This window comes from Rousettus aegyptiacus, unplaced genomic scaffold, assembly GCF_014176215.1.
Source record: "Rousettus aegyptiacus isolate mRouAeg1 unplaced genomic scaffold, mRouAeg1.p scaffold_m13_p_14, whole genome shotgun sequence".
NCBI classification, from domain to species: domain Eukaryota; kingdom Metazoa; phylum Chordata; class Mammalia; order Chiroptera; family Pteropodidae; genus Rousettus; species Rousettus aegyptiacus.
Genome location: NW_023416289.1, coordinates 48,730,433 through 48,868,596, shown reverse-complemented (window position 1 = coordinate 48,868,596; position 138,164 = coordinate 48,730,433). Strand labels below are relative to the sequence as shown.

The 138,164-nt window shown below is 54.4% G+C and overlaps 6 protein-coding genes, 1 non-coding gene and 1 pseudogene across 17 annotated transcripts in view; 4 read left to right on the top strand and 4 right to left on the bottom strand.

The window, feature by feature from the left end:
- The window catches only part of CTSH (cathepsin H), a 14,114-nt gene extending 4,349 nt beyond the window's left edge, over window positions 1-9,765 (top strand). Inside the window, exons 4-12 of the mRNA XM_016125518.2 lie at window positions 493-563; window positions 1,096-1,200; window positions 3,141-3,227; window positions 3,775-3,830; window positions 4,038-4,119; window positions 5,051-5,119; window positions 7,066-7,172; window positions 8,502-8,627; window positions 9,334-9,765. Coding sequence (XP_015981004.1) covers window positions 493-563; window positions 1,096-1,200; window positions 3,141-3,227; window positions 3,775-3,830; window positions 4,038-4,119; window positions 5,051-5,119; window positions 7,066-7,172; window positions 8,502-8,627; window positions 9,334-9,409 — 779 coding nt within the window. The 3' untranslated portion in view covers window positions 9,410-9,765. The remainder of the gene's footprint in view (window positions 1-492; window positions 564-1,095; window positions 1,201-3,140; window positions 3,228-3,774; window positions 3,831-4,037; window positions 4,120-5,050; window positions 5,120-7,065; window positions 7,173-8,501; window positions 8,628-9,333) is intronic.
- Window positions 9,766-10,111: 346 nt separating this feature from the next.
- On the bottom strand, window positions 10,112-39,288 carry MORF4L1 (mortality factor 4 like 1). 6 transcript variants are annotated; one of them, XM_036231841.1, is made up of 15 exons: window positions 39,095-39,243; window positions 35,597-35,643; window positions 33,979-34,046; window positions 31,422-31,538; window positions 30,249-30,335; window positions 29,351-29,431; window positions 25,816-25,841; window positions 25,236-25,324; window positions 24,017-24,118; window positions 22,795-22,883; window positions 22,122-22,294; window positions 21,756-21,840; window positions 20,351-20,431; window positions 16,997-17,128; window positions 10,112-11,875 (listed from the first exon to the last, which is right to left on the bottom strand). In XM_036231841.1, exons 1-14 carry the CDS (start codon window positions 39,132-39,134, stop codon window positions 17,005-17,007), a joined length of 1,209 nt encoding a protein of 402 aa, XP_036087734.1. In that variant the 5' UTR covers window positions 39,135-39,243; the 3' UTR covers window positions 10,112-11,875; window positions 16,997-17,004. The 6 variants fall into 6 exon arrangements, with proteins under 6 accessions (XP_036087734.1, XP_015980997.1, XP_015980998.1 ...); XM_016125511.2 differs by lacking the exon at window positions 10,112-11,875 and having other exon boundaries at window positions 15,827-17,128; XM_016125512.2 differs by lacking the exons at window positions 10,112-11,875; window positions 16,997-17,128 and adding an exon at window positions 17,585-17,665 and having other exon boundaries at window positions 39,095-39,242.
- A 2,595-nt stretch (window positions 39,289-41,883) lies between these two features.
- Window positions 41,884-41,956, bottom strand: TRNAK-CUU. The gene has a single exon. It is a non-coding gene; the product is annotated as a tRNA-Lys (tRNA).
- Window positions 41,957-46,012: 4,056 nt separating this feature from the next.
- ADAMTS7 (ADAM metallopeptidase with thrombospondin type 1 motif 7) lies at window positions 46,013-71,658 on the top strand. Of its 2 annotated transcripts, XM_016125505.2 has the most exons (24): window positions 46,013-46,303; window positions 50,988-51,343; window positions 51,904-52,069; window positions 53,018-53,214; window positions 54,764-54,847; window positions 55,179-55,303; window positions 55,667-55,816; window positions 56,875-57,018; window positions 60,459-60,603; window positions 61,122-61,214; window positions 61,538-61,683; window positions 62,886-63,055; window positions 63,295-63,428; window positions 64,034-64,154; window positions 64,727-64,971; window positions 65,049-65,190; window positions 65,629-65,755; window positions 66,093-66,306; window positions 66,573-67,916; window positions 68,594-68,746; window positions 68,999-69,172; window positions 69,265-69,411; window positions 70,052-70,214; window positions 71,296-71,658. In XM_016125505.2, the coding sequence occupies exons 1-24, from the start codon at window positions 46,201-46,203 to the stop codon at window positions 71,451-71,453; spliced, it is 5,001 nt and encodes a 1,666-aa protein (XP_015980991.2). In that variant the 5' UTR covers window positions 46,013-46,200; the 3' UTR covers window positions 71,454-71,658. The 2 variants fall into 2 exon arrangements, with proteins under 2 accessions (XP_015980991.2, XP_036087732.1); XM_036231839.1 differs by lacking the exons at window positions 46,013-46,303; window positions 50,988-51,343; window positions 51,904-52,069; window positions 53,018-53,214 and having other exon boundaries at window positions 54,765-54,847; window positions 55,124-55,303.
- A 706-nt stretch (window positions 71,659-72,364) lies between these two features.
- Window positions 72,365-115,729, bottom strand: TBC1D2B (TBC1 domain family member 2B). 4 transcript variants are annotated; one of them, XM_036231840.1, is made up of 14 exons: window positions 113,942-114,302; window positions 102,507-102,660; window positions 95,069-95,234; window positions 92,510-92,670; window positions 89,794-90,020; window positions 88,696-89,091; window positions 88,049-88,159; window positions 86,963-87,156; window positions 84,417-84,911; window positions 82,655-82,772; window positions 79,941-80,126; window positions 78,848-78,969; window positions 76,176-76,336; window positions 72,365-73,620 (listed from the first exon to the last, which is right to left on the bottom strand). In XM_036231840.1, exons 1-14 carry the CDS (start codon window positions 114,281-114,283, stop codon window positions 73,556-73,558), a joined length of 2,898 nt encoding a protein of 965 aa, XP_036087733.1. In that variant the 5' UTR covers window positions 114,284-114,302; the 3' UTR covers window positions 72,365-73,555. The 4 variants fall into 4 exon arrangements, with proteins under 4 accessions (XP_036087733.1, XP_015981326.2, XP_015981324.2 ...); XM_016125840.2 differs by lacking the exon at window positions 113,942-114,302 and adding an exon at window positions 115,565-115,729 and having other exon boundaries at window positions 73,542-76,336; XM_016125838.2 differs by having other exon boundaries at window positions 73,542-76,336.
- Window positions 115,730-119,348: 3,619 nt separating this feature from the next.
- Window positions 119,349-125,620, top strand: SH2D7 (SH2 domain containing 7). The gene is made up of 6 exons (XM_016125861.2): window positions 119,349-119,524; window positions 120,716-120,805; window positions 121,295-121,460; window positions 121,705-121,917; window positions 122,958-123,617; window positions 124,852-125,620. Exons 1-6 carry the CDS (start codon window positions 119,349-119,351, stop codon window positions 124,900-124,902), a joined length of 1,356 nt encoding a protein of 451 aa, XP_015981347.2. The 3' UTR covers window positions 124,903-125,620.
- Window positions 125,621-125,696: 76 nt separating this feature from the next.
- CIB2 (calcium and integrin binding family member 2) lies at window positions 125,697-136,348 on the bottom strand. 2 transcript variants are annotated; one of them, XM_036231838.1, is made up of 7 exons: window positions 136,259-136,338; window positions 136,012-136,116; window positions 133,614-133,648; window positions 130,010-130,121; window positions 128,707-128,854; window positions 126,599-126,794; window positions 125,697-126,239 (listed from the first exon to the last, which is right to left on the bottom strand). In XM_036231838.1, exons 1-7 carry the CDS (start codon window positions 136,307-136,309, stop codon window positions 126,218-126,220), a joined length of 669 nt encoding a protein of 222 aa, XP_036087731.1. In that variant the 5' UTR covers window positions 136,310-136,338; the 3' UTR covers window positions 125,697-126,217. The 2 variants fall into 2 exon arrangements, with proteins under 2 accessions (XP_036087731.1, XP_015981348.1); XM_016125862.2 differs by lacking the exon at window positions 136,012-136,116 and having other exon boundaries at window positions 136,259-136,348.
- Window positions 130,926-131,045, top strand: LOC118611811 (annotated as a pseudogene).
- Window positions 136,349-138,164: the final 1,816 nt, after the last annotated feature.

Below are 138,164 nucleotides of genomic sequence, written 5' to 3'. Positions count from 1 at the left end.
GCACTGTCAGCTACGTGGGTGGTAATGGGCGACAGGCATGAGCTGGAAGAACCAGCGGTGTGACATGGAGGTCATGGTCTCTGAAATGCTACTCGGCTGGAGACAATGACCCTCACTGGGGTGTGACGAGGCCTGACAGCAGAAGTAGGTGTACTGGTCTGTACCTGGGCGTCCATCAGGCTCACCAGTGGGGTGTCTAAAATAATGGGTGCCAAGACCCACCCCAGACCCACTGCCCCCTCACCTCTGGGGTGCAGCCCACACAAACGCACTGCTGAAAAGCCCCCTCTGGAATTCTGAAGCACAGCAGGGGGGGACCTTGGCATTCTGAATGGTATGACATCTGAACACATAAATAAAGCAGCCAAGGCACAGTGGCTGTGAAGAGGACACAGCGAACTTGGGCTTTCATTCTGTTTTCTATTTAGCGGTGATTCACTGAACTTTTTTTTTTTTTTCATTTTGGTTTTTGTTTTTCCTTCTCTTTTTCAGTGGGAATAAACCAATTCTCAGACATGACATTTGCTGAATTAAAACAGAAGTATCTTTGGTCAGAGCCTCAGGTAGGTGTTGCTCATGTGACTGAATCCAGATCTTTTCACATGGACCTTTGGAATAAGCTAATGGCCCGCTCTGCAGCCAGCCAGCTTCAGCCCCAGCCTCGGCCCCGGCCATGGCCGGGGTGCCTCCCATTCTTAGGGAGCCAGAGCTCAGCTCCCAGCAGCTCATCGGCTCACACCCTTGGCCTCAGCAGTGCAGACCCTGAGTGGGGGCTGTCAGGTGGTGTGCAGATGCCCAGTTAAAGTCAAATTTCAGATAAATAACACTTCAGCATAAGTGTGTCCTAACCTTGTGTGGGATATGCTTCCACTGAAGACCTGCTCGTCATTTACCTGAAACTCAGGTTTCTCTGGGAGAACTGTGTGCTTGCCCCCTCTGGCCAGCCCGAGCACTCAGAGGGCAGCATGTACAGCATCAGAACTCGGTCAGAGGGGCAGGAAGGTTCCAACAGCACAGTCTCACTGACTCCATTTTAATGACATATTTCTGTCAAAAAGGTTTTTTCCTCCACTGTAAAAGCTGTATTTGTTCCAGAACTGCTCGGCCACCAAGAGTAACTACCTTCGGGGCAGCGGTCCCTACCCATCCTCCGTGGACTGGCGGAAAAAGGGGCATTTTGTCTCCGCAGTGAAAAATCAGGTATGCGTGACAATCCCCATCCTTTCCCCGAGAAACAGCCGCGCTCTCAGAAAACTCACAGAACCCCAAACCACAGTAGGTGGGCCCCCAGCTCTGTTTCCTCATCATCTCTCCTGGGAAAGGCCAGGAGGTCATATTTCTGTGGGCTGCTCCACTGGATAAAAAACTGCTTCCTCACTGGGACAAAGTGACCTGTTCACCCCATTCTCTCCACTGCCCCCCAGAGTCCCAGTCTCTCCTGCTGAGTCCCCCAAAACATCACGTTCTCTGTGCCCTGTGAGGATTAGGCACCAGGACCCCATTTCTTCCGCTGAGGCATCTCCAGCCCACTCGCTGCTTCCTGCTCAGCAGTTCCCTGTGGCCAGCGGCCAGGATGACACCCAGCATCTCAGGCGGGCTCTGGCCCCCCAGGGGGCTGGCCTCTCAGTGGGGAGGGCCCACATCTCCCCTTTCTCAAAACCAGGGACAGGGTCCTGGGCTGGGGTCCCAACATGCGCTCTGTCCTGGAGAGTGAGACCTGCACTCTGCAGTCCCTCCCCTGGAAGTGACAGTGCAATGACCTCTTGAGCCCAGCGAGTACAAGGTGAAGGCCTCTCTCTGGGACACACCGGGACTTCCCAGAACCTCTGCTCCAGAAAGTCTCCTTTTCCAGGGAGCCATGTGGCACAGCTTTAGAGCCTCCCAGGCCCATGGGGTCCCGCAGCCGCCTAGTGGGCTGGGCACTTAAGCAGCCCCCAGAAGCCCAAACAGGCGCTCCTCCCGCTGCTGGTGGGGTACATCGAGGCCAGCCTCCCGTGACCCAAAAGCCGTGCTCATGCCACCTAAGGACCCACGACAGTTCAAAGCAGCAAGAGTTACGTGTTGGCCCACCAGGCGAGGACGGGAGGTCTGCCCGGAATGTTCCGGGCCTCGGGTTAATGGTTCCTGACCATCGGGCAGGACTGAGCCACCTGGGCCGAGGGGCTGGAACAGGGTGGTTCCTCTCACGGGTGTGGGCTACTGTGTGGTTACGGATAAAGCCACAGCAGCTTCCATTAGCTCAGCAGCCCCTGGAGGTTCATACTTCGCAGGAGAGGAAACTGAGGGAAGGTGGCTCACTCAAGGTGTCACGTGAGCAGGTGACAGAGGGCACTGCAGACCAGGACCCTGCTCCAAGTCCAGTGCTCTGGCCCTCAGCAGGGCCCCCTCCTGCTGAGGGGATGGTGGGGAGGAAGAGCCTGGGGGCGGCCAGCGTGGAGGCGGGACAGGACAAGGCCAGGCACAGATGTGGGCAGGAGGAGCACCCGAGGAGCTGCTTCAGGAGACATTGTGGGAGACTGACCCATGAGGGCGGGCACAGTCTGATCACTGCTCGAGCAGCCTGTGAGGCAAGCACCGTCCTCCCCGGTTTGCGGGTGACGAAACAGGGCGAGAGGGGACACCACTGCCAGGGCACACAGCAGGTGTGCAGGGCTGTTACTGGACCTGGGCAGGGTCCAGCACCCACCCTGACCCTCGTGAGGTGCCATGGGGGCTGACGGTGGCAGAAGCCGGTGGGATGGACGGATGGGGTAGGACACGTGTCCAGGCGTCTGGTGGGGTCATCTGGGGAACAGGACGTCTGGGCCTGGATGTAGGGTTTGAGGAGTTGTTAAAGTCAGAACTGTGGGTGGAATGAGGTGAGGGGTGGGAAGGTGAGAGAGAAGGTTCTGGAAACTGGACTGGTGAGTCCTGCTGGGAAATGGTGGGGAGGAGCTAGTGCAGGACTGGTAGGCAAGAGAGCCAGAGACTACAGGAGGACCAGGTGCCAGCCGAGCCTCAGCTGCCTCATCTGTGATGTGGGGACAAGGCTGCCAGCCTCACGCCACTGAAGAGGGTCCACATGGACAGAGCTGGGTCATAGATCCCGGGTTGCTGAGGGCGTTGTCGCCCCTCATTACTGACCCCTGACCCCTACCCAGGGTGGCTGTGGCAGCTGCTGGACCTTCTCCACCACAGGGGCCCTGGAGTCTGCGATCGCCATCAAAACAGGGAAAATGCTCTCTTTGGTAAGCAGTGGGGATCACCTCCTACAGAGGTCTTTGCCCAGAGGCCTCACTTGGGCCTCCAGGTTCCGTTAGGGCTTCAGCTAACAGTGCCCTGGCTGCCTGGGTCACGCACGGAAGGACGAGTCGGGACCTGCGTCTGATCCCTGACCCCAGAGATACGGCAACCCTTTCTGAGGGAAGTGCCCCGCCTGCGTTCTCTATGGGGACAGGAACCATGAGCGGGAAGCAGGGTCCTGGTGGGGCCTGTCCTGTCTGCTACGTGCCATTGTGGGACCCATGATCACATGCACACACACCCCTAACCTACAGCACAATGCTCAGATAAGCCGGGCTGCCCCATGTCGCCTGCTTGCCAGGCGGCTGCCAACCCCTCCCGACACATGTCAGCTGCTGAGCTGCCACTGCATACGCGGCGACAGTCCCTGCCCTGCGGGAGCTTATCTGTCATCTGGACCCAGAGCTGGTCGGGCCATGGGCCTGGCTCGGCAAGGGAGGCGCAGCGTCTGGCACCAGCTCTCAGCTCACAGGCTCGTGGTTACTCCTGTAGGCGGAGCAGCAGCTGGTGGACTGCGCTCAGAACTTCAACAACCACGGCTGCAAAGGGTATGTCCCCAATGGGCCCGAAGCCCCTTCCACAACGGCTTCCACAGGACCCAGGATGTGCCAGGCGCTGCCCTGGGTGGGGGGAGGTCATCTCATGGTCCCTCAGCCACAACTGGGTAGAGCTGTAATCCATAAGATGCCATCTGCCATGGGGACACAGCCCACCTGCTCAGCAGGCCAGGCAGTACCTGTACATGCTTCTTGCAGGGGGCTCCCCAGCCAGGCCTTCGAGTACATCCGCTACAACAAGGGCATCATGGGAGAGGCCACCTATCCTTACGAGGGCAAGGTAATCGGGCGGGACCAGCTCCCACCGCGACACCCACGCAGTCCCCGCACATCCCCTCTGCCACGCCTGAGCCGACTCCACCATTCCGGGGCCTCTCCCGCCCCCTCGTGGCCGTGCCTCCCGCGCCCCCTGCCTCTAGAGCACCCCCCTCCATAGTCCACCAGCCAGCCTCATGCCCACGATGCTCTCCTGTGCCCAGCACCAGGTCTCCCCTGGAGCCCATGGCTCCCTCGGTCGCCCCTTGGTGCGGGCAGACTGGTTGCCCCCAGACCTGCTGTCCCCCAGCGGTCCCCCACCACATGCTCACTTCCGTCTGTCTCACATGTTTTCCTTTGGTCCACCTATGTCCATGTCCTCTCAGACCCAGCCTCCTTCACCCTCGGCCCATGCAGGGTGGCCTTCCTTGGGCCACCATTCACTGGAGGCTACCAGAGTGCCTGTGAGACCCAGCTGGTTCGGGTCTCCGAAGGCTCCTCAGGGCCTCAAGGCGAAGCCCAGACTCTGGCCCGCCCCTGCCACCCCTCAGCCTTCCTGTCCAGCTTTCCAGCCCCACGCTGGCTCCCGAACACCACGGCCTGCCCACCTGTCTCAGAAGGGGCTGCTCTGCCTCGGCAGACTGACCCACCCTTCCCGGCCATGCAGGCTCCTACTCGGCTCCGTTTCTCCTGAGTTTCTTTGAGCTGGGTTCCCCAAGACCCCCACTTCCCTCCTAAGCCCCTTGCATGCCGCCTGGCCATGGCCAGCGCAGGACCCGCTCCTGCCACGGGACTGTGCTGGGAAGATGGTGCCTCTTGTGCTCTCTGCCATGACGCCGTCGCCAGGCACTGGCATATGTCGTTGCGCTCACATGATCGAACCATGTGGGGACCACGGTCTCGGCCCAGAGCTAGCGCCCTCACCCATACTCTGTGCCCCTTGCCACCCCAAACAGGATGGCACCTGCAGATTCCAGCCCAAGAAGGCCATCGCTTTTGTCAAGGATGTGGCCAACATCACCATCGTGAGTACTGCCCCTTCTCTGCGTTCGCCTAAGGCCAGTACCTGCCACTGAGAGGTGGCGGGTGGGCACAGCAGGGCAGCCTTTCCCGCAGCACACCACTTTGATGACTGGTCAGTCTGTCACCAGGAGGGCTGCCTGTGTGACATCAGCAGGTGTGTGTGAGAGAATGGGACTTCATTGGGTATGAATGTGCATCAGTCGAGATAAGCCAGGTTATGCTGCAGTAACTAACAACGCCAAACCTGAATGGCTCAAAACAAAAAGTTTTAAGTCACTCACGTGACACATCCCTCAGCATCGGCAGGACCAGACAGAGGGAAAGAGATAAATCATGATGGCTCGTCAGCCACAAGTTTCACAATCACACCTCACCCCGAATGGACTGCAGGCGTCCCATTTTTCCTAGAGCTGGAATGTGAACAGCCTCGTGACTCTATTGTATGTGTGTGAGCACACAGCAAGTGTGGAAGGACGTGTGTAAAGGGTTAAGGAGTGTATAGGTGTGATGTATGCACACAGAGCATGAGGCTGAGCGTGGGTGCCCACAAATGGATGTGAAAGTCACAAATATGCTGTCTGAGCAGGAACGGTACCATGTGACAGGAGCACATGCTAAGCACCCAGCAACAGTAATCACAGCTGCAATGTGGGGAGCACTTACACTCCTCACGTGTTATCACCCTTAGATGAGACAATCCTAGATGTTATCGCCTTCATTTATAGAGGAAACAGGTTCAGAGTGGTTAAGTCACTTGCCCGTGGCCACAGAGCCAGGAAGGTGGAAGCTGGATTTGGGCTGAGATCATGTCATTCCAGAACCTGTACCCTGTAATAGGGATATGTGTGCCTGCCACGAACTTGTCTTCAGAAAACAGTGTGTCTTACACACCCACCAAGGGCTGGCCGGCTCTGGGCAATTTACATCCCACTAAGAGCTAGATCCCTTTTGCCTGGTTCCCAGGAGGGCCTTGTCCGTGAAGTGCAGGCAGGAATGTGCCTGTGGCCCTGCTGAGCAGGGCTCCCTGCCTCCCTCTGCCTCGGCCTGTCTGCGCTCACAGGCCTCGTCTGAGCTTGGGAAGGCATGGGTGCCTGGTGCCTCCAGCCCCCTTCCCCTCAGCAGGGTCCTGGCCTCGGCTCACCTAACCAGTCTCATTTCCACTCCCGAAGCTCCCCAACCAGAGGAGTAGGCTCACTAGTTCACCACACCAGTGGTGCCCAGCGGGGGCACTTAGATGCCTGAACCCACCCCAGAGACACCGCTGTCACAGTCTGGGGTGCAGCCTGAGTGTTGGGACTTCCCAAAGCTCCTCAGGTGGATCCGGCTGCTACTGTCACCTGGGCCATAGGCCCACCCCAAAGCCTCTGACCTGCCGGCCCTCCGTGGCTGAAGAGGACTAAGTCCTCCTGGGGCCCACAGCCCTTTGTTATGTCTTCTGGGCCTTCATAGCTCATGGACTCCTAACCCATGTCCTACCTAGAAAGCCGCTTGGCCTGGGTTTGCAGGGGTGGGGATGGGGGGCACATGCCCACCTCTGCACCTCAGAGCCCCAGCGAATGACTGTGACCAAGCGGGTCCCCATCCCCAGGGTGCGGGGTTCCCAGGGAACAGAGCAGGGAGGGGAAGAGATGACCAGACACAGCAGCCCAGTGAGCAGAGGAGAGGTCACAGGGGCCAGGGATTGGGAGGAGCCGGTGAGCCAAAAGAATAAATAAAACCCAAAACCCAGAGTCCTAGCCACTCAGGCACAAGAGGGTAGGGGCTCCACACCACCCTAAAATCTGCTGTGAGGAGGAGCAGCTGACCGTCAGTCTGAAATGGCCTTCTCTTCATCCTGGACATCTATGTTGCCCTGGGCCTATCCCCGACCTCGGGGCAAAGGGCCATATTTCAAAGGCAGGATGGGAGGGGACAGAGGTTACAAGTGAGTGGTCCTGTCTGTCCCCAGTACGACGAGGAGGCAATGGTGGAGGCTGTGGCCCTGTACAACCCTGTGAGCTTCGCCTTCGAGGTGACTGACGACTTCATGCTGTACAGAAAGGGCATCTACTCCAGGTGAGAGGCCGGCACCCCCTCCGCACCCATCACATGCATGGCATCTCGCTCCCCACTCCGTTTAGCCTCCTGCAGAGCAGAGGGTCAGGAGCAGTCTCTGATGAGAGAGAGGTCAGGCCCAGGCCACAGGGTTGGTCAAAACCAGGGCCAGAATCTGAGCCCAGAGCTGTCCTCCAGTCAAGAAAACCCAGGTTGGAAAGTTGGAGGCAGTGCAACAGGGGGAGAGAGCAGCTGCTCTCGGTGGGGAGCCTGTGCCGCAGGACCCCGCTTGGCGCCCTCCCACCCCCCATTCTCTAGCTGCTCCCAGCTGTTGGCTGAGGACTTGCCGCCAGGCCCCAGGGCCTCCCTGCCGTCTCCTGTGGGGTGGCCTGTGGAAACCACAGGTCCTAGTCTCTACTCCCCATCTTCACACTGCCCAGATAGTGTGGCTCAGAAGCATGCTCCCCACTCTGCCCCGTCACTGCCCGGCCCACCACTGCCTCTCCTGTGGCCTCGCCCTCCCTGGTCTGCCCTTGTGCACTCCCAGCCCAGTGGCCCACCCGCTGCTTGGAGCTAGTCAGCCTTCTCTAACACTGCTGCCATCTAAATCCTCCAACACCTCCCGTGTCCAGCCTCCCGATTGTGGGGGGCCCTCATGGTCTGATCCCTTCCTCCCCAAGCTCATCTTTCGTCAAAACCATCCCATCTTCTCAGTGGCCCCGTGCCCGCCCCAGCTGCGCCAAAGAGCCTGTGGCTCCGTGCGTGTCCACCCCACCCCTGCTGGGTCGGAGCCCCTCCTCGAGGCTCCCGTCAGCCTCCCACCATCCCTGCCCTCAGTCCACTGTGAACAAATAGCCAAACACAGGGCTCCAAGGGCTGGAGCAGAGCTCTGCGTGCCGCTTGGGTCCCGCCTCCCCCCGCCTGGCATGTCCCAGGAGCTCAGCCACATGGCAGCTGAGTCGACACAGCCCTGCAGCCTGTCTGTGGAACCTCTGCAGTGTCTTCATGGACACTAGTTCACTACTGTCAATGAGAAACCTGTAAATTGGCCCTCAATACAGGTAATCTTAAAGACAAACACGGTGGCAACAAGGCAATGCCGCAGCAGCTGTCACTCGGCTACCTGCAGGAGCTGCTGGAGGCTGCTCTGTCCTCCCCAGGGCGATGGCCTCTCTCCTGTGCGTGAGCAGGACGCACAGGGCTTCTGCACCGCGACTGAAGGACACTGACCAGCCAGCTCAGTGCCTGCCGCAGGCGAATGCCGTTCTGACGCACTGAGACGCAGGACGCGACTAAGGTCTCGCTTTTATCCCTCCCACGTCTTCAAACCTTTGTATTTTTGCTTTCCAGTACTTCCTGTCAGAAGACTCCAGACAAAGTAAACCATGCAGTACTGGCTGTTGGGTATGGAGAAGAAAATGGGAAACCCTACTGGATTGTTAAGAACTCTTGGGGCCCCCAGTGGGGAATGAACGGGTAAGTGCTCCCAGGCCCCAGAGCTGGGGGTAGGGGGAAGCAGGATTGTTTATGTCGGGGATGGGGGTGCTGAATGGGGTCTCCTCCACCTCTAATGTTTAGCTTGTAAGCCAGGCCCCAGCCCGGGCCCAGGGCAGGGGAGCACACCCCCAAAGACCCTTCTAGCAGCCCCTGCCCCATCCCGGGCCCTGGATCTCAAAGGTCCCATTGGAAGGAGCTGGTCTGGCTCCACAGGGCCTGCTGCCACTCCTAGGGAACCAGCTCGCAGCACAGCCCTGCTAGGACTCAGCCAGCATCCGAAAGGGTCCATTTGTGGTATATCAAGGCAGCAAATCTGTCCTTGACGGCTGACAGCCCTCCTCCTAGGAAAAAGGCTTTGAATCACATGGCCTGGGCACATGCTGCAAAGTGGCTTTGTGTGTCTGCTCTCAGACACGTGTCATCATCCGAAAAGGGGAGCTTGAGCTGTTCCCTCGGGGGGCCCTGTGGTGATCAGCTACGTGAGGGCCAGGCAGACATGGGTAGAATAAGAAGGGTTCAGGTGGCCAAGGACAGGGAAAGAGAAATCGTTGAGAGCCAGGCTGGGATCTCCCGGGGCAGCACACACCCAGCTCCCACGCTTCCCTCGTAAAGACCTGACAGCCAGCCCTGCTGGGCAGCCAGGCCCCACGGACTCCACTAAGGGGCCACCCGCTTCCCTGCCCAGGTACTTCCTCATCGAGCGTGGGAAGAACATGTGCGGGCTGGCCGCCTGCGCCTCCTACCCCATCCCGCTGGTGTGAGCCCCGACGCGGCACCGACTGCACAAAGAGAGGAACGAAGGGCAGCCTGGCCCGCTGGTGGGAACCCCGCTCTGGAGGAAAGGCAGGAGCCCGCCGGAGGGCCCGGCCTCACACCCGCACCCCGGCTGAGGAGGAGGAGGAGGAGGAGGAAGTCCACCAAGCATCAGCCCAGCACTCTCCCGACCAAAGCTGATCACCAGCCATACGCCCCGGGCCTCATTTTTAATTGACTCATGCCCACATGTCCCAAGAATATTCTTTATCTCCAGAGGGCTACTTGTCCCCTTTGGAGAGAACTACAGTGACTGTCTTTATTGTGGTCTTTACTCAATAAACATTTAGTGAGCACATCCCCAGGCCGGGCCTGTAAGCTGTGTGCTGGGACCAGTGACGACCCTTGGGCTCAGGTCTCTCTCTGGAGGGGAGAATGAATGGTGTGCATTCTGGTGTCAGGCCAGCCACACGGGGGACCCAGGAGTCAGAGCGTTTTCCGAGGGGGCAGTGGAGCCTGTGCCAGAGGCCTTGGCCCTCGGCTCACGTGATCCCACCTCCCTGCCGCTCCCAGAAGGGACGCAGCACAGACCTATTTCCCATTGTAGAGTGACACTGGATAAAAAGCCCAGCCCACAAGCAGGGAGAACGTGACCGCCACAGTAAAACCCTTCATCCCATTTAGGTCATTCCACAAAACCACCAGAAGGCCAAATTCCAGTTCTTTATCAAATGCTTTTCTCTCTGCAGACAGTAAGTAACGTGTGCAACTACACTGACTCTCACAAGCACATACTTTTCATTACAAAAACTCCTTAAACTAATGAAATAAGCCACCTTCTTCTTAACTTCCCATTGTAACAAAAACCCGAGGTTTCTCTCCTAACATCAAGAAATGACAAGCTCGTATTAAAAGCTGAGTTGAATGGAAGGTTTACCTGATTCCCACTAGTGGCCACTTAATTCATTGAAGTTTTTTGAACTTGGAATGAAGTTTAAAATTTTAATGATTGCTTTTAACATCCAGTGTTCAGAAAGGAAGCGACTGGCAGCAACTGTGCACAAGTCTCAGCTAGAGGCTGTGTCCCCAAGGCCTGGCTTCTAAGACCACGAGGCCTCCCAAGGAACAGCCACCTGGGAAACAAGAGGGGGTCCTCCAGCTGCGTGACGGGTCAGGGCTGCAAGACTGCCCAGCCTAAGGCTCCCATCCCTGTATGGAGGGAGAAGAGGTGGCAGGACTGTCCCCACAGCCTGTGTGGGGCTCAGAGCCCAGGCAGGCACTGCAAGTCTGTGGCTATGACTGTTAGGGCAGAGGCCCCTTGCAGGAGTTGAGCCCACACCACCAGCCCATCTGACACTTCCACACTGGTTTATCTGACACGACTTGCCAGACACCACACTCGGTCCCACAGAACACACTGACTCAGACACCTGTGAGGCAGACACTGTGATCCCCATTTTCAGCTGAGGAAACTGAGGCAGAGAGTGGTTAAGCGACACGCCCAAAACACAATCAGCCAGTGGCGTGGGGATCCACTCAGCTAGTTCTCAGGCCCTCCACTCTGCTGCCTCTCCAAAGGTTTAGGATCCTCACACTTCTTAAAACCTTTGAAAGTAATTCAAATATGCTCCTAGAAGACCCATCCTTGGTCTGGTCCTTGTCCTGCCCCAGGCCAGGCCCAGAGGTGGTAGCTGGCACCACCCATCCTATGCTCTCCCCCCTGCTGTCAAAGGTTAAGAGACCTATTTTCTTTGTATAGTTCTTAGTAGTTTCTAAATATTTTAAAGGAAACATTCTAACTTGGAGGGTGTAAGTCTGGGGTCGAGACCAACGCTATGTTCACTAGGACAGGAAAACCGTCTGGCTAGCCTTATGTTGGTTCTGTCAACTAAAATCAGCACTTTGCTCTGGGGAAAGGGGACAAGGAGCCCTGGGCTAGGCTGTGTGCTTCAGCAAAGACAGCCCCCGCCCCTGACTCCAGGGTGCAGCATGGACACATCTGGCCCCCGCCCCTGACTCCAGGGTGCAGCATGGACACATCTGCACAGGGACTAGGAAGCTGGAGTCGGGGACAGTCGTCTGTGGCAGAGAAGGCCTTTAAGGGGACTCACCAGAGAGGAAGGGACAAGACCCTGGAGGCTGACCCAAGTCGAGAATCTAAAGTTCATGGGTCAGTCCCACAATGGTCTGGAGGGAGTGAAGCCCCCAAGGACTTAGGAACCCTGGTGTATGTCTTGCTCCAGGGTTAACAGGTGACGCAGTTGTCATTTTAGGGCACGAGAGTCTCCAGGATGCCACTGTGCCCACGGACTGTGGGGAGATCCTCACACCAGCAATACCAGTGTGGTCACCACGCTCACCTCATTTTCAGGTCTCCCAGTCCATCCAACTTTGGAAGGACTGGCCCTGGGAGTTCTTAGGTAACAACGGAAGGGGTGGGCAAAACGGGGGAACGCCATCTTCTCATCAACCATCTGGAAAGGAACAGTGAAAGAGCATGTGTCCCAAGCTGGTGACACTGGTCATATCAGAACCTTTGGGGTCCCAGACTAGTCCCCCCACACGGGTATCTCTGTGTCTCAGCTCTGGGACCAGGAAGGACAGCATGATTCGGTTCCTGACTACAAGCGCAAAGCCATCACCTACGTCGCAAGCATCATGCTCAGCAGCTCAGCAGTGCTGGTACCCGCAGGATGGTCTGATTTCAGACCAGAGAGCAGCAGATCAAGGACATGCCAAGGTGCCTCTCTCCTTACATACTTACACCCTCAGCAGTATGTCTAACCTTAATCTCCCAGATGCAACACCCCTGTGGCCTGACCCCACCCCCTTCCTGGGGGCAGGAACCACCTCCCAAACTCAGCTGCCTTCCCCGTCTCTCAAAGCCAAAAACACATCTGTTCCTACAAAACCATTTACTTCACTTATTTCTTCTTCCTCATTTTCAATTCCTATCTTTCTAATTATTCTCGATATTCTAGATGTCAAAATATAAGTAATACTTATAAAAAGAATCTTTTACTTTGGTTTCATCTTCCCAGTTTTCCCTAACCACTCTCCCACAAAGGGCACTAGGACCAGCCCAGCAACCAGGCTCCTCAGCACATCGGCATGAGGGGGACAGCTGTGTGTTTGCATCATACGCGGTGACCACTGCCCGCCCTCCCCGGGGCTCCTCACAGGGCTGAGCTCGCCCCTCAGCCCAGACCCCCATGAAAGCCAGCTGTGTCGTCCACAAGGAAAGGTCTAGAAGGACTCACACTATGCCATGAAGAATATCTAACTTGGAATGGTATAAGGTGAATCAGTAGACTACTGGGGTCATTCAGTTCCTTTCTACAAAGCACACAGGTTCTTTGTAGCAATATCTGGGGCACATGAGCCACTGGGACAAAAACACAGTACATGTGCTTTACTGCTTGCCGCCCCACTTCCACCCCCAGAGAACTAGGAGACCCCAGGGTCGCACGCACAGACAGAAGGGCCAGATGTGCAGGAGGATGTGGTGGGTTTTGCACCTGCCTGGGCTTAACAGGTGTCTGAGTGAGAGCCGACGCCAGAGCAAGCATGACACTTCCTGCCATTTTAGACAAATCAGAAACAAATCATCTTGTATCGTTCAGAAGCTGGGGGGTTGGGAAGACACACTTTCCCTTCCTGAAACTGCCCAAGAGAGTAGACGGGCTGGCAGCACCTGCCCACAGGACTTGTGGAGTTGGGACTGGAATAAAGTCTGGAACCCCTGCGGCAGGTAGGTCAAAGCCAAGATTTTGGACAGTTCTGTGAGAATGCTGAAGCCACGAAGAAACCTGATAGAAACCTGTGTGGAAAGAGAGCAATGGGCCGGGAGCAAAGGTTGTCAGTCACAGAGGAGGAGTCAGTGAAGAGCGTGAAGGGGACACAGTCCACTGGGATGGGCCACTAAGATGCTGAAAAAACTGTACCTTCTGCATCTTCGGTTTTTACACAAATCAACTTCTATAAATTTAACCTGTTTATAATGGCTGAATATTCTATGATGAGAATAAGCCCATGGCTTTTTGCCTGTTGATAATCTTTCCCCCATTTGGAAAAAACACAGAAACTTGATAACTAGAATACTTTTCAGTGAGGGCAGTTCTATCCCCAAGGGGTGATCAATACGACATATAAGGAGAAAAGAGGCAGAACAAAAGCCTCAATGCTGTTTCCGGATGGGCTGGGACCTGAGGGGAAAAAGAGGAAGAGGCTACTTCTGAGAGTGCCCCGCCAAGTCCCCCAGCAGGGAGAGCTCCTCCCAATTCTCACCATCCGGCTGCCCTCTAAGGCTCCCTACCGGCAGAACTTAACAAGAACCAAGCCACAGATAATTTAGTCCTAACCCCAGTGTCTGAAAGCTGGATACAGAGCTGACCCCAACAGCTTCAAACCAATCTGCCCTCCCCTTCCGAGGCTCAGCATCCACATACCCGACCCCACATCTGACCACCGTGAAGTAACAGCAGCACTGCCGGCTTTCACCTGACGTGACACAACTGTCCTGCATACCAAGGAAGACTCCCATGCTCGCCACCAAAAGGAGGACAGTGAGTGCAACCGTCACTGCAGCCATGGCGTGCAATGTTAATTACCCCCAATTCAAACAGTCCCACTGGATATTTATCCTGTAACATAAGAAAACGCACGTCGTTGCTAGTCCTCTATAGCTCTCAAGGCCACACAGCTGACATCTGAAAACAACTTCCTAGTCCACGTTTTCCTTGCTGTCAGCCAACACCTGTTTTTTTTTTTTTTTTTGGGGGGGGGTCACTTTTTTACCAAATAGAGTGACTCCAGATCATAACTAAAGTCTAAAGTCTCAATCCTCAGTGGCCTTGTTTGTTAGTTTCTGCAGCTTTCTATTAAAGGGACATGGAAGAACTAGGAGGTACCCAGAGAATCCTCTGGGGTCCATAAATGACCCTCCCTGCCCTCTCCCCTTGGTAACGAGCACCAAGCATCCCAGCCAGCACAGCAGGTCTCTTCTTTACTTGCTGCTTCAGTAAACGAAGACTCCAAATGCCATCTCATCATCCTGTCCACTGGAACCTTCATGCCCCCTTGAGACAGCTTTTCTCCTGGGGAGCCAAAACTCCCAAACCAGCAAAACCCAAAGTTGCAGGAATGGGAAGCAAACACTCTGCATTTGGCTTTTGAGGAGCCACTCCTACCTCCACGCAGGGATTCCCAGCCCTGTGTATTCTGAGAGCTCACCAGTACATCAGGCCGTTCAGCCAAAGCACATGCTACGCCTCCTGAAATTTAGAATCTTTCTTTCAGATCTTGCAACTGCCATCACAGCTGAGTCTTCAGTAGCTAATCCCACCATTCCCTCAGGCTGATGGGGTATGTCAGGACCAATGTCATACAGAACACCATGATGGCAAATAAGGATTTCTGAGTCCACAGATAACAGCATTGGATAAAAAATTACAAAGAAAGCAAATTCGTTTCTAATTATCCAGAATACATATCTACTCCAGTGAAGAGAAACAGGTATCCCCTCTATGATGGAAGATCCAAAGTAACAGACCTGTCACCAGATTACTGAATGTAACCCCAGACATGGCATCTTACCAGGCACTGGCAGAATGAGCAATCAGTGACAGCAAATAAGTAAGTATCCAGGTGTTCAGGTTACCTGTTGCTGCATAACCAACCACACCAAAATTTAGTCACTTGAAAGTGACATTTTCTTTGCTCACGAATCTGTGATTTGGGCATGAGGACTTGGCAACTCATCGCTATTCTGCCCAGCACTGGCTGGGAAGGCAGCAGGTGGAGGTTATGGTCAGCAAAAGGCTTGCTCATTCATGTCTGGCAGATGAGACCTTAACGGGGACTGTGACTGGGACACCCACAAGTGTTCTCTACCCAGAATAACACATGGAACCCAGTCTATCACAGATGCCCTTTGGCAAACTTACACAGACGCAAATGACTTCAATCATGAAGATCTACACAACTTCCATATTGTATAGAGCTGTCAATATTTGGAAATTTTGTGTTAATTCAGTGAACCAGTATTTCCCAAGTGATTGATGCACTGCTAAACCCCCACGCAGGCTGCCCTCCAGGCTGCTCGGTGCGTGCACCAGGACACTGCCATGTGGATGGGGTCTCAGCGCCACAGGACGCAGAGGCCCACTGTAGCAGGTACCGTGAGCGGCAGCAAGTTGGCAAGAACAGTCCATATTGCTCCAGGCCACTGCACCCCCAGCAAACATCACCAAAGGGGCAAGCCCCTCAGTTCTGGGTTTGCCTCCCACCACCAGGCTCAAAAGTGACCCCAGGCAAGCCCAGCAGAACTGCCCCATGAAGCCCAGCAAATTCCCTGATTTATGAGAAATGAGTCACCATTTTAAGCCAACTATGTTTTTGGGGTGGATAACACAACAACGGACAACTGAAACAATCATTTATATTTTGTCTCTTCCATCTTCACCCTTCACCGTATTTTAGATGTGTCCTCATAAAGAATATATAGTTAGATTTTAACTGGTTTAATCTTTTAATTGAAGCACTTAGCCGTTTACATTTAATTACTGATATACTCAGGTTTGAATATATCAACATTATTTGTTCTACCCATTCTGTTCCTTTCCTAAAAAAATCAAACTATTTTCTTATATTGGCAGTAAAACTCAACTATTCTTTTAATGGTTGGCCTAGATTCCACCACATGGTTTCTTGACAATCACCTTCTTCCTGGACAATGGACACACTTTTACATCACGGTTATTTTATACATAAACTCAACAGGACAATATTATTATACTTTCATATAGTAAACTCAATTTAACTTCCCACATATCTATCATTTTCACTGGGCTTCATTTCTTCAAGCAACTCCAAAACTTTCTATACTAAATAGTATTTTCTTCCCTAGTTTTGGTCTATGAAAAATTTTGCAATATTTTTCCATTTTGTCTGAAAGTTTTTATTGAAGGATGTTGATGTTGTTCACTGGGTTTAGAATTCAGTGGGCTTCTTGACTCACTAGACCTGACACTGTTTCACCAGTTCTGCAAGTTTTCAGCAGTCTCTGTTGTAGCTTCTGCCCCATTCCCTCCTGCTCTTTTCTGTACTACCTTCCACATTACCAACCAGCTCTATCACTGCATTTGCTGTCTTTTATCTTTTTATTTTCCACCTTCGTCTGTCCCTCGACATACATATTTCTTCCTATCTTCCAAATTACTTCTCTTTAGCTGTGTCTAATCTCTTAAACCATATGTTAAGTTCCTATTTTAACTATTATGTTTTGATTTCAGAACTCTCATTTGGTTCAAGTTCTCCACTTAAATTCTCAACTACAACTCTTTTCTGAATACAGTAAGCATAATTATTTTAAACTGTGTCTTATAACTCCAATAATATCTGAATGTCTTTTATTAAAGAACCAACTTAGGGTGTTCATCATTTAAGAGTAAATTGAATCTAATAGCCTATATCCTCAATCTGTTGCTCAAAGATATGCTTTTAATTTATTCTTCATTGTCTCACATACCTAGTTAACTACGTGCTGAACATCGTATTTGTAAAATTTTTTGAAGAAATAATTACATCTCACTCACCCATATCCCTAAGGTATAACCTTGTGGGGTCCTAATTTCTTGGCAGGCCCCCGTCCATGTTCTTTAGCCCAAGTGAGATTGTCAAAAGCACCAGTCAGTCTATCAGGCACACACTGTGACCTGGACAAACACCTGCAAGATAAAGGCAGCACTAAACATGGGCTTACATTCCTGAGACTCTGTTCTCCCTCAGATCCTGGCCCATCAAGTCTTCCCCAACTTCTTAGGTCTCCAGTGCCTTCAGGCACACGTTATTACAATTCTGCTTGTTTTCTAAGAGTCCTCAGTGGGAGGTTGGTCTGAGTTACCAAGTGTGTCACTATTTTACACTGGTTTTCGTGTGGAAGTCTGTATCGTTCCTTTTTTCATGTTAATAATTTTTTCTCTTTAAATATTTTTAAAAAGTTTCATAAAGCTCTCTGCTTTTTGTGCTCACCTATGTTTTTACCAAAAAAAAAAAAAAAAAGTTATATTTTATCTTGTCATTTCTAGGCATTCTGTAGGAGCAGTTTCAAATGATATCTGAAAATACTATACTGCCCCCCAAACAAGTCTCCAGACCTTAAAAAAAGAAACATAAGTTCATAATTCCTGAAACATGGAATTTTTAATATACTGTAATATTGTTCTTCACTTGCTTTTTCCATTCAACAGGCCGAGAAAGCAAGCCTAGAGGCAAACAAACAAAAACAAAAATCAATGACGACAAAAAACCCTGGCTGAAACACAGCAAAGACAGGAGAAGCCATGTTACTTAAGAGTTTAAACCTTACCCTACCCTGACGCCACTCCCATGATTGGAACACTATTAAACAGGAAACTAGTAGTTCTAAGGAAGGAAGCAGTACAACTGCTCTAAGTAAACACTGGTGGCAGGCAGTGGGAAAATGAATGAATGCATGGGGGGCAGGGAAGAGTTCAACCTAGAAAGCTATTAAAATACACACACCAAGGTAGACATGAAAGAGGCAGGTAGGGAAAGCAAAAAATACCTAAGAATTGATAACTCAGTAGATGAGAAGAAATGGATATCTGTGTGGCTGGGGAATGGGAGATGGGGGCTTTCAGGGTGTGTTGTTTACAGCTAAATGACCATGGACAAGTACCTTAACCTATGTAACCTTGACTTCCTGTTTGTAATATACACTGCAAATATATAAGCAGCCCCTATTAACAAATGTCTATAAGACAGACAGCAGTTACAGGGCTGCACAGAATCACACTCAGCAAAGGCCAAATAAGCAGGAACAAAGTTACCTCAATTTTGAGGAAATAATTTCAAAACCTTCAAGATACTACAATTGCTTAAACAACACAAAACTTTTAAAGTGCCTAATATGTAAACAAGATGCCAGGACACTGATGCACACAAATGCCACACACGTGTCCAAGCTCAAAAACAAACTATTTCACTATATCCTAGTCCTATAACAAAATTAGGGCCAACAGCTTTACAAATCTCTATTTCTCCATAAACATGTATATCAAGTTCTAAGACTGTACTAAAACATTAGTTTGCCATTTTACCATCAATTCGAAAAATTACTTAAAAAAACATTAATATCAAATCATTCTCCTGTATACCTGAAACTAATGTCAATTATACCTCAATGAAACAATATTTCAGAACCTTTGTAAGTAAAGGTTAACTGAACATAACAGTCACAAGGAAAGGAAATGGAGGCAAAAAGCCAACAAAATATTAATTTAAATGCAGCTTCATCATCAGCCATGCATCTTCCTGTCCAAGTCCATTCCTTTAACTGAATCACTAGTTCAAGGAATAAACTTAAGACTAAAATTCTAGATCAGAGCACATGAGGTACCCAATGTAAAAGTCTCAAAGATGGCTGTGATCCAAACTGCACTGGTTTAATACCGGAAAGTGCAAATATTTATCCTATCTATAGGTTTTTCAAAAAGCATTAGAACAAAATGGTTTTAAAAATTTTCTAATTAGTTATATATGGTGATGGATGTCAACTAGACTTATTGTGATCTCATAATATATACAAATATTGAATCATTATGTTGTACAGCCAAAATTAACATGTCAATTATACCTCAAAAGTTTTAACATTAATCTAATTTCAATTTTTGGTAAGCAATAAATTAACTATCATCATTGGTTCAGGATTTCTTGACCCATATTAATGCCAGCTGCTCTTATTACTCCACAAGACACACTGAAGCCACACAAAGAATTACTGGTAAAACAAAAAAATACTCAAAATTACTTTAAAGATTAATGTCCAGGGAAGATCTTCCCTTCTTTAGTATCACTGGGCAAATCTACCCCTGTTCTATTCTTATGCTATTATTTAAATGAAAGAATCTAAATGAATAATTAATAAAATTCTGAATTTAGAAATTGTGAATATTGATAAACACCTTAAATAAACAATTTTTGTCAGAAAGCAAGCTGTCTCATAGGTAAAAATTTTCTTTAACACTCAAAATAACAATAGTTTAGGAAAAACAGAATGAGAGTCATGTGAACTTTTAACTTCTTAGCCAGAACTCAAGAGAACAAAATGCCAAAGCTGCCGTGGATTAGAGGTAGGTACTAAACTGAACTTCCTGCTCCATAAAGACCAAACGAGAAAAGAGAACACCCATCTGAAAAAAATCAGTCTAAACAGAAGAAGGAATACCCAATATACAAAGGTTTTGTAAATACATCCACACAAGCACATTGCTCTTTGAAATTTAAAGAAAAAATTTATTGAAGATCTGAAAAACAATTCCTAAAAGATTGACTTTTCCAGAAAACTGCAGCTACACAATGCATTGCATCTATCATGTTAAAACGTGCATTAGACAAATACAAAAACCATGAAACAAGCCACCACTCAACAATCTGAGCAAAGATAAATTGCCTAAGGAACAACATGGATGACTTGCAAAAGATGGGCTCTTTACTATAAGCACCATTAAAAAAAAAAAGCACAAATGGATGTGTGTTCAGTTATATACACTGAATTGAACCTTTGGCACTAGGAATCAGAGCATTTTGTCATATAGCATTAACACGTATTATAAAAGTGCGTAGTGTCAAAGGAATAGAACCACCAGCATTCAAAAGCAGCTTTGTCAACTAGGCAATAGGACACTCTACAGTATGTCTCTCCGTTGTCCATCACTGAATACACTGGTAGCAACTTTGAAATGAAAAATAAAGGAAAGAAAAAAGGAGCTGTAACCCCTTTTATTTTCTCTGTTTAAAACCAAACGGAAAACAAACATCGATTCTGTTATACACTAACATTTTCAAAGTACATCATTTGTACAAGAGAAGGACTAAGAACAGAATGTTTACAGAGATCCAAACACAAGGGTAGGGAAGCGCCTCACACAGCTTTCCGGTGATACTCAGGAGGGGCCACTTCATAGTCGCTGGCACTAAACAAAGTTGCGGAATTCTTTGCCAGGTATCTGGAAATAAAACATTATTTATTATAAATGGAAAAGAGTATCTTAATCCAAATCTCTTCTCACTTATACACAGAAGCCACACAAAACACTTTAGCATATACTAAAATAATCACAACCTTGCAGGAAAACCATGTAATTACAACTCCGACAATAGGGTTACGTAGCAGACACCACCACCTAAAGTAATGATGTCCAACATACTCCCCTTACTTCGAAAACAGCAAACAGCTGTCTTCAGAACAACTTGAGAGCCTGGACTATAAAGAGCACATCCCCCAGCTCTTGTTGCAGTTTTTAAGTTTTTATGAAAAAATACATAGTGTCATTTTAAGAAAATTCAAAAACAGAAACGTGTAAAATAGAAATGGAAAAGTCCCCCCTTCCCCCACCCCCGGCCCCCAAGTGCTCTGTCAAGCAGGAGTCACTCTCCTCCAGATCTTTTCTGAGGAGTGACAATGGTCCTCTACCAATGAGGGAGCCTCCCCGTACTCTCCACGGCAACTTGCCTGGGAATCTTTGCGCGTTTAAATATCTCTACAGGACGAGTTCCCAGAAACTTAATACCCACTGCCAAAATATCCTACAAAAACCTGCAGAAACCAGGATAGACTTTCCCATTTCTTCAATCTTTTTATTCTTACCAAGTCTGACAAGAGATATTTTAATTATCCTTAATGCTGAACATCTTTTTGTACTCCCATTTCTTTGAATTTCTGATGTTTTCTGATGTTCTACTTTTCGCTGGTTTGTTCACCTTTCTTACTGAATGAGAAACTCTTCTTCGTGTAGTTAAGAGACCAGCCGTTTATCAGATATGGAATATGTGTTCCCTTCATCTTTGAGTATATTCTTATCACAAAATTTTAACTTTTTAAATCAAACTTATCGACCATTTCCTGTATTATTAAATTTTTAGCAAGACCATTCTCACTACAAAAATGATAAAAAATAATATTGCTCTACATTTTCCCCTTCATTATCTTAATGGTTTTAATTTCAGATTTAAATTTTTGGTCCATCTAGAATTCTGATGCATGCAAGAAGTGCGGATCTGACTGACTGTCCCCTCCCACAGACTAGCCAGCTGTCCCTGACACTATCCACTAGGCACTCCACTCTACCCTAGCACTCTAGTATGTACTGTGTCATTGGTGATGTTCCCATACCCGTGCACTGATACTGCTCCACTAGGCATGGAGCTGCTCCTGCACCGATGCCTTTAGTGTCATTATAGTTTAATAGCCACAGTGTCAATCTCTCAGAGTAATTTTCAGTTTACTGTACTAACTCATATTTTGAATTTCAAGCATATTCTTAGACTTACTTTAGGAAATCATGAAGATAATTCAGTAATAAAGCAAGGCTCTTCTCATCCAAAGGCGTATAGGCCAACATCGCTCCAATTCGTACTATTTAAACAAAATAATTTAGTCAGTTACATCCAAGGTAGCACTATAAGCATTTTTTAATTATGCGAGGAAATGAAACCGTCGAGTCCTTTAAAACACATGATTTTATAAACTCTTATTTTAAAGCAAATTTGAATTTTATGATTTTAGATAAAAATTCATACTGGAATGGAATCATGTTCTAGAATGTTATTTTATGTTACCCCTTTGTATCAATGATTAAAGACAAAAATATTAAAGGCCCCAAGGAAATAAACTTTGTTTTCTAAATGGCATATTACCAAATAATCTCAGTAGATGTGGCGCTCCGTACACCTGGGACATGGGTGCATCCGGGTGATCTGCAAGGATTTCAGCATACTGAGGTCTCTCAAATTTGTACAGCAGCTGAGTGCCTAACATCACATTGAAGTACTCCTTTATCCCTGCCACAACTTCATTAACAGCGTACTCCCTGGAAAGTGAGCAAAGATGTTTACTTTCAAAACAGATCGTTGAAAAGGAATGAAAGATGGGGATTAATTCAACCAACCTGAGGGTAGGGATTAGATTAAAGGTTGAACTAATGAGGATAAATTTTTACTAAACAAAAAATTTTTAAAGGAATTAACAAGAACACAAAAAATCAATTCCAAAATAAATAAATAAATAAAAATAAACTGTGGTGAGGAGACAACAGCCCTCAGACAAAGAATGATTTTTACATTTTAAAATGATTTTCACTTTAAAGGGTTATATATGTAGGAGCTTCAATTTTACCTAAAATATTTACTATCTGACCCTTTAAGAAAAAGTTAGCCAGCCAAAATCCTTGTCAAACCAACAAAATCTATTTTACTATTTCTGATGGTATTATTTTAAAGTACATGTTTCAGATAATTTATTTGGAAATAAGGACATTTAAAAGAAAAATGTCTCTTTGGAGGTATACTTCGAAAATGTGTATATTCTTACTTATTATCTGTGTTTCCTCGAGATTTCTTGTAATTTGCATAATCCTCCAGAATGGAATCCACATTCTTCTTGGCAGGAAGATAAAAGAGCTACGAAAACAAAAATACACTTGAATAAGTAGTATTCTCTGTTTTAAAGGAAAATTATTCTGGAAAAACTTGAATGTAATAAATTATCACCTAATAGTATTACGAAACAGGAGAAGGAATTGTTCAGTACTCGAAACATGGCTAATGTGGCCAAAGGACTAAAATTTTAATTTTTCTTAATTTCAATAGCCCAATGTGGCTAGTGAGTGCTATACTGGACAGCTGAGCTCCAAAGACTGGTAAGCTGCGGGACACACATACACCACCAGTATGCAGGGAACACACTGCAGGTAAATGTACCTCCACCGACCATTTACTGCGTGTGTGATATGCCCAGACCTTGTCTGAAGCATTCACGTGACTTCTCTTTTCATCCTCACATCAACCACGAGATAGGTGCCATTACTCCATTAAATGTGGAACTAAAACAAAAGAAGGCTGAGTAACTAATCTCAACTCAGATTTAAATGGTGGAACGAAGGTTTTAATCCTAGCCCAAATTCCACATACAATAGACGTCTGATGTTGTCTATGTCTCACAATCCTCAAGCAGTCCCTCTCTTCCCTAACCCAGTGCCCATGCCATCTGTTGCAGGAGAGCGAGTCACCTGTCCTACAGAATTCCTCGTTCTGGACTTGAATGATGATGGTACACTTCTGATGTTACACATGTGCCTCATGATGTCCCCATTTCCTATACACTAGGAATTAGACCTAGGAGCCTGACTGGACTCAGGTTCTTTTGGAGGCCACGAGTATCTCGCAGGTATGCTTCCCATTTCATTCCATCGCCAGGGACATTATGTGAAAATGTCCCATTTTCAATATTATTAAGACAGGAAACACATGCTTCTTAGCCTTTATCAGTTTTTGGAATAATTCCTGCTGTAGCAACCTTCAAAAAGTTATTGCCACCTTTTTTTTATCATTATAAAATCATGGACTTTTATATATGTACTTTATTTTATTCCTCTCCAAGTCATCCTTTCTAATAATCAAATTCTTCAGTCCCTGAAATCAAATATTCAGTCATTCCTTCAATGCTCTAGTGTACATGCTTTCCTTAAAATTTTTTTTTCCCCCAAACTAGAAAGAACACATATACAGTATAATCTATGTAGCTTTCACATTACCTGTTTCTGCCGGGTAATTAGGTCCCAGTCATCAACAAGCCATGGTTTCAGTTCTTCAGGAATCTTTACTTTAACTTCAACTCGGTTCATGAATGTTTCCTCCTAAATGGAAAAAGGAAAAGCATTAAAAACTCTGTCTTTTCTTGCTGAACAACCACTCTAAAAGACTGAGCTCTTCTTAACTTTTAGATGCACTGGGTATTAACTCTTTACTCAATCGAGCTGCTGGGTTGTCATTTCAAATATCGTAAATAAAAAGACCAAAAAGCTAGCTGCTGGGAGACAGAAATCTTGTCATGACAGAAAACTGGCCTATCCTGCTATGCTTTCTCATGTAAAGGCAAAAATTCTTTAGCAAATTTCTTCTGTAAATGAATATTCTTTTAGTGTTCATCTGTTATACTTTTAGTATTTTCTTATTTGTTCTTGATATTCAGTGATTATCCCAAACACAACTACCTTACATAAAATTAGACGTACTGACTTCTAATGAAGTCTTAAATAACTAACTGCCCAAAGGCGCCTGATTTTCAGAATTTTATAAGCATACTGCTGCTTTATAACCTCAGTCTCAGAAATGTAAAATGTCGGTTAAAAATTATAACCCTGTTTTCAAATTCAAAACTTCAGAAGTTATAAATAAAATTAGAAATAAGACTTGATCACTTAAGAATTTAAACTACTATACCCACACACGCACGTGGAACAGGTTTTCGTGGGTTTAGTAAATCATCTTGACATAATAATGACATAAGCCATTTAGCGTGACCTACAAGTCTATACAGTTAAATCCTCACTTAACATGATTGACAGGATTCTGAGTTTAAGCAAAATGATGTATAATAAAACTAATTTTACCGTAGACTAATTAATATGAACAAGAGTTAAGTTCCTATGGCATCTCATCAACAAACTGTCGCTAACAGAGAAACATCATTCGAGGACCTCATGCACATGCTCATTGTGACAACAAAGAAATACTCTTCTACATGAACACAGAGCTTACAAACAAACATCCAATAAGCTGGGGGGAGGGGTACAATCTAGCAGGGACATGACTATCCAACCTACAAGTGAAAAAAAAAAATACACATATATATTCTTTATCCAAAAAAGGAGAGTATTTTCGCAGCAGTGTTTCTGGGACTGTTTTATTGTGCGGAACATGACTTGAGACTGTACATCCTGTTCATAAACCTATTCATAAGGACAAACTCACGTTCTCAACAGTCGGATCCACCCGGGCTCTTTTCTTTCGAGGAGGCTGAGGAGTCTCACTGGTACTGCCACCATCTCCATTTCCAGGTGCTGTCAACATTCAAGGGGGAGGAGGGAAGATTTTTAACTTATTAAATGAGAAACTCTTAAGGAAAACAGTCTCACGACACACTCTTGCATTTTTCATTACATAGGTGTTACCTGAATCTACAATATAGACTCACATTCCTACCAAACAGCTCTACCAAACATTTAGTATAAATATTCGTACTAATTTTATATACTAATTTTAATACTGCCATCTTACATTTCTTAAAAAAGTTATCTTCAGAGTTAGTCATTATTAACAATAAAAAACATGAAAATAACAAATGCTTACAGATTTCTCCATGATAAAAAGAATATCAGAATTAGGTTTCTACTATGTACCTTAATCTATAATAAGGCTGTGATTCATATTGGAGACTATCAATAAATTTAAGCTTACTCCATAAAAATTTAACTCTAAAATTTTAAATCAATTCAAAATTCAAATGTTATAAAGATAAAATAATTAATTTTAACAAAATTAATATTCTTACTTTTCTGCTTGTTCTTTTTTGTTTTCCTGAGAGGGGAGGAAAAGGAGAAAGATAATTATTGCTAGTAAAATTGCCTATTTCAATTCCCTTTTGCCAGGGTTAAGTTCACAGAGAAATACTGCCTTGAAAGATAAGATCAGGCAATAAATACAGTTTCCTGCTCAGACACAAGGATTTTTATTGATGGCTGGCTAAATTCATATGCCCTCTACACGACAGAAAAATAAACCGAGAATATGTTGGGAGACTTACTCTCAGAGTTACATCATTAATTTATAAGTTTATAGCATATAACATATACTACAAATACATACAGCTTATAAAAAAAAATATTACATTAGTTCTACCAAAAATAAATTCCAATGGTTAAAATCGGTTCCCCAGTTACTTTGGTTAACAGTATCATTTGATTTTAAACTTCTGTTTTAAGAGCAATCTGTGACTCCACTCTCACTGGCCCCAACTGTGTCACTGTACTCTCTCTCTACGCTACGCTCCCTCTTCTCCAACACCGAACACTCTGTTCTCCTCCCACTTGGTTATCCTAACAGCAACTCCTACCTATTTGCGACTACCAAACAGGAAATCACTAATTTTGATTTTATTCATAATTATTTCTAAAATACAAGAAAAAGTTGTAAAGCCTAAGATTATGGATTATTTCTGGTGGGATAATACCAGAACGTCTAAATAGTCTTAACTTTTCTATAGTTTTACATAATATTTCTAATGTTATCTACTCTATTCATTCGATTTAGAGTTTGAGGTTCATTTTATAATTCAAATTAACTTATGTCTGATTGTAAACACGAAAATCTGGTCATCTGAAAGTATAGGGTTTTTCCTGCTCTCTTAAGGATGACTTCCGTGACATATTTTCTAGAAAGCATTTCTGGGCCAGATTAAACTATGGGTTTCTACTTGTACATGTCAAGAATACATGGGGACCAAGAGAAACCAAGAGTCTCTATACTCATTCCATACCACAAAATTAAAGAAAAAATACTGACCACTGACTCTGACTCTTAAGGAAAAAAATCTATAAACTGTACTTTCACAAATCTAAGCAGTAAGGACTCCTGGACATTTCTGCGTCAACCTTCCTGCCTGAATTAATCTAACACGCAAACTAGTTCCTCGGACTGTGCAACAGATTTCATACGTTAAACTGCTGCTGTTCTGTTTTTCTATTTCTAAGTCCTGTGACTAAATATTATATAGTCAAAAAATAAGTTCTTAGATTCAATTTACTTTAAAGAGTAACCAAAGTTCTAAGTCATGAAGAAAAGTCATTCCGCTAAATAATTAACAACTCAAGAACAGCCTGAGGCCCAAGTGCTAACAAAATTCACGTGTATTCACTGCTATTAGTTTAGAAAGAATAAGCACCCAAGTTTAAAGACCCAGATGTCAAAGAAGTAAAAGTAATCTGGTTTTAATAATACAGCTGACCCATGAACAACTGGGAGGGTGGGTAGAGGCACCAACCCCTCAGCAGTAAAAATCCACATATTACTTCTGTCTCCTCAAAAGCTTAACAACAGTCACCTCTCAGTATGCAAAGGGGATGGGTTTCAGGACCCCGGATAAGAAAAATCAGAATGCTCAAGTCCCTTATATAAATTGACAAAAAAAAAAATAATGCACACAGTTGGCCTTCTGCATCTGCAGACCCCAACCACCAAATGAAAATACTGTTCTTGATCTGCAGTTGGTTGAATCCAAGGATGCAAAACGTGGGAATATTTACTGGAAAAAATCTGCATATAGGTGAACCCATGCAGTTCAAACTCATGTTGTTCCAAGTCAAGTGTATTTCCTAACAGCTTTTATGCATATTCAGAGAAAGCTACAGGTCAATTATGAAACACTAAAAATAGAGCAGGGTACAAGTGAGCATTAAAAATGTTATCAAAACCTCAAATCAAAGTGAAAGAATTTTTTTTTAAAATACCAAGTTTAATTACTCGATATTTTTATTTTAAAGAACAGACCTCCTATTCTACAGGGGAAGGAAGTACTTAAAATTATATGACACCTTCTAAACTACTCAGATTATAATCTCATCTAAATGCTTATTTTTTTTCCCCACTAAAAAGAAAGGCTCCTGAAGTAATATTTGGTTACATGTCTGAGGCAGCAAATATACAAGTTAAGTCTGCATAATCCTTTTCTACATATTAATGAGGATGGCCTGAGGCTCCCGATCCCGAAACACTCAGGAACCAAATAACCTGCAGAGCCCCTCATTGTACAAGCACGGAAAATCTGTGTTTTTACTTCATATACTTAGTGGCTTTTGTAATCAAAACCATGCAACATTTTATATTCAAATACAAGTAATTTTAGGCCTACCACCTAGATTAGATATACTAACTTTTAGCACAGTGATAAAGAGTTAGCATTAGACCAAATACTTACTGATAAAAATCCATGTTTTCTATATGTTGAGAAAGTTGCTACCTTTAAAACCTCAAATGCTATTAAATCCTAATACTGCAGTTTTCAAAAAAAAAAAAATAAATCACGGAAATGTGTTACTATTTACAACAAAAGCTATAAGCTACCCTCAAGTGGTAACACACCTAATCTTTACCAAATCAACTAATTACGTTCAAAGCAAAAAGGATAAAATTTCAGACATTTTAAAGTACAGGACTACTGTCATTACTAACACTTAACTTTTAGGTAGTAAATTCAAACCAGTAACACTAAAAGCGATAGAACGTAACTTCAAGGAAAAACATATATACTTCCTAAATAGATGTTTTAAAACATGTTACTTTTGACCTTTAACAAGAAGCACATAACCGCTCATTAAAACTACCTAGTAAATGAAATATTCGTGTGGCAAGAATTAAAATAATCTTTTCATAAAAGTTTTTATTTTTTTCTAAGTTACCATTTCTACACTGGCTTTCAAATACACGGATCAATGTGTGGACACTTATAAATTCCACACATAGACATGATGCCAAGATGTTCTAAATCTTACAGTTAACAACAAGGAATGATTTTCCTTTTCTGGGAGTGGGGTGGGGGACTGGAAACCTTAACATCTCACATATTGTTACCACAGGTTTCAAGAGGGGAATTAAACTAAGCTATATCTTTAGCACTATGAAAAAGCAAATCGACTACCCAAAATCTCAAAACTTGTATCCTACTGATACTAGTATGTTGTTACAAGAAATTGTATTACACAAACCTATATATTTACACATATAAAAGGATTGTGAATGTACTTAATGCCACACTAACTGTACACATAATGGGTTAACTGATAAATGTTACATTTTACAGTAAAAGGGGGGTATAAAAAAACTAAGAAAAATTAAGGAATAAATATGTATTTTCAAATACATTTTACGCAACCCAACACCAGAGAATGAAATTCTTTCTCATTGGTATTTTGCAAGTTACAATGGTCCAGTTTCCATTTTCAATACATCCTAACACTTGATAACGGGTATCGAGTTTTCAATGTCACTTATAAAACAGTATGCAAAATTAAAACAAACATAGAGTTTCTTACACTTCAACATTTTTCTGTTGCAGGCCAGATGTCTTCTTTCCTGGGGCAGCCCCTCTCATCTTCCCCTCTGCATATTGCTCCCTTCAAAAATAATTTCAATAAAGTCATCATAAAATGGTGCTATGTAGAAAAATAATAAATTGTGCCAGCTTTGATTCCATTTTGAAATTTACATTCAAATTGAAGTCTCAAGCCTATATATATACAGCCTATACATATTCTGGTACAAAGTTTTTAACATGTTGGACAAACGAATGATATATTCACAAAAATAAAACAATTTAAAAAGAATAAAAGGCCCAAGATTTTGCTCCTCTGTATCTACCAAAATTAAATGTAGTAAAAGGTGCCTATAAATAGATCACATCTCATGTAATTGAAAATTCTATTTGTTTTGGAATTCACTAATCTCAAAATTTTATTTGATTTCTTATTTCAATTTTCCTGATGTCCATTTCAGCTTTGAAATTAAAGCGATCACCCTACAGGCCACCTCGTCTTGCAAGGTTCCTTTTCTCAGTGTACTTTCAAAGATGAGGGATGATGGGGACGCCCCTTCTCTTTGCTCTTTTGTTTCCCCCCTGCCAAATGTACCTTCTACAGAGAGCCCAGGAGAAGAGATGCTAACAATGACTTTGCAACTACAGAAACTCCCAGTAACATCTCTGTTTTCTACAGACCTCTAAGGACCAACTCAATGAATAGCAGGTATGCTACCTTCCTCTTCCTAGGAAAGACTTCTCTGATTATTTGAAGTCAAAGCCAAAAAACAGTGGCTAACAAGTACCGAGAATCATTTTACAGGGAGGTAGCCAACATGATTTCTACTGGTTATTCGATTTCCAAAAATTAATTTGAAGACATTTCTCTTTATGTTCATGTTGCAGAACTAACTCACTGATTGGCTTTTTGAAGTTCCCGCTGCTTCTGCAGATTGGTGTCCACGTACTTGAGTACTCTGCTTTCTGGAACCCATTCATCCCAACTGAAAAAGAAGCATTAAAATGTCATTCAAATATATTTTCATTTTTTTTCAAACTGTCTTCCAATTATGTTTTAGAGATTCAAGAGTAGAGACGTTGGATTTCTCTGAGGTAAGCTGATGAACCAGGATTACAAATTCATTCTCAACTAAAATGAAAATCTAGTGAAAATCTTTGTTCTATAAAGGAAGTCGACTTCATAGTCTCAAAAGCAGCATTCCAAATTTAAACTGCCCGAGTCCAAAAGCAAATTATTCAAATCATTTTTCCAAACAGCAAAAAAAAAAAAAAAAAAAAAAAAAGTATGGCATTTAAAAGTTCCTAAGCAATTATTCTTACAGAATAAAGACACCTTAAAGAATTTTAACTTCAAAAAACGAAGCACAGGAGTCCATAATACTGACTTTTTAAAGAACTAAAACTAATTGGCTACTTAGCTGTATGTTATAGCAAAGTTACAGAACATTCTGTGCCTTAGTTTTATCACCTGTAAAACTGGGATAATGGTCACAGGGCTGTTGAGTTACATAACACGTGTAAAACACTTGAGAGTTTGACGAAAAAATAAAGACTCAAAGTATGTCATAAACATTTTAGAAAGTCCACAATACTCAAATACCATCTAGACTGACTCAGCTAAGACTTTAAATTAAGGTATTACAATGGTTTATCAGACTACACCATCCTTGGCCTTCACTCATAGATGAATACACGAACTTCCAAGGCATGACCAGGAAGATGGCTTTCTCAACATCGAAAGGTAGAACCAACTATTCTTAAAATAGCTAATTGCTAAGGTGTTCCAGCATTTAGAAAAACTCCTTTAAAACATAACTTCTGATGTGATTATCTCCGAAGGGGAAAACAACAAGATAGTTCTTAGGGAATGCTTAACTTTTCGTGCAAAGTGACTCTTTTCTCCTGCTGATGGAGCTCCTTTAGTGCCACGATTAGATGTATCCTCAAAGCAAAGTCTTATTTAATGACTTCCCACCTCTGACCTCGTATATAAGATAGCCAAAAGGAGAATAAACAAAAAGCAATTCTCAACATGATTTCCTAGAGAAAACTTTAAAACATGCATTTACCTAGAGGTCAGGAGGGGGTGGTGTACTGAGGGAGCTCCTTCAGGAACAGGAAAAAGGGCTACAATATCCTCACGTGTCTTCAAAGTTTTTTCAGAGCGCCTTGGCCTCACAGCACTTCTGATACAGACAGCATAGTACAAAGTAATCTCAGTAACTAGGTGCAGAATTTAGCTTAAGCTTTAAGATTCACAAATGGATTATTTAAATGTCTGTGTTGATAAATTCCAATAAGATTTTTAAAAATTTTGACAAATCTACTGTGCTTTTAAAAACAGTATATAATAATTACTTAAGCTGAAGAAAATTCCAATTTGGAGATTGGGCTTTTTGTTGTATAATTTTTAAAAAGGTATCCTACAAACCATTACTGAAATGAGGATTTTATTTTTATATCTACTTATATCTATTTCAATTCTCATAATTAAAAGGACTAGCCAATTTTTACTAATCACAAAAGTTTGATTTTCGAACCTTACAAATCCCACCCCATCTGATATAAAAAGCATCTAAACAAACACCTTGATCTAAAAACCAAGTCAAATCCAGTTTCCTTTTATACATCAGGGGCTGAAAAGCCTTGATGAACCATAGGGAAATGAAATATCGTTTGCTCTGAGGAACATCACTCCTATAGTAGTAACTGATGGCCAAACATTCAGAAACTTTTCTACATCAGTTAAACATAAAAGAACTTCATGATTTTCTAAAGGTAGCTTTTAACTAATTCCCAAAGTCACAATGATCCATGGCACTACTTACACAGCACTATATGAAAACATAACACACATGCTGGGCATTTGAATTTGAATAACTCCACCCCCTTTCAAAATGGGTTTATTTAAGGGCTTCTCTAAATACTGGAGATGAAACTTTTCAAAATTACATATATTTATCTACATACTAAGTCAACTATAAAAAAACACATCCTGATATATTGATATTCCTCAACATATCTACAAAGATATCAATATCTCTAATATTTAGTGCTGTTTTTTTCTTATTTTTACAAGGAGTAATGACTACATATGTAAAATTAGCTGAAAACACAATATGACAAAATCTATGCAGCCTATCAATTGTTTATTAGTGTTACAGGACTCTAATATAACAGGAAAAAGTTATTTATTCTGAAGTGAAATGAAAAAATACAAAAGTTTGGTATTTCGCAATTTCTTATAACCTACACATGCCACTTAAAACCCAGTCTTTAAGCTGTACACATCTACCTGTGATTTTACACAGAATACCTATTACATGTAAGAGAGTTAAGAACCAAAGATATGGTCCTAGCTACTGGTATTGAGTTACTACCATTACCTATCATTAAAAATATTTCAATTATCATTAATTGAAAAAAAATTGCAAGCTGTCAAACTGTGCTTTCACATTTAGATTTTCACCTTTTTACACTTACACTAATGGATGAAAAGCTAAGGATCTGATATTTCTTCTCAGCTAAAAGCATTTGTGAAATTTCTTCTAATGGATAAAACTGGCTTGGTCACAAGGACAGGGAACTGTATGAAACAAAACCTAGGTCAGAAGACCAGTAATCAGAGAGAGAACCTCCTTCTGCAGCAACAGAATCCTTAAACCAACCTGATGGCACTGCTCATATAGAGAACCAGGTACCAAGGCACACAAAGCTCAGGTGACACAAAGCATTACAATTACTAGAAAACAACTCCTAAAGAATTCCACTTTCTGGCAGTGCCACCTTTGAAGGATAACACACCAGTAATCATAGACATAATTTAAAACCCGTCACAGTAAAAATGACAAGCTATTAGATTACAGGCAACAAAAATGAGATTATTAGATGTGGTGTTTGTGGGCCTCAAGATGAAAGACCTGCCACTGAAAATGAGCTCTACCAGCTGAATACCGTAGAATGTATTTGATCTATGACCACTGTCCAATCCTGGTTACAGGTTAATCAATACACACCTCCTTTAGGGGAAAAAGAAAAAGTCTCACTCTTCAGGGTGGAAAATTAGGCTCTATCGTTAAAATCCTGTATCTGTGTTTAATCATCTGCTAAAAACTGTACCACCTGATGAAATCACCTTGTCAACATTTAATTATGTTTCCAAAGTTCAGAATCTAAGTTGGTCATTACTTCCGAATCATGCAATCTTTATCTTTTTCCCTTTTCTAGGTAGAGAAATCCAACTAGTTTTGAGTATAACTGCCTGACATAACATACAGTTACTAAGGCAAAAAACAAACAAACAAACAAACAAACAAAAACAAACAATAAACAATTCAAGCTGCCCAAAAACGTACCAAAACCAAAAGGAAAAAGTAGTTGGTTGACTAATGATTATCAGAAATTATACAACACAAGAAATACTCCAAAAAATTTAAAATAAAATGGCTGCATACCATAATTTCTATTGTATTTTCATCATTTCTAAATGGCTCACCCTTGCTGCAAAATGTATAACATTAAAACTATATAAGAATTAAGAAGCATATGATTATGCTAGTCTATGACACAAGCTATCTTATAAATTACACATAAATAAAACATTGCTTTTAAAGATCTAATACTCACTTTTTATTCCAACCACTGTAATGAATAAAGTACTTCACTTGTTTGTCCTTTATGGCAACCTTTACACACTGAAATAAAAAAGAAAAAATTTTGCTTAGAAATACTAAAGAAAAAAAGACTACCTAGATGATTTTAAAGTATCCAATATTTAAGACACACTCTATACTTAAAACTCTTTAGTGGCCAAAATGAACCCCACTTCCACCCCCAAATGTGACTCTCTAAGAAACCATGTAAACTTTCAGACTACCTTTGTAAGAACTATAAAATTGCTGAGTCATCACAATTTGAAGTCAGTCCAGAGAGCTGAAGACCCGTAAGTGTAAGGGGTCACCCTAAAACTAAAGCAAAAGGCTAACTAAGCTATCCAAAAACAGTTAATGAACGCTGTTTCGTGCATTCTCAAGTCTTAGAAGCTACATTTCAAAAAAAAACTAAAGAAAAATATTTACAACATATTATAAAAAGTTATATTAGCACTAAACTGTTTTGCTGCAGAATATAAGCAACTAGCAAAGCGACAGATTAAAAATGGTCTACCTTCTTAAAGGCAGCCAAACAAATCAGAATTAGAGGAGGTCATTCACTATGACAAATGATGACTATCTGGTTTGGGATTGAAAAGTATTTATCAAAGGCTAACCAAGAGAATCATGATAATTTAAGCTATTCCAAAAGCCATTTAAAAATCATTCACTGGCTTGTTTTCAGTCCCAGAGGAGAAAAACCTGCCAGTTTAATAGTTTGCCAGAAACTGATACAATGAAAATAACATTAAGGGATACAAAGGATCGATAGGATTCATAATTAACTTATAAACTGTATTAGAATTATATCACTAAGAAATATGTACACACACATAAAGTTTCTGACCATCGCCATGAATCCAAATTTGGTCATTTTAGAACTTTAAAACACATCTATGTATTTAAAACCAGTAAAAAGTAGTGAAAATGGTCACTAATTCACACTGACGCTTTACAATTTTAAGACTACCTTCATAGACACATAAACCATTCACCAAGAATGTAGAAATTGCCTTTAACAAAATAACTACAACCGTTAAAAACTGTAATGTCATATATATTTGTTTTAAATAAGTTAACAAACAAAATACTAGAAACATTTTTGACTTGGAGTGCATTACTCCATTTATCTTTGGCTAAATCAGTTTTTATACCAGGGCAGACCACTAATACAGAGGAAAGGGAGCCCCGAGGATTCAAGCTTTTCCAGACAAACCAACTAATAAAAGTTAAATATACTCATTTTTTCTTGTACTCATTTTTAATGTTAGCTTTTACCTTTAAAGCAACATAATTAGCAGTGCTTACTCAGCATGCTACATTTGCATATCAATTGACCCTGACAGTATTTTCTCACAAGTTATTAATTACACAATGCTCTTTGCTCCCATGAATAATCTACCTTTCCCCTCAAATGCTCCTTCCAACTATGAATGGCAAGGTAGTAAAGCCTTATTTGACCCACTAAGCAAGCAGTTAAGACACCCAGAAAGAGAAGAGGAGGAACTCCACAAACCTATGAAAAAGATAACCCTAGTCAGATGTAAGCAGTGGTTTGAGAAAACTTCTTCAAGGAAAACAGGTTTTCATACCTTTGCTTCATAGAGAAGAGGCCCATGAAAGCACAGCACACGCTCACCTGTAGAAGTGAAAAAGTGAAGGGTTAATAGCCATTTCTCTTCACGGAGAAGATGATTCACATCTGAGTGAGCCATCACATTTGTACTCTGGTATTCCTCACAAAACTAGTAAAGTGGGAAAGGCTATATACAGGAGTCGACACTTCAGATCAAACTTCAATAGTACCCTAACTACACGTTAGTATCTGACTAATAACAAAAACAATTAGTATGTCAATCTATTTAAATCATCGAACCATTAATCACCTCCTAAGCAAATAAAACCTACAGTAGATACCTAGTGGTAGGGTTGCTTTTGTTTTTGAATGTGTATCTGCGAATACAACTTTTAAAATATATTCCAAGTTTAGGACCTTATGCTCTACCTATATATCTCTGCTTCTAACCCTTTTACTAATTAAACAAAGTAAAATAGTCTACCCATTAAAATACTAATGCACGTCAGAAACGGCTGGTTAAAAAAAAAAAAAAAGGTTCAGTGTGTTCAATGATGTTCTGGGCACTGGGCTGCTTCAATGAACAAAAAAGGCAAGAATTCTAACCTCTGGAACTTACACTCTATGTTAAACCTACACATCAAGATTAAAAAAAATGTAAGGGACTGGTATAAGACCTGAAAGCCACCCCTGCTCACTGGATGAATCAGGCAGCAACTCCTGGCAATACCTCAAGATTACATTAATTTTAGTAGAAACAGATTTCTCGCACATTATTTTCAATCCACTTGGTTTCAAAAGACCTACAAATAACAAAATAAAAGTACTCCATCCAACACAGACAGCTCTTTTAGCTCTAAAATTAAAATGGCCTACTAGCTCCATTCTGGAGACTACAGGGCAACATAAACAATGAGAGTGATTGACAAACTACTGTAAAGGTCACAGGGAAGGGTCCAAGTGGAGGGAAGCAACAGGTACAAAAGCACAGAAACATGTTAAGGTGACATTTTCAGATTACCATTTGAATATAAATAGTTCACCATAACTGGAGCATAGGATAAACCTGTAACAATGCAAAGTAAAGTTACACAGATCAGACTGCTTTACATGTTATGAAATCTGGACTTTATTCTGTATAGGATTCTCAAATATGACCAAGAATCAAGAGTGTTTAAAACTACAGATTTTCATGAGAAAATATAAGGCTGGCTTGGAGGTATGATCCAGAGTAACAAATACCTAATTTTCATGGACAAGAAAATACTGGTAATTGGGCACAGAGCAAACCACTGTATTGTTGTTGTTGTTTTTTTTAACCTGTCTCCAACCTCAATCCTTTCTAATATGAAACTACAAAGATAATTAATTCTGCCCAATGCTCTGAAATGCTAAGATTCCAATCCACATCTTCCCCCTGGTTTGCACTTACTAGAATCATCACTCGAAGGCCTAACAGGGCAAAGGGCCTTCCCTCTGACAATGCCTTAGATACCCAACGATTTTCTTAATCCTATTCTTTAACAGAATTTAAAGTGGAAGACCAACTCCAGTGCGAAATAGTCACAGTGCTTAAAAATTGCTTATATGTGTTGTACCATTATTAAATAATGAAAAAATTTCAAATTTAAAGGAATCATAAAACCTAATGCTGATCATTACTACTTCCATTACATAAGCTCAATTCTTCTTCAGTGTTTTATTGCGATTTGGCACTAACGGATTTCTTTTCCTTACAAGATGTTCTCTGAACATGTCATCAATAATTGTTATTTCTTAATGACGGTCATACAAGTCAGCTTCGACACAACAGAAAACACATCTGGAAAGTGATGGTAAGGGTAGAGATGAGACTCTTGGATAGCGTTCAAAACCTTGCTTAAGGGTGCCTTGGTTTCCATTCTCTAATTCACCACTAGTGCAGCACACGGATTCTCACTTGCCATTATCCTCCTCAGCCTACCACCCCTCTAGTTTAGAACTTGAGCACTTCCATCCTTGACTGTTTCAATCCTCTGTGATTTTCCTCCTTTGATTTCCTACAGCAGAGATTAAATTTGTTTCGATCCTTGACTGCTTGGTCAAGCCTATGGGCCTTTTACTAAAATGTTTTATAAATACATAAAACAAACGGTATTACAATGGAACTCAACTACATTGAAATAGTTAGCGAAGCCTCAAAGTATCTTAAATACCATGTTTTATTTTATTACATGAACTTGACTAAACATTTAGCTGCTGATCCAGTAACAGTTTTGAAGTAATGAGGAGCATAAACGACATGGAATGTATTTTCTACACTGTACGGCCAAAATATGAAAACACACTAATACTACACCAAGGGTGTTTTCTTTGTGTGTGTGGGGGGGGGGTGCCACTTTCCTAAGTGAAATACTAAATTTGCGTTAGACAATAAAAATAACTTCCCCCCAAGTTCACGAATCTTTAGAATTATATCCACTGACTCTAGATTGAGAATCTCTGATCTGACCTAGTCAGTTAGTACTTGGATGGGAGACCACCTAGAAAGACCAGATGCTGCAGGCGGTGAAAAAAAAAAAAGAATCTCTGATCTAAAACACCATTAAAAGAATGAATCCATTCGAGGTAGTCACAGCTGAACATTGAAAATAAAAACAGCTATTAAGAGCCGGTCGCTATCAAAAATGCCCTTTGATAATGTGATTCTGAACGCGATTCTAAAACATTAAAGACGGAAAATCAGTACAACAAAACAAATGCCTGCGGCCGCCGCCCGCGACCGAGGGAGACGTTAGTGCGCACAGGCTCGCGAACAGGGCCTCGCGTCCATTTTAGTCGCCTGCGCGGCCGCCCCTTCCACACGCGGCGGCCGACGCCCGGACCGTGACGTTCAAGCGCCGTCTCCCGCCAGGGGCCGGCTCCTCCCGTCGGCCAAAAGCCTCGTCGATCCAAGAAACCGATCGATAAAAACGCGCCCCCGCTTCCCAGACCCTGTCGGCCCAACGCGCCCGCGACGAGCCCACCCGGGGGCACCGGGGCCCGTGTGCGCCCGGCCGCGGGCCCGGCGCGGAGACGCTAGTCCGCGCTGGCGGAAAGCGGCGCCCGCGGCAGCACAAAGCCGCCGCCGCGGTGGGCGCGGGGAGACGCCGGCGGCCATCTTGCGGCGGCCATTTCACGGCGCGGCGCCCTCCCCCGCCACCTCCCCGCGGCCAACGCCGCCGCCCCGGGCTCGCGACGGCCCCGACCCCCGGCCGTTGTGCGCCCGCGGCGGGCCCACGCCCCTCCCCGCCACGTCCCCGCCGCGTCGCCGCCATTGTGCCCACCCCTCCCGCCGCAACTCCTTCCCCTCAGAACTGACGCCGGCGGGCCCCGCCAGCGCCCGCGGAGCCACCGCGCCTCACAAAGCGCTCTGCCCGGGCCGCGCCCAGGCCCCGCCGCAATGCGCTGCCGCACCGAGCGCCGCCGCCCCGCGCGGCCCGCCCACCCCGCCCGCCGTGCCGCCGTTAGCGCCGCTCCCAGGGCCCAGGCTCACCCTCCTGGAATTTAGGCTTCGGGTCCTGCTTCGGCGCCATTTATAGGGATTCGCCGCCGCCTCCTCCTTCTCCCACCGCCCGGACTACCGCCCCCCACTCTCCTCCCCACCCAGCTCGCGTCAGACGCCGTGGGCAGCGCCAGCTCTGGAGCCCGGGCGGGATTTGCCGGCGCCCGTATACCTCACAGAGCCGCGAGTGCGCAGCCGCGCCCGCTGGCCCCGCCCACCGCGCACGCGCCCTGCGCCGCGGTGCGCGGGGCACGCCGGGAACGGTAGTTCCGGGTGCCGGGGAGGGGCGTCTCTTGTCTCTCCCATTCCCCACCCCTCATGTCCCCACCTCACCCCCTCATCCCACCCCACCCCATCCACTCCCACCCTCCACCACCCAACCCTCACCCCACCAGCCCCCGGGGTGCTGAAGCCTGGGTGGATCTTTGGGCGGCCGTGACTCACCCAAGACGAAGAGCGGGAAAGGTCCATAGCGCAGGCCCATGTGTAACAGGCCTCAAGGATGTGTGGCCTGAAAAGCTTGCGAGGAAACACTTCCAACACTTCCGACAGCCTCTCTAGGGGTGTCACCGTGGTCCGGTGCTAGGGCCCGCCATCCAGCCGCAGTCCACCCCACCCCCATGCATGGCCTACGACAACCCCAGAGGAAGAGTCCGTGAAGCGCTGGCACCACGGCGAAGGGGGATAACAGCCTGGAACACCTAGGTTGAGTGCCACGTGGAATTGATACAGAACAGGGCAAATTTCCCCAAGTGGCGGGAAGACGAAGCCTTGCACAGAGAGGAGGGTCCTATGGTGGAGAGTGAAGAAAGAACCACGCCAAAGTTAGTCAAAAAGAAAGTTCATTAGAAATGGGGTAACACTCCATAGACAGAGTGAGGTCCCTCCACAAGCCCTTTGAACACAGACACCCACAAAGACCCCTCATTCCAGTTGTCTGTACACTGTCTTGTCTGTCCTAGTCCATGGAATATCAAATGAAAGTGCAAGGGCCTCCTTGTGATCCCACACGCCCCACCAAAACTGCATAGTACACTTATTATAAATGTTTTGAATACAAAGTACTTCAAATTCAATAATTCAACATTTTAAAAATACAAAAATGAAGACAGTGAAAAGCCCCTTTCTCCCCTCAGTCCTTTACTTGCCCATTCCTCCAACACCTAAACAGCAAAAGGAACCATTGTCTTTCCCAAGGCTTTTGAAAGGAATGACGATAACAATTACTTAATATAATGTATAAAAACATTAAATTCAAAAATCGCTTCCCAGTGGAACTCTGATTATATCAGTTTATGGGGGTGCTATAACAATACCATAAACAGGGTGGCTTACACAACAAATGTATTGTCTCAAAATTCTGAAGGCTAGAAGTCCAACATCAGGGTGCTGGCAAGCTTGGATCCACCTGAGGACAGTGAGGGAGGGTTTGTTCCATGACCACCCCCCCCATCTCCCCACTTTCCGGTGGTCAGCTGGCCATCTCTGGTGCTCCTTGGCTTGCAGAAACATCACACTGCTCTCTGCCTTCATCTTCACATGGCATTCTCCTGTGTGTCTGTCCACATCTCTCCTATTTATGAAGACACTGGTTGTACTGGATTAAGAGCCCATTCTATTCCAGTATGAGCACATCTAACTAATTATACCTACAACAACCTCATTTCAAAATGAGGTCACAGTCCAAGGCTTAGGAATTCCACATATGAATTTTAGGGGTACACAAGTCAATCCATAACAAGGATCTTCAATTGGAAATGGATGTATGATATCTTCATTGACTTGTCATCTAATTTAGCAGTTTGCTTTTCTCGTCGGGGTTTGCCTTTTGAAAGCTCCTCCTTCACCTGCCCTCGACTAGAGCTGAAGTACTCCTGTGTAATAATAGGAGTATTTAGGACTCTTCATTCCTGATGCTGAAAGTTTCCATGTGTTTTTTCCAAAGTCTGAAATTGATTTGATGATAATAACATATGGTAATTGTGGAGATTGTTTGAGAATTGCTAGGAATGATGGAAAACACAACAAGGAAAGAATTTGCAGATGTTAACATAAAAGCAAAGTTTTGCCCTAAAAAATTGAGTTCTTTTAGGAAAACATATGTAGGAAAATGTAATTACTTGTTTGGGGATATATTTTGAGATAAATAGCTGAAGGAAAAATGTTCAGTTTGGATCACTAACTTAGGTGGAAAAAAATTTTTTTAAGCCCTAAGAGTCTGTCCACGAGGTAGTGATTAGCTAATCACTAAAACAGTAAGTTTAAGCAGCCCACAACAATCACTAGCCCTTCCCACAGGCAGAAAGCAAATGAATTTACTTAAAGGAATTGACAGTATGTAAATAATATGCATAGTAAACCCTGTGAAGCAGAGCTGACCTCCAAACTAATCTTCCATATCACAGAGCATTACGTTAAAAACACATTTCAAACGTTTTGACAGAGATCGCCTCAGCAATATTTATGAACTGCACAATTTCATTAATTTTAATATCTTCTCCCTGACCTTCGGCATTCCACTGCCCTCAACAGGCCACTCAGTAACAAATATTTTTGTACAACAGAAAACCTTAAACTGCGTATTTACAGGATGAAGTTGCCTTGTAGTTTCATGGTTCCCTTTTTTAGCCAGTTCAGTTTTCACACTATTTTTGTCTTGACTTGTTTGAAAATAAGAAACTCCGGATCGGCTCCGTTTTAATAGTCGACGAAAGTTGAAGCTGATTAAAGGATTACTGTTGATGGGACCTGCGAACAAACTTTAACAAAAAGTGCAGAGCCGCCCAACGTGGGGCTCGAACCCACGACCCTGGGATTAAGAGTCCCATGCTCTACCGACTGAGCTAGCCGGGCAGACGTAAAGTGCTTCCTTCCTAGGTCTTTTCAAAGAAGTGAAATTATTTTCACTTGCTCCGACACTAACATTTTGTATTATTATTACTTTTTTTCATAATTTTTTGGGTAAAGTTTTCCGCTACTTTCAAATGTGCGTTTCGTGCCTGGTTCTGTGTGCGCGAACGTGCTGATGAGTAAAATGCATGAGCGGCCTTCTAGCGGTCAGCGGGGGAGCGGCGGATGCAGATGCTGAGGGACCTAGGCGGAGACGCCGCGCGAGCGCGGGCTTGCGGTTCACGCAGAGATCCCGGCGAGTCGCGCACCCGCCGCGGGCACCGAGGATGTCCCGCCACCTGCGTGCGGGATGCACAAGCTGGAATGCCCGGCTTCCCTTCAGAGAAGACCAGAGTCCAGGGCACGGCTGCAGAGCTGGCCTCTCGGCCGCGTGTGGCGTTGAGGTTCCGGTGGTTCAGCTCAGCCATACCCTGTCGTTACACAATAGAAAAGGATTAAAACGCTACCGCGGGCTCTGAAATCCGTACAGCGTTTGCTCGCACCAAACTGAAACGGGAAGACATTAATCCTACAGACTAATAGCATGTCTGTGTGGGAGGGGACATTATTTCAAACCTCTCCCCTACAAAAATGAAAATTAGAGATTTATTCTGCTTTTCTGATAGGAGCTATAGCTCCCAGTCAGCACATCGTGTCAGTTGATGAGGGAGTGCTCGACGTGGTAAGGAAAAAAGAAAAAAGAGGATTAGAAAAAGCATAATTTGCCCTACTCTTATAAGTGAGGAGTACGGACTGGTTTAAACAGGGAAGGACTGGACATTCACACAGGGTCAAGGTGACACTCCACATGTTACTTCCTAGAGGCAAGGCAGGCAATCTCACCATTTAGGGGAGGGGTCAGGCTGTCACACTCTAAATGAAAAAAGCCATCTGAGTTTTGCTAGTGGTCTACTAATCTTCATCAAGACAGTGTGTCTCCAGTAGTGACGGATGAAGTTCACAAGATCAATGGTAATGATTTATTCCAGCCAAAATATGTTTCACAGGAAATAAAGAAGGATGAGGACACAGGAAAGCCAAAGGAGCAACAGCGCAAAGTCAGAAGGTCGCAAATTCTGCGAGAACCACAGGCCTAGTGTCTTCAACAAGTAGTATAGTTTTAGAAATGACTTTTTTGCTAGATTAAAAAAGACACATGGCCATAATAATCAGACACAATCCTGGACTGGATGCTATTCTGGGTAAAAGAGCTGTAAAAGAGATATTGGGGTCCACTTGGGAAATTTGAATATAATTTGAATATTAGATGAGATGAAAATTCACTGTAATGGAAAAGTGGAGATGATTGATTGAAAAAAGCAGATTGCAGATAAAATGTAATCTCTCACTTAGTAAAAAAAAAAAAAAGCCATGGGTTAAGGTATTAATGCTTGATACTTGGGAGGTAGGAATCCTCAGTTTTCACTTTTAAAGTTTTTGCTTGTCTTTATTTTTTCACTTCCTAACATACATGTGTATACTTGTTCAATCATAGAAAGGTTTTTTTTTTTTAATAGACAAGAAAGAAAAAAAAAGTAAAACAAGGGTAGGACTTTAAAATGGGTCCAGTACACAGTTACACTGTGCAATTAGGTTTTCAGAAATGGGAACAGAGTGAGTGACAGTGTCAGAGGCTCAGGAAGAGGGCATGGGTTAAAGGCTGGGAGGGTTCCCGGGGCAGGAGGAGACCATAGTCCCCTTTATGTCACTTACCAGCTTTGCATCCTGGAGCTAATCGATCAACTCCACCCAGCTGGGAAGGAGGACAATGATAAGCTGTGCTGGGTCCTGGCAGAATGAATGAAGGTCCCTGCGTTATTATTTGATTTGGGGCAAGTGGCTTGCCAGCTCTGGTCTCTGGAGTGTCCTTCATTCACCACAGGTGGCGTGGGCGCTTCAGTCCAGCTCTGTTCTCCCCTCCTCAGTCAGGTGAGGCAGATCACAGCATGCTCCATGACGTCCCATCCCATGTGGAATAAAAGCCTTACTCCCTCCCTGACCGTGAGGCGCCTGCGCGCCTCTCTGACCTTGCCTAGCAGCCAGCCAACCCCCACCCCACTCTGTTCTGTGCTGGCTCCACCCACAGGAGCCTCTGCTGTCCCTCTGGGGCATCATGCTTTGTCCTGCCTCAGGGACTTTGCCCTCTGCTTGCAGTGTTTTTCCCCAATGTGTCCCAAGACTGACTTTTACCCCTCACGTCTCAGCTGAAATGTCACCTCCTCAGAGAAGCCCTCCCTGACCTTCCTCCGTCACCAAGCCCCACATCTGTTCTTGTCTCCCTCACATCACCCTGGGATTTAAAGATGTGACATTCACACACACATGCTCCTGTAGCCTCAGTGCGCAGCCTGATGAACTCGCCCACGTCAAGAAACAGATCATAAGCCACCTCCCCCAAAGCCTCTCACGTCCCTTTAGCCCCTCTCCCACGCCCAGGTGACTGCTATCCTCACTTCCAATGAGTATGGCCTGTTTCTGTAGTTCACAGAAATGGACACACACAGCGTGTGCACGTCCATGGCTGCCTGCCTGTGTCTGTGGGTGAGAACTGGAGGAACCACTCTCCCTGCAGAGCTAGTGTCCGCAGCTTTAATAGGAGAGACACTAGGGTGTTTTAGACTGAAGGTCAGGAGCCAGTGGGACTAAAGAAAGAGGGGGACACATAGAACAGAGTCCTTGGGGCACGGAGCCTTTGTCCCTGAGAACTGGAGGGTGGGTACCCACTCCACAGTATCCAGACGGAGGGAAAAGTCATGGCTGCCACTTACTGCTGCGTGGCGCCCGGGTGGGGGTGTGTGTGCCAGGATGTGGTCCGACTTGTCTTTGTCGCCAAGTGGCAAGGCCAGCTGCTGTTGGTGGCAGGGGAGGAACAGCAGCAGGTGGACGGGTAGGGAGCAGGGGACAGAGCAGTGAATGGAGCTAGGGAGGGAAGAGGCGAAGGGCTGGTGGGTGGCAAGAAGAGGAAGGTGACAAGGGACAGGAGGAGGAAAAGTACATAGTGCAATTGTGAGGGTTCCAGAGAGACAGCAGGTCTGGTCTGAGTGAGGCGAAAGGCCACTGGAGCACATAAGGTCAAGGAACTGAGTGGCACGTGCTGCATGGGTACCCCAGAGGGGCACAAGGCTGGAGTGGGGTTGGGTGGAGCTTCCAGGGATTAGGGAAAGGGCTGCGACGAGGAGGTCTGTGGGCCTCAGGAAGCAGAAGCTACAGAGAGGCTGGCCAAGGGTCCAGCTGTCAATGTGCTTGAGGAACAAGAGAGGGGTCCCCCGGGAAGGGCAGGTTTCCCGAAGGCAGGAGGTGGTCAGAGAGTGTTCCTTGTAGGGGCTCCTGGGAGCATAGGGGGCAGGGAGCAGAAAGCCAGAGACCGGCCTGGGGCCACCGGAGGACAGGACAGATGGCGGAGGTTTGAGGCGGAGGCGGGCCTGAGACGTGAGGATGGGGTTGGCCGGCATCCAGGCTCCCAGGGAGGCCCTGCTGGGGGGTCTGTGGGCGCCAGCCTCAGTCCACGTAGACGGGGAATCGCGGTGTCACCTCGCGTGGGATGCAGCGGCTCTATGGGCGAGGGCCAGGCCTCTTTCCCGAGGGGGCCTTGGTGCTGAAGCCAGCCGCCTTGGGACCCTGGGGCCTCTGCCGCCCCGTTGCGAGACCCAGACCCGCAGGAGGCCCCAAGTCCCTTTCCTGGCAGGCGCAAGCTTGCCGGGCTGGGCACACGCAGAGGGGCACCTTCTGGAGCACAGCTCAGGGACAATTCCGGAAATTCCAGATTCTTTGGGGGGCCTCGGAGGACACAGGCCAGCCGAGGTGGCTTGGCTCTACCGCCAGAGGGCGCCGTCGGCCCAGCGGGCAGGCTGCCCCGGGAGCTTTCGGAGGCCGGAGAGGCCGGAGAGGCCGGAGAGGCGCGAGAGGCGGGAGAGGCGCGCGGGGAGGGGCGCGGCCGGGGCGGGCTCAGGAGCCCGGGGCGGGGGCCAGCAGCCGCGCCCCTCCCTCCCGCCCCCTCCCTTCTCCTTTCTTTCTTTCCTTTTGCAATCTTCTCGCTGCCCCGTCTCCTTCGCCTCTGCGGCGGCCGGGGGGCGGGTCCTGCAGCCTTTGTTGCGCGCGGGCCGAGTCCAGCGGGGACCGGAGCTGCACGCGCGCGGCTGGGCATGTCCTGAGCCGGCCCCGGGTCCGGGCAGGAGCGGACGCGCGGACTAGCGCGCGGAGTGGCCGGCATGCCCGACTGCGGCCCCCGCGACCCCCGCAGCCCCGCGCCGCTGCGCCCTCTCCTCCTGCTGCTCTGCGCGCTGGCGCCCGGCGCCACCGGACTCGCATCAGGTGGGTGGCCGCCCAGATTCGTCTCCTCGGCCCCTCTCCCTCTGCAGACCGTGCGCCCGCTGCGCCCGGGCTGTGAGGACCGGGGTGGGGACCGGGGCCCTCCAGACCCCGACTCCGCCATCGGCGCTGCTTGGCGGGGAAGAAGCCCCGCTGCCTTTTCGGGCTTCTGTGTCCCCACCTCGCGCACAGCTGTGTGCGTCCCTCCCAGGGGTCTCGGTTTTCAGAGGCTGGACGAGGCGCAGTCTGTACGCTGGGGAGTTGCTGTCTCAACCCCCTCGCTGCTCCGGGTCTGCAAAGCGGGCTGTGGGGCGCTGCGGGAGAGGGCCCGGGTCGCGGAGCAGCGCGAACCCCCAACCGCGCCCCCTCTCGGCGCGGGGTCGGGGTGCGCGCGGCCCTGCACTTCCTGCCTCTCTCTCCCCCGAGTGCGAAGGCGCGGAGCCGAGCGCGGAGCCGGAGCGTCCTCCCGCCCCGCCCGGCCCGGCCCGGCCCGGCCCGGCCGGCGTCCGAAGAGCCTCTGGCCGCGAGCTCTTGGCTTGTCCCGGGCTGCGGGGGCCCCCCGGTTCCGCGCTTCAGGAGTCCCTGGTCTGACGCGGGCCGGTGGAGCAGCGGGCACGGCCGTGCCGGGGAGGCCTGAGCCTGAGTGGACTGCAACGCTGGGCAGGTGGTGGGGGCCAGGTCAGGACTGCGTGCTGGGAATGGGGGAGACCTGCTCCCCCATAGAGAGACTGGTTGTAAGGCTTGAAAAGTGCCTGGGCCGGAATGTGAGGGCACTGACGCCAGATGGCGGGGGGCTGCGGGCTGGTGCGGGGAGTGGCCTCCTGGAGCAAGACGTGGAGAAGGAGCAGACGTTTGACGCGCGCTCAGGTTGTGCCAGCCGCTCAGGTGCTGACTTCTCATAGGCTCCGGGGCAACCCACACGGCAGGGGATGGGAAATCCTTTATGGCCCCCTGGGGACAGGCTCAAGGAGTCATCCTGAGCTGGGTGAGGGTGAACTGCCTTCCGGCCTGAACTTGGCTCCAGGGACCCTGGCAGCTGCGGACGGACGGAATGGGGAGCGTTGCCGCTGAGGTCAAGGTCAGGGCCCTACACACTGCCACAGGAAAGCTGACCCTGCATGAGCGTGGCCACCCTCCTGCCCTCCAGGGCTATAGTAGGCCTGTTTGTCAAATCAGGATCCGGCATCTACCTCTGAGGGTTCATGTGAGGATTAAGTGACACCCCGAAGGTCAGTTGCTCAGCCCCCGGGACAGAGTGACCTCCATGTGGTGGCCGTTATTTGTTAATCTGCCCAGCACACTCAGTAAAATTAGGGAGCCCCTGGTGAGTCTTGTCACTTGGACCTGCCAGTTGGGGGTGGAGGCAGTGCAGGCGCCCTCCTCCGTCTCATCTGCCCCGAGGGTGGAATGTCTGTGTCTAGTGTAGCCCCGCTACCGTGCCCCGTTCTGCCCACACTCAGGACCCTTGGCCCGCAGGCACTGAGTTCTCTCTTCTCTGGAGCTGCTTGGGAGACCAGCGCGGGGGCTCTGCCCTTCTTTGGGATCAAAGAGCACATCTTGGACTCACTTTTAGCAAAATGTGACAAGCCAAAGGACTTGGGGTTGCTGGGACTGGGGCCCAGCAATGTCCCCACCTACCACTGAATCACACTTGAGCCCTGTGTGCATGTACATGTATGTATGTCAGACACACACGGACGGACCCAGAGAGGAAGGCATGTGTCACACGCACACTCACCCTGGTTATTTTTTCTCTTTGGCATGAGCTGCAGGTCGTTTGAAGGGCTGGATCTTAATGCGGGTTCTGGACAGGGAGGGAGGTGAGGGTACACACCCTGTTGGCATTTCTCTGGTCGCAGCTACAAAGTGACAGTTCTGTCACCTAAGGGTGATAGTCAAAGAATTTAGCACCTGCCAATTGGAACAGAGGCCGTGGACTGCTGGCAGTCCAGTTGAATGGCCCCCACCCCCATCACCCTGGACCTCAGCTCTTCCTCACCCACAAATGCTCGCTGCCCCTGCTGCCATCCTAGACTGGAGCCTGCAATACCCGCTGCTGGCACTGGGTGGTGCTGGTTTCAGCTACCCCATCCTCACCAGGGGTAGGCTTAGGAGACGCTGAAAGAGTGGTTTACTTTTTTAACTCACTCTGCCCCACTTTAAAAAAATTTTAATGTCAAAACAATGCAGGTTGATTATTTAAAAAATTAATGCAGAACAAAATAAGAACAAAGTTATTGGAATAAAAGTCAATAGCCTGTTAGTCTTAGTTTCCCCTTTTTAATTTAAAAACATTAAGCCACTAGGCAAAGAGATAAAACATGTTTTTAAAGAAATAGCTAAGGATACTGTAGAACTTCTCTCGTGAATTTCAGTCATACTTAGCTCACACTTGCTTTGTACCATCTACGTCCTAAGCACTTACATGTTAACTCATTTAATTCTCACGCAACCTAAGAGGTTAGTACGATTATCATACCCATTTTATAGCTGGAGAAACTGAGTGGTGGAGGACTTTGCCCATGGTTTAAAGCTGTGGGTGGCAGAGCCAAGATGCATGCCCAGGTAGACCCGCACTCCAGCATACTCACGCCTGTGCCTTTTACTACAGTGTATCTCAACTTGGCCTCTGTCCCATTGTTGAACTTATTAGGCTGTTTCTTTGCCACTCGCCTTGAATTTCTGGCTTGGAGTGTTGGCCCGAGGTCTAGAGTAGGGATTCTCACCAGGACTGCATGTCCCGGGGACAGAAGTCTCTCCCCAGGATACTTTTTTGAGCTCTGGGGACCACTTCTCCCCAGCAGCTCAGATTCTCCAGTCATATACGGACCTCCGTGTCCCACCCACAAGAGCTTGGGGACACTGCCGGACACTGCTGTCACCTGGAGTGAGGCACATGGCTCCTGCTCCTCCAGTTCGCTGAGTGCTACGGGGCCGGATGGCATCAGAGCCCCTCCCCTTCAGCGTAGCCTTAGCAGCTGAGGCTGTGACTGTCCACACCCTCCAGGCCACACACTATTTAGTGGCCAAGTTGCGACACAAGCCCAGATCTTCCTATGTTCAAAGCCAATACTATTGGCAATGCATTGTCAGCCCACTGTGTGCCATTTCTCAAAATGCATGCCTGGGCCAACCTTGGCTTTTTGCCACTTGTCCCCTCACTCCTAGCGTTCCGCTATTTCTCAGGGGGCCTACTACCAAGATGCCTGCCTCATCTTCCAAGTTAAGCATGTACCTTATGTCAAGGGACATCTCGCAAGTGTCCCCTATGACAAAGTTTTTCTTCACCCCAGTCCATCTGTGGATGTCCCCTCCCCTCACTTGGACCTTCTCGGCACTGGGTTAGGGCTGAAGATCAAGAGAGCCCTGCACCCATTTATTTTGAGGGTGAGCATGGTGCCACCCGTGTTGCTGGACTTTGGGGCACTTCACACTCCCTCACAGCACCTAACGCCCTGGACCAGATGGGTAACGTATGTGAACAAACAAGGCTTATGGAAAGAGGTTTTTCTTGAAACATGGAGCCTTTCGGTCCACCTCTTGTTTTCCTATTTTTGTTAGAGATTCTCTTCTTTGCTGAATGATACAACCTTAGACCAGGGCAACCTGTATTTAGCTACGGTGTTGGGGACATAACAAGGGGAAGTGGGGATGAGGGCGGGAGGGGGGTGTCCCTTTCTAAAGGACCACTTCTCATAAGTGGGAATTTAAGCCTGACACAGGTGAGAAGGCTTTTTAAGAAAAGCTGACAATGGAGATTTTTGTATGAAATCATGTAATTTTAAAATACTGACAAATGATTATTTTTCACTATTTGTGCTAGCCAAAATACTCCCCACCTCCCACCAAAAATCAATAAACTGACAAACAGCAAGTCTGCAGGTCGTGGCATTGCAAACCCAGGTGCCCCTATTAGGATGTCAGAGCAAGAAGTCCCCTTAAATTATCCAGCCCAGTGGCCTCCGAATGCCAGCCTCCGAAATGGTTACATCGGATTCCCCAGGAGGTTTAGAAAAACACCCCGAGCACCGGTTCTGCGGGGGCGGCTCACCGGGTTGGCCCTGGGCACCTGCGGCTTCTCCCAGAGCTGCAGGTGCTGCGGAAGTCAGCCTGGTCCCACTAGTGGGGAGTTTCCCAACTTCCCTCGGGTCAAAACACAGCTTCCTGGTCTCGTTTCCTGGAGATGCTGGTTCAGTGCTCCTGGGACAGAGCCTGGGGATTTATTTTTAACTAACCGTTATCTGAGAAGTCGGGAAAATCCTTGCACTGATGCTGTCCGGAAACTCAGAGACGCGGAGAACTGGCCCAGAGCCACACAGCAAGTTGCCGCAGCCCGCGGTGCCTCCTGACTCTCCCGGCATCCCCCTGAGGACGCCGCGGTGGATGGGGGGCGTCCTCAGCAGGGGGCGCCCCTCTGTTGTGGCAGGAGACAGCCTGGAGGCGAGCTGGGTTCCAGTAGCCTGGCCGGAATGGTGCTTCCGGCTGGGCTGGGAGGGAGACGGGAGCATGGGGGCGGGGGCGGCGGCGGAGGCTTGGGAGACCTGTTAGGAGGTTACTGCGATAAGTTAGATGGAGACACCGAGGCGCAGACAGGTGCGACAGCAGAGCCAGCGGGAGGCACAGCGAGGGTGAGTCCCCGCACTCGCTTCCTCCGGTTCCCGGGGACCGCACGGTTTTCTTCCCGCAGGGCCGGCCGCCGAGGGCCGGACGGAGCTGGACATCGTGCACCCGGTGCGCGTGGACGCGGGGGGCGCCTTCCTGTCCTACGAGCTGTGGCCGCGCGCGCCGCGCAAGCGGGCGGTGTCTGCGCGCCAGGCCCCAAGCGCCTTCTACGAGCTGCAGTTCCGCGGGCGCGCGCTGCGCTTCCACCTGGCGGCCAACGTGCACCTGCTGGCGCCTGGCTTCGTGAGCGAGACGCGCCGGCGCGGTGGCCTGGGGCGCGCGCACATCCGTACGCACGCGCCCGCCTGCCACCTGCTGGGTGAGGTGCAGGACCCGGAGCTGGAGGGTGGCCTGGCAGCCATCAGCGCCTGCGACGGCCTGGTGAGTGCCCAGCTTCGCTCGGACCCGCCCGCTGCCTTCAGTCAATTTGCTTCCAATCCCCCAGCCTGGGCCCCACAACCCCGCAAATGGGAGTGACAGAGCAGGACCAGGGTTCCTGGACGGCACTGTGAGCCAGAATCACCCGCAGTGTCCCCTAGGGTCGGTCAGTCGGGCGCAGCCCCAGGCTCACCTTCCTGATCGTTTCCCAGATGATGCCACCGCAGCTGCCATCCAGGGCCCCACTCTGAGAACCACTATTTGTGGTTTATGAAGCGAGCCCTCTTCCTCTGGGGTGTTGGTTTTCCTTCTCTGGGAGTAGGGTGTCCCGGTGGCCGTGGTATCTCCACAGGGGATACAGAAAGGCCTGGAGGCCAGGGCCCGGGCCACCAGCTCAGCCTGGCTGTCTGGCACTGCATGGAAGAGGCCACCTTCTTACCCTTGCCCGAGAGGCATCACAGCTCCAGTGGGGCGGGGGTGGGCAGGGTCCGCGGTGCAGGACGGGACACCTAGTCGGAGCAGCAAGGCCAGCCCTGCCCGTGTGACCCTGCACTTCTCCCCAGAAAGGTGTGTTCCAGCTCTCCAACGAGGACTACTTCATCGAGCCCCTGGAGGGGGTGCCAGCTCGGCCGGGCCGCGCCCAGCCCCACGTGGTGTACAAACGCCAAGCCCCCAAGAGGCGGGTAGAGCCAGGCGATGCCAGAGCTTCAAGCACCTGTGGGGTGCAAGGTATGCTCCCCTGCTGCCAGCTGCGAGGCAGGGGAGGGGCCCAAGCATGGAGGTCCCTTCTAGAAGCCTCTCAACATCCCACGTTCAGCTCCCCTTGGCCCAAAGGGACACAGACAGACGGACAGACACTTTAGACCCTGCGCCCTCCAAGTGAGCCACGGGCCTGAGTCCCTGGACCGACCCTACTCGTTACCACCTCACGTGCCTCTCCCTGACCCCTCCCCACTCACTATCTGTGGTACTTACAGCTCTGTCCACTATTCCTCCTCAAGTGTCCTGGCCGGACAGGGCCATGCCCAGCCGGGCAGTGCAGCTGGCCAGGAGCCTCCCTCCCCTCCCCACCCCGGTCCCGGCCCAGAATAACTGACCTCTAGTACTGGGGACCTGGAGTGTGGTACTAGCACCTCTTCTGCAGGGTGCCGACCAGTCCTGGGAGGAACTGTTCCCTGAGGGCCCCTGGGGTTTGGGGACCACTCCCTGCACTGCAGCCTCCTAGGCTGCCACAGCACAGGGACCCCGAGGAGCAGACATATGCTCGTTGGCCTCGGTTTCCCCAGCTGCACAGCTGTGCTTTCTCTCTGACCCTCCAGGAGGGTTGCAGGCTGGGGGCTGGGCCTGGGGTCCGTACATGCTGGGAGGTACTAAACCCCGTGGAGGGCACGTGGGGAATGGGGCCCAGAGCTCCCTTCCTGTGGGCTTGGCTTACTGGGTTCACACGTACCATTTCACTGGCCCCCAAGGTCGCCCTCTGAGGCTGGTCAGCGTATTCCTATATAGCCACAGAAGGAAGTGACAAAGCCAGGGTCACGTGACACAGGTCAGGGCAAAGCCACAATGGGCCTCCTGCCTCTGATCCCACCCCCCCGGAGAAAGCTCACTGAGCAGATGCCCTTGCGCCGTGGCTGGGCCCGTCCAGGCAGCTCACCCCCACACTGGCTGGGCCCCCAGAGTCCCTGGAGCAGGAGTTCCGGCGGGAACACTGGGAGCAGCGGCAACAGCGGCTACGCTCGCGGCCGCGGCGTCTACACCAGCGCTCGGTCAGCAAAGAGAAGTGGGTGGAGACACTGGTGGTAGCCGACACCAAGATGGTGGAGTACCACGGGCAGCCGCACGTCGAGAGCTACATGTTGACCATCATGAACATGGTGAGGCTGCAGCAGGCGGTGGGCGGGGGTGGCGAGGCGGGGTTCAGGGCCTGGGTGCCCAGGCACAGCTGTTGGGCCAGGTGTCAGCATACCCTCGGGGGCCTCTCGCCCTCCAGAGCCACTGTGCTGGAGCTGTGGCCAGGCTCACCCGGCTGTCTGCTGGGGAAAACTGGTTCTTTCAACCTGACTTTCTCCAGGGCACTTATTTTCCACCTTCTTTAAAATGAGATCATGTGCCGGGAATAATCAGCAAGCACCCAAGATCCATTCATTCATTCATTCATTTGGCAGATCGTTTCCAAGTGTCCACCATGGGCCAGGTCTGGGATGGGAGGGGGAGCCCAGACAGACACGGCCCTGGCACCGGCTCCGTGGCCTTACGGTTGGCAAGGGGGAGAGACAGTGAAACCATCGCCTGAGTGACTGTGGAGGGGCAGTGGACGGGGGCAGGAAGGGCGAGACACGGTGCCACAGAGCTGTCAGGTAGAGTAGGGCCCCCCCAGAATACAGGATGGAGGGTGGAGAAGTGGGAGGGGCAGACACTGGGGAGGGACAGACGGAAGGGGAGCTGGGTTGAGGGCGCGGCGTCTGCAAAGGCCCTGTGGTAGGAACAGCCAGGGGTTCCTGAGAGACAGATGCACTGGCTGGAACAAGGGGCCGGGGGGCATGGGGAGGGGAAGGGGGGCCAAGGAGGCGGGCAGTGGCTCAGCCCCACAGGCCTGTGAGCCAGGCTCAGGAGGTATGTCCTTAAACAGCCACCTACTGCCATGAGCAGAGACACAGAGTGATTGGGTTTGCACTTCAATGACAGACACTGAGCGCTAGGCCGCGGGGGGCAGAGGGCCGTAGAGAGCATAGGGACACCCGCTAGGAGACCGACCTGGCAGACGAGAGAGACTGGTGCCGTGGACGGGGCGGTGGCATTGGGCTCGGAGACAAGAGACGGATTCAGGCGAAATCTATGAGGCGCACTTCCTTGGATGTGGAGGAGGCCGTGTGGGGCCCCAGCTTCACTGTGCTAGGGGTGGACAGCAGCATATGCTGTGTCACTGTCCTTGCCACCATGTCACTGTCCTCGCTGTAGGTCACTGTCTGCCCTCACCGCTTCTGACTTGGGTTTTGAAACTGTATTTTGGCCCCACTGTCAGGGGCTTCTGTGCCCTCTTAACAGTGTGTGTTTTGTCCATTCCTATTGGAAAATTGTTTTTCTGATGGAATTGCTAGGAGCTAACTCCACTGTCCCGCCCTCTCTGCCCACTGGGAGCCTGACACCTGTCAGCAGTTGTGGGCTAGCTATGATCTGAGGGAGCTTTAAAAGACCAGACAGCCCTCTGCACCATGCCCCTGTGCCTTGCACACCTGCCGTTGTCGGAGGTGGCCTTCTCTCCTGGTGCTGATCAGGAGCCCCTCGTTTTGGGTGGGGAGGTGCATGTATGGCCTGTGTGCTCTAGGGAGCTCATCTGCCTGTGACCCTGAATGAGGGTTGGGGGTGGCAGTGGCTGCCGTACCCTCCCTGGATCCGGGGTGACAGTAACACCTCTCTCGGCAGGTGGCCGGCCTTTTTCACGATCCCAGCATCGGGAACCCCATCCACATCACCATCGTGCGCCTGATCCTGCTGGAAGACGAGGAGGTGAGTGGTCTCGTGCCCGGTGGGTGTTGGCTGCTGGAGCCCCCTGCCTCGTGACTCTAGCTGCCCCGTGCGCAAGGCAGAGTGAGGGCCTCTGTGTCCCAGGCAGTGTCCTCTGTCACTCCCCAGTCCCCGATAACCATTTCTCAGGCCCTCTCAGGAGATGCCTGCAGGACCAAGGGGTGGTCAAGCTGGATGCTGGACTGGGGCTCGCAGGCTGGCCGTTGTCCACCCACTGCCCCTCCCGGTGCCCTTCTCCTGCCTCTGTCTGGGGAACAGGGCCTGACCCTCTGGAGCTCAGGGAGGCATGCATGGCCGTGCTCTCTGCCACCAGGAGGACCTGAAGATCACACACCATGCAGACAACACCCTGAAGAGCTTCTGTAAGTGGCAGAAAAGCATCAACATGAAGGGGGACGCCCATCCACTGCACCACGACACCGCCATCCTGCTGACCAGGTGCGGCTGGCTGCGGGGGGCCCGGCCTCGGGGCTCACTGGCCAGAGTCCGTCAGCACCCAAGGGCCCGTCCCGTTTTGAAGTAGTTGTGGGTCCCCATGCAGCTGTGAGAAACCACACAGAGATGCCGCACCCTCACCCAGCTCCCCAGGGTGATGCCTGGCATGGCCGCGGTGTGATGTCACACCAGGATAGGAAGCCACACATGCATAGGCCCCAGGGTGGCTGTGCTAGCCCACCATCTCGGAGCTCTGGGCGGGCACCTTCCCGCTCTATCCCTCCCTCAGGGTCCCTGGGCCCTTCTGCTCAGGTAGGGCTGGCACGTGCCCGGTCAGCCCAAAGCCACCTCTCTCCTCGTGTGTAGGAAGGACCTGTGTGCGTCCACAAACTGGCCCTGTGAGACCCTGGGCCTATCCCACGTGGCCGGCATGTGCCAGCCACACCGCAGCTGCAACATCAACGAGGACACGGGCCTGCCCCTGGCCTTCACCGTGGCCCACGAGCTCGGACACAGGTACCCTGCCCACCCCCATTGCCACCTCCCAACCTGGGGGCACCAGGCAACCAGGTCTTCGGGCCTCAAAATCCCAGGGAAGGGAGCCTTGGCCATACACTGTCCCTGTATGTCCCCACAATAGGACAGAGGCCCAGGGTACCTTGGGCTGGCCCGGAGTGGGCCTTGTTCAAAGTGGAGTTGGGATGGGCCGTCCCTCCCCCTTGCCCTCGGTGCTAGCATGTTTGACTCTTGGTTCTCAAGTGCTCTGTGGCTTTAGGCAAGTGTCCTACCCGCTCTGGGCCTCTGGTCCCTGTGGATTGACAGGCTGGTTAGTGACGTCTGAGGGTCCTATAGCTGGCGTGTCTGCAGCAGGCTCACATGTCAACGTGGCCCATGGTCTCAGCCCCCTGTACCTAATGAATATGGCAGCATCAGACAGTCACTGGAGCCTGTGACAGCAGAGTCCCCAAGACCTGCTGGCCAGGGTGTTGCTGTTGTCACTCTGACGCTCTGGGTTCCCATGGCAATGGCCACACAGGCAGGGCCTTGTTCCGCCCGTGGCCGTAGAGGGAACTCTCTGCGTCAGGTCAGCCGTTTCCTGGCTGTGACCTTGGCCAGTTCCACAGCCTCCCTGAGCCTCCCCGGGTGTGACAGTGCCCCACTAGGCCGTCCTGAGGACTGAGTGATGGAGCATTTCTGAGCATGCGTAGCACGGTGCCTGGTGCATAGCGGGTGCTCAGGAAACACAGCTCTTCCCAAGGCCTTCTCTGCGATGCGGCAGCCCGGCCTCCTCGCATGCACAGCCCTGGGACAGGCCCCGGGGATGGGGGACCACTATTGGACTGTTCTTGGCACCAGTGAGGCTGCAGGGTCCCTGGCGCACCTGCAGGAGGGCCCTGCAGGCCACTGGCCACCGCTCCCTGGAGTGAGGAAACAGGCTGAGAGGGGAGGTGACTTTCCTAAGGCCACACAGCTCCTTGACCTGGGTGGGGCACGGGCCGGGTGGGGGCGGGGCCTGGCGCTGGCCCCGCCCCCGCCCGCTCACTGACCCGCGCGCCGCCTGTGCTCTCACGCAGCTTCGGCATTCAGCACGACGGAAGCGGCAATGACTGCGAGCCCGTTGGGAAACGGCCTTTCGTCATGTCTCCACAGCTCCTGTACGACTCCATGCCCCTCACTTGGTCCCGCTGCAGCCGCGAGTACATCACCAGGTTCCTCGAGTGAGTCCCTAGTCCCGCCTGCCTGCGGCCCGCGCTGCGGCCTGACCGCACTGCAGTGCGGGGAGTGGGGGGTGGGGCGAGGGGGACCCCGCAGGGGCTGCAGATGCAGACAGGCCTCTGGCTCCCGGCGCCCCACAACGTGCGCCTAACCTCGCTCACCAACCGCCCTTGCTCGTCCTGTTCCGTGCTCGTGGGACAGCGTCTTCCCGCATCTTGCTGAGGCCGTTCGTTACCTATGTGGACTCTGCTCTTGTGCTTCCTGTGACGTCTTTCCTTTGAGCTATTTTTGAAAATATTTCTTTGATAGTTGAGATTTTCTTAGCATGGCTTGGCTGTACGCCCTACGCGGAAGGAGCTGCTGCTGGCTGCGAGCAGGACAGGGCTGCTTCTTTGGGAGGTCTGCAGATGTCCGTTTCTGGGGTGACTTTGCTGAGGTACTCAGTCCCCCAGAGAGGACTTCTCCAGGCTTTTCTTGGGACAGCCTCCTGGCATGCAGAGGAGGAAGGGGCCTGGCGTGGGTCTAGTGTCCTCGTGTGGACTCTGTTGCATGTCCCCTTTTCTCTGTGGGTCCCTCCTCCTCACGCTTTCAACCGTGTCCGATGTTCTCGGGCCAGACCTCCCGGTTCGTCCTGGGCCAGGTGGTAGATGGCCCGGCCACACAGGGCTGGGGAGGGACCCAGGGCCTGCTAGGTGCTTCGAGCCAGGCTCGGGTCCTTAGCCCGCTGGCGTCCGGATGTCCTGGGCTCTGCTTCTGGGTGGCATCACCCTGGGGGCCTTGGCTCTCAGCTGTCACTGCACAACCACATCAGCTACCATGTGCCATCTGCTTCGCAGCGTCCAGCGCCTTGCTGACATCGTTCATCTGCCATCGTCACCTCTCCCTTGCCCTTTGTTCTAGGGGTTGTGCGCCTTGTTTATTCCTTCATTATCTTCATGGTGGGATCCTGAAAGGCAGATAAATCCATCTGCTCAGTGGGCCATGCTTTCTAGAAGCCCCCCCCCCCCACGGGGTGTCACCTAGATGTGACCACGCCCACTATGGACTTGAGAGCAAGGACTCTGGCCTCTGACAGGAGAGGGATGGCTGGGGCGGGGACGAAGCAGAGATGACTTTGATGGTTAAGAACTTGGACTCTGGCCCAGGCTTCTGCCCGTGTTGGCAGATAAGTTACATTTGCCCTTAAGCCTCAAAAACCGGGATAAAGATGGGATGGCCTCGTGGGTTAATGTCCAGGTTCAGTGGGCAGACAAGTGACGTGTGTAGTGTGGCGCTGGCCCCGTGCTTAGCAGTCACAGCTTGGCCACTGTCGTCACAACCAGAAGCCACACACACACACACAGCACACGGACCAGAACCAGGGAAGGGCCTGTGAGTGGCAAGTGGGGCTGAACACATCCCAAGGGTGCATCTGCTCCCCCAGACATGGGCAGGGGTGAGCTGGAGAAGCAGAACAGTGGCTGCACCCACACGCCCCGGGGCTTTTCCTGGCTGCCCTCCACCCCAAGGAGGCGCCCAGCACCCTGCTGGACAGACAGATGCGTCTCTGTCTTCATTCAGCTGCTGGAATGCATGAGGGACTCGGCCTGGGGCCTGGGTGGAGGGCGGGAGGGAAGGGTGACAGTCAGGGCCAGCCAGGCCTCCCAGGGTCTCAGCACCCAGAAAGGGAGGGACACATGGTGCTAGTGGAGGGGTTCTCGGGAGGTTGGCCCACACTCAGCTCTCCATCCTGGAGGGCCAGGCAGGGGGAGAGGGGTGTGGGGCAGGGAGCATGGCACCGGCCTGTCTTTCTGCCCTCTGTCCGGTCTCCTTGCTGGGAGTGGGAGGGGACACTCCTTGCTGGGAGTGGGAGGGGACCCGCCCCAGGGAGGGGACCCGCCCCACCCAAACAGGATGGGGGCAGAATGGTGAGATTCACTGTGGGTGCCAAGTGGGGCCAGGCGCGTTCCCTGGTCTTGAGGGAGGCTCAGAAGCGCTTGGACCACGCGGCTATCCCCAGGGGACTGCCCTTGGCCCCGGGCCACAGCGATCAGGCGCGAGGGAGCCCCACGTGATTGCAAAGTCACACTCCTTCTGTGCCAACAAACACTGCCCTGCCCTGAGCTCGCTGTACAGTGGTAGAGGAGGCAGATGAGGCCCTTGCCCCCTGTGGGGGACCACCTGTGACAGCTGAGGTGGCAGACAGCCTGTGGGATGTGCAGGCGTCTGGGAAGGGCACCTGCTCTAAGGGCTCATAGGCACTTGGAGGAGGGGCAGCTCCGGGCGGGGTGCCCATGGGGTCCGGGGCTGGGGTGGGAGGGCTCTCACAGGAGAGGGGCTGGCCCAGCCCTGTGTCTGGCCCTTTGTGACATCCCATGCTCCTGCCGTCCAGCCACTCCATGCCCAGGACCGCAGGCTGCGAGTGGTGGTCTGTCCTCGGGGGGGTGGGCAGCTCCCTGCCATCCTTGGGGCAGGAGCAGGGCCTCTGCCTGGAGCCGTCCACGGTACTCTGACCCCACATGGGGCCGCCCGGCCGAGGGGAAGGGCTTCCAGGGGTGAGGAGCCTGGCAGGGAGCTGAGCAGAGAGGAAGGAAGGGCCAGCTGCCACTACCTATGTGACCTTCCCCGGGGAAGATACTGCTATTTATACTTCTGCAGCCTGGGGTCACAGGCAGCTGCAGCTTCGTGGCCCAGAGAGGGTGAGGGGTGGCCCAAGAACACATAGCACCTGCAGCTAGGTACAGAGTGCCGCGTGGGTCTCTGATGCTCCAGCCAGCACCTGGGCCTGAACGTGGCTCTGATTCTGGTGCTGGGTCCAGAACCTCCTTGTGCCCCTACCCACTCACACGCTACGGGACGGACGGGACAGGTTGTCATTGCTTCACTGTCTGCAGGAGCTGTCCCGCAGCACATCAGCACTGGGTCCCAGCCAGGAGCTGCCTGGTGGGGCTAGGTCCAGGGTGGGTGAGGCCCCCAGGCCGGGCTGACCACTGCCCCCCAGTGGACGCTGTGCCCCAGGTGCAGACCCAGGGAACAGCCCCCTTCCCTCCAGGCCTCCGTGCTGCGGGTTTGAATGTTTACTTGGGGTGCAGGGCTTGGCTTGTCAGATGAGGGCAGCCCCGCCTGGGCCTGGCATTAGGTCCTGGCCGTCGCTGCCCTCACAGAGCTGGGCAGGTGTCCCGCTTCCCTGGGTCGTGAGGAGGGGAGGCAGGGCTTCTCCCAGCTGCCCGAGGCCTGGGTGCCTGCCCGGATGACCCTCAGTCTCGGCGAAGGCCTAGCATCGGGGATCGCCCAGGAGGGCCGCTAAGGCGGGACCGGTGGGGGTGGCAGGGAAGCGGCAGACTTCCCGCAAGGGTCTTGCTCTGCACCACCTCCCCGGCCCTCCCGGCCGCCCCAAGGCATCCCCAACGGGTCTCAGGGGTCAGCTGGCTGCTTACCCCACTCTGCTGTTGCGTCTCTGCAGCCGCGGTTGGGGCATGTGCCTGGACGACACTCCCGCCAAGGAGGTCATCGACTTCCCTTCGGTGCTGCCCGGCGTCCTCTACGACGTCGGCCACCAGTGCCGCCTGCAGTACGGGGCATACTCCGTCTTCTGCGATGGCATGGACGTGAGTGTGGGCCACACGGGGGCCGGGGGTATGAGGGCTGTGGAGCGCCCCCTGGCCTGCAGACCCTGTCGGGCCTGGGCCTGCACCTGATGCCCGTGACACAGAAAGTGGCCAGTGGGAGCAGCCTGGGTTGGGCAGCCACAGGTCCAGAGCGGATTCTGGGGGCACTGTGGGTAAGCCCGCCCCCTCGCCCCCAGAGCTGGATTCTGAGTCTGGGGCGAAATAAAACATGCCACGGGGTCCTGGGGACGCTGAGCTGGAGGGGTGTTACCAAACCCCATGGCTTCTAATGGGGTCTATGCAGACAAGTCGCGGGGGCCAGGAGAGGTGCAGGTGGGCTCAGGCCACCCTGAGCAGCCTGCCTGAGCATCAGGGCGACCTCAGTGTCCTGTCTGCAGAGCCCGCCAGAGGCCAGCCCCGAGGAGGGGTGCCCAGGAGACTTTTAGGGTAGCGAGGGGGCAGGGCAGGTGGTGGCACTGGGAGGCGGTGAGAGCATGGCCCGTGCCCTTCTCCTGCAGAATGTCTGCCACACGCTCTGGTGCTCTGTGGGGACCACCTGTCACTCCAAGCTGGATGCGGCTGTGGACGGTACCACGTGTGGAGAGAGCAAGGTAGGGGTCAGAGGCCAGGCTCCCCGCTGCATCTGTGCCCCCATTCCCCTCCCGCCCAAGCCCCCGTCTGCAGAGTGGAGATGTGGGGGTAGGGCTGGAAGCTTCTCCCAGGTGTCAACTCAGAGATCAGCACGTGGGCTCCATTTCATTTTCTGCTCAGCTCCGCCTCAGGGCCTGGGTCTTGCGTGACTGGAAGGGGACTTCCCCCAGCCCTTTGCTCTGTCCCCTCTGTGCCTTCCCAGACCTTGCACCCACCTCGTTCTCGCTAAGGTGAGGGTGACCGACCGGCTTGGGCGGTTTGCTCTACTCCAGTCTCTTGGCAGTGGTGTCTGGACGGGGAGTGTGTCTCCATGGACTTCCAGCCCGAGGCGGTGGACGGGGGCTGGTCGGGCTGGAGCGCCTGGTCCGTCTGCTCGCGGAGCTGTGGCGTGGGTGTGCAGAGTGCTGAGCGGCAGTGCACGCAGCCCGTGTGAGTCTGGGGCCTTGGGGACTCCGGCAGGGTGAGACTGAGGGTGCCCAGCAGAGTCAACCAATTGCTGGAGCCTGGCTTTGGCCCAGCTCCCCGCTCTCCAAAGTGTCCCCATTGAGGCCAAGCCCAGAGCGTCCAGGGGCACCTCGGGTCACCTGTAGGAGTGTCTCAGAAATGGACAGAGTCCCCACTGCTGACCCCATTGCAGAGAGGGGGACACTGAGGCCCAGAGATGGGGAGGAACTCATCAGAGCCCACAGGAGACAGCAACAGCTAGCTGGAGGGAGGCAGGAGGGGGCAGAGGCCACACGCCTAGACCCTGGGCCTTAGGTGGGTCAGGGTCCAAATCGCCCCTCCACTCCTCAGCAAGGGCCTGCTGCACCCCTTCTCTGGGCCTCGGTTTCCAGAGAACCTGTGTGATGCGGTCACAGCAGGGCCCACCTGGCAGAGCTGTGGCCAGGGGGTAAATGCAGTGGGTGCAGGTAAAGCATGTAGGAGCCACTTGGTGGCATCAGAGGTACACGTGGATCTGAGACCAGGGACAGCTGAGAGATGTAGTCAGCAGGGAGGGGTGCTGGGGACCTAGGGCGAGTGACTTCCTGTCTCTGGGCCTGTCTCCCGTCTACCTGGGTGATATGGATTTGGTGAGATGTGGAAGCCTCACTCGGTGACCCCGTGGGTGTAGATTCAGAGCCAGCCCCATGCAGGGCCCCGGGCTTGGCCCAGCATGTACCCCTCCCACGTCCCGGCCTGCAGGCCTGAGCTGAGTTGGGGGCTCCCGCTTGACCTCGGCCGCCACCAGGAACACAGCTGCCGACACAGGCCCATCTGGATGCGGGGTCTCATGGGCTGGAGACCGAGAGCAGCCACTCCTGGGCACGTCCATAGTGGGTTCCAGCCTCTTAATGGCCCTCTGCAGAGGCAGCCCAGCCACCCTATTTTACATAAGAGGAAACTAGGGCCCAGAGAGGGCTAAGGACTTACCCAAGGTCATACAGCAGGCTGGGGGCAGAGCCGGGGCTTCCCGAGGCCATCTTCTGAGACCCTTGCAAACAGCCCGAGGGTGGGCAGTGTGTGTGTGTGAGCGGAGGGGGATGTCAGGGGGGTGCTGGAGCAGCTGCGCACTTGGAGGCCTGCTCCAGGGTCGGCTGTGCAGTGGGCACTCACGGGGCACCTGCCCGGCCTGCTCGGACCCCCCACAGGCCCAAGTACAAGGGCAAATACTGCGTGGGCGAGAGGAGACGCTTGCGCCTCTGCAACCTGCACGGCTGCCCTGCTGGCCGCCCCTCCTTCCGCCACGTCCAGTGCAGCCACTTCGATGCCATGCTGTACAAGGGCCGGCTGCACACGTGGGTGCCCGTGGCCAACGATGGTGAGTCCTGCCACCCCCCGGGACACCCGGCCCCACAGAGGTGTGGTCTGGGGGCCCAGGGTCACCCGTGACGCAGCCCTGGGCCACTCCGTGCTGTCCCCGGGGCTGTGCCCTGCCCCACGGCCCGTCTGCAGCGTGCAGACGCCCCCAGCCCAGCCGAGCCTCCAGCACAGTCTTCCCAGTGGCCTCCCTGGCTCCTGCGTCGCTGTCCCTCACGGGTCCTCCGCTTGGGCCCCCAGAGAACCCCTGTGAGCTGCACTGCCGGCCCTCGGATGGGCACTTTGCCGAGAAGCTGCGGGACGCCGTGCTGGACGGCACACCCTGCTACCAGGGCCAGACCAGCCGTGACCTCTGTGTCAACGGCATCTGCAAGGTGTGTCTGCGGGAGCAGGTCTCCAATGCCGCCCCACCCCCCGGCACACTCCCCAGGCTGCACAGTGGCCTCCTGCCTCTGTCCCTGCACGGTGGCCTCCTCGTCCCCACAGCTGCCCACGGCTCCTCCGGTAGGCGGTGACTCAGCCTCCTTCTGGTAACAAGTTCATGCTCCATAGAACAGGGACCACGTTCACGTCCCTGTGTCCACATCGCCGGTCACCTGAGGTCACCTAACGGGTCGCTGCGGGGACGGCAGGGCCGAGCCTGGCAGAACGAGCGTCAGCAGCTGCTAGGGCTGCTCGTGCTCACTCCCTGCAGCAGTGGCCGCCCCGCCTCCGCGCCCGCGTCCCGCTGCTGCGGGGGGTGCAGCAGGGGGGCATCTGGGAGTCGCCGACACGCACCCCCCGAGCCTGCTGTGGCCTTTCACGCCGCCTCTCACGTGACCTCACAAATCACCTTTACAGCACAGATCCGTCTCACCGTTTCACCTCTGGGGAAACCAAGGCGCTGAGAGGCAGGGGGTCCCCTGGGGCCAGAGGGCACGACGGTGGTGGGGTGAGACGGGCACAGCGCCGGGGCCTCCCCTCCCTCTGTGTGTTGCAGAATGTGGGCTGCGACTTCGAGATCGACTCGGGTGCCGTGGAGGACCGCTGTGGCGTGTGCCAGGGCAATGGCTCCACCTGCCACACCGTGAGCGGGACCTTCCAGGAGGCCGAGGGCCTGGGTACAGGCGGGACCACCAGTGGGGCAGGACAGCCCTTCCTCATCTCCCCAGGCCCCTGCCCTTGACCCACGGGTGCTGGTTCAGACCCCGCAGGCTGCTCCCCGCCCTGTGCCTCAGCTGCCATCTGTGGTGTGGGTGACAGCAGCACTTATATCACAGGGTTGTTACACTGTAAAGTGCTCAGGGCGATGCCGAGCTTGTGATGGGCGCAGCACTGCAGGCCAGGGCGGACGGGCCAAGCGGGAGGGAGGACAGCGTTGTGCAGACAGGCACGGCCCACGTGGTTCTCGAGCACGGTCATGCTGGGCCAAGTGTAGGGGGTGGGACAGCCTCATGACAATGACCAGCTAAGGTCTCCAGGACAGGCTGCTGGGCGTGGGTCATGCGAACAGGGCCAGAGCCCTTCAGAGATGCTGCTGACTGGACAGCTGTGAGCCTCTGCCTTCGGGGACGCTCACAGTCTTCAGCTAACGGTGGAACCCCTGGCGGGAGCCGGCAGGACCCAGGGAGGCAGGTGCAGGAGGGGGTGGGGACAGCCAACCCGCTCACCTGTGCGTGACCCTGGCCACCAGGGTATGTGGATGTGGGGCTGATCCCAGCCGGTGCCCGCGAGATCCTCATCGAGGAGGTGGCCGAGGCTGCCAATTTCCTGGCCCTGCGGGGTGAGGACCCGGACAGGTACTTCCTCAACGGTGGCTGGACCATCCAGTGGAACGGGGTCTACCAGGTGGCAGGCACCACCTTCACCTACGTGCGCATGGGTGACTGGGAGAACCTCACATCCCCGGGGCCCACCAGTGAGCCCGTCTGGATCCAGGTGCGTGCCACTGCGGTGGGCGGGGAGGGCACCCTGGGCAGGCGCGTGCTCACGGCCACCGTCCGCCCTGCCCCCAGCTGCTGTTTCAGGAGAGCAACCCCGGAGTGCGCTACGAGTACACCATCCACCGGGACGCAGACGGCCCCGGCCTGGGCCCACCACCCGAGTTCTCCTGGCTCCACGGGCCCTGGAGCAAGTGCACGGTCACCTGTGGCACAGGTGGGGGGGCCTGAGCCCCTGGGCAGGGATGCCGGCCTCAGCCTTCAGCTCATCGCTCGTTCACGGGGCCACCATGAGCCCCATCTGTAAAGTGGGGCTAGCGACAGCCCATCCCGTAGGTCCCCTGAGAGTAAATGGGGTGAGACAGGCACAGAGCCCGGCCACAGGCAGAGCTGCACACAAGCAGCCACTGGTCGTGCCAGGTGCCAGTCATAGGCTGAGTCTGCACATGCGTGACCGCATGTCACCCTCACGCCTGGGCTTCCAGGCAGCTGTGATCATCACGTCCACGTACAGAGAGGGTCAGAGAGGCCAAGTGAGCTGCCTGAGGCCTCCAGCTGGGAGGCCCCATCCTGCGGGACCGGCACACTGTTCCTCCTGGGGTTGGGGTGGCCCTGTGTGGGTGCCTGGCCCTGGCTGAGCCCTGTGGCCCTGCAGGCCTGCAGAGGCGGAGTGTGTACTGCGCTGAGCGGCAGCTTGGGCCTGTGGACGAGGGACACTGTGACCCCCTGAGCCGGCCGGACGACCGCCAGCGGAAGTGCAGCGAGGAGCCCTGCCCTGCCCGGTGAGCCAGCCCTGAGCCCTGGCCCGTGGGTCCTGGTGCTGCTGCAGGCCCCAGCAGGGACCGCTTGGGGGGAGCAGAATGGCGCTCGGCCCTGCCTGCCCCCAGCCCAGCCTCGGAGCGCCCCGCTCACTTGCGTCTGGGTCCCCATGTGGACTTAGGCCTCGCGTCTTGCCCAGGTCCCTTTGGGGTGAGGGCGGCAGGAACGAAGGAGGCTGTGCCCTGTCCCTGAGCTTTAAAGTCTGGGGAGACATCCTCTGGGCTTAGACCTGACGCTGCCTAGACGCCGAGTGCCTGGGAGTCCAGCCGGCCGCATGCTGATGCCTCCGCTACCCCGCAGGTGGTGGGTGGGGGAGTGGCAGCCGTGCTCCAGCTCCTGCGGGCCAGGAGGCCTCTCCCGCCGCGCTGTGCTCTGTGTCCGGAGCGTGGGGCTGGACGAGCAGAGCGCCTTGGAGACCCCCGCCTGCGCACACCTGCCCCGGCCCCCTGCCGAAACCCCTTGCAACCGCAATGTGACCTGTCCAGCCACCTGGGCCGTGGGGAACTGGTCTCAGGTGAGCATCAGGTGGGAGGGCTGGTCTTGGGCTGTAGGGAGGCAGAGATGGTCTGTCTGGCACAGTGGTGGGAGGGACCTGGGACCTTCAAGGTCCAGCCTGTCCCAAACCTCAGGCACTGGGATGCCCTGGCATGCCACGGCCACCAGCCGCAGCCTCGAGCTGGGTGGGTCAGAGGAGGCCAGCCACTCTGACGTGGAGCAGGGACAGGGTACTCTGCTGTCCCGGCTTCTGGCCTGAGCTCCTCTTCCTGGCTTCCACTGTAGTGCTCGGTGACGTGTGGGCCAGGCATGCAGCACCGAAGCGTCCTCTGCATGAATGACACCAGTGTCCCCTGCGATGAGGCCCAGCGGCCAGCAGGAGAGGCCACCTGCCCTCAGCCACCCTGCCCACGGGCCCTGGGTGAGCTTGACCCTGAAGGCTCGGGCAGTGGCTCCTTCAGCCATGAGCTCTACAATGAAGTGGACTTCGTCCCCCGCCACCTGGCCCCCCGCCCCATGCACCCATCATCCCCCGGACCGGCCGGTGATGGCAATGCCATTGAGGGGGCGGGGCCCGAGCCGGAGCCCGTGTTTGTCGACGACTTCTATTATGACTACAACTTCATCACCTTCCACGAGGACCTGTCCTACGGGCCCTTCGAGGAGCCTGGCTCAGACCTGGGGGCCGCAGGGGACTGGATGCCCCCGCCCCTGAGCAGCCCTGCTGAGCCCCCCATGGGCACCCCTGAACCTGCCCCGGGGCCTCCTAGGGCCGAGGGGGAGCAGGAGCCAGGAGATCGGTCCCCTACCTCTTGGCCTGGCCAGGCCAGCCACTCCCTGCCCCCACCAGGGAACCTGTTGGTCACCTTGTCCGAGGATACCCACTTGGGGGCCCCAGAACTTGGGCTCCCCAGCCTGCCCTGGACCCCTGCTTCAGCTGGTGGGGCAGAGACGACTGCTGCTCCCGGGGACCAGGACGTGTCCAGCCCGAGCCCGCCACTCCCTCCTCGGTGGGAGAGTACCAATGAGGTCTCCGAGGACAACGAGGAGGCCCCCCACCTGCTCCCGAGCTCCACAGTGTCCCCTTTGTCCTCCACAAGCACCGTCCACTCCTCTCCTGGTCCTGCCTCGGCCCCGTCGTGGACAAGCGTGACTGGGGCCTGGGAACCAGCTCTGGACGGGGGCCTGGAGCCTGAGGCCCGTGAGCTGCGGCCCACAGTGGAGGGGTCCCCTCCCACTCCCTATCCCACCGCTTCTCTGCCGGAGGCCTGGGATAGGGACAGTCCCCTGGAGCAAGGGACGCCTGCCCTCCCGGCCCCAGGACTGGCTCCGCTGCAGCCACAGACGCCGGCAGTGCCGGGGAGCTTCCTTCTGATGACCCCCACCGGCCTAAGGCACACACCTGGGGTGACCACCCTGAGCCCAGCACCCTCGGGCCAAGCAGAGTCCCCCAGCCCTCAGGCACCCCTGAGATCAGTTCTGTTGTCTGCACCAGCTGGGGACGCTCCAGCCAACAGCAGCGGAGCCCCTGACGCCCAGATTCCAGACCCCAGCCTGGCTGAGGAGGGGTCCCCAGAGGACCTGCCCCCAGCCAGTAATGCTACCTGGGAAGTGGGACACTGGAGCGAGGCAAGTGGGGCCAGGGCTGGAACAGATGGGGTGGATGGGACCCTGTGGCCTGTTTCCCATCTGCACAGTGGGGGTGGGGTGGGGTGCTTACCTCTCTGTGTCCCGGGAGTCCCCAGAGGCCCAACCCCGAGCAGCACAGGGGCCACCAGGAAGGCAGGGCGGCAAGGATGAGGGGCAGTGGGAGGAGGGTCCCTGTCACTCTGGTTTGCATGCCTCTAGGGACAGGGAGCCCCCCCCCCCAGACAGCTGTGACAAGGGCAGCCACCTCCCATGGCCCCAGCCCCCTCAGTGCCCAGCACGGTCCTGAGGCTCACCTGGCCCAGCCCTCCGGGCTGCACCCTGCTCTGTCAGGGCCCACAGGGGTCCGAGCAGCATGGAATGATTTGTCCTCGCTCCAGGATGCCCGGTTGGCACTGCAGAAGTGAGCGCCTTCTGTTCGGATCCCTAGTCTTGGGGTGGGAGGGACACGCTGAGGCCTGGCGAGCCACCAGACTTCCTTCCCGGGTGCTCCTGGGTCCCAGTGAGCACAGGGGGACTTCTCGTCCTCGTAGTCTCCCTCAAGGCTGGTGGAGATCGTTGCCCACTCTGCAGGGGTGCTTCCCCTGGGTGGGCAGTCCGCTGGCTGCTAGGGCTGGAGCTGGGGCTGGCCACTGGCTCACGGCCTCCGGCCCCCGCAGTGCTCCACCACCTGCGGCCTGGGCGCTGTCTGGAGGTCCGTGCGCTGCAGCTCGGGCCGGGAGGACGACTGTGCTGCTGCTGGCCGGCCCCAGCCCGCCCGCCGCTGCCACCTGCGGCCCTGTGCCACCTGGCACGCGGGCAACTGGAGCAAGGTGTGTAAGACCCATGGTGGGGAGGGGCTCACTTGCGGCGGTGCCCAACCTGACTGTGTCCGTGCTGGTGTGACCTGCCCCAGCCCCATCCCTTGCTGGCCGCGTCCTTTCCCCAACTCTCCTCTCCCTGTCCCTTTCTCCCTGTCCCATCCTGCCAGCCTCGGCCTGTCTCTGGGACTTTTGGGGATGTGCCACAACTGGGGGTGGCCCTCACACAGTGGTTTGTCCGCACACCTGTCCTTCGGCACCCAGTGCTCCCGCAGCTGTGGCGGAGGCTCCTCTGTGCGGGACGTGCAGTGTGTGGACACACGGGACCTCCGGCCACTCCGGCCCTTCCACTGCCAGGCAGGGCCTACACCGCCACCAGCCCGCCAGCCCTGCGGGGCCCAGCCCTGCCTCAGCTGGTACACCTCCTCCTGGAGGGAGGTGAGGCCTAGGGGTCTGAGGTGGGGGGCGGGGGGAGGGGGCTTGGGCCCTGGCTGGGCCCTGACCCCTCCCCATGCCCGTCCTGCCCCCAGTGCTCCGAGGCCTGTGGCGGTGGCCAGCAGCAGCGCCTGGTGACCTGCCCGGAGCCGGGCCTCTGCGAGGAGGCGCTGAGGCCCAACAGCACGCGGCTCTGCAACACGCAGCCGTGCACGCAGTGGGTGGTGGGGCCCTGGGGCCAGGTGAGCTGGCAGCCATGCTCCGAGGGGCATGGAGAGTTCCCGTGGTTGCTGCGCACAGCAGTGGTCGGACACGCTCCCGCGGGGGGCGGGACTGAAGAGCAGGCGTGAGCCGCGATGGCCTGCTCCAGAGGGGACAGCACAGCAGAGACCTGAAGAGTTGGGGGCGGGGTCCTGGGGGTGTTCAGGGAACCGCCTAAGGCCCCAGCGGGCCAGCGAGGGCTCGAGCGGGCAGGACACCTTCTGGCCAGGCATGTCCGGAGCTTGGAGGTCCAGCAATATTGGTCCTTGTGCCCCTGGCTGCTGAGTGACCCTGGGCCGCTGGCTTTGCTTGCCGGGCTGTTTCCTCACCTGCAGACAGGGTTGTGAGGGTTCAGTGAAGCACACTGAGGCACTGAGGACAGGGCTTGCCACTAGGCTGGCACGGGTTACTGTGGTTGGGGCTTTTGAAAACCGTCAGACCCCGACTGGGAAGAACAAAGCCTGACTCCAAGTGCTGGCCCCTCAGGCTTGTCCCTTCCCCCAGCAGAAGGAGGCAGGAGGCTTGAGGAATGGGCTTGGAGCAGCGAGAGGCTGTCAGGCCCTGGGGTGCCTGGCCCCCCAGCACGAAAATGGCACCCCACCCCTGTCTCTCCTCCCGCAGTGTTCAGCCCCCTGTGGCGGTGGTGTCCAGCGGCGTCTGGTCAGGTGCGTCAACACGCACACGGGGCTGCCCGAGGAGGACAGTGAGCAGTGCAGCCACGAGGCCTGGCCCGAGAACTCCCGGCCGTGCGGCACCCAGGACTGCGAGCTTACCGAGCCCCCCCGTAAGTGCCCACACCCCGCAGAGCACCAGGGAGATGGGGAGTCACCGAACTGTTACCCTACAGCACTGCTGACCACGAGGCACCACACGGAAGCTGGGGCCGTGCATGACTGGACCAGGGCAGTCCAGTCCAGGGGCAGCCTTTAGCTCTGGGGAGGGCTCAGGGCAGCAGCGTCAGCCCCTTTGCGTCTCAGAGGGAGGCCAGGGACGTCTCTGAGCCTGCACACAGGCCTGGGGATGCCCCCACCCCAGCTCTGGCCAGAGGAGGGCTGCTGGAGTGAGTGATGCCGCCCTCCCAGCATCTGGTGGCTTCTGGGCCAGCTAGGCCCTCCTGGAGCAAGGGCCAGAGCCAGAGGTGGTTCTGGACACATGTGTACACACGTACCCTTCCTGGTGCTCAGCACAGGAAACCGGCCCTGGCGTCCACCTGGGCTTCCGCCACCTGCTGTGCGGCCCTGGGCTTCACCTGCTCCTGCACCAGGGCTGACTGACAGCGACACCTCAGTGGGAGCCCCTGTGAGGGATCGGGGGGAAGGGCCCAGAGACGCCCTAGGAAGACAGGATTCCTTCCTCGTGAGGTCTGAACCTAGCCATGGTGGGGGGCTGGGGTGGTCAGGTGGCTGAGCCATGGGCTCCAAGTTCAAGGCTGGAGCCAGCCAGGGGGTGACGTGGATGCTGAGCCCTGGAGTCCCCAGGATGTTTTGATGATTCGTGGGGCTGGACATCTGGCAGGCCGGGAAAGTCCAGAGTATGAGGTCACCACGGTGAGGCAGCTGATGGCACAGCCACATCCGCCTGCCTGTGGAGGCCGCCCCCCGCCCCCTGCCCCAAGATCACAGGGGAGGCAGACACACGTCTACAGCTGTGTGGCGGGGAGCTGCACCCGCAGCCCGGGGAAATAGCTGCCTCGTGCCCTCCATGGCAGCCGAGGGGCGTCTGGGCCAGGACAGCAGCTGGGGGCCGTCACGGGCAGTGGGGGCAGGACCAGGGCTGGAAGCATGGCGCTTCCCGAAATAGCTTAGCTGCAGCCAGCACAGGGCAAGAGCGCGGCGAGCCTCAGCCCCAAACACCCTGCCCCCCAGGCTGTGAGCGGGACCGCCTGCCCTTCGGCTTCTGCGAGACGCTGCGCCTGCTCGGCCGCTGCCAGCTGCCCACCGTCCGCGCCCAGTGCTGCCGCTCCTGCCCACCGCCCGGCCGCACCGCCCCCTCCCGTGGCCACCAGAGGGCCACCCGCCGCTGAGCCCTGGCTGGGTGCATGGACAAACAGACTGACCACCAACAGCCGCACAGACCTCAGTGTCCACCACCCCCTCGCGCCCTGATGGTGCTACCCCGGCCCCTGCCCGCAGCAGGCTTGGGTCCCCCCTCCCCAGAAAAGGTATTTTTTTATTCTAACAGTTTGTGTAACACATGATTATTCATAAATGATCACCTACTCCCCCACAGCCTGGCTTCCTCTTGGAGGGGGACTTTCAGGTCTGAATCGGCCTCCACCCCCGCCCTGGGAAGGGAGAGAACTGGGGGCAAGGGAAGCCCGAGTGGACGCTGCCTCCTGGAGGAGGCAAGTGCTGGGCCTCTGAGGATTGGACAATGGGGGGCAGGGTGCAGTGGGGCCAAGGCCCAGGGGTGTCAGTCCCTGCTCAGGCTCCCGACCCCCTCTTTGTCCCCTCCAAAGCCCTGGGACCCATGTCTCACAGGAAGGCCCCTCAACCAACGAGGCCCATCTCGTCCCCGACAAGGACTATCCCCCTGGGGCAGTGGCGGTGGGGTCTGGGAACCCCACAGGCAGGGTCCAGGCATGTCAACCAGGGTGACGGGGGAGCAGCAGGCTGGCAGCCACGGCCTTGCTGCCCCTGTCCCTGCCTCCATGCTCAGGGAAGGGGCTGGGCTGGCTGCAGGTCTGACCCCGCGTTCACCAGCCCCGAGGTGTCAGTCCTCGGCTACACTGACCTGGGATCGGGCCACCTGGCCCCTGCTCCTGCCAGCCCCTTCCTGCCAAACCCACCTCTATGGAGCCAGACGGCATGTATGTCAGGGAGCACACAGGCCAGAGGCTCTGAAGCGGCCTGGGCCCTGTGGGGCTGGGGGCTGGAAGGGACTCACGCTGTCCTCCCAGGCCCAGTCCCTCCACAGGAAGTGCCAGGCCCAGTCCCTCCACAGGAAGTGGCGCCAGCCTTCACCTTTGGCCAGGAGCCTTGAACTTGACCCTTTTAAATCCTGCTCACAAGCCCTACTCCCAGGAGGTGTCGGCCCCCGCCATGGTGTTGCCGAGGGCACCGCCCTGGGCCCCATGGCCCCGCGTGGGTGTGTGCTGGGTGCCGGGGGTCACTGCAAACTGCTCTGTGGGGGCTGAGACCAGGCGTGTTGGCAGTGTCCGGCCCAGGACGGCTCCTGTATGGGGAGGGGGACGGCAGTGGAAATGGGGTGCCGCTGTGCCCAGGGGCCCCCTTGTCACCTGTCACCCCACTTCAGAAGAGAGGCCTAAGGTTCTGAGGGAGGGGTGACCAGCCCAGGGCCCAGGCCCTACTTGGACAGGCCGGGCAGGGAGGCAGCGCTGAGCAGACCCCGCGGTGGCCAGGACAGAGGGCAGTCTCCATGGTCTCGGGGAAGTGGGTCCCTGAGTGGCATGTGTGAGGCCTAGCACCGCGGTGCCCGCCCATGGTGGAGGGGCATCAGGCCCTGGGGACCACGCTCTGAGGAAAGGCCTCCGCGCTGTCCCCGGCCCTCGTGAAGGATGGGGAGCACGGCCCCACTTAGGGGCTCCCAGCCCCAGCGCTGCCACTGCTGTTGTGCGGGGTGACCTCAGGAACCCCCGGCCCCACTGCACCCTGCCCCAGGAGGAGACGGGCTTGCCAGGTCCCCGTCTGCTGGGAGTGTTGGGAACCCTCCTGGAGCCCCACCCACGTACCAAGGGAGGCTGTTTCGTCTTAGTCACTGTGTTTTTCCAGTGATGGGGGGTGTCCCCAGTGGCAGCTGGGCCTGAGCTGTCATCCCAGGCGGGAGGCAAACAACCCGTGACTCAGGCAGGGCATGCCACTGCTGGTGGGAGGAGGGGTGTCTACCACCCAAGGCTGGGGGCTGCTCCTGCTCCTGCCTGAGACTCCCCCTTTCAGTGCCCCTGGCCCTCACCTGCAGCTGGGCCATGGCTTAGGGCCTCCTGGGGCTGCCCCCACTGACAAAGGCATCCTGTCCCACCTGCCCCGGAGAAAACTCAGGGCAGGGACCCAGAGACACCCCAGCCCACAGGTGGAGATGTTCCATAGACCTGCCCCTTCCACGCCCTCGGGGCTGAGCCCCCCACCAGTGACTGTATTTGCATTCTATGTCTGAATATCATACAAATTAGTTTATTTCATCTTCTAATATGACGATTCCAAAATTTAACTTGAAAGTAAGTGTGGAAGCCGCTGTGACATAATGGGCAAGAGTCACTCGGCAGCATTCCCGAGCCCTCCAGGGCCAGCATCCAGCCTCCTGCTGGCAAAGACACACCCCCGGCAGGCCCGGCCGCCTGGACACGCACAGGAAGTCAATCCCGCACACGTGCGGGGGCGGGAACTGCGCAGCAATACAAACATTCAGGTTAAAAAAAAAAAAAAACGGAGTGGCTATTTACCTAGGATACTTCTTATATCGATATACTGTAGTTGACACAGAATTGTCCCTAGCGAGTAGTCTCAACTACTGTTGAAACAGCTGTCGGCATGACTACAAGTAGCACCGCTGCCACCTGGGGTGAGGAGGGGGCCATGCATAAGCGAAGGTCTGAGATGGTCAAGGCCAGGGGTTGAAGGTGGCCCCAAGTGGAGAGCTATCTGAGAGGTTCGGGGTCACGTAAACACATACAAGGGAGCCATGCACACAGAACTCGTTACAGAAAACAGATACATGACCTAGAAAAACCTTAATAAAAATAGTCTATAAAAATATAGAATATAGTAAAATATGCAAAAATATTAACATGTTCAACACATAAACCCCGCCCCCCTATGACACAGCGCTGGTAATTCTCGTGTGAGGTGGGGGCTCCCCGGGGCCGTGGCAGGTGTACTTGGGCCGGCTGGCTGGAGGCTGCCCAGCCTAGGTGTCAGCTGGACGAGTGGGCTGGGCCTTCCAGTTCCCTAGGAGCAGGCTGCCTGGCGTCCCCCGTCTGGAGTCAGACCAGCATCCCTGCTCCAGCCCTCCGTCCGGGGGAGCAGGACGGCCCCCGGCTGCAGCAGCTGTTCCCCACCATGTCTGCTCTCACGCCCACCACCCAGCCTGCAGCCATGCGGAAGTGCTAAAACCGCGTGCTCCAGCCCCACACACAGGCACCGGGCGCTTTGCAGACGTGTCTTTTCAGGGCAAAAAGGACAAAATGCACCTATTCCTAAAGTCTGCGTTTTAGAGTCAGAAAAGGCAGTCACAGGGAAAATCACCTGGGAAACGAGTCTGGGGCGGCTGAAGCAATGCATGGAGCCTGACCCCATTCCCACTGCACCCCGCTGACAGCTGCGTGGGAGAGGGAGGTGTCCTCCAGCACCTCGCAGCCTCCTGCGGGGACCTCCAAACCCAGTGAGGTTGCACCACCCTCCCCATGGACCCCACTCGGTCAAACTCCTGAAGGAAGAACCTAGACCTCCAACCACTGCCCCCAAAACCTGCACAAGGGAAGCACATGTCTGACGCCCGGAGAGAGAGAGAGGCTTTCGGGGAAACATGGGGATGGGCTCCCTCAACACAGCAAAAAGCCAGGTGAACCAGCTCAGCAAGACAGCAGAGCTCAGGCTGGTGTGTTGACATGGCAACTGGCCACGATGCTGCTCCAGGTTGACGGTCACATACATGGAAACCACAGCTCCTGAAAAGGCACATCTTCAAGTGACACAGCGTCAGCTTTCAGTCTGAGTGTCACGTATGTCAGCAAGTGATTACTTCCAATTTCTTCCAGGTAATATAAAAACTCCATTCAAAACAGCGTCTTTCCTATTTGACTAAAACTGTGCCAGAAAACACTGATGTCCACACATCATGGACGGTCCATGGAGAGTCTGCAAACCCACCTTTCCTGTGCGAAGATTCTTTCCCGGGCTCCAAGCGACAGGAGGTCCCCAGGCATCCTGGCCCTCAGCCTGGCTCAGGGGCACGGGGAGGACACACGTCTGCAGGGCTTGCCCAGGCTCTGGCCCAGAGGAAGGCACTTCCCAGTCCCGGCACTGGGCTGGTGGCCCCGGCCAGGCGGAGGACACACTGGACGCCAGCCAGTTTCCAGCTGCCCAGCTCCCTGCCCTGTTGACAAAGCCCGGAAGAGCTTCTCACGTCCCCGCAGCCAGGTGGCCCGGGGCCAGGCTGGCTTTGCAGGACGAGCCAGCTTCCCGGGAACCGCGTCCCACCACACGTGGAAGCGACTCAGATGCCCTGAGAGCCATACACAGACGAGCATGCAGCATCCCGAGGGAACGACGGCTGATGACCACCAACGCCGAGGCATGTGGCGAGTGGCGTCTCTTGGCAGGGGGCAGCCACGGCTGGGCGGCTGCTCAGAAACAGCAAGACTGGGGAGGTAACAGCCTCTCCCAGACACAGGATGGCTGGCTGTGCTCCCACCCGCCTTCCCCCACCCCAGCAGCCACTAGGGCCTAAGAGTGAGTGTGTGGCACCCGCCTTGCGGGCGTTTCTGAGGGAGACAACAACGTGGCCAACAGACACTGTAAACAGGCTCCTGAAAGCCGCCTGGGAAGCACTGAGTGGTGGGAACGCGTGATGGGTCCCCCGAGACCAAGTGCAGGGAAGTAGGGCCTGCCCCAGTGGGAATGAGGACGCACAGCGGGCTCCAGGCAGAGCCGCAGGTGGCATGTCCCGGGTGCGAAAGACACGTCTCTGCAGGTCGCCCGCAGCGTGCTTTGGTCGTGAAGGCAAGAGGGGCAGCGTTGTGGAGGGAGGGCCGCTCAGGTGTCCTCCTCCTCGTCACTGACCAGCTCGCCCTTGTCCGGGCTGCTGTCCCGCTCGCGCAGGAAGTCCTCGCGGATGGCCTCCAGCTCCGTCAGCTCCAGCCGCACTTTTTCCAGGTGGTAGGCACGCCGGTTCCGGATCTGCCGCAGCGGGAATGGGTTCAGGTCCCCGAAGGAGATGGCAATCAGCCTCCTGCTGGGGCATAGGGTAGGGCTCAGTGTGGAGGCACCTTGGATACCCGCTGAGGGCCTGATGTAGGTGCATTGCCCCGAGGCCGGCTATCCTCGTGCAGAGGCGCCTGGGGCTGGCCCTAAGCGACAGCCGCCCTCCCGGCCTCCAGTCCTCAGTGGGGTTGGACAAGGGTGCGGGTCACCGGGGTGGCCACTCACAAGCACCAGCGTGAGGCCAGCACACACGATTCAGGGAGATTGTCACGGATGGACCAGACGGGTCGGGCAGATGCCTGTGCACACCTGCTGGTAACCACAGACCTGCCACCACGAGAGCCGAGACACAGTTCACAGAGAGCGCGTCACTACCCCAGCCCAAGGCTCCGATCCATGATAAACACTTAAATCATGGTCACTTGCCCCTACTGCTGGCCAGGGGTTTAACAGAAACATATAACAGCAGCCTGCGAGCTGACCGTGTCTGTGACCCCGATCATCCACAGACGTCTCTGCTCCAGTGAGCCCCGCCCCATGCCGCAGGCCCCCGCATGACGCAGACCCCAGGAAACGCTGCCACAAATCAAAAGCAGCCGAGGGCCCGTGTCTGTAGGGAACAAGGCCCCTGCGCCTGCTTCCTTCTGCTTCCCAGGCCATTCGGCTGTGAGGCACACCGAGTCAGAACATGCGCACCTCGGGGTCTCCCCCTGCTCATGGGGAACACCTCCTCCTTGTCTACGCCCGACTCCCGCCCAGAGGGCCCACCCCCAAAGCAGCCGAAGGCCTGAAAGGCGCCTGAAATGCCAAGTCCCTGGAGTACGCTCTAGAACATGAGAGACAGGTGAGCAGGAGAGACCTGGACGCAGCCGCCCTCAGCGAGGGCTGACCAGGTTCCGACGCCCGCTTCGTTTGGCTCACAGGGCTGGCGAGCAGCTCTGGCGTGACGTGCCGACGGCAGACCAGAGCACACGACCTTCCACTGTCAGTCACCGGCTCCCCATGCCTGAACCTCGGGTGACCGTCCTGTCTTTGCTACAGAAACCACTAAGTGAAATTCGGGTTTTTCATGGGCCCCGTCAGTCAGCTGCTGCTGACTGAGGCACAACAGGAAGTCCCGCTCTGCTCCAGCCAGAGACGAGAAAGTACCCCATGGTCAGCCCAGGGGGCAGACGATGTTTGGCGCGCGGGAGGCTCTGGAAGGCCTGACGCAGAGAAGAGTGGCTCCCATGTGACCTGAAATCTTCGCCCCCGTGTGACTCAGAATTCCCATCCTCTGTCTTGTAGTCGGTGTCCCTGGAACCGCAGGTCTGGGGAGCTTGTGCCACGTGGGGGACCAGGCGGGGCCGCAGCCATAGCCCAGCCCACCTCCTGGTCTACTGACCTTGACTTCCTGAAGCCAAGTGCTGCGGAGGCGGCACCTCACCAGGGGGCGCTGCAGGCGCATGGCGAGGGCTGGCTGCAGTGTGCAGGGTGCCCCACTTCAGGAGACTGTGAGGGGCTGGTCGGAGTGGGGGTGGGGTTGGCACCACCATGCGCCACACCCGGGCGGGGAGGGGGCAGCATGGAGGGCGTCCTGGTGGAGGGAGCTCCCTGCATCACCTGTCACCCGCACCCACTGTGAGGCCAGCGCACAGTCACCCGGGACACAGGCTGCCTCTCGCAGGCAGACGCTGTTCTCAGATGGCCTCTTGCACTTGGCAAAACAGGTCGTGGCTGTTGACACAGCAATAAGCCTCAAAATATCCTAAAAACCCACTTTCCAAGTAAAAGGCCCCCCAAACAGTGGTGACTTCCAGGAAGCCAGAGATGGCTTCAGCCAGCACCCATCCCAAAGCCACGTCCCTGGGGCCCACGGCCTGGCTCATCAGAACCCTGGGTCTGTGTGGTGCTCAGCCCCGGCCCCCCGGCCCTCGACACCGTGCCCTGCAGCTCCTCCTGGCTGACCAGTGAGCTGAACAGTAGGCTCCCAGGCCAGAAAGCCGGAGTCTCCCATTCTCCAGGTCTGTATGAGCATCAGGGCCTTCAGTCCCCGCTGCTGGGAAGGGAAGCCTCTGGGGCACCCCGACCATGCCGCCACCTGTCCCCTGGGACGCTGGCCTCCAGCAGCCAGTCCTGCTCCACCTGCCACACCCCTGCAGCGACCCGACTCAGGAAAAAGTGCTGAGTTCTGGGCAGAGCTATGAGGCTGCGGCAGCCCAGCTCTGCCTCAGCCCGACCTTGGTCCTCACCACAAGGACGCCAGCCTGCCGCACCATGCCACAGTCCCCCGCAGTCGGTGCCAGAGCTCCCCTGGTCGCTGCCTGGCAGAGGGCCTGCCACGTTGCTGGCACCGTATATGCCTGTCACACACATACACCTGCTGCCCTGGGCTTGTTGGACAAAGGAGGAAACTATCTCTCCACTTAGCTCTTCGCTGGCCTTGGGGGGCCACCTGGAGGCCGTGCCCCTTCCCTGCCTGCTCACTGAGTCTGAGGTGGCAGAGAGTGGAGGGCAGGCTTCCCACTCTGCGGGATGCCTGGGAACCCCAAGGACTCACCGAGCGTCAAGGATCGTGCGAGTGAAGTATCGGAGGTACTTGAATATGGACATCGAGTCTTGCAATTTCAGGATCTCCTCTTCCTTGTATTTGAAAAGCGCCAGGGCAAAACGGAAAATGACCTGTGGGAGGGACAGGGGTCTGTGAGAAGCACCATGGCTGCTGGGGTGGACGGGCCTCCCGGGCCGGGGCGGCCAGCAACGTGCCCGAGGCACGTCACCCTGGGCACGGTCAGGGCCCTGTCATACAGAAAAGTGGACTGTGGTGGCGGGCAACACTGTAGCCACGACCAGAATGTCCTCGTGGGGGAGCAGCATTGAGGGAGCCTCCTGCACTCAGCTAACGCAGAACCGGAAATTGTTTCCGGCAAAAGCAAAACCAGGGTTGGTTCTGAAGCTCTTGGGCAGCTCCGCCTCCAGGCAGTTTTTACCTCAACTGGTGAAACAAACGAGTGAGGGTCCGAAACACTAGTTTTTGAATATGGTGAAAGAAAACATTTTTTTTACTGATTTGTTTTTAGGGAACCGTGTTTGAGGCCAGCGGTACTGGACTCCTGGTGGTCTTGCAACCGGCTTTGGAGCAGACTGCCCACACCTGAGGCCTCGGATGGCCTGTGCCAACCTGCTCGTACTCTAGATAAAGCAGAATTTACAGAGTTTAAACAGTTACTTTTCTCTTAACATCCCTACCTACAGCCCACAGGAAACACTGTGTGGGCCTGGCTGAGAATTCTTGACGATGGACTGAAGCATAACGTCAAAGTGGGGGTGACATGTGGAGTGGTGGCCCCGAGTCTGTCCTTCATCCTCCGTGGACTGCTCTCTGGGCCTCACTGTCTCATCCACACAATAGGGACAATGCCACCATCCATTAGACAGAAGGTAAGGCTCAGATTGCACACCATCACAGGCCGTGCTGGGCACAGGGCCTGGTGCTCAGTGTTTCTGATGAACGAGCAAATGACGGCTGAGTCCTGCGAACCTAGCCCCACCGCCAGCGGCACCGTGCTGCAGTCCCCGTCACAAGTCCCAGGTATGCTGGCCCCTCTACCCACTGATGATGCGGCCCACACAGTCACCCAGGGAACACCCACCTTTGGCCCCTCATACAGGAAAGAGTCCCATATTTTGAAGAGGATGTCACTGACGACACTATCCACGAACACCACCAGGAACCAGTTGAAGGTGATGAGAGTGTAGTCCACTTTGTGCTGCTCGAAGTGGGCGTGCAGCCGTGGCAGCTTCTCGCTCACGAGGTCTCTGAACACCCGCTGATCCACCTGCACGGGTGGCACAAGGAGCGGCATCAGTGTCTGCCACGGGGAGGGCGGAGCCCGGGGGGCCAGCAGCTCTGGGTGTGCGTGGGGCTCGGCTGCTGTGCCCTAACCTCACACGCTGCAGCTGTTCATCGAGTGCCTCGGGCTGTCACCCTTCCACAGGCAGGGGACAGGCGTCCTTGGCCTGAAACCTGCCCCGGTGCCCTGAGAGCCCTGGGAAAGCAGACATGGCACTGAGCCCATGGGGCCACCAGCCCTGCCCAGCCACACCGAGCACATGGCATGTTGCTTCAGAGGGCCCCCAACCTAGCTCTGGGGCCACAGCAGAAGTGGGATGTCACCACGCCCACCCAGCAGTCTCCCCAGGCTGGTGGGGCAGTGAGGGTGGTGAAGCCCAGTGTCCGGCGGCCTGGCATTAAGCTCGGCTCTTTCGCTCAGCAGCTGGGTGGCCTGGGCCTCTTGCCCAGTCCCCCTGGGAGCCCCGCTGCTGCCCTGGGCAGCCAGCCTCAGTCACTAGTGACAGTGCCTCCCTCCTGCTGCCGTTACTCTGTCTCTCGACACTAAAATGACAGCTGCATATCTGCACATGCTTCCCGCCCAGCACCGGCCAGTGCTGGGATGAGAGGCAACAGGGACCAGAGGCTGCCTTTAAGGGGACGTAAACTGGCAAGGAAGAGGGACAGCTGACCGCAGGACCGAGTGATAGGTGCATGATTCACCATGCCTGGAGAGTCCAGGCTGAAGACACCTGACAGGTAGGGACCTGCGAGCTGGCCCTGAAGCGGGAGAGGCCCTGTACACGGCCCTCCTCCCGGCCAGGTGGCCGACAGTGCCTCACTCGTGAGGCTGCCCATGGCTTGGCAGAGGCCCGGGTGTGCAGTGGCCAGCCGGGGAATGCTGGCTCGGGGGCCCCTCCGCTCCAGGCATGGGAGGATGTGAAATGACCTTATCACTCGTCTCCACGCCCTCGGTGCCCAGCGAGGTCCTGGTCCACCCACTGATGGACGGGTGGGACAGCTGTCAAGGGGCTGGGCTGCAGCCGCAGTGCGGGGCTCGGCCTTTGGTGCAGGCAGGGGGTGGCTCGACAGGGAACGTGCAGCACTGCCCCCATTATAGGACAGCCTGATGCAATGTCATCTTAGAAGGATGGTCAGCTACAGCATATGGTCAGGCAACGGAGCATTATGGCCACTGATCATGATGGTTGAGAAGTGTGTAATGACATGGGAGAAGGCATGTGCGATAATGCAGACAAGCTGGGGTACATCATGCTCTCGGTCTGGACCCCTAAATGTATCAGGGGTGGCGGGAAGGGAGCAGAAAGTGGTTCTCTAGAGGCTGGGTAGCAGATCATATTCACTTTCTTCTCTTTACTGAACATCTATTACATTTATAATGTGTGTGTGGGGGGCAGTCTCCTAGGTGTTCGCATTTACGTTTATGTGACAACGTGATACATGTTTTATCTTAAATCCACGTATTTAAAATAGGCCTTTCGTTTTCGCCTATGACAACAATATTAATCATTTCTCAGAATTCTGACAGTGTCCTCAACGTTATGTTAAACTCTTTTAATAAATCACCTGAATTCCGCCTCAAACACTCTTATGAGAGGGTATGACGTGCAAATTACAGATACGGAAACTGAGGCACAGAGCTGGTAAGTGAGGCACCCAAGCTGCACAGCTTGCGGGAGGGTGGGCCTGGCTTCCGGCCGACCATGTGACCCTCAGCCCATCAACTTACAAATGGCAGATGCAAAACTCAGAGGCCACTCCAGACAGTGAGAACAAAGGGACTTTACCCAGGGAGATGGTCACCCAGGGACAACAGCTTAGAGCCAAGCAGCTGATGGGGAGGTGGCCCAGGGGCAGGCGGCCACCCGTGGCTAGAGCGGGGGGTCCCTGCTCGTGTGGGGTGCCCACCCCTCAGAAGCCGGTGCCGTGAAGGAGATGAAGCATCGGCACTAACAGCCCAGCCCACTCCTTGAGACGCGGGTGCCTCCCACAGGCGGCCTTGGCTGGAGGCCTCCCGGCTGGCCCGGCCCAAGCCTCCTCCAAATCACAGCCAACCATGCCTGCCTCCTCCCCACCTGGGGTCCTCCAGCCTCCCCAGTGCCACTCCTGGGTCCTCCACGGGTGTTTCCTCTCGCACACCTCCAGCACATCTGCTTGTGTCTGAGCCTCTGCTTCTCAGAGAAGCTGAGCTAGCACACTGGCTCCCACAGCACCTGGACTGTGGCTGGGCCCGCCGGGCAGGCTGCAGCCGGCGATGGTGCCACCAGTGGCCACTAAGAGCACGCTGTGGGCTGGTCCAGTGTCACTGGGCCCAGGAGCCAATCTGTGGGCCTGGGTGTTGGCGCCGGGCCCGAACTCACCGGCTCACCACAGCGGCCTGCCTCGGAGGCCGCCCGCCTGGGGCACATTCTGTCAGGCTAGGTGAGTCTGAAGCCCGCATGGGGCGCCCAGGGCCTGATTCAGGCCCCACTCCAGCTCCACGCCCACAAGGCACCGTGGAGCCAGGCTCAGTACCTGGGATCCCAGCAGAGTCTTCGTGTAGTAGTCCCGGGGCATGAAGCCTTCCACTATGGCCACCAGGCACCAGAAGGCGTCCTCCTGTTCCAGGTACAGCAAAGCCACCGCCACCAACCTAGGCACCAAGGAGGAACACGTGAGTCCCAGCCCCGCGCCATCCTCCCAAGGCCCCGATCGGTTTCCTACAGGGGACAGGGGTGCCCCTCGCGGCCATTTCCCACAGCACGGGAAGCATAGCCCTGTCTCGGCACTCACCCCTTCCGTGGGGTTTGTTTAAAAACGATGGAACTGTTTCCCACAGTTGACAAGCCTCATTTAAAAAGAAGTTTTCATTATGAGATTTTTGCTAACACAGTCAATTCAGAGTTTGTTATTTGAGAAGTTCCAACTAATTTTTTCATCCATAAAAAGCCCAGAGTGATGGAAGAGATGAGACAACTTGCTCACGCCACTCTGCTTGGAACACGAAGGACGCCGTGAAGCGGCACGAGGCGGGGAGGCTGGGCGCGGTGCCTGCTGTGCGCTCGCAATGGAGACTCCAGGGCTGGCCGTTCGCATTTACGCTGTCACTGGTCGAGAGGCTGCTTATGTATCTGTCCCAGGCGTGGCTTGAAGCCCCTTTCCACAATGAACCCAGACCTCTGACCTGAAGCTCGGGGCAGCACTCACGGGAAAGTCCCCAAAATTGCCTCTCAGATCTGATTTGCCTTTTTTTCCTTCCTTTGGTAAAATTATAATGAACTCAGCTAACATAAAGTTAAATAAAAAAGGCTTGGGGGAGGTGGGATGAAGGTGTGAGAGGGCTGGAGAAGCAGCAACGTGTCGACTGGCAGGGACAGGCGAGGAGAACACGGGACATGTGGGCACAGACGCCAACCCCACGGCGTGAGGACGCCACGGACAGGAGCGAGGTCTGAAGCAGCAAGGCCTTTGGGGGCTTTCAGGATGGCGGTGGGAGTCACTACAAGAGGCTAGTGGTCTCCCACGAAAGTTCTCAGAGGCATGTATAAAATATGTCGAAGGAAAAAATCCAGTAAGAGTTAAATTCAGCGGCTCTACAGAGACGGGGTGTGGAGGCGGAAAGCTTCGGCTTTCTGGAAACTGCCCACGTGGACAAACCGAGTCTGTGGCGACCGCGGCAGCACGCGCGTGCTGGTCCCCACAGGTCCCTCGGGCTCCAGGGTTTCCCACCCCCAGGATTCCAGGCCGAGCATATGGTGTGGACCAAGCAAAATAAGGCTGCTTCTTCGGGCAGCCCCCAGTCACAGGCTTTCTCTTCAGCGGGGACCCCAGAGGAGCAGCCTGAGTCCCTCTTCTGTCCAGGCACAGAGAAGCCACCCTGTCCCCATGGCTGTGATGACTTCCCGGAAACTACCGCTTTCAGGTCTCAGCAAGTGGCATTCCGGTTGACGCCCTTCTTCCCACAACAGGCTCGTCTCAGGTGCAGAGATGTCTAGAGGTTGGCACGGTGGGGACCGCAAAGGCCGTGGCAGCCGGGCTGCGTGTCGGCTGATACACAGGGCGTCCCAGAGCGCACGCAGAGTGGCTACGCCCTCGCTTTCACGACAGACAGGCATATGAGCGGTCACCACAACACCACAGTGAGCAGACACAGGACAGACACGGCACATGGCGCCTGGCACGCAAGGCCCAGACCTCCGCGCCACGTCCTCCGAGCTCGGCTCAGAAGCCCCGTGGCTCTGCTTGTGGGTGACCTGGCCAGCAGGCAGGCAGGAGTGACCTGCGGGAGAGCACGCACCTGTTGAGACCCTGGCAGTAGCCGATGTCCGGGTTGCGCCAGGAGAAAGCAAGCAGGACGTTGCGCAGCTTCTGGATGCCCTCAGAGGTGGGGCAGGAGTAGTGCTTGTTATTGGGCAGCGTCCGCAGCAGGTCCAGCTCGATCTGCTTGGAGGCTGGGTTCTGCTTCTCCAGCGCCCTCTGCAGCAAGACCTGGAAGTGGCCGGGCTCGGCGTTGTCCCTGAACTTGCGGGCATGGCGGTCCACGCACCACTTCCACACCTTGGAGCGGTGCTCATGCGGGATGCCTGCCCGGATCAGGTTCTTCAGTTCCGGCGAGCACGCCATCTCCCGGTTCACCGTGCTGGCAAAGTAGTTTTCCCACTTGACGCCCGTGGAGACCTCCTGGCTCGTGGTGAGGTGCAGGCTCTTCAGGTCCAGGGCCCGAACCTTGGCGACTAACTTCTCTTCCTCATCATCCTCGGGGACAGTCCTGAATCCATAAATGTCATACTCGCTGTGGAGAAAAGCAAAGGGAGAGATGAACGACGTGATCTCGGCAGAAAGACCAACAAAACGGAAAAGGGAAGCTAGAAATCAGCCCAGGTGTAACCATTACGTTGCTATGTGAGCAGGCATTTCAACTCTGAAAAAATAAAGTTCTCCACCAACAGCGTAGGGGCATTGGCTACCCACATGGAAGAAAATTAAACAGATCTCTTCTAGATATTATACAGGAAAAAAACTCTGAAAAGCACAGAAGAAAATATAAGCAACACCACCAAAAAAAAGCTGATAAATTTGGCTATGTTAATATATGCATGTCTGTTTTTTCTGTATCACACAGATACACAAATGTAGACATAAATTTATGTTAGAAAGACATCCTCCGAAAAGGAGAAAAGACAAGAAGGAAGAGATCTGTAAGACATGATGAAAAGGAACGTGGTGGGCAGAACGGTAGCTGCAGAGACGTCCACGCCTAATCCCTGGGACCGAGGACCACGCTATGAACAGGATGTGGCAAAGGGACACTGCGGATGGCATTATGGGTACAGAACCTAAGACAGGCAGCTCGTCCTGGGTTATCCGGTGACCTCATGTCACCACGGGAGCCCAGGACGTGCACAGTGGCAAGGAGGATGGGTGCAGCAGACGTGTGGCGTGCTCTCACAGTGAAGCCGTGTGAGTGGGTGAGACCACCACACGGGATGCACATATGGCACGTGGACAATTTCAGAAAATAATGAAAGAACAGTTGCAAAAAAATACGAACGTGGTGAGATGAGTATGTTAAAAAGTGTCATCAGTTAGAAAAGCATAGTAAGTGTTAAGAAGTGAAATGACCCATCTGGCATTTACTTTAAAATCTTCCCAGGAAAATAAAGACTCATGTGGGGAGGCAGTGAGACTGAACAGGCTCGGCAAACACTAGTAACTGCTGAGGCTGGGGAATGCTGGCAAATGGGTGTGTGTTGTGACTCTGCTCACTACTTTGCACGTTTGAAATTTTCTGTGACAACAAGTTACCCTAAGTCAATGTACACAGTCATAGTTCTACTTCTGTGTAACGGCTGAAAACACAGAACACAAAAAGAGCCCAAAACGCAAGAAAAAGAAGACATGGCGCCCCAGAGGAGGCGCTCGCAGAGCGGGCCATGCAGGCAGGGGCCTCGCCCCTCCGCTCTGGGCCGGGTGACCCTGGGCAGGTCGATTTGGCACCCCGGCCCCAGCCTCCGTGTCTGTGGACCAAGGATGAACACGCCACCTCACTGGGCATGGCGTGTGAGCTGGCACGTGGAGCCCCTGGCCACGGCCCCCGCATACACGCCTCAGCGGGAACTCGCATGACAGGGCTGACTGCGTGCTGATGGCAGGTCACCTGTTGTGCAAGTGGCCCAGGCAACGGCCAGAGCCCCAAGCACAGAGAAGGCTCAGCCTGTGTGCTCTGAGGTGAGGCTTTGCCTGGGGCCGGGGTGGGGCAGGGCAAGTGAAGGGTGGAACCGGGGAAGCTGGGCACAGGGAACCCGCAGACCCTCCTCGCTCTAGCAATTCAGGAAAATCCCTTTTATGAAACTTGGGCATGAAGGTTCTCAAGCCAAGAACTATCACAGGCTTCCAGACTGTAATTTTCTGACAACCGCACAGTGCTGTGTGTGCGTCCAAATGCGTAGTGTGTCCACGGCTGGCATCAGACTCTCGGTGAGCTCAACCAGAGTCAGGTGACCGAAGCATCCCTCTTACAAAGGGGGCCCAGTCCCCAGGTGGGGCCCCCGTGCTTGGAACCCCCTGAGGGTGCGTGTATCTCAGGGGAAGGCTTCTGCCCGCAAGGACTGGCCGCCTGCAGTGGGACCAGAACCAGGGCCACCGTGTGGCCTGGCGTGGGACACGGGAGGAAGGTCTCAGAATCAGAAGCCCCAGCTCCACCACTGGGTCGTCACAGCAAGAACGGTAGACTGATCGTTCTGACGAATGGACGGGATTGTGAGCATCACACGCGATGCAGAGTTGTGTAAAGTTCCCTGTGAGCTGAGGAGGGGACGTCAGACACAGTTGCTGGCACCGTACCTGACAAGACGAGGCTTCACGAACGCCTGCTCTGGCTGCTCCGGACCCTCGGCCTGCAGCGCGTCCTCCAGCAGCTGGGCTATGACGTCCCGGGCAGGTCCCTGCTCCTCCGAGCAAACTGGTGTCTTCATTTCTTGCAGCAAGATCAAATATTTACTTTCTATCTGGCAGAGTTTGGCTTCTAGGCTAGAATACTGCAGAGAAAGTGGCAGTTACCTCCGCCCAGATGGAGACACAGGAAAAGCAAGCCTCTGTGCCACGAGCAATCAATGAATGACAAGCCCGAAACTACTAGGATGTGAGCCAGAGACACGGAGTCAAAGATGAGAGATTCATTCACCCTGCAGGCCCCCTGTCCTGTCTAAAGTGGCCTTCCGCTGGCCCTCTTCCTTCTAGGGGGCCTGGCACAGCGGACGTCTGGATGCCAACACACCTGTCAGTTCTGGACAGGGGTGAGGCAAGCAGCAGGAACTAGGCCACACCCCAATGACTGAACTCAAACTGAGTGCCCTTGGCACATGGGCCGTGAGCGGCTACCCCATGCTACTTCAACTCCTACTGAGGGCCATGACCCAGGACCAGCTCCCTTTTGTCACCTCATCAAATAAAATACACCCCTGGAAAACACGCAGGAACGAGGTGTGGGGAGCTGCTCCGGGGGCGGTTCAGAAGGTGAGGTCACTGCTAACGTGAGTGTCACTGAACTTCGTTCGATCACTCGTGTTTGCGACGTCCTCACTTTGCAGCCACAATCACGTCTGACCCTCACACCAACCCCGCCGGGCTCAGGAGAGACGCACCATTCTCACCAGCCCTGTTTATACGTGAGAAACAAACTTGCGCGGCCCAAACGTGGGACTCAGGATTGTGTCTAACGTCCTCCTGTGAACCCCACTCCAGGCGCAGACGTTGGGAGCACATGTTGGTGCGCTTCCGCCAGCCTGCACCAGGCTCAGTGAGACCGAGCACACGGCGCTAGGCGCCGTGAATCCTGAGGGTGTTTTGGGGTCGGTGAGTACACCCCTCCCAGCATGTCCATTTTTAAACAGTTCCCACAGGTGACGGAATCCACCCGCCATGACCCACCTTGGCCATGAGATCTCTTTCTCTTCTTTCTGCGTTTCTCCGGAGAGCGGAGAGTTCCAAAATTTCCTTATTCAGAAATTTGTTTTGGGTTTTGTACCCCTGTAGATTATCCTGTTGGGGGAAAAAAAAAAAAGCCATCAATTCACATTGGTTGAATGCTGACTAATCAATTATTGGACACGATTCATATTTTGCTGCCTCACAGCACAGCCCTGCCCAGTGGGAGCCAAAAGCCAATTATCAGGCACTTTCCCGTTACCCTCTGGGGCAAGAGTTGTCAGAAGGGACTGCGCTGAGGTGATGGGGTGATGGTGGCGGTTTTCCCACACCTGACCCCTGGGGGCCAGACGCAGCCTCTGCGGGCCCCCGTGGACTAACGCAGCCCCAAGGCTGGGTACACACACCGCTAGGTGTCTCAGAGCCAGAGAGGGGTGCGGGCTGGGAGGGTTAGAGGGATGGCAGCCAGGAGACTGCCTTCCACTGTCCAGGGATGCTGCCCAGCAGACTGGTCACTACTGGACTGCTCCACGGTCTCGCTATTACCTCACTGGGGCCCATCGCCCTGATGTGACATCGATGGACAGAGACTGTTCAGAGGGGTTTTAAGTTTTCTTGTCCCATCCTCGGAGCCCACAGCCTGCTCACACCTTCAGCCTGTCCAGCTCCAGCTGGTCCCTGGCGGCGAGGGCGGACACGGGAGCGGCGGGCGCCCAGGTGGGAGAGGCCGCGCTGCCCTCGCTTTCGCTGAGCTGCCGCGACAGCTTCATGATGACCTCGTCCTTGGCCTGGATCGTCTCCATCAGCATCCCCAGCTGCTCGCTGAGTTCGCCCACCTTGCTCTTCAGCGTCCGCACCTCCTGCTGCAGACTCTCCTTCTCCAGGCTAAACCTCTCGAGCTGGCTGGTGAGGCCCAGGATCTGGTCATCCTTCCGGTGCAGCAGCTCAAGCGTGTCCTCTGGGACCCCCTCGCACAGCCGACTGCTCGTGAAGTACTTGTCGTACTGGGACGACCGCACGGTCTGCTGCAGCAGCCGTACCAGCTCCTGGGCCCACAGCAGGACAGGAGGGAGGGTGGGGGAGGCGGGGAGGAGAAGCAGAGAGTGACCACTTGGCAAGGAGCAGCCACTGGGCTTTGAGGAAAGGCAGACACGTTACTGGAAACGTTTTAGTGCCAAACTTCCTCTTGAAGAATCTCAAAAATAAAAAGGAAAAAAAATGTACTCCATGAAGACTGTACACAGAAAACAGCCACAGGAAACAGGAAGTAATGAGCACACACACACTACAGTGAGCCACGGCGCTGGGTAAGCAGTAGCCGGGATGCAGAGTCTGAGCTGCAGGGCTCACGGCCCGCCAAGCAGCCAAGGGCATTGGGTCCCATCAGCTCAGAAGGGAACAGCTATGTGAGGCTGTGGCAAGGCACTTGACCCCTGTGCGTGGACTCAGGGCTGAGGTGCATAGGGACTGGGTGTTGGCAGGAGTGGGTGGTCCAGACGACACTCTCCGCTGACCCGCCAGGGGTCTTCGCCCTCCTTGGACATTCAGATGTCTCTGAACAAACAATGGAGCATAGGCAGGGCCCAGGACAGTGGCCATAGCTACAATGAACATAAAACTCTCTGGGGAAAAGGACTCTCTGTGAAAGAAGACTCAGAGAAACAGAGAGCCAGGATTTGCCCCCAGGCCCTGGCCTCCCTTGGGAGGGGTGAGGTAGATGAGAGAGGAATGTGAAGAGGAAAAGGTACCTTCTGGCTGGACAGGTCTTTCTTTAATCGTTCCACCTCTTCCTGCTGGCTCTGGACCTGCAGCTGCACTTCAGGTTTGCCGGCGCCGCCACTGCCCGACATCCCCTCAGTCAAAGGGTCACCGCTACTGTGGCGATTTCTGTATGATCCGATCATGTCTTTCAAAGGGCGCTTTCCTTTATAAGGAGCACGTCCAAAATCAAAGGGAAATCCTGAGACAGTCACTCCTGCACGAAAACAAAGCTTGTTTTTAAGTGCAGGACAAATCTTCCTCTTGGAAACTCTGATGAGACACACCTCCAAGCAGCCGCCACTCAGCCCCGGAGACGCCTCTACGTCCACCACACTGGACAGCAGCCAGGCCGAGCGAGGAAAGGTTCTCCACGGCCACTCTGCAAGCACATGCTCGTGTGGCTGCTCGATCTTCGCCTTAAGACTGACGAAGAACGACAGACTGCCCACTGATGGTGGTGTGCAATTAGCGACAAAACCTATCGCTCTCCTGAGATTCTTTGGTCGTGCTAAGTTTATTTTCCGAAACCTATTTCAGAACCTCGATGCTAAACCCCCACGTTCACATTGCTGTTTTCCCCTTTCGGGTACTTTTGGGGCGCAGGGCCAAGGAGAGGCGTGGCTGCTCCCTGGACCACCCCATGAAGGTGGACGGCAAGACACAGACCAACCTGGAATCCTTGGCTTATCTCTGCTAATCTGCCCGTAGTAAGAAAGAAATGAATAAAAAAACCCAAGTGTACGTTTTAAAAATTATAAACACGCATTTTTAAAGCATGACTATATTCTGATCCTTAAAAATGGGTATTTAAGAATATTGAGGGATCTAAATAAAACAGCATAAATGGATTCAAATATATACAAATTTGAAATATAAAGGGGAGACACAAGTACACACTATGTAGATTCCATTTACGTAAAGTTAGAAAACAGGCCAAATGGATCCGTGCCGTGAGGTGAGGGGTGCCAGTGGTTACCCCTGGATGGTGGCTCCTGGGGGCCAGGGCCTCCCCGCTTCCAACCCGAGTGCTGGCTACATGGGTATTGCCACTGGGCAACAATCCAGCAAGCTATGATACGGTCCTGATTTAGGGACTTTTCTGTTTATTATTCTTCAATGAAAAAGTTTACACAGCAATACAAGGAAACCCTAAGGAAGGGCAGGCTGCCTCCGTGAACGGCTCGACGAGGAGTGGGCTGGTTCCTGGAGCCATTGCAGGAGAGGCCAGTGCATCAAGCAGACTGGATCCGGCGACATCTTTCTCCCTTTGTGTCTTCGGCACAGCTCCCCCTCAAAGGGCCAGGCTGCTCCGGGGGACCCGGGGGGTCCCCATCCCTCCCCTCACCCTGCCCTCCGAGCCTTCCTTCCAGTCCTGCCCACTTCCATGCCTTCCCACGGTCTCCCAGAAACCGGAGTCCACGCCACAATCTCAGGAGTGCAGCTCCACCTCTCCTGGGCGTGCTTCCACCGCCCTGCCGTGCAGCTAGTAAAGCACACTCATCCCACATCTGTCACGCTGTGTCACACACCCCCATCCTGTGGGACGCAGGCGAGCTCCCCCTCAAAGCAAGTCATGGTGGTCCTCTCCCAGGGAACAGAACATTTCCTCAGTAAATACTCACTCACCCAATAAAGACGTCCTGAAATCCCGCCTCCAACTCCTGCCAGCCCACGCCAGAATCAAGTGTAAGGCAGAACCTCAAAACTGCTTCTTCTTGTTCCACATTTAAAACATCAATATTCCCTTAAGGGATGAACAGATGTAGAACCGTGAATGGCTGCTAAAAGCATCAGGCAAAAGCAGGATGGAGGACGGTTCTGAATGGATCAGGCCAACAACCCTAAACCCTCTAATCTAGCCTCACATCGCCAAGCGAGAAAGCCAGACGGGGTGTGATGCAACGGGAAACACACGGCACCCCAATCGCTGCCTCCAGGCCTCTGCTCTTAACGACCACATGCAGGAAACGGAGGTGCGGGAGCACGTTAAGCAACCCCACAGAAATACTGCTAGCAAAGTCCCTGGCAGGGAGACCCTGTTTCTTCAGCAAGCACAGCAAGGGGGAGGGAGGAGAAGGAAAGAGATTGGAGAAAACAGCAGCTCGACATGCCTGCAGGCCTTGCTCCTCCTTTGAACAGGCTAAAAATTAGGGGATGAGGTAACATTCAGGATTTGCTGTAACTATTTCAAGGTATAATCATGAATCTGTGGCTAAAATTTGCAAAAGACTCGTTCTCTCTGAGAGAGGCACACGAACATAGGTATAGATGCAACGGACTGGTAACTAGCATCTGCTTTAAAACAAGCCAGGTGACGGTGGGGGCAGGCAGAGGCGGGAGTGCAGAGGCGACATGGAGGAAATGAGCGAGACCACAAGGTTGAAGCCGTGGATGCTGGTGCCAGTGCACCAGAACTTACGACACCGTGCAGTTTACTTTTGTGTACAAATTTCTGCAATAACAAGTTTGTTTGTTTGTTTTTGTAAATCAATATTTCCTCAGAGAGCACCACTGATGTTCTAGCTTCCGAAAAAGTTTAAGAACTAGGCGGGTATTTGTGTCTTGTAACATCCGGTTTTTCAGGCCTTTGATCGCCCACACAGAGCACGCGAACCCACTGGGCCTCACGCCACTGAAAAGGCCTGCTCTGGCGTCCCCGGTGTGAGCCCACGGCAGCGAGGGGACAGGAAGCAGAAGCCGCACCTTTGTTTCCCTCTGGGGTCTGCTTCCTCCTGTCCTCCTGTGCTGAGGACTCCTCCAGGTCCCTCGGGCTTGGGTCTAGAAGCTCCCACTCCTCACTGGTGTAGAACACGCTTTTCCGACTGTCATGCCCTCTCCCGGGGCGGAAGGAATACATGGAATTTCTATTGGGGAAAATGAACTGCATTATTATTTTTTTCATTGTAAAAAAAACGTAATTTCACATGTACAGGTCTGGCGTAAACAAACAGTTTGTATGGGACCTGGTGTCAGTGGGGACATGGAGAGGAAGCCAGGAGCCTACAGGTACAATGGGGAGGTGTGCCTGGCCGACCTCGCCCTGCAGAAGCCTTGTGCGTGCGCACGAGGAGCCGTGCACAGCTGCACACATGCACACCCCACACACACACACACAGTCAAACATCCATCAGCAGGAAAACGTAAGCAGACCGAAGCCTGTTCACACACTCCAACACTGCACACCGCTGAAGATGAATACGTTCACTCAGGAAACATCCCCCATGTGCCTGGGGTGTGGCAGGCCCTGCTGTGGGTATTTAGGGTAAGCCAGTGAGCAAAGCAAAGACTCTCGTCCTAGTGCGACACACTTTCCAGCTACACCTACATGTGTGACGTGAAGAAATACTTTTTAAATGCTGAATGAAAAGGGAAGAAAATTGAAGAATGACATGTACAAACAGGATACGGTTTTAAACCTTTGATATAGTACTACTAAAAGGCATTTACATACATACGAACACATACATACGTTTTTAAAGTCTACACGTGAAAGCTAATTATCAAATACAGACACTGGTTACTTCTGAGAATGGCAAGAAAAGAACAGGATCCTGGAGAAGAGAGGGTTTGAATTCATTCTGCAGTGTTCTCATTTGTCTTTTAAAGAACTACAGAATTACACAGTTGGGGAGCAGTTACCCACGTAATCAATCCACTGTACTCCATACTTGCCCACGTGCTACAAATATTTCATTAAAACTTTTAGAACCTGGGCTGGGACGTCTGCTTCCAGTGAAGACAGAGTATTAGGGACTGGATTTACAATTCCCGAAACAACTAAAAATTTGACTCAGCGAAGCAGATGCTGGACATCAGGCAGCACAGGACAGCCATCCTGATGGTGACACGAACACGGTGAGCCCTCATCACCACCATGCTGCCTGGAGACCGCGGCCAGCCCCGGTGCCCGCTGGGGGCCCAGGCGGAGCTCCCGGGGCACAGAGCGGGAAGACAGCTGTGGAGAGGCTGCGGAGATCAAAGGGCTCCCCAAGTGCCCAGGGAGGGCCAGCGGGCTGTGTGTCAGCCAGCGGCCCAAGGACGGGGAGAGCGCCACCGGAGACAGGGAACAATCTGAGGGTGCAGGAGTGGGGACACAGTCTGGTCCAGAGGACCGGGGAACCTCCTCCTCAAACAAATGTCACCAACGTGGCCCCTAACGCTGCCCTCTTGTCCCTCCCAACAAAGCTTAAAAGGGACTTCAAAAGTATCAAGCTGTTTCTGAACAATTAAACCACCTTCCAGAACCAAGTTCAAGAATATTTATAGGGGGAAAAAAAAATCCAGCACCCAGAAAGGTAAACTCATAATATCAGGCGTCCCATAAAAAAATGACGAGGCATGCAAAGAAGTAGGAAAATATGACTCACTGAGGAGAAAAATCAGCACTAGAAACAGACTCAGAAGTGATAAAGGATAAAATTAGTGGATGAGGACTTTTAAAAGTTATTGTAACGACTTCCTGTGTTTAGAAAGCCAGAAGAAAACCACGAGGTCCACGATAAACACACAGCAGACGGGGTCGGCACTGGACCAGACCCTGGAGAAGGGAAGATTCATGAACTTGATGCTGCTGCAGCAGAAACCACCTGTATTGTATAATGTTGTTTGCCCAAAGTGTCCAGAACTGGCAAATCCATTTAGATGGAAAGGAGATTAGTAGCCGCAGAGGGCGGGGAAGAGGGCTGGGGGAAATGGGAGGTGACTGCTGGGGGCCCCGGGGGTGGCTTCTAAGGCTGCTCATGGCGATGTCTGTACAGCTCTGTGCACGCGTTAAAAACCACTGAACTGTATGTTTTAAATGGGTGAACTGGATGGGATGTGAATTATATCTCAATAAAGTACTTCTCGAAAACAAAAATAAATCCACCTCCCCTCTCACTAGCCCACATACAAGCAGAGGGTGGGGTCCAGGGCAGCCTGGGGTCCTGGAAAAGGAGCTGGTCCCTAGGGACAAGAAGCTGGTTCTGTCACTTGGGGCCTCGTGAACCTGGACGAGGACTTTTCCCGGGCCAGTTTCTGTCTCTGCAAAAGGCCAACCACAGGGCCTGCCTCCCAGCGTCGGCAGCTACATTACAACACGAGCGTGAAGCGTGGGCCTGGTCTCAGGCATGTGACAGGCAGTCTGCACAAGCATCCTGTAAGCGACAAAGATCAGCGCAAAGGTGGGGGGGTGGGGTTCTACGACTCAACATATAAAACTAGAACATGTGTTCTCAGAAGTCACCCACTTGCAGTGTCACATGTGGCTTCCCAAAAACTCACTTGAGCTCGGTGCCCCACTGCTTCAAAGAGAAATTGATGGCATTCGGGTGCCCCGGGGCCGGCTGACTTGCAGCCTGCTCTCCCACCAGCTCTCCTGGGGCAGTTTCCACAGCTAGGACATTTCTGGCTTTTTCTGCAGAAGGATTTGGGTGTGGGGAAATGAAATCTGAAAGAGAGGCAGACAAAGGTCACTCAGCTTGCACACGGAGCTCGACATCGTGGTATGTTTTTAATGTACATCACATAAAAATACCATCTGTGGTGGCTTGGCTGTCCTGCAACCATTTTGATCTAAGGTAGAGCCACACTTCTCAAAGGAAGGTTGTGATGTGCTTCCCACCGCCAAGTGCTAACAGCCTCGGCCCAGGGACCAGGAGGCTGTGTTCTCCTGCATCGTGTGGGTCGGAGAGCCTGACATGAGCTGTACCCTAAACTGATAAGGAACCACTTCCAGGATAAGTTGCTGGGTACAATGAGCAAAGTGCAGATCAGATTCCATGACACTCCCTTTTCTCTAAGAAAGTGGGGGGAACACAAACACATACAGAGTTGCTAATACTTGCAAACAGTGACACTGAAAAAGTTTGGGTATCACAGAAGACTAGCTTGGTGACATCACAGGCACAGGCATCGGCACAGAAGCGTGAGGCCATTTCACACCCAAACACTCTAAAAGGTGAGTTCCTGGAACGCCAAAGGCTGACATGAGATAAAGCCCTAGTTTGTTTCAAAATAACTGTATTTTGTTACTTAAGAAATAATATCTGCTTCAAATAACATGTCATTTGCTTCAAAATAACAAAATTAAGTGGGCAAGCGTACCAATGAAACAAGATGGATCATGAATAGTGGAAACTACCCAATAAACGTGAGGATAATAATATGTTACTTTCTCTTTACACGTTTAAAATTTCCCATAATAAAAACTTACTTTTTAAAAGGTTTGACAACAATGTCTCCAACTACAAATACTTGGTATTCTTCCAAGTGATCTTCCCTCCTGGACAGGTGTGTTTGTAAGCAGAATGCAATATTGTTTCAAACCACCAATTGATGGCCACCTCCCTCCAGCAGAGCATCCCTACTCTCCACTTGGCAACACCAACCAGAATGGAACTGCTGAATACTGACATCCAAGAAAAAATGACTTTCTAATCACGCATCGCCTAAGGTGGGCATCTGTGCGGAGGACACAGAGCTTGGGGAACCCTGGGTGGCAAGACCCTGGCAATCTGTGTCCAAATGGGGCATGTGACGATGGGCTGGCGCTGGGCAGGAGGACTCTGGCTGCGAACTCAGGACATGTGCGAGTCAAGGCGGCTGGAAGTGATGAACGGTCATGACTCCCACCTCTTGGGTGAAATTACGTATTAAGCAGAGGTGCTGAGGGCATAACGGGGAGACGCAGCTGTGGCTCTGGGGGGCGCATCCAGGAGAGAGATGCCAGGTGACAAAGTGCCACGCCAGGCACACGAATGCATGGAGTCCGGGTGTCCAGACCCCTCCTGGGAGGGGGCGCCCCAGGGGATCCCCAGGAGTGTTTGAGGGACAGGAGAAAGGGGTTCCACCCTCAGCATCACCCACAGTGGCTCCTCTTCCTACACTGTGATAAACGGGAGCTCCCCTCAGATTTCATACGGAAAAGAAGCGCCAAGAAGGAAACATAAAATGAGTCCAAACCCCACTGGAGGGGTGCCCTCCTCTGCCTGCTCTGCTCATCAGGCCCTGCAAGCCGGGGCCAAGCCCGGAAGGCAGTCTCCCGCCCTGCGGTGCACTCATGTCACGTGGGCACAGCAGCCGTACCTCTTAGAGGGGGGCGCCCAGCACTGTGGGGTGTGTGTGCCAGCAGCCGGCGGGTGAGGAGGAGGCAGGAGGGTGAACTGGCACACGGCTTCCCGTGCCGGGTCCTTCCCTGCAGCCCATGCAGACAAAGCCAAGCCAGGAAGCAGCCACCAGGAACCCCACAGCCTCCCTTCCTGTGTGGGCTGGTGGCAGCCGGGATGGCCCCTGGGGGCAGACTTTCAAATGCTTTGTGTGACAAAGACAACTTGGACCTGCACCTGTCCTCAGCCACATAGGAAATGCTTCCTGGTGAAGCCAAGGCCCTGGGGCTGAAGGGAGGGAAAAGGCGGGAGGCTAGGGAGGCTGTTGGTGAAAAAGATCGTCTGGTAAAGTCATTATGTGTGTGAAAAAGCAGCCTTTTCCTGGGTTTTGCTATTATTGTCATTTTTGTCTGGTTTTCGGTTTTTAAAAGACCGGGTGAGATTTGCTTAGTTACCAGTGGAGCTGCCTCTCCTCACCACACTCTAGGGTGGGACCCCCCACTCCCACCCCGACCGCACCCTAGCCTGCAGCTGCAGTAGGGGAGAAGCCAGGCTTTGCTGGAACACACCCTCTATTCCTTCTAGATATTTCCAAATGCCTGCTGGACGACTTCTAGCGAGCTCGGACTCCAGTCTCTCTCTACATTTCCCAGGCTCTGACGCCGGCATAACCTGGACAGTCCCAGCGTCCCAGATCCGCAGGGACCGCCCCACAGCACAACACACTGACCCAGGGCCTGTGGGGTGGCCTCAGGGGGTGGGGGCCCCCTGTCCCATCTCCCACTGCCAGCCAGCTGCCCCAGCCAGGCCGGGCCCTCCGCCAACAGCCTCGGCAGAGAGCAGAGCCGAGTGCAGTGGGAGAACATCCACCATGCCACACCCAGGATGTGGGGCTGTCCATGGAAGGTGCGCAGGGCGCCAGGGAGACCGTTCTCACACCTGCCGAGAACACTCCAGGGACAGCCTGGAGGTCACCACTGGAGGCAGAGCGCGGAACGGTTCATCTGAAACCATGTTTTCCCCTTTCTCAAACGCGTTTAATCCAGACGGTGAAGGAGTAGGTGGGAGCAGTAGAGATACCTTCCCAGCGAGGGCACAAGGGGTACAGAGCCTCAAAGGACAGGTGGCGAGCCGCGAGCTCTGTGAGACCCCGGAGGCTAGTCCACGTGTCTCGCTGATCACTAGTCCGCCTGCTCTCCCCTCCCGCCCCCGCCAAGGACATAAACCCTGCGAGAACTGGACCTTGGTCTTGCTTGCTGACAGCTGCACGGCCCACGCCCAGCAGGCAGGAGGGACTCAGCAAACACAGGGCAGAGCTCGGTGAAGAGGCAGAGACAGCAGGGCACCCCTGAACGTGGCCCCGCGGGGTGCCTTCTCGGGGCACGTGATTATGCGGAATTCCCACGGCTTCGTTAGTGCATTCCCCCACGGCCTGCACACAGAACACGCACACGCCACGGGAATGGCAACGAGTGGCCACTTCCCTGCCCGCCCTGCCACACCAGCTGCAGGCACACGACAGCCAGCCACACTGCCACATGGCCGCCTCGGCCGCTTCAGGGGAGGAAATGTGTGGTCACCCCTCGACCGTCTTCACGACGCCCGTTTCTGCAAGACACACCTTCCGTACTCACACAGGTGGTTCAGCACTCACACCTCCCGGGACGGTGGGGACTCCTATTGTCCCCAAATCTCAAGTCTTACAAAACAAAACTCTGGCTGCTCCTGGCTCGTTTGCTCATGAGCAGAGAAATGAGTAAACAGATGTACTAGACACACATCCTGAAATGAGGTCATTAGCTTTTTATGGACGCCTCCTCTGGGTTCTGGCTACTTCATTCCCTACAGCAGAGGAAGGTCTGGGACCCTAATTTGCAAAGATAACTTTGCAAATTATTCATTTGTATTGAAACTAGGTCTTTATCTAAGCAAACAGAAGACAGCTGAGTGGCTGGTGTCTGAGGCATGACGGACCTGCAGAGGTCAGGCTGATAGAGCAGATAAATAGAGGACAAAGTCATCCCACTTTCTGACCCCTGACATAACAGAAAGCAGCGGATTCCAACCACTCTGATGACGTGACTCTAGAAAACGCTGGCAGTTGTGACAGGGCCAGCTGCACACCCAGTGCTCATTCCAACTCCTCCCTCCTCACAGATGCGGTGCTGACGGTGGCTCCAGTCAGCTATGACACTTGCCTCCCTTTGTAAACTCCCCTCCAGCCAGGGGTGGCCATGGACTCCAGCTAGAGCTCCTGGGCACAGCCACGGCTTCCTGCACAACCTTCTCCTTCCTGGTCGTAGGGCCAGTCCCAGAAGCAGCTGGCCGAGGAGAAAAGCTCACACACTAGGGATGGGGGACAGAGTGGGTCCCTCAACAGCACCGATGAGCAGCTTCACCAGCCACGAGCTGCCTGTCACGAGACAAGTCCCTCTAAATGCCCATTAGTCAAGTTTCCTATTCACCGCAGCTGGACAGCACCCTGACTCGAAACAATAACCTACATGTACATACATGTGTACGCACACACGCACACGCCCTACGCTCAGCAAGGTGGTTTCCCACGTGACTCTCATGGCCCAATTCCGGGGGCGGCAGGCGGACAAGGTCGCTGTTACTACCCTGATGCCAACCAGCTAACAGCACCCCCTGCCCTCCGTCTCCCTCAACCCTAATCCCACCTCTACACCCTCCAGGTCCTACCGCATGACCTCCAGCTCTACTCACTTGCGGCCATCCGCCCGGCTCAGCCCCAGTCGAGGCTGCTGGGGTTTCCAGCCAGGACACCCGAGAGCCTCTCACTGCCCGGAACCCATCCCTGCCAATTGGCCCGGGGTCCTCGCCTCCCGAGCACATCCATCCCTGTCACTTGCCAGCCATCCATGTCCAGTCCTGGATCACCCATCCGGCTTCCCCTGGGGCCACTCCCACCTGCCCATGTTCCCTTCCCACTAGGCTCTTGGTCTCTCTGGCCTTTCTTTCTTTGCTTCACATGGGACTCTTACTTGACCTTGAGGACTCAGTTCAGCTTTTGCCAAGGCCAGGAAACACTCTAACGCCCCAAGGGCAGGGAAGGCTCCGGTGCGCACCCCTGGCCCTGTGCTTATGGCTGCACCTGCAGCGCCAGGCGCCGCGCCCACAAGTGGGTGATGCTTTATCCCAATAAACTTCATCTCCACAGGCCATCGTTCGCATTAGAAGAAAAACAGCTTAGAGTCTGACGTGCAGTAAATTCCAGAGCCAAGGCTCGACCTGGGCCCGCGGGGCTTCTCCCCCGAGACCGAGCTGCCTGTGGACACACCGCTACTGGCAGAAAACGGTCATTAATTCTCCCTTCCCCGTTCTAGCCTTAGGTGCTAAGAGGGTGCTGGTGGGTGCCACCCATTAGACAAATGGAAATGTTATCAAACTGGGAAAGAGGTGAGGACACTAGAGGTTTTGTGTTTTCACACGAATCAGAGTTAGAAAAGCATTCTTCTTCGATCCTGGCTGGCGGCAGCGTGCTTAGGCTGGGCTGGGCAGGGGACTGCCAGCATGGCTTCAGAAGCATCACAGCCACATGCACATGTTATTTTTCAACCAATTTTTACCTCTGATGATAAAACAAAAGAGGCTAAAACACAGTCTTTCTTCTTGACTTCCTTCTTTAGACTTTCTGACTCCTTGAATAATTACAGTCTCGTAAACTGCCCGGTGGTCCAAAGCTGCAGTATTTGTCTTTATAAGCTATCTAACACTCCAACGCTCTAGGATAAAGTCCAAAATCCCACACCCAGACATCGAGACTCTGTCTGCTGTGGCCTGGGTGGCCTCCAGCTCGGCTCAACCCACTGCTCCCTCCCCAGGGCAGGTGGCCTTCTCTCAGCCCCAGAAGGCTCCAGCCCTCCACCCTGAAACTCCTCCCTCATCACTGGCCAAGCCCTGATCCCCGGTCAGGTCTCAGCGCAGCTGCCACTTGCTCAGAGAGGCCCTGTTGCTGTGCTCACCACTCCTGGGCCTCCGTCCTATGAAAGCCCCCTTCACACTCACGTCATCTGTCCTTCACACCTGCTCGACCACAGATGCTGTGAGGGGAGGGGACAAGCCCAGGACGGGCGCCCACCGTGCTGAGCGATGAGCCAGCGTCAGTGGGGCACACTCCACATTCCCACATGTAGGAGTCCCCGAAAAGAAGGAACGAAACTGAATGGGCTCCCGATGTTGCTCTGGCTCCCCAGCGGCAGCATCTGGGCTTAAAGAGGGAAGGACACGTGCTACGCAGACTGCGTGGCTGGCGCCACCTCTCCACCCCTTCCAGTGAGCCACCACTGAGCCTCTGCTGGAGAAGCGCTGTGTCCTCGAAACAAAGGGACCGAGGCACACCGGGACCTTTCGTGCCCGGCAGGAGCCACGGTCGTGACACCCACCGGCTCCCCCGAGGCACCCACATGTTCTCCGTGGCTCCAATACTGACTGACTCGCTGAGCTTTTCTTGATCAAAGGTGCGACAAGAGTGGCTCTGAAAAGACTCTGTCCACACTGAGCAGGACGGCGAACGAAACGCAGAAGGGCTCAGGCTGGAGGTGGTGCTTCAGCCCTTGGGGGCTGGGGCAGAGACGTGGGTGAGGAGGACGTGAGCATGCCGAGAGCTCTCACAGGACGTGCAGGGGGCACGGAGCAGAGACAGGGTGCTCCCTAACCAGAGCGCCCGCTCACTGAAAATACTATGGCTGCTGAAAACGCAGCAGGCAGCAAAGCAGCACTTTGGAGGAAAAAGATAATTAAAAGCCCAAGGAGGCACGTGCTTCCGAAACATGCTGGCCACGCATGCCGCACCGCTGGCCCCCAGGGGACCGGGGCGCAGCCCGTGTCTCGCCAGCTGGGATGTCGACGGGCACCCCTGACCCCCGAGAAGGCCCAGCGTAGAGCCTGGCCCTTGCATGCCTGACTAGAGCTCAGGGGCCAGCCTTCCCCACCACCTGTCTTCTCTCTGCAAGAAGAGTGGGGGCCACGACACGGCCGGCCCCCACAGTCTCCACAGGGAGCAGGGTGGTCAGCTCTTCTATGGAACAGGGATCCTCACAAGCGGTCACGAGCAGATCACGGAATTTAGTTGTTGACATTCGTGTTATCTCTACAGTGCAGGTGGCCAGGGTTTCCCACAAGCTGTGGAAATGCCACAAACCCAGAAAGGACAAAATCGGGTTGGACAGTGTATCTTCCTTGGAAGCATCACCAGGTCATACGTCAGTGCTTTAAGGACACTTTCCGTGTCCACAAGTATTTGCAAACTCTGGCAACTCTGGTCAAGTGTGCAGGTGCGGGTGTGGGGACTCTGCCTTCAGGCGGAGGACAGCAAACCGGCCCGGGGGTCACACGGGAGACACCCCAGCACATGCACCACTTGCCGACTCAGCCTCCCATCTCTTCAGGGTCTTGGTACTGGCCCTGCCTGACCTCCCGGTCATCAATAGGTTCAAACGTGACTGTGGCCCTGGCCGCACTCAGTGACTGGGGAAAGCCACCCGTCCACAAGGGACCATGACCGCAATCTCCAGCCTAACCTGCCCCACCAGGCTGGCCTGCTGCGTGGAACGGCGACACGCAGAGAGTGGGCATGGGCACCTCCGACTTACCTGCAGTGTCCCTGGCTACGAGGCCCTTAGCGAAGTCCCCGGGAGTGAGGGAGGTCCGGCTGCCCCACTTCACCATGTCGAGACCGTTGCAATACTCCCATCTTTTCTGCTGAAGCTCCTGCAGCCAGTAAGTCATCAGCTGACGATTCGGAGCCTGAGAACAGAGGAGGAAAAGTGTCACGACCACCGAGAGGACAAAGGGCTTAAATGTGTGACGTTTGTGAGGGTGGACTATACACCTTCCCACCTGAAAGGGAGAGTTAATGAGCCAAAGAAATCTAAATTTCAAGATTAGTAGCTTTTGCCCACAAACTGTTCAAGCAAATAGCAATTTAACATAAGGAATTTTACCCTCATAAGAAATCTTTCTGAATTCTAAAATTACAGAATGATAAAATATAACATTTTCCTCAAGAGGTTTTAAGAAGGCTTGATAGTCCTGCTGCCCTTTCACTGAGAGCCTGTAAATTTGATCTTATGAAAGCAGATCTCACATAGGCATGGATGACATCCTCGCCAAACCAAATCAAATAATGGCGCTTAAACTCTGCCAGCACCTGGGATAGTGTGCAAGGGACAGTGCAAATTGAAGATGAGACTGAACGCCCATCGTGAGGGCTAAATTTTTCAAGTTGACATTTTTAAAGAGCAAGCAGAACCCTCATTCATTGCTGGTGGGGATGTAGATGGCAGTGTGTCAGGAGCACAGCTTGGCAGTCCCTCATAAACTTACACTTCCCGAGTGACCCAGCAACCCCACTCCTAGGCACGCCCCAGAGGAATAAAAATGCACATACGCAAAAACCTGCATGCAAACGTTCAGAGGCTTTACTCATAATTGCCGAAAACTGAAAAGAAGACAAACGGCCATCATCTGCTGAGCAGAAGAACTGCGGCTCAGCCATATACACTGGGACGCCACCCAGCAATAAGGACAGAGCACGGACTCACACCACATGGCTGCACGTTGAACGCATTAGGAGAGGGGCCCGACCCGAAAGGCTATGAACTGCAGGACTCCACGCAGGTGACATTCCCAAACACGTAAAACATAAGAACAGAAAACCAACCTGTGGTTGCCGGGGCTCGGGGTGAAGGGGGTGGCTGACGGCATGTGGGAACTGGGGTGATGGAGCCGTCTGCATTCGGCCTGTGGCAGCGATCAGTGAGTTTGTGTGTTTGTCCAAATTCAAACTACATACCAGAAAGAGTGGATTTCACTACATGCATGTTTTAAAGAAACCAACCAAGATGCAGAGGGGCCAGATGGCAGCTGTGGGCCCCACAGGGAAGCCCCGGGAAGGGGGCCACAGCACATTTACAGGGACCTCAGCACCACCGGCAGGCAGCGAGGTGAGCAGACACTGACTGGTCCCAGGCACAAAGGCAATCTGGAAAACTGCTTCACAGGCCTGACAGCAAGCGACAGACCTAGAGACCAAACTACTGCTGTCCGCGGGCCTGGGACAGCCTCCGGTGCTCCTGCTGCTGTTGCCTGGGTCCTCCCAGCAACGCCTGCGCACACAGTCCCAGGTAAGGAGTACCACCCATGACAGGATCTCCGGGTATTGTGCAGGAAGTTCTTGCAGCTATCAGCTAAGCGATCATTTCAGCCACCCATTCGACTAGCATCTACTATCTGGAGTAACAGATACTTGGAATTAGGAGAGACGGGAAAACAAGCCAGTAGCTTCAGGGGTGTCGAGCACTGACCGAGGCCAGCAGGGTGAGGCAGGCTGCTCTGACGGCCAAGCACCTAGCAAAGATGTCTCACCACACGGCGGGGGTGGGGCAGGGCCATGGCCCTCAAAGTCTAGGAGGCCTGCCTGCCGCAGAACCAAAAGGTATGCAGTACTGATTTAATGTCTGTCTTCTCCAATAAACTCCAAGATGTCCCCATGTTTCTAGCATCTAGCTCAGTGCCACAAACAGCAGGTCAGAATCTACTGAATAAATAAGAAATGAATGAACGAGTAACCGTGAATGGACGCAGGAGCTTGGTGCAGAGAGGAAGCAGGCAAGACAGGCGGAGAGGAGAGTGTGGGCAAAGGCCCAGGGGCAGAAGAGCACGGGCGAGGGGGCCTGAGCGCCCAGGGACAGGCCCAAAGGGACTGCGATACCTTCCTGGATCCTTAGCAAGGCAAGGGCATGACAAGATAATGCCACTTCATCAAAAAGAGGGAAAAGGTTCTAGTCTGGGCCACCTGTGAGACCCAAGAAGCACAGGGAAGACGACGGAGGCGGCTCAGCCTGGCTCTGGGGCAGAAAGAGGGAACCTGGCCCTTATGGAGGATGGAGAGGCAGGGGCTGGCACACAACCACAGCCAGCACCAGGGCCCGAAGTCCCCCTCCTCCCCCTCTTCCTTTCACAGAGCTCCCCAACCCCCCGCGTAGAGGAGGGTGTGTGTGCGCACATGCATGCATCTGGTCCTCCCACCAGCCCCCCAGCCTGGCCCCCACTCAGGCAGAAGACCACCAGGGACTCTCGCTCCCCGCCTCTTGCCACCCACACAGCTCTTGTGTCTCCTGGGGCTCAGGACACTGGGCGCGCACTCGTGGAGTCAGACCCCTCGCTAAACTCCGTGGCTGTCTCCTGCAACACAGGCACCATGAAAAATCTTTTTATGAGAAAACCTTCTTCCTTTAAATCTCCGAGTTTTAACTCTAACTGGGAACAATTAGCAACCTCTTAATCATCTCTCACTAAATTCCTGAGGCAAAAAACCTTTTAGATCACATGCTTGCAACGTCTGACACATTATTCACGTCACAGAAATCTGGTCCATGAGGCAGGCAGGACTACCTCGAGACAATGATTAACGGGTGTTTCCTTTAAAAAAAATCGCAAACTCACTGGAAGCATCTGACTTCGATCCCGAGCAGCTGTGTGTGCATGAGGCTCTGGGGCGGGAGCCAGCAGCGGGGGGGGGGGGGGGGGGGGGGGGGGGGGCAGGAAGGCCCTCCCCGCAGGAAGCTGAAAGCCGACACTCAGACACACGCAGCCACGGGACAGGGCAGGACCAAAAGTGAAATCGCAGAGATCCAGAGAGCCTCAGCATCATGCGCCCGGTGTCTCCACAACACGTCGAGTCAAAACTCAGCCTTGCTCGGTCCTGTCAGATGCAGAATGGGACCCAGTCTCTTCGCCACCCCAGTCTCAGTTCGACAAGTGAAGGTGGTCTAGAGTCACCGCTCCAACAAGGTGACCACAGCCGCACGTGGCTGCGGAGCAGGGGACACATGGCTGGCACTGCGCAGCAAAATGTCTGGATACACTGGGCCGAGTGAGATGTATTTATTACAATGAACCGTCTGTTTACCGTGGGTATCCAGAACTTACGAGTATCTCCCACGGCTCCGGCTGTATTTATACTGAACAGGCTTCTCTGGCTCCGCAGGCCACAGCCACGCGCAGGTCAGAGGCCGGCCCCTCAGTACAGAGGTCCTCTGCCACAGCTCTGCTCCAGGACAGTCCTGACAATGGGCTGCGGCGAGCAGCGCCGAGACCGTGCGTGCCAGGCCTGGAGGAGGGACGCCACTTCCAGCGTCCGAGAGCTGCCAGGCCTCAAAGCCAGAGAGCCCCGCCAGGGCCTCTGACCGTGTCCCTGGCACCACCCCGTCCATCGACTTGGGCTTCTGCGCAGCGTCCCAGCGAGTCTTGCTGTCCTCAGTCTCCCTCCAAGCCTTCTTACACCTTGCTGTCAAGTCCTACGTGTCTCATGCGTGGGACTGTCTGATGGCTTCCCAGCACTGAGCAGCTGGGCATGGTGCTCCAGCCTAAGGATGGCAGCCTGTGGCGGACGCAGCAGACACACAGCAGTAGGTGCCCCCGTGACCCCTGCCCTACTGCACCAACACCTATTGGGAAACTTCAAGACCCTATGGACCACCCGCCTGTGAGGGCATCTAAGGTCACCACAGAACCACTCACTCACCCCTTCAACGTGCTACGTGTCACGACAGCACCTCAGTCACCACTTAGGGTGTGAATTCTGGGCTCCTCCCCAAGGAGTCGGGGCACCACATTCATAAGCCAGGACGGCGTGAGCCAGGAGCCTCACGAAGGGGAATCCACATCTAGACAGGGTCTGGCAGCCCGTGGGAAGCGGTGTGAACTGCAGATCGGTCTGGTTCACCCGCATGGTGTCACCAGGCAGGAATAAAAAGCAAGCAATAAAAAGCACAAGAATATCGTAGGCAGCCTGATGACACAGAAGAAAACTCAGATGAGACACAGACTACAGCCTCAAATTGCTAAATAGCTTTAGGTTCCAACTTTTGTTTTGAATGTTTCAAAATCACGAGCCTGGAAACAGCCTTCAGGGATCTGGCCCAGTACCAACAGAAAACGAAAATGTGACTTTTCCCTGGGAAGACCTTGGCCTCTTGTCTCAGCCCTGCGGCGGCCACCAAGGGGGACATGAACCTGGGTCCCCTGGCTCCTCGGAAGGACATGGCAGGGGCACAAACGTCCTTCCTCCAGGAGACAGGGCGAGCTGTCGTCTTCTGTCTCTTTAAACTGCTGTCACAACAGCACTTTCAGAGCTACTGAAATAACAACAAGAATTCCAAGCCAAACCCTTTCAAAGGCTGAGTAAGAACCTGGACCCCTAGGACAGCTGGAGTCAGAGGGGGTGGCTTTTCCCCGCAAGGTGCCTGCCCCTCATGCGAGCAAGGCGGGCATCCTCCTCTTAAAAGCAAACACCTTGAGAGAAAAGAAATGCCTTGGACCCACCTCCAACTAACACCTTTGCTTAGCCTTAAGGATTTCCTAGGGATTCATGACCAGGGTGACAGATTTGGAGCAGAGAGCCTGCAAACAGCAGAGACAAGCCAACGCCTGTTCCAGGGGAGGGGCAACGAGAGAACTGGGCTCGTGGGGTGCCTGGCGTCGGCAAAGCCAGCTGGGTGACAGACTGCACCGAGGCACGGGCAAGGACAAGGCCACCCTCTGGGCCTGTCCTTCCTGCAAGAAACGTGAAAGCCCGTCCAAATGCTTTCTGTTTTGGAAGGGGAACACGTGGCCTCTGAGTGACCACAGGCTGCATTCCCATGGCTCCCCATCAGCTCTGCGCTGCACAACAAGAGGGAACCAGGGTTCATGAGCTCAGGCCAGTGCAGCCCCTGCGGCCACGGCCAGCAGCTGTGGACGCCCCGCCCACCTCCGCCCACGAAGGTGCCCACACACCACGCCGCACTGCGCTGCGCTCACTTGTTTTTAAACTTACAGTGGGCAAAGAAACGACTGACTCAACATGAAGTTTTAGGAACTAGGTCTGGGAGGGGCTGACTCCAGCTCTGCCCAGAAGAGATGCGGGGTGCAGGGCCTGGCCCCGGAAATCTACCGGCCTGTCTGTGAGTTTACAGGAGTGTCTGGGAAGTGTGCGGGCTTCTAACAATCGTTGACGGCAGAGCTGGTGTCTCAAGAGTGTCCAGGGGTCCTCCCACATCCTCATGTTACCCGCCCCTCTCTGGGCGGGAAGTCGGGGCTCGAACGTCCTGCTAGCCACTTGGTGGTGACAATCACTAACACTCGCTCCCCCAGAGACACCGGTGCCCTCAAGGAGCTCCCTCTGGAAGGCCCTGAGGGACCCACGCACGTGGTGGTGTGGTGGTGTGCCCATGACCGAGTGACAGAAGTCTCGGGGCCATCAGGAAATGTGGGAAGGGGGTGACAGGCCCTAGACCATTGCCCTGGAGTGCAAGAACTCAGAATGCCAAGCAGCAGCGCAGGGAGGAACTGCAGAGGCCGCCTGAGGATGAGGGCCCTGCCTCCGGCTCACGGTCCGGTTCCGTCAGCCCATTGGGCTTCAGGGGCAATGGACGCCATGTGTCACGATCAGGAGGGGAGCAGTGCGCCCCAGAGGGAGAGCTGCAGAGGTGTGCAGCTGAAGGGTCCAGACAGTGTGCAGGAACGCAGATTCCAAGGCCCACCCTGGTGTGCCTCCCTGACCAGGGCCTCTTGGGGGGGACCCCACAATCTGCATTCTAGTAGGATCCAGGAGGCGTCCTCCCCACAAGTGTGAGAAGCACATCGCTGCCCTTTACATGGCAGAACAGAAGACGCCATACTGGCATGTGGTCTGGGTCGGGGACGTGTGACAGCCATGCACGCTGCAGAGCTGAACACGCTGGCTTGCTACTCAGGCCGGGGGCACAGCTCACGGAGCAGCAAGAAGGACACACCCAGCCCCCGGGAGCACCTCCAGGGAAGACCCCAACAGGGACCCACAGGCCTCGGCTATACCACGCTAACTGCCAAGGTGGCCCCCAGAGGCTCAGCACCTTACTGTTCACGTCCAGCCTCAGGGGTCTGAACGATTTGAGTTTATGCCACCACGCAAAAGAGCTACATGTACAACTTAAGCATCCACATGCCACAAATAACCCGAGGAAGCCTGATTTCCCGCGAACGCAGTAAGATGGAAATACAAAGCGCGTGCCACCCCACTGCAAAGTTTACAACAGCAAAAGGCTGGTCGCGTCTCCGGGCAGGGTCCTGGTGCTAGAGCTGCCACTCCCTAGCTGTGGGATTCAGTTTCCTCCATCACGGGTGGAGGCAGGGAAGTTCTGACTCACAGTGACCCTTGGAGTCATTTCAGCTCTCAGAGCTGCTTAATGACAATGTCCTAATCGCATGCCAGAACAGAATAGGACAAGCCCCCTGAGGCCACAGGCAACATGCCCTACTACGTGCAGGTGGGGTGAGGCAAATGGCTGGCTGACTGCATCACATTCCTAAAGCCACGCCACCACTTCTGCCAGCCCTGCCTCCCTGGATACCAGAGGGCTGGAACGGGAAATAAAAACTTGGTTTACTGCCAAAATACAAGTCTTATACTCCAAGATCAACATCTCTGGAAACACTGTCCTGCCCACCTGCCTTCCAACCAAGGCCAGTCCTGTGGCCCACACACCAGAGGGCAGAGCTAAGAGTCTGGTCCTTCTGTGAAGGCCCGCCCCTCACACAGCCAGAGAAGCCCCAAGCCCCCAGCTCTGACCCACTCCTTCGCCACCAGAGCCCAGTTCTCTCATAAGATCAATCTAAAAAGGCCACTGTCCAAAGCATGCAAACTCAAAAAAGATGCTGACTCCATCAGATGGGGAACACAGACCCGAGAAGCAAACCTCTGAGCAGCTCTGCGGTTTCCCTGAACCTAACCAACTCCTCGCCCACCTCCTCCAGGAAGTGCTTCTCGGTAATTGGTCACACAGATCTCTGCAAGTCTGCAGTGCCCACAGAAAGATGACATGAGCACAGACTTCTGACTCTGGGCCATATCCAAACCAGGATGCCCTCTCCTCCCGTCTGCCATGGGAAGATGCGTGACCTCCCTCAGCGTTGAACACCGGCAGACATTTGATACTTGTTCCCAATGCTGAATACTACGGACGAACACGGCTTTTCTTAAAGTGTTTTTCCCAAAGCTCTTGCAATTCTTTGATGATAGGAAGTGCTAATCTACTTCTAAAGTATTAACACTGCGGTTTTTAAATGGATGGAAAATTTTCACTGCTGTATCTGTAGAAAAAGCATAATGCTTATGACACGACACATGCTCAAAAATATCTGCTAAATGAAAAAATGGACACTGCAAACCTCCCTCAACCATGCAACGAGAGTGTAGCACTCACCGCGCACAGAGACACGAGCATGTCGGGCCCTGACACGCGCCTGACACTCCTTCAGCATCAGGGATGCGGTGAACCCCAGACAGACAGATCTCTGCCCGCTGGGAGCTTGTGCTCCAGCAGGACATAGAAGCTCCAATACCGGCACAGGACCACATCGCCTCTGGGGGCGACCCCACCCTGAATCTCTAGCCGGTTCAGGGTTTTCTGTGCTACCTAGTGAGCTTCTACTTTTTGGGCAATCACAAAACCTGCCGCCTCCCCAGGGACAGGCGCAGCCTAGTGCCTCCCAGAGGGCCTGGCATGTGCAGGCACCCAGCATGTTCCTGTCGCTGGGCTTCCAGGTAGGCCACTCAGCAGGCACGAGCGGGAGGCATTGCTACTGCCCTATTTGCCATTTCGTTACTGCATTCACTCTGCAAAAGCAAACGAAATCCAGCCAAGGACTGGGCCTGATAGCATGTGGGTAAACACTCGCTCGAGTGCCATTAGCACCTACTACATAAATCCCTAAGAGAATTGAAGATTCTTAATCTAAACCGCACCCCCGCCCTCCAGTCTGAGAGCCATTTCTTCAATGACAAGGTTCTTCTCTCTAGGGGCAGGTTATCCTGTGTGCTTCATTCTGACCTGAAGGCTGTCACCCAGTGACTCATGGGTAAAGGCGCCTGACCAAGGAGACCTGGCCACACTCAGAAGCACCAGTGAGGCCACATCCAGCCCGCTGCCTGCTTTTATGCACCCACAAGCCAAGAACCGTTTTTGCATTTTCAAATGCTTGGGAAAAAATCAAAAGAACAATATTTCATGACAGGAAACTTACATGAGATTTCAGAGCTACATAACACAGCTACACTCACTGCAGGCTGAGGCACTCACAGACGGCCCTGTGTGTAAAGCTTCTGCTCCGTGTGTCCTCAGAGTCCAGACTTAAGCCTGAACATGCAGGACTAACTGGAGATCTGGGTGACCTGAACCCCTTGGGTTCCTGATGCTGTTATATTTAGCTGACATTCACTGAATGTCATGAGACGAGAACGTCATCTAATATGGTTGCTCACTTCTAACGAGCCAGAGTTCACACCAAAACCACTGCCTACTGGGTGACCACCTGCTGTTCATTCGTTCTACAAACGCCTACCTGGGCGCCTACTTGGTGCCAGGCACTATTCTGGGAGGTGAGGACACAAACAGTGGCCCTCAGGGGGCAGGACACGGGTGGAGACTACACTGTGACGGGGGCCGTGTTACGGGCAGTGGGAGGTGGAAGGCCACTGTGATGTTTCACACACAATACTGTATGGGCCTTTAAGGAACGAACAAATCAGAAACCATGACAACCTAGGAAAAGTCAAATCTCCATAAAAGCCTTAGTCCAGCCAGACCCCAGCAGATGTCCCTGGGGAGGATGGCTTCGCGGCACCCTCAGCCCACACACCGGGTGCTGAACACACCCCGGGACACCCAGACTAGCACACACAGCGTCTGCAGCTAAGCTGAGCGGCTGCATTCTGCCCATGGAAGGGGGCTGACAATAGGGATGTATGACTGCTGGCTCATGGGTGACTCGGAGACCGACACGCACTTCACTGAGGCGCCAAACGCCTTCAGGAAAGGGAGTGAGGCAGCGGGGCTCAGCCCCGGACTTGGGATGATGCTCCCCGACCCGGGGACTGCAGGCGTCTAGCAGAGCAGGCCCGCCTGGGGTCACCCCCCGTCAGACACACGCTGTCTGTCCCTAAGGGCCAGCTCACCCACAACTGTCTCCCATGCCTCCGATCCCAGGAAAGCCCAGTAAGCAGCCTCCAGCACTCCTACCCCCACCCCCATCCCCACCCTCACCCCACACACACACAGGGAGCATCAGCCTCTGCCTGACCACTGTGGCGGTTCCCACACGTCTCCTACCAGGCTCTACACATCCTGGTAAAGAGTCGACTGCTCAAATGGTCCTAGTGCCCCCTTGCTGTGTGAAGAGGACAGAGGTCAAGCGCAGCAAAGGGAGACACACTGTGTGCCCTGTCCAGACCACTGGCTTCCAAAGTCAGAGAGGCAGTCCCATCAGGACTCGTGATGGCGCCAGATACTCCACGTCTGGGGCACTTGCTGGTCCCAAAGGCTCCACCTCCAAGGAGGGTCTGAGTCTGGCTTTATGGCCACAGGCAAAACACGTCCCCTCGCTGGCGTCCATTCAACACCGGGCAAGATCCCGGCGTTCAGACAGAGAAGTTCACCAAGAAATGCCAGTATCAGCTTTCATCAAGACTCGAGCAGTAAAACATGCTGTGGAAGCCCAACAAAACCACAGCTTCTCCAGAGAAGGCGGAAAGACGCTTTAAACAAGAAACATATGCTAATACAATAAGCAAAATGCTGATTTTTCTTTTCTTCTCTTTTTAACCCACTGTTGAAAGGAATGGTATCTGTAAAGTCAAATACGACTAGTTGACGTTTGAGTGGGGCTTATCCCCACTAACACACGATGCCCCTCGGAAACCAGGGTTCCCCCATAACTGAGCAGCCCAGCCCGAAAGCGAAGAATTAACACTTATGGAAATCAGTCCTTGGACCTGAAAAGCGAAAAGATAAATTGCTAACTTCCACTTTTAACATCAGAAACTTTTTACTCTCACAGCTGAAAAGACAAGACTACACTAAAAATCACCTACTGGAAACCCTATGTCTGGATGCCCCACCTCTGAAGGGCCTTGCTGTGCTTCCGGTCCCAGCGTTTCTACAGAGCAGGCCCCCCTGCTGGGCACTGTCTCATTCTGTGCCTAATTCAGCTCCACATACCAAAATAGTCCTGCAGAGTCAGTAACCCCCTGGAAATCAATTTTTTTTTTTTTTTAAAAAAAGAAACATTCTGAACATAGGAAAATGGACAAAATTGCACGACGCTGGTTACATAAGTCTGTCATACCCAGCCAGAGGAGAGAGAGGCCTCTGAGCACAGGACCAGCACTGCTGACTCTGCCCAGGCTCCTGCACTCGATTTAGGAAGCCTCCACGTGCAAAGCAGAACGGGCAGAGCCAACCCTTTCCCACCTCTCCAGCCAAAATAAGGAGCAGGCAAGCAGGCTCTGCCACTTCGTGGCTGTGTGATCTCAGCTGGGGCCATCCCTGCCCACTCAGGAGGGAACTGCTGGATGCTCTGTAAGGGCCCTGGCATCTTGGACTCTGTCAATGGCACAGTAACCATCACTGAGCAATTTAGAATACATTTCACTTAATCCCAACCCCGCTGGAGGCAGATCCCACGGCTGTCTCCATTTCACAGAAGAGGCCGGAGTTAAATAACTTAGCCAAGGCCAACAAGCTGACATCATGAACCCCTGGGAGCCCTGCACAGAATGCCCCCAGAGATGGGGGAGCCCAGCCAGGGGCAAGGGTGATACCGGGTCAGGGGACTGAGTAGCCTGCATCCACTCTGACTTAAACCCAGGTAAAAGGCACGAGGTGGGGACGCAGGGGCAAGGTCTAGAGAAGTGGGGACCAGAAAAAGGAGGTAGAGTGGCAGTGTCCAATGGGCTGACCTAGGCTGGGCAGGGAGCAGGCCATGGGGTACAGGGTGGATCCTGGGGTGCCAGCTGAGGGACGTAGAAGGGCTCTGGAGTGAGGGCTGAGGGTCGAGAGCAGGTCCTGGGGTGCGGGCTGAGGGAAGTGGGCAGGCTGAGGGGTGCAGGCTGAAGGGCTCTGGGTGCGGGCTGAGGGGCGAGGGCTGGTCCTGGGGTGCAGGCTCTGGGTGCGGGCTCTGGGCACGGGCTGAGGGCGCAGCCCGGCTCTGGGGCGCGGGCTCCCACCTTGAGCACCGTGACAGCGCCCGCGCTGTGCACCTCAAAATGCGCGGGAGGCTCGGCGCCGGGCTCAGCCGCGTCGTCGGGGCCTTGGTAGCTGAAGCAGGCGTCGGCGATGTCCAGGTGGCCGAGCGGCAGCGCATCCTGCGGACCCTTGAAGTAGTAGAGGTAGCAGCGGCGCGCGTCGAACACGAACCAGCGGGTGCGGTAGCAGCGCAGCGGGCCCTTGCCCGACAGCTTCTGCAGGTAGCCGCACAGGCGCACCGGCTCCCGGCTCGGCCCCGCGCCTTCGCCGCCGCCGCTGCCGCCCACGCCGCCCTCGTCCACGCGGGCCCCAGACCCCTGCATCGCCCGCCGCGCGCCCACAGCCGCCCGGCCCGGCCCCCGCCGCGCCGCCCGCTGCCGCGCCGTCGCGGCCGCGCCCTCTCTGCGGGCCCGCCCACGTGCGCGAGGCGGCCTGGGACTTGTAGTCCGCCCCCGCCACGCCCACGGCCGCAGCCGCAAAGCCGCCTGGGACCTGTAGTCTGCCCCCGCCTCCCCCGGGGCTCCAGCGCGCGACAACCCGCAGCCCCGCAGCCGCGCAGCCGCGCAGCCGCGCAGCCCCGCAGCCCAGGTACGGCCAGCCACCCTCGGCCCCGCTGCTTTCGTGTGCGCACCGTCGTGCGGCGTTATCCGGCTGTGCGCAGGCCTGGAAACCCACCCGAGTGTCCCCTGAACGCCCTGGGAGCCGCTGCCTGTGAGTCACAGCTCCGCACGAAAGGGCGGGCTAAGCCTCTGCCCCGCACTACACGAGTGAGAGCCTGCTGCCCCGCACCCAGCGGGCACTCGCTCAGTGTCTGCAGAGTGCACGGGTGAAAGCCAGCCCCCGCTCCCCTCTTCAGACCTCGGTTCTGCACCCACCGACTTTTATAACAGTGTAAAAGTGCATTTCAATAACATCTTCCTTGTTCACATCTCCCCTCTTTATTCCAGCCGTGACTACTTTGGAAAATATGTTGTTATGGTTATTGGTATCAATTCCTCAGTAAGTCAGCCCCAAGGACAGGGCGGAGAGTGATATATATCTCCAGGCACCAGCTGCCTAGGAGAAAATAGCTCCCAAGGCTCCTAAGAATAAAACAATATTGCCGCTGGAGTATAGATAACAAAGCTGTCCACCAGAAACCACATTTCTTTATGTTAGATGCTAACCGCCAACATCTGCTTCTGTAATCTGCTTACTTGTGTAATCAAAGCCCAAGACATAGTTTTACGCTTTATAAGATGCCTCCTTCGGAGGCTCGGGGCTGATTCTCTACTGGGGAGTCAGTTGCCGGCCGGCTAATAAAGGCTCATAATTGTTCTGAATTGGCTCCGTGGGTCTTAGATTTAAACGCGCCACAACACTTCAATGAACACGCACTTCCTCGCCCTGCCAACTCTCTCAAGGCCACTCTGGGATGCTGACGATTTCATAAACAAATCCTGCACTGCCTCGCCCTTCATTCCTGGCACCATGAGCTGGAATGACGGTCCAGGATGGGGCTTTATCTCCTCTCCTTAGCACCGCCCACCAGCTTCAATTTTTATAATTAGGTAAAATTCTAAACAAATGAGACTTTAGTTCCCACCCCTTTTTAACTAGATCACCTTATCAAGGCTCTCCCAAACGGAAATTTGGGGGCTGCCTCTGGTGGCTCCACATTCCTTGGAACCCTTCTTAGATGGCTCGCCAACATTTCGCAGTTCCCAGAATCCCTTAGGTTGAATATCAGCGTGCTGAGGTCAGGAGCCAGCTTTACACAGACCCTGTGTCCCTCCCTTATGTCCAGTGCAGGTTCGCTCGGTCCAGGGGGCCTGCACTGTGTGCCCATGTGAGTCCCTGCCCCCTCAAGCCTCTCTGGAACCCAGTGACCAGGAGGAAGTGGCTGACTCAAGAGGAAGTAGCTGCTGTTTACGGAAAGGGGGAATTTTGGGCAGTGAACTTGCTTTCCACACTTCCTGCCCTGATGGGGCAGGGGGGATGGACTGGGCTCTGGAGGCCAAGAGAGGGTTCCAAAGTCAGGGAGGGGCTTTGTGACATTGGGTGGATCACCCAACCGCCCTGTGCCCCAGTCTCCTCATCCGTAGAACAAGCATAATAATAGTAATTACCTCCGAGCGCTGTTGTGAGGTTTAAACGAGGTAGTAAGTGCCAGGTGCTCAGCACAGCACCTGAAACGTGAAAGACCTCAGTCTGGTAGCCAATTTATTCAATAAATAGCCCAGCCCTGCTCTTCGCCTCCACCTGCTGCTGGGATGCTGAAACTCGGAAAAGCATTGCACCTGTGCGGCTCCTGCTGCAAGTAGCTCTCAGCCCTGGCTTCCAGGAGGTTTCATTTCCCTACCAAATTGGCAGGCAAATCTACTCGCCTTGTGCTTCTCTTTCGTAGAAGGAGGGCATCCGAGGTGCTGGCCAGCATGCCAGGGCCGGGACAGGTAGGGGCCTGAGCACCCTCTGGGCTGCTGAGGGTGGAAGGTTGGCAGGGCCGTTTCCCTGTACATTGGGTGATCCTCGTGAGATAAGACTATGTGACCTCCAAACCGTGTTCAGACAGGATGGAACTTTTACGAACACCGGATGAAGGTGATGCAGTGTTGTTGTGTAGACATTTACTGATCCATTCATTCACTGTGATTTTGCACTTTTCTTATTTTAGATTTTGGAGCCAATACTGGTGTGGGTTTTTATTTCTTGTTTTGTTTTCAGGTCTCAGATATTTTTATAGGCCCTTGTCGAATTCCCACTATCTGCCCATTGTCCCGTGAATAAGACAGAACAGGCTTCGTTTTGTCGGGAGGGTGGCAGGAAGGGGTGTCTCTGGGTACCACCTTCCGCCCCAGCAGCTCCACAGATGACAAGACTAGCTCGCTCAGTGACATCGAGGGGCTTAAAGACCCACAGTAGAATTGGTGACTTTCTGGACCCACATCGGACCCCTGCACCACTTTTTCTTGCAAAATGACTCAGCTTGAAAATATTGTCCATTCATCTAGTCATTCATTTAATATTTAGTGACCTGAAGTGAATATGGCCCCCTAAAGAAGGCAATTTGGCATTTTCTATCAAAATTCCCAGTGCAAATGTCCTTGTAACGGTGCAGTCCCGCTTCAGGAATGTGTCCCGTGGGTGTACTCACTCTCATGCTTAGTCAAATCTGCACGAGGTGACCCAGTGCTGCAATGATGAAAATGAAAATACCCTGGCAACAACCCAAATGATCATTGATAGGGACCAGTTACAAAAATCATAGTGTGGCTGTACAGCAGGAGACCATGCAGCCATAACAAAAAGTGTGGCAGCCCCTGTCTGTACTCTTATGGAAGAGGCTACAGGATACATCAGTGTGTTTTACCAAGCAAGGTACAGGACACTGTGTAGTGTGCCACCTTAACATAAGAAAGGGAGGAAAAGAAGAACATATATATTTACTTGGATGTTCACAAACACACACCCCCTTTGTTCGCCTGACCAGACCTTCGCCCCTGGCGTGAGCTGTCCTTGGTCTTGGCTCTCTCCTACACAAAGCCTTTATTTTCTTATGCAAACGCCCAGGTTCTCCTCCTAAAATTATCCAGCCGAGCAGGTCCCAAGAGGACACCTCATGGAAAATTACAGAAACACATTTCTTTGTATTTGAATACTTCCAGGACATTTCGCTGGCAGCAGCCACACTCCGGGGGAGACCCCAGCTTCCTCAGCCTCTTCATGCTGGGAACCACTTGGGTGTCAGGTGATGCCAGGCACTTCTCAGAATAGAATTTTTCAATGCACAAGAGAAAATGCCTAGAATCGCAGTGGAAATTAATTGCGTTGAAAGAGACTTAACAAAATGTTTGTGAAGTTACTCCAAGCTTCTTTATTTGCATGTTAAATGACAAGACCCAGCACTGGGTCTCATTACTGTAGTTTTGAGGGATGAGGAAGATGGTGTCTCAAGATGTCTGCAACCACTGTAACATGACCTGGGAATCTGTGTGATTTCCGTTGATGACAAGAACCACAGGACATGCTGAGCATCAGTCAGAGGTCAGGAAAGACACAGATGCAGTCCGCCGCCCACCCACCTGCCCCCATACAGAGAATTCTAGCCCTTGTCAGCATGAGGCTGGGCTTTCTATTCTGACCTTGGCATAGCCCTGGCTTATAGCTGTGGTGGACAGACCAACTAGCAATTACAAGCACGGTGGCTCCCTTCCATGTCCCCTGGCTGGAGTGGACAGCCCACTTTCAAGGCCGTAAATTGTTTATAAAAGTGAGGTTCCCAGTGGCTGAGCCCCTGGAAACACTTGCCACATGCATGACCCTGAGCAGAGAGTGGGGACTGCCATACTTCACTCTCTCCCCGTGTGGGGCCCATGGGCACCCCAGATGGGGAAAGAGCTGACCAGCTTGAGGCCAGAGGCTGGCCTCAGGCCCTTCCCGTTCCTCTAAATCACATGTACCACACAGCCGCCGTTAGCATTTTGAGGTGGCCACGATGAAGTTGTAACAGCAGTAATGACAGAAACGGTTGTCAGGCCATACCCTCGTCGCCACCACCACCAAGGCGATGGCTGAGCCTGACTGCTTGTGCAATTTCGGACACTGCTAAAGGACTTAATACCTTCCTAATGACAGCTCACGTTATTGTCCCTGCTTCAGAGATGAAGACACCGAAGCCCAGAAAAGTTGTTGTCATTAGCTCGAGGTGACATAGCTCATCAGCTGGAATTGGAACCAAGGAAATGTGGCTGCAGCCATGTCCCATGAGTGCAGAGCTCATCTGGCCCGCCATCCAGACCAGAACCTTGACGCCAGCAGCCCCCAGCAGCCCCAGTCCCCATTCCTGGCCCGGGTGACCACCGCCTGACACATATCGCCCTCTCGGGTTTATATAGATCTCCCTCCCCTCATCTAAACCGCAATGCTATCCCATTTCTCCTCGCAGTGACCTAGAGACTAGGACATACATCTCGAGGGGAAGGAGGGGTTAATCGGCACAGAACGTCACCAGATTGTAAGTGGCCCTCAGAGAGGGAGCACACATGGAACTCGGATTCTTCACCTTGCTGACAGCGGCAGTACCATAGGCTTTGCCAGGGCTGGTCTTAGCCATGAAAAGCACTGCAGGTTGGGGAGAAAGGTCAGTCCAGGGGGCAGCTCATCTGCTGGCTGGAAGTCAGGGCCCCCTGCCCCCGGCTGCAGAGGTGATCCTACCCGCAGTGTCTCCAGCCAGCCAAGATGCCACCCCAAAACATGATAGTAGAGAACCAGCCACTGGCCCAGAGGTGACAATAGGGCTTCTGTGTGCCGCCGGCAGTTGGGGCGGGCGTGGACTCAGGCAAATGAGCAGTGGCACACAGATATAGGGGCAAGGGGCCTGGGCTCTGCTTCTACTCCAGAGCTGGCCAGATGGAGGGCAGCCCGAGACAGCTCAGCCTGGGGAGGGTGCTCAAGGGGGCCGCGGACGGCCAGGCCCTGGCCAAGCTGCAGGAGCTGGCCCTGAGGTGGTTCATGGAGACGCAGGCCCCTCTCATTCTGCAGGACGGAGCCCTGCCCCCCTGGTTCCATGGATTCATCACCCGCAAGTAAGGCTGCCCCTGTCCACATGCCCAGCATGGCCCACAGCCCGGAGGTGCCAAGAACATGGTTTGGGGACTCTGGGACAAGACTAGGTCCTGCCCTTTCCCTGGGCTAGGCAGGGACCCCTGGAGGAGGTGAGGGGAACAGGCTGACTCCTCTGTGCATAGGCCAGGACTCAGGGGCCGTGGGAGCAGGATGCTTTCAGACCAGCTCTGAACGACGTGACAGTGTTGCTTATCATCCAGACCCAACACCGTTAGTGACAGGCTAGAACTGTTTTAAGCAGGGACTGTCCCAGGAAAACCTGGGTGTACAGCGACCCCAGAAATAAAGGCCAAGATGTAGGGGTCAGCTTTCCGATTGGGCTGGATCTCCCAGCTGCCCATGCACTGGATGAAAGACAAATCCAGTTGGTCATTCGGCTCTCCTGCCACAGTGCCTGGCACGGAGCCAGCGTCACAGCTCCGACTTGTGAGATCGTGTGGGGCCCGCTGCTCAGAAGAGCTTGGTCTTGGTTTCATGCCCTGCTGTCACTGTCCTGACAGTCTTGCTCTTTAAGTGAGGGGCTCCACGTTTTCATTTAGTGCTGGGCCCTGCAAATTTTATGATTGGCCTTGCACAGAGAGGGCACCTAGTATTTGGTGAGTAACTGGGTGACAGTGCTGCCAAACCAGACCATAGCTGGAATTGTCCAGCATGCCTCCAAAATACTTGGCACCATTTAGAAATATCCATAGTGGCCCAGGGCTGAAGGGGACATGCAGGGGGGTGAGAACCTACGAGTTGCTATTATGAGCAGGCTGCAGATGGGGATGCTCGTACTCCACCTTGCATGGTGGTCCTGAGCAAGGGCCCCACAAACCTAAACACCGCAGCTATATGGACCCACCACTGCTGCAGAGCTACTCAGGTGGAGAGGGGGTGGCCAGGGTCAGTGGCTATTGTGCCTGCTAGTGAGGCTGCCGTGGCGGGGGGTCCCTCAGGACACCAGCCCAGCCCCAGGTTGAGTCTTGTGCTGCTCAACTGAGCCTGCATAGACCACAGACCCACCTAAGGTCTGCGGGAGGCCTCTGTAGAGGTTGGAGGTCTGGCACCCAAGGACACAGCCAGCAGGGACCCCGGGGCAGGTCCAGGTCAAGGCTGTTCCTGCTGCCATAACAGCACGGGCGCCGGCTAATGGCACGTCCTCTGCCCAGGCAGACGGAGCAGCTGCTCGGGGACAAAGCTCTCGGCTCCTTCCTCATCCGCCTCAGTGACCGGGCCACTGGCTACATCCTGTCCTACAGGTAAGAGAGGGAGCCCTCTGCAGGGGCCTGGCCGGCTCGGGCTCCCGGAACCAGCCCTGCAGATCAGCCTGGAGGCCCTACCAGCCCAGGGGCCGGGCTTTTGCAGGGCCCTGGCTCCCTCCATCATGTGCCCTGTGCTCGCCAGACATTTCCTGAGGGCCTCTGGCCACTTGCTGTCAGAGAGGGTCGCGATGAGAGGGGCTGGGGCACTCCGAGCTCAGCATCGAGGGAAGAGTGTGAGGTGCAGCCGGGGTTTGGGGGGCATGCCCAGCGGCGGGGACTACATGGGAACAGGTGTGGAGGCGTGGGGCCAAGGTGTCAGCGGCTCCTGGGGTGCCCGGCGTGGGTGGGCACGGGAGCTGGACCCTGGCTGCCAGCAGAGCAGGGGACCGGGGTGGGGCCAGCGAGGCTGCCCCGGGCAAGGGCATAGGGGGACCTCACTCTGAATTTATTATTAGCAGCCTCAGGCCACAAGCGCTTGTGTTGCAGGGGGAGTGACCGCTGCCGACACTTCGTCATCACGCAGCTCCCGGACCGGCGCTACCTCGTCTCAGGGGACACCCACAGCCATGGCAGCCTGGCCGAGCTGGTGCAGCACTACCAGGTTGCGCAGTTTGAGCCCTTTGGGGAGACGCTGGCTGCTGCCTGTCCCCGGGTAGGCATGTCTCTTCCCTGGGGCAGGGGTGGAAGGCAGGGTGCCCATGCCTGGGGTGTCTGCCACTCGGGGCCATGTGCCTCTTCCTCCCCATCCACTGCCACCTGGGGTCACTCATGAAGGGGAGACGAAGGCGAGGCAGCGTTCCCCCTCCCCCAGCTCAAAGACCTGGTGGGTGCATGTCAGTCCCTCGGCAGGGGGTGTGTGACCACACACACGCCTGCTGTGCCCCTACCGCCCGCAGCCAGAGGACAATGATCTGTACGATGCTATCATGCTGGGCCTCCACCAGCCCAACCAGGGCCTGGAAAAGCCACCGGCCACGGCGTCTGCCACGGGGGTCGCAGACAGGGCCGCTGGCCCCCGCCCCCCACCCAAGCCCCAGATCTCCTTCCTGCCCATGAGGGAGAACCTGGACGGGCATCCTGGGAACGTGTCAGAGGAGGAGAGCACGGAGGTGAGGGCACTCGGGTGCCAGATGGGGGCAGTGGGTGTCATGCCATGCCTCAGGCTGCAGCGGGTCAGCCTGTGCCATGCCTGCCGCTGGCGCTGGCCACTGGATGTGGTCACACTTTGGCTTGGCCTTTCTAGCTGGGTGACTTCAGGTAAGTCCCATCATCGCTCCGAGCCTCGGGTTACCATTCCTATGCTTCCTAGGAGCCGTGGACGCAGCACACGGCAAATCCCTCTGTCTGTCAGGCCCGCCCTGTCTCCCACGGCAGCTCGCGGGAGGGGATCAGAGGTTTTTCTTAGTATCGGATGCTGTACAATCCGAGACCTTCCCGGGGGTCCGGGGCCGCACCGCTTCGGGCTGCGTCACTGTCACCACCTCTGCGCTGTGAGCACGTGAGCCTGTTCCCGTGTCCGGCCTTTGCCGGGCCGTTCCTGCCGCCCCTGCTGCCCGGACGTGCTTCCTAGCTGTGCTTCGTGCTCACAGCACTTCACTCTTTGCGTCACTGTCACCTCAGAGAGGCACCTGCACTGCGGGACACAGCCCCCCTCCTCCGCTTGCCCTCTGCTAGCGTGGGTCAGGCCTGCCGGTGCGCTCCCCCGTGACATGTCATCGTCTTCAACATCATGCGGGCCTCGGCACCCCATGTGTCCCCAGCTCCCAGCTGGCATGGGAATTCTGCGGGCCGCTCGCCCTCACTGCTGAGTCCTGCCCCCCGGGGCAGCCTCTGTCTGCTGTGCGGGACACACATGATTAGCTTGGGGGACCATTTTGAGAGTGGGGGAGCAGTGAGCGGGTGCGCTAGGGGGCCCCGAGGGACTGGTGGGCGGCCCCAGAGGCAGCATGGGCTCCGGTACAGGGAGAGGAGTGACCCTGGACTCAGAATGCCAAGGGAAAACCGTCCTCAGCCCTGCACGGCCACTGGCCAAGCCCTGAGCACGTGTGATCGACCCCTCATGGGACGGTCGAGTAAACCAAGGCCAAGATGTGGGGCTCAGCTTAGCGGAGCTTCATTTCACTCCATGAGGCTCTTCCCTCCCCCCCAGGTGCCCATCGGGGTGCCCCCCCTCCCCAAGAGGAGCGCCTCCCTTCTGGACGAGTCTTTCGGAGGCACCAGCAACGTGGTCTACGCGGACCTGAGGAAGCGGAACCAGATGCAGCTGGGGCAGGGTGCAGAGGGGTCCGGCGGGCACGGGCTGGCACTGGCCGGAAGCCAGGCCTGCGTCCCTGGCAAGAAGGCCCCGAGGAGCCCCCCGGATGGGGGCCAGAGCAGGCCTGCCCTCGCTGCAAGGGGCCCAGGCTGGGGCCCCGCAGTGTCTCCCACCTCCTGGGGCCTCCTCCAGCCCCCCAGTTCTGAGGCCCTGGGACCCTCGGCTGCTACCTGGAGCCAGGGGTCTCCGAAGCTGCATCACAGGGCCCAGCCCTGCTCTCAGGGCCATTGTGCAGACGCCTACGAGCTCATACGGACAGCAGCCCCGGAGGAGGCCAGGGACGAGGCCGACCAAAACGACAGCGCCTACGAGCAGATCCCAGCCTGCTGGGGCGCCCCGGCCCAGCCCCCCTACGCCAGGGCCGGTCTCAAGCGCAGCGAGCTGTCGGAGCCCCCGGGCTGTGGCTATGGGGGGACCCCTGAGCTCCCGGAGCCCAGGAACACTTACGAACAAATCTCAGCAGCCACAAGCAGGGACGCTGGGCTGACGCGAAAGGTGGGTTAGGTGGGCGGGGGGGAGGGCTGGGGGGGCCGGGGCTGGGTTTTGACCAGCTCTGAGGGGAGGACTGGCAGTAGAAGGGACATGTAGCCCTGGTCGCCGCCTCTGCCCCAAGGTGCCCAGACCTTCCCAACCCTGACAGGTGCTTGGAGGCGGCGGGAGAGGCTGCAGTAGACGTGGGTGTGAGATGGAGGCTTCCAGGTCCTTCTGAGGTCTATTTCTGCAGCAGACCCCACTCCCTGTCCCTCCCTGTCCCTCCTTCTTGGCCACTGCAGGGGGTCTTGGCTCTGGGTCTGACCTGTCAGGGCTCAGCCTCTCCCAGGCCATGTGGCTTTGGGCAAAACAGTTTCCCTGGCAACTGAAGTTTGGCAGATTTAGCAAGATAAAACACTGGAGCCCAGTTAATTTGAATTCCAGATAAACAACCAGTAATTTTTTTTCAAGCATAAGTATGTCCCAAGTACTGCAATTACTTTTCAATTATCCGAAAACTCAGAGTTACCTGGGCATTCTGTATTCTTCTTTAGCCACACTGCCCGGGACGTCCAGTCCCTCATCTGTAGAGTGGCTGGTCCTCAAGCCGTGTCCAGGGCAGCTGCAAGTGCTCAGGACACAGCCCAGGACAGCTCCTGCGACCAGAGCTGTCATGCTGAGGATTTCTGATAAGGAAGGGGAGGGGAAGCGGGGAACAGGACGGCAGGGGAGGGGCGTGCTCAGCAGTCCCTTCCTGCACCCCGAGCCCTCTGCCCACACCTGAGGCAGATGAGCATGGAGGGCGCACCCCACGGGGACAGCCCCAGGCCTTGGCACGTACAGACCTCTTCCGTCTGAACAGCGAAACCTGCCCCCAGCTGAGGGGCCTTCACAGGAAGTCCTGACAGCTGTGCCCACACACCCGGGCAGGGCAATCTCCTGGGACTGTGGGCGGCCAGTCCTAGGAACCACAGAAGCCACATCTCATGTCTGCTCCTGCCCTGGCTGCGAAGCCCGTCCTGCCTGGTCTCTGGTGGCGCTGTGGACAGCCTCATCCCACTCCACCGAGGGCATTACTGCATGCCAGGGCCCGGCTGAGCAAAGAGCTCTGGGGGTTAGGGGACCCCAGGGCCCTCTGGCAAGGGAAGGGGGCCTGGTGGAAATCCCGCCAGGCCCCCGCCGTGCCGAAGGACCTCCCAGGCCCGGTCCCCTGCCCTCTCCAGGGCCTCCGGCTCCAGCATCTTCTCCCTCCTTGCAGCCTGACAAGCCCCGGAGGCTCTTCTTTGTGGACAAGAAGCACAGAGCCTGAGGGCCTGGCTTCCAGCAGCCCAGAGCCCAGGATTCCATCATCCAGCCAGGGAGGCCCAGCTCACTGGAAAGTGGCCCTCAGCCCGTCAGGGCCCCCAGCCTACAGCACAGCCAAACTCAGAGAGGGGCCTCTGGCTGCCTGCTGCCCAGGCTGCATCCTGTCCCCCTCCCCGGGGAAGGAAATCAAGGCCAGAGAGGAGGGGACTCATACCCTCTGAGACCCTGGCCAGCTGGCAGCCTACTTCCGGAGCCCCGAGGGCCCTGCCCAGCACCAGCTCTGGATGTGGGGACCTGCCTGGCCTACGGCCACCATCAGGCCAGGCTGCTCGGCCTGGACCCCCTTCCTCTGGTCCTTTGTTCCGTCCCACTGGCCCTCTTCTCCGTGCCCCCACCTCCCTAAGCGTGACAGCTTGCTGCTTCCTGCCCACTGCCCCAGGCACGGAGGCAGAAGACAGATTGATCACCCCAGGTGGACACGGCTCCCCACCCCGCCCCAGGCAGAGCTGGGGCGGGAGCCCCCCACCCAGAGGCCTCTGGGGTTGTCAGGACTGCACACGGCAACCAGCCTGGGCCTGACACATGGCCAGCGCCCGCAAACGTTCGCCAGAACTACTGCTGTCACGGGGCAGGGGCACGACGCTCGCCTGACCACCCGGAACACAGGCACCAAAATAAGCGAGGGCCCAAGGCAGGGAGGCGGTGCTGACCCAGAGGTGACGGCTGGCGGTGGGTCCCAGGCCCAGGGGGACAGGGACCAGGGAGCATGTCCTAACACAGACACACACACAGCACGGGGACAGGAAAGGCTTTTACTACCAGGAGTTCACGAGTTTGTGGGCGGCACACACCAGTGAGGGTTCCACGTGGTGGGGAAGGGCGGGGAGACGGACAGGGACAGGCAAGGCATGGCCCAGCCATGGGCTCCCAGAAAGATTGCATAGCTCGTTAAAACCTCAGTCTCTCTTTTTTGTCCCATGTTGCCTTGGATGGCCTGGGGGTCTCTAACACTGTGGCAAGTCAGTACATCCCACCCACATTAGGTGTTCTTCCTTCTCCTCCCTGGGGGCTATTTCTGATGGGGAGAGGACCAGGGTACAGGGCAGGTCAGGGGACAAAAGGCAGGCTGTGGGGCCTGGGAAGGCCCTGTCCCTCACCCCTTCCCTGCTTCAGGATTTTTTGCTGACAGGGCCAAGGAAATGTCCATGGGTACAAACCCGGAGGCCACAGCTCCAGTCCTGGGAGCTTGGAGGTCATGATTAGACAGACAGCAAATCAGGACGATGGGCTTCTGGGCCCCTGTGGCCTTGGCAGTGTCCTCAGATCCGGATGTGGAAGGTGCTGGAAAGAAAGGGAGGGAGAGTGTGTGAGGTTGGGCTGGGGGTCCAGGGCCTGTCGGGGAAAAGCCAGCCTGGCCCAGCCCCGACAGCTCTGGGGGGCACAGGACGCAGTCGGCCTGCGCCGAGGGGAGGCAGGCTTGTGGACCCGCCGTGCCGAGTCCTACCCCAACGTCAACGGAGGCCCCAGGTCTTTGCCCTCGGCCTGCAGGGGAGAGGCAACTTCCCTGGCTGCACAGGGCCCGCGGGCACCTCTGTTCTCGTGGGCAGTGACGGCTCAGCCCGCGCGAGGTCCCAGGAGGCCAGAATGTAAGCTACAGCCCCCGCACTCAGCTTCCCTCTGAAGCCAGCCTCCGGTGGCACCTGAGGAAGTCGGGGGCCTTGGCGATCATATCCTCGAAGTCGGCGAAACCCAGCTTGCCGTCGCCGTCCAGGTCAGCCTCCTCGATGACCTTGTCGCACACAAGCACCACCTCGTCCTCGTCCAGCTCCGACTTGGTGAGCCGCGCCAGCGTCAGCTCTAAGTCCTCCTTGCAGATGAAGTTGTCAGTGTTGAAGTCTGTGGGGCAGGGGGCAGGGACGCTCAGGCCAGGGCCATGTTGCCTCCAAGAGGTCACACATGTACACCCGGCAGCCTCTCCACACACACTCTGGGGACACTGGCTCCTGGGACACTTCAGCCATCCAAATCCAAGGCCTCCTGGGAATTTGACCCTGTGTTCCCTGGAGAGCTGAGGAAATCCAGGTGAGAGGGGCCAAGTGGCCGCATCGAGGTTAGAGGGCTGCCTGGGGGACTGTGACCAGGCCTGTGTGAAGCTAAGATAGAATTTTTTCAGCTGCACCATTTCCTCTGGTCCCCAGCCAGACTCGCAGTCGGGGACGCACAGGCCCCTCAGTGGGCGGCCCCCACGGCTGGCTTCTGTGCACAGAGTGGGCAGCACGGCTTGGCTCTACTCAGCAGAGGTGTTGCCCCTCGACACAGGCTGGGCACAGTGACCCTACCTTCCTGCTGCCCGCCCAACCCAAGGAGCAGGCCGTCACACGGCAGAGCCCTTCCCATGGACCCATCCAGCAGACCCCGTTCCTCCTGCTGTGGCTCGACATCCCCTCCTGGTTGGGGGGAGCTTCCCAGACCTACGGGCCCCTGCGCTGAGCACCCTGTCCACTGGCCAAACCCTGACATGACAGCTTAAGTGAGTGTCACAGGCTCCAGGTCATTTAACCCCCAAAACAAGCCTATTCAGCAGGTGCAACTACGACCCCCGCTGCACAGGTGAGACAACACTGGAAAGAGCAAGTGACCTGCTGGGGTTCACGTCCCTGGTCAGCGGCGCATCCCGGAGCCCAGGCTCTGGGCAGGTGGCCTCCCGCCCATCTGCACTGTGGACGCCCGGAGCAGCGCAGGGTTCATTGGTGTCCTCGGAGGGGTGCCCAGCCTACTCTGGGGGACAGTGCTGGCAGAGGGGCTGGCCAGACGCCCACAGGGCTGGCGACATGGGCACTGCTGGGCCCACTTTAGGTGAGAAGGCGGGGGTGCAGGAAGGGGCTGGTCCCTTCTCCTCAGGCCCCCAGCTGCCTTCCCTCACTCCACCCCAGCCAGGCAAGCGAGGGCACCCAGTCCTCCCATCGTGGGGCCCTAAGCCCAGTTCTACACGGCCATTTCTCTGCAGACAACAGCCTTGCCCAGGAGCAAGGCCACAGGGTCCAGACTAGAGGGGTGATGTGTGGAATTCAAGGTTTCATGGAGCAGCAGGCATGGTTTGTGGTGGGGAGACAGTGCAGGTTCTGTGTGTCTGAGCTGCAAACACACGTGGGTGCACAGATGAGCCTAAACCAAAGATCTCCGGAACACGCACAGCCGCAACGCGCAAATCAGCCTGAAAGGCCTGGTGCCTGGTGATCAACGTGTGTCTGTGGGACAGGTGTGTCTGTGGCTCCTCTGGTCGAGGATGGGTCCCCGCCCCTCCCTGGGCCTCCGTGTCCCTGTCCCTGGACTGTCTGATGACTCCTCGCAGTGGGGATGAAGCCTCTGGTCACTGTAGAACCAGGACTTTGTGGTACCAGTGCCCTCTGGTGGTCGAGGCGGGGAATGGCGGACCCAGGGCTGGGTGAGATGAGGTGGCCTCACCTCCGACAGAGAGTGTCCTATGGGGGCCTCAGTGCCTGGCTGAGGCCTCAGCCTGCACCCCCAGGACGCCTGTGACCCTTCGAGAGCACAGAGCTGCCCAGCCCATCTGCAGCCCTGCAGTGGCCCCCTACCTGGGCCCCAAGCATTGCTGTCGGGGGGCTCTCCTCTTCCACCTGCTCCCAGGACCCCACAATATCCCTGGTGTCCTGGTTGTGACTGGCCACCCAGCCGGACTGACACTCTTGTACTGGGGACACAGGTGTCCCACTGTCCCCCAGGGCTGAGCCAGCAGGAACCACGTGGCCCAATGGGCCGAGTACCATTCCCACAGTGTCCCCGTTACCATAGATCTTGAAGGCATAGTTGGCCTTGAGCTCGCGGGGAGCCGACTCGCAGAGCACAGAAAACATGTCCACAAAGTCATTGAAGGTGAGGTTCCCATCGCCGTCCTCAGAGAAAGCCTCCACGATCCGCTCCTTGAAGGGGTTCTCCTGCAGAGATAGCCACAGCAATCGCCTGGGGCGGGCGGACCAGAGGGCTCCAGGCCAGACAGCTGGTGGCCCATGTGATGCTGGATGAGTGGCCTAATCCCCCGGCCTCAGCTGCCCCATCTGTAAAATGGAAATAGTAACTGCACCCACTTAACTGGGCCGTGAGGGGACGGAGAGAGTTGCCGTAGGGGTGTGTGACGCCAGTGCCCGCAAGAGCTCAGCATCAGGTCATGTCCCATTGTCACCGAACGAGACAAGTGGAAGAGTTGGAGAGCTCATCAGACCCCAGGCCAGCAAATGCCCAGCTCCTGCGAGTTCTCCTACATCAGCCACTGACTCCCTCCCTGACCCTAGGTCACTCAGGGCCGTCTCTCCTGTCATCCTCCACCCCATTCTGTGCCCAGCCTGGGCAGCCCAGGAGGCTCGGAGACGACCACGTGGCTCCTGCCCGAATGCCCAAGATCTTCCAGGAACTCTGAGCCTGCTCACAAGCCCCTGTCCAGGCCAGGCTGGCCACTTGCCCAGGGCCATGCCTGGCCTCACTGTCCCTCAGGACTGAGGTCACAGCCAGGACACAGGTCCCAGGCAGATCCATGCAGTGAACCCAGAGCCACACGTGAGGGCTGTGTGCCAAGTCCCGCACCACGTGGCGAAGGGCATCTGACATGTGCCGTGGGTGAGGCACTCATGAGAGAAGCCTTCACGTCAAACACACGTGTGCTCGGAGCGCCAGCGCCAGCAGGCCCTTCCAGGAGCCTGAGAGGGGATGGTCGCGGGCCCCCAGAACTCGGAACCCGCGCTGGCATTTTGACCAGGTCCCCGGGTGGCCCCTGTGCACACTGGAGTTCAAGGAGGGAAGCCGTGGGCAACAGTGCCGTGACAGGCCACGGCCAGACAAGGCAGGGACAGAGAGAGGACCCAAAAAAGGAGACGCCAGGGCTATTGGGCATGGGGGGGCCGGCTGTCTGACAAAGGGGCAGGCGGCCAGCGCAGGCCCAGGGTGCTGTGGGCAGGACTGGTCACGGTAGCCCCACGTGTTGCTGAGGTGAAGAAGCCGAGGCCAGCAGAGGCTCGGCGGGCTCCTCGAGGCCACTCGGCCGCTGGGCTCCATGCAGAGGGGCGGCCCTGTCCCCCAGCCCGCCCACCCTCACCTACCCGGAGCTCTGGCATCTGGATGATGAGGCTCATGGGCACGTGGACGACGGGGCTCTTCCTGTAGTCCATGGGGACAAGGTTGGGGGCCAGCTCGTAGAACCGCGCGTGCAGCCTGCGAGGGGCAGGGAGGAATGTGTGTGGGGCGGTGACCCCAGCCCCCAGCAGCCCGCGCCCGCTGGCAGCTAAGAGCCCCACAGCAGCACCCAGAATGGACGGGCCACACTGACACGCGACACAACACACTGGGACATCAAGGCCAGGGGCACGTGGCAGAGTCTGCTCTCAGGACGAAGCGGGATTGATTCCAGGAACACGAGGGCGGATCAGCATTAGGAGGTCTGTGACTACAAAACATCTCAAGAGGTAACGTCTTCTATCTACTCGTTAGCTGCAGTTATGACTAGCTGGTTGCACAGATGCAGAAAAACCTGTGAAAAGTGATGCGCCGAGTACATGCCCCGTGTTTACAGGGATGGTCCCTGTGAGGCAAGCGGACGGCAGTGACGAGAGGTCAACTTTGACTCATTATTACTTTGCCTATCTCCACGTTGTCTAAAATATTTATTGATAAAAATAAAAAGCATTACTTTTGTCAATAAAAAACAAACCTTACTAAAGCAGAAGCTGCCTTGAATCAAGTCCCAAAATCGTACATACGTTAAAATATTAGGGACGTCCTCATAAAAGTGAGATGCCTACTAGTACCATCACGAGTGAAAGTCAATGTCGCTAGTCAAGAAAATAAATGGTATATTTAAATATTGGAAAGGAGGAGGCAAATTATTATTTGCTAGGGAAAAAAAAGTAATCCGTTTTAAAAGTATTTGAATGAGAAAGAGCTCAGCGGCTCTTCTACACTAGTTTTTCTATACATTAGCATCAGCCTATTCAAAAATATGACATAAAAAAAGATCTAGTCTACAGCCACGCCACCCCGAACACACCCGATCCCGTCTGATCTTGGAAGCCAAGCAAGGTGGGGCCTGGTTAGTGCTTGGAGGGCAGACCACCCTAGGAAGACCAGGTGCTGTAGACGTTAAAAAAAAAAAAAAAAAAAAAAAAAAGATCTAATTCACAATACAAAAAAAACAAAAACAAAACACCCTAAAAAAACAAACAAAAAAAAACTAAGCATGAAGTAAATGTGAAGTGTGTAAAGGAAAACCATGACACTGCACCAAAGGATAGCAAATATTTAGGGAGTTAAGGGACTCACTCTACTCCTGATGGGAAAGGCCGAATCCTGTGACAGCGACGATCCTAACCTAACTATGCCAAGGATTTATTTGAGAACTTGCCAACATGACTCAAAAGTTTGTTTGGAAGAATAAATGCAGGAAACTGGGGGACAAACCTCAGAAGAAGGGCATCTGGGGAAACGTTGGTCTGTCAGATGTTAAAACTCAGGTTAGATCTATGATAAGTAAAACCATATGGAGCAGACGCTGGCATGGACAAGGCGGCCCCTGATGGGCATGGGCACGGGTCCACGAGCTACAGGGGCTGGAAGTGGCAGAGTGGTCAGTGGTCCACATTCATGCCCACCTTTCGTGTAGAGATAATTAAGTTAAAGTCATCATTTAAAATGCAGTTGCCCACACTTACAAATGAAAAGATTTTATCCAAGAAACCTGACCCCAGCCAACAACCTGACCCGCTGAGGCAAAAACCAGCTGGGGGTCGGGACCAGGTGTTCCTGCAGACCCCAGTCCCAACAGCCCCCTCCCCACCCTCACTGCATGGCTCATTTATCTGCAGTGTACCTTGGCCCTTACAGGTAGCTGAGTTTGAGACCCTTGGGACTTTTAGTAAATGGTTTGGGGGACAGAAGACAAAAACGTTATAATAGCCGGTGTGACTGAGGAAGCAGGGAATGGGACTTCACACGCGGCCGCGGGCGCAGGCTAGTTCGATACCAACACAAATCAAAAGCCTCAAAAACATCTATACCTTCCAAGCCAGAAGTCTATGTTGGAAATTTATCCCAAGAAATAATCCCAGAGGTGTGGGTTGTGTGTCACGGTGTCACAGGATATTCACCCCTAGGCTAGCATAATGGTGAAATGCAGAAAACCAAAATGTCATGTCAAACTAAATGGATTAGGGGGGCAGTGAAACCATTTTCTTATCTATACAATCTGCCTAAAGAAAAGAAATTTTAAGAAAATTAAAACAAGACCTACATTTTTTGTAAATGCATACAAAGGGGACACAGTGGCATGACATATAATGAAATTAGGTTAAATACACCAAAAGGTTATAGTCGTTATTTCTGAGGAAGAGGATCAGAGGTCATTTCTTCGTCCTCTCTTGACTGGCTTTATTTTCTAAATTTTCTACAGTCATCACGTATCCCATGTGGAATAAAAAATGAAGAGTAACTAGAATAGGTGATACAAAGTGTTTAAAAGATAGAGAAAGTCAGAGAGGACAAAGTAACAGAGAGGCAAGCACTGGGCCACTTGCTGGGTGGGCCTGAGGTGCTCAGGGTGCAGCTCACCCAGGGACCCACCGGGGTGGGGCCAGCAGCACTCAGGGGCCCTCCATCAAGTCCCAGAGCCTGCTGTCCTGGCCCCTTGGCAGTGCCCTGGGGGTGGACATCATGATCCCCATCCATTTTATACAAGAACCAGAGGCCGGGGAGGCTCCAAGCTTGGCCAAGGGTTACAGAGCTGGGAGTGGTGGCAGGGCCCAGGGGTGCCGATGCCCAGGCCAATGGCTCTGCCCCTCACCCTGCCCCTCCAAGTGGTGGAAGTGGGGTGCCCCTGCCCACCCAGGTGACAGGGAGGAAGAGCAGCCTGGGCAGAGAGGGAGGCTGAGGGACGCTGCCTGCCCCAGCACAGTGCTTAGGGCAGTGACCGCCCAGCCCTCGTGGGAAGCCGCGACAGGCTCTTGCCCCAGCCGGCCCAGCAGCCTCTGGGGAAAGTGATCCTGAGACCTGTGGGTCTCAGAGCCACCTGATAGCCGGAGCAGGGTGCCAGGTGTCCTACTCACCATCTGGCCCTGGGCGCTCAGGCGGCCAACCTCTCCCCCTCCCCATCAAGGCCCATCCCGCCCCCAAAGACAGCATCTTCTCGGGAAGGGCCGGGGCCTGGCGGACGGCCGGGGCAGTGGGGCACTGCATGCCACGCTCCCGTCTTTCGGACCTTAGAAGCAGGGGGACATCCGAGCTGGAGCCAGGAAGGCCCTGAGGGACCCGTAGTCCAACCAACAGGGACCCCTCCTCTGACAGGTCCCAGGGTGCACAGAACTAGCAAGGGGCCTGGAGTCAGTCCCTGGCTGTGGCACTGGCCCAACTGCTAAGTCCCATCTGTAAGGTCGGGGTGAAATCAGAGTCTCTCATCAAAAGGTGACAGTGAGGGTTACATGGAAAGGTGCCTGAGACCACCCGCCACAGAGCCGGGTGCTCCTCAGGAGACGCTCAGCCCCTGGCAGAGGGATCTGGGCCCGGGGGTTATGGGGGTGGTTCTAAGTTCACGCAGCAGCCTGCACTTGGCTCCTGACACTGACAGTGCTCCTTCACGGCCACCACGCTTGGTCCCTTACCCCCTCTGCCCACCCGGCCCAGGCCTGGCTCCAAGGGGTGAACGGAAGCCACACCTACTTGAGGATGTCTTTCTTATTGAAGAACGTGCAGTCCTGCAGAGAAAACACACAGTCAGTCGGTGGTGTGGCCCTGGCTCCCCCTTCAGCAGACCCTCGTGGGGGAGGGGTGAGCTGCCCTAGACGGTGCTGAGGGCAGAGGAGTCACGACCACCCTCCCTACCCCACGTCCCCGGGGACAGCTGTCCAGTGGGTCTAGGAACCGGCTCCTGAAGCTTCAGGCCTGGCCCAGGGGCCTGAGTGCAGACGTGGGAACTGGGAGGGGGCAGAGCTGGGTGCTTGTAATCAGAGGGGCCAGTGGGGTGCCCTGTGCTGTCACCAGGGCAGTGGCTGGGAGACACCTCAGGAGTGAGGACGAATAGTTCATCCCCTGAGGAGAGAGCCTTGTGGAGCCGCGTCAGTGTGTCTGGGAGGCCACGGGCAGCAGCCTCGTGCTCAGAGCCTGAGCTCCAGGCACACAGGGCGGGGAAGATCAGCATCTACTTGGTGTCCAAAGCCACAGGAATGAACAAGGTCACAATGGGAAGGCAGTGGAGAGACTGCAGGGAGGGACTGATGGCATCTGGACAGGGGCAAGGGCGCCAGCCATTTTCAAAGCCACTCTGGTCCTTGCTAGGTGCAGCCTAAGCTGAAAACCACACCCACTGCCCACAATGGCCACAGGCCTGGTCCAGGGGCTCTGAATATCCAATGTCATTTAATCGTCCTCACTAGCCTGTGGGGACAGGCACTGTCTCCCTAGCGTATAGATGGGGAAACTGAGCAGCAAACTGCAACTCTTTGTCCACGGAAAAAGCTGTGTGGCAATGGTGATGCGAATTGTGTCTGCTGGAAGAGAGAGCAAGGAAGGAGGGAAGGGGGAGAAGGAAGGGGCAGAGTGAGGAAACTCAGGGACTGTGGTGTGGCAGGTGTGACAGAGGGGAGGGGCTGGTAAGGGAGTAGTCAGAGGGCCGGTAGGCAGGAGGAAGGTCTGGCCAGGGCCCTGGCTGTGGAGGCAGAGGAGGGGTCCCAGGGGGAGGCTGAGTTACAGGCCTTGTCCTTCAGTGGCCACTGAACAGCAGCTGAGGGGTCTGGGAAACCTGAACCTTTGGAATCACTGGCCCCTGCGGCGGGGAGGGGGACTTGAAATGCTGCCATCGCTTGGGTAACTTGGGGTTATCCTCAGACACCCAGGCTGGCCCCATTGGGCTGGACTGGACGGAGGGAGAGGTGAGGCTCTCGGGTTTCACGGCTCCCATTTCTCTTACACTCGCCAGGCCAGTGGCTCAGAGCCCATTGCTGGCTCCAAAGGGGAGCCCAACGCCAGCTGGTCGAAGTGGGCATCAGGCTCCTCACCCCCTCACAGCTACTCCTCACTCTGCCTCACTCGTCAGCAAGCCCCGCCTGCTCCCTGTGCCCACCTGCGAGCCCCACCCACACTGTGCCCCATGTGGAATGCCGCCTGCCAGCCCTTCTGGGCCTGCGTTGTTCCTGAACCTTCTCAGCAAAGCAAGAGCCCCTTCCCTCCCAGTCTCTCACACCCTCCACCAGTACACCTTTCACTCCCTGCCTGCCTCTCACGAGACCACACTGGGGGCGTGAAGCACGCACAGCACCCCCCAGACATAAAGAGTGAGCCTCAGATTCATGATTCAAATTCTCAGGTGAGCCTGACCAGGCAGGGTCCTGAACGGCTCCTCTGCCTCTGTTTACCCTTCTGTAAAATGGAGCCAACGACCCAGCTCACAGTGATGTCCCAGGAGTCGACAGTCAGGGCATGAGTCACAGCACCCAGCACGCCACGGGTGCTCGCTAGCTGTGGCTCCACACTCCCTGGGGCCTCCCGGGGGGCTGAGGACATTAACAACCAGGGCTTCCCTTCCCTTCTGCCCACATCACAGGCCCCGTCACCCCAAAGAAATGCATGCGGCTATGGAGACCCTGCTGGTGTCATCCCTCCCACAGCACACTCCACACAGGTGACAACACAGTCTGGCCCTCTGCCTGGGGGGGATCCGGAAGGAGGCACTGGAGTGGGGCCTGGAAGGATATAGCCATCTGGATGGGAGACATCCCAGAGCAGAAGCAGGGGGTGGGGGAGTCTGGCCTGTGGGGGGACTGCGCATGGTGGTGGGTGGACACAGTGCCCAGGGAGTGTGGTGGGCAGGCTGGCCCGAGCTGGGCTTCATCTGCAACCGCGGGAGTTGCCCAGGGGCGGGAGGGCACTGGAGTCTCATCTGGGCAGCTCCCTGCCTCCTGAGGAAGATAAAAGGATCTGAGGGGTGGCTGCTGGGAACCTGAGGGAGCTGGGAAAGGTGACCATGAAGACCGGTGCCTGGCTGGCCTCCGTGCTCCGAGTACTTCCAGGCTGCAGCAAGAGGGAGAGACCCCGACGGATAAACAAGAGGCCCCCAACTTACAACCGCGTTTCGGGACTCACTCCCAGGCCAGGTGGGACCCCAGCTCCGTTCTCCTTTATAGAAGAGGGCTCTCCTGGGCCGCTTCCCGGGATCCGGGGGTCTCCCCTGCAGTGAAGACTTTGAGGAGTCGCGGCCCAAGGTCACGTTCGGAGTGAAGGCAGAGGCCAGATGTGACCCCGGGAGCCGGCTTTCGGAGGGGTGGGGGAGCGGCAGCGACAGAAAGCCGAGGGGAGGGGCGCGGGCTCACCTGGTAGTTGTCCAGCTGCTCCTCAGTGAAGATGGTCTGCTTGTTCCCCATGGTGCGCGCGGCCGCCGGGCCCCACGAACATCGCGCGGCACCTCCCACTGTTGGGGCGGGGCCCGGGCCCGGGGGCGGGGCCGGGGCGCACGGCGGGCACCGCCCCCCGCTGCGGCGCGGCGCGGCGCGGCGCGGCGGGGCTCCACCAGGGGACTCCCGGCCGCTGGCAGAGCGTGAGGGCGGGAGGGGGACCGGTTTTGCTCGCCTAGGCTTTGAGTCCTTGGACACAGACAGGAGACTTCAGATGATTTAAAGGACTTACTGTGCCCAGAGACTGTAACAAAGGCCGGGATCTTTTCTAGGCCTTTTAGGCAAATGTAATCGCCAAGTGCCTTTTAGCGGTCCAGCGCACTTGTGTTATTTCCAACTCCAGGACAGCCAATTCTACAGGCGTATCTCCATCTCACAGATGAGGTCACTGAGGCTGCAGTGGTGCAGCAACTTGCCCGGGGGCCCACAGCTGGGAAGCGGCAGAACCCACCTGGACCCAGGCACTGGTCAGCCCCTACCATACCCGACTGAAGAGGACCCCGAGACTTTGTGCTTTAAAACAGGTAGTTTGTTGCCTTCACTGGTTAGGAGGCTCCACCTCTAGTTTCTGAATTTACTAGGTCTCGGGTGGCCAAGAATGTGGGCATCTACAAGCTCACAGGTGATGTGGATGCTGCTACCTCTGCCCACTCTGAGAATCATGGAGAACCTCGAGTCTCAGAGGCCAGCTACCCATCCCTCATTTATATAGAACATGTGGTACGGGGCCTCAGCAGTGGGAAAGAAGTCAGGATATGTGACCAGAAATTAAGAGAATGTGGAATTTTAGAGCAGAAACAGGCTTTCGTAAGACTGTCCCCATCTGTACTTCCCCTTTCTCCCATATTAGAGTTGGAGAAGCCTTTCCAAACCACACAATCGCTTTCACAAAAGCTCTCCCTCTTCCCATCTTAGATTCTACATGCTCATGAATAGGCCAATGTCCAGATGTTGCACGGCACGTTCCTTCACAACTGCTCATCTCTGTTCACTTGCATTCCAGCTGCTCCAAGTAGAGAAGCCAGAGTGTCTCCAGAGGATGTTTTCGTCCCGGAGTCCCCTCCTCCCATAGGTGATAAATAGAAGAACTCACCTGACTAGAAAACTCCCGTAACACATCCTTTCTGATGGCTACTGCCAGTGTCCTGAACGAGGCCCTCTCTCACAAACTAGTACAACGTTGCTGTGAGGAAGGTCAAAAGGTACAGTTCTCACACTACAGCTTAGAAGCCCTGGGCTTAGGCAGAGTGACTTGCCTAGTCCCGCCCAGCTAGGAAGTGGCAAAGCAAGGCTCAGCCTCATTCTCCGATCTCAAATCACTTGCCTCCACGCTCCCAGATGTTGGATGTGGGCCCTGAGGACAGTGTGTGTGTTCGTTTGCAGGGAGGGTGGACGGAGGGGTTGCACAGAAGCGTTGATTCCCTGCACTGCGCCCATTTACTGAATATGGTTATTCCATGAACGCCTCTTAAATCTTTTGATTTGGTGTCATTATCCCATTCACAGATGAAGAAATAATCTCAGAAAAGGTGACTCGTGCAAGGTTACGCAGCTGGTAATGAGTGGATTTAGATCTGGGACCTGTGAAGGGCAGGGGGATATGTAGCTACTGCTTCTACAGGCATTGAGAACATAGCACAACAAAAATTCTGCCCTCCTGGAATTTACCCCTGGGGGAGGAGACAAACAGGAAATCAACAAGTGAAATATGCATGGTATAACAGGAGGTGAGATAAGTGCTACAGAAAAATAAAGCAGGGAAGGAGGATAGACCTTAGGGAGGAGGGGTTGACATTTAAAATGGAGTAGTCAAGACAGTAGCCTT

Excerpts from the sequence above, each read along its gene's own strand:
- MORF4L1 (XM_036231841.1), bottom strand. The coding sequence starts at position 39,134 with ATGGCGCCGAAGCAGGACCCGAAGCCTAAATTCCAGGAGG. Across the intron at positions 31,539-33,978 it reads TACAGTGGTTGGAATAAAAA|AAGTGCTGTGAGGCCAAGGC; the intron begins GTGAGTATTAGA and ends TGTCTGTATCAG. Across the intron at positions 29,432-30,248 it reads GAACTTCAAAAAGCCAATCA|GGAGCAATATGCAGAGGGGA; the intron begins GTGAGTTAGTTC and ends TTATTTTTGAAG.
- ADAMTS7 (XM_016125505.2), top strand. The coding sequence starts at position 46,201 with ATGCCCGACTGCGGCCCCCGCGACCCCCGCAGCCCCGCGCCGCTGCGC. Across the intron at positions 61,684-62,885 it reads CGGCAGTGCACGCAGCCCGT|GCCCAAGTACAAGGGCAAAT; the intron begins GTGAGTCTGGGG and ends GACCCCCCACAG. Across the intron at positions 65,756-66,092 it reads GAGGAGCCCTGCCCTGCCCG|GTGGTGGGTGGGGGAGTGGC; the intron begins GTGAGCCAGCCC and ends GCTACCCCGCAG.
- TBC1D2B (XM_036231840.1), bottom strand. The coding sequence starts at position 114,283 with ATGCAGGGGTCTGGGGCCCGCGTGGACGAGGGCGGCGTGGGCGGCAGC. Across the intron at positions 90,021-92,509 it reads GACCCCAGAGGGAAACAAAG|GAGTGACTGTCTCAGGATTT; the intron begins GTGCGGCTTCTG and ends GTTTTCGTGCAG. Across the intron at positions 76,337-78,847 it reads CGCACGATCCTTGACGCTCG|GAGGCTGATTGCCATCTCCT; the intron begins GTGAGTCCTTGG and ends ATGCCCCAGCAG.
- SH2D7 (XM_016125861.2), top strand. The coding sequence starts at position 119,349 with ATGGAGGGCAGCCCGAGACAGCTCAGCCTGGGGAGGGTGCTCAAGGGG. Across the intron at positions 120,806-121,294 it reads GGCTACATCCTGTCCTACAG|GGGGAGTGACCGCTGCCGAC; the intron begins GTAAGAGAGGGA and ends CTTGTGTTGCAG. Across the intron at positions 121,918-122,957 it reads CAGAGGAGGAGAGCACGGAG|GTGCCCATCGGGGTGCCCCC; the intron begins GTGAGGGCACTC and ends CCTCCCCCCCAG.
- CIB2 (XM_036231838.1), bottom strand. The coding sequence starts at position 136,309 with ATGGGGAACAAGCAGACCATCTTCACTGAGGAGCAGCTGGACAACTAC. Across the intron at positions 133,649-136,011 it reads GTGAGTCCCGAAACGCGGTT|GACTGCACGTTCTTCAATAA; the intron begins GTAAGTTGGGGG and ends TTTTCTCTGCAG. Across the intron at positions 128,855-130,009 it reads TCCAGATGCCAGAGCTCCGG|GAGAACCCCTTCAAGGAGCG; the intron begins GTAGGTGAGGGT and ends CTATCTCTGCAG.